This window comes from Myxine glutinosa, chromosome 7 (genome assembly GCF_964187855.1).
Source record: "Myxine glutinosa chromosome 7, kmMyxGlut1.1, whole genome shotgun sequence".
NCBI classification, from domain to species: domain Eukaryota; kingdom Metazoa; phylum Chordata; class Myxini; order Myxiniformes; family Myxinidae; genus Myxine; species Myxine glutinosa.
Window position 1 is genome coordinate 96382328 of NC_136267.1, and position 144179 is coordinate 96526506.

The following is a 144179-nucleotide window of genomic DNA, read 5'->3' on the forward strand; positions in this document are numbered from 1 at the left end:
ATGGCTTAATCGGGCTAAAATGGCTTAATTGGACTAAAATGGCTTAATCGGGCTAAAATGGCTTAATCGGGCTAAAATGGCTTAATCGGGCTAAAATGGCTTAATCGGGCTAAAATGGCTTAATCGGGCTAAAATGGCTTAATCGGGCTAAAATGGCTTAATCGGGCTAAAATGGCTTAATCGGGCTAAAATGGCTTAATCGGGCTAAAATGGCTTAATCGGGCTAAAATGGCTTAACTGGGCTAAAATGGCTTAATCGGGCTAAAATGGCTTAATTGGGCTAAAATGGCTTAATCGGGCTAAAATGGCTTAATCGGGCTAAAATGGCTTAATCGGGCTAAAATGGCTTTATCGGGCTAAAATGGCTTAATCGGGCTAAAATGGCTTAATTTGGCTAAAATGGCTTAATCGGGCTAAAATGGCTTAATCGGACTAAAATGGCTTAATTGGGCTAAAATGGCTTAATTGGGCTAAAATGGCTTAATTGGGCTAAAATGGCTTAATCGGGCTATAATGGCTTAATCGGGCTAAAATCGCTTAATCAGGCTAAAATGGCTTAATCGGGCTAAAATGGCTTAATCGGGCTAAAATGGCTTAATTGGGCTAAAATGGCTTAATCGGGCTAAAATGGCTTAATTGGGCTAAAATGGCTTAATTGGGCTAAAATGGCTTAATTGGACTAAAATGGCTTAATCGGGCTAAAATGGCTTAATCGGGCTAAAATGGCTTAATCGGGCTAAAATGGCTTAATCGGGCTAAAATGGCTTAATCGGGCTAAAATGGCTTAATCGGGCTAAAATGGCTTAATCGGGCTAAAATGGCTTAATCGGGCTAAAATGGCTTAATCGGGCTAAAATGGCTTAACTGGGCTAAAATGGCTTAATCGGGCTAAAATGGCTTAATTGGGCTAAAATGGCTTAATCGGGCTAAAATGGCTTTATCGGGCTAAAATGGCTTAATCGGGCTAAAATGGCTTAATTTGGCTAAAATGGCTTAATCGGGCTAAAATGGCTTAATCGGACTAAAATGGCTTAATTGGGCTAAAATGGCTTAATTGGGCTAAAATGGCTTAATTGGGCTAAAATGGCTTAATAGGGCTATAATGGCTTAATCGGGCTAAAATCGCTTAATCAGGCTAAAATGGCTTAATCGGGCTAAAATGGCTTAATCGGGCTAAAATGGCTTAATCGGGCTAAAATGGCTTAATCGGGCTAAAATGGCTTAATTGGGCTAAAATGGCTTAATTGGGCTAAAATGGCTTAATTGGACTAAAATGGCTTAATCGGGCTAAAATGGCTTAATCGGGCTAAAATGGCTTAATCGGGCTAAAATGGCTTAATCGGGCTAAAATGGCTTAATCGGGCTAAAATGGCTTAATCGGGCTAAAATGGCTTAATCGGGCTAAAATGGCTTAATCGGGCTAAAATGGCTTAATCGGCTAAAATGGCTTAATCGGGCTAAAATGGCTTAATCGGGCTAAAATGGCTTAATTGGGCTAAAATGGCTTAATCGGGCTAAAATGGCTTAATTGGGCTAAAATGGCTTAATTGGGCTAAAATGGCTTAATCGGGCTAAAATGGCTTAATCGGGCTAAAATGGCTTAATCGGGCTAAAATGGCTTAATTGGACTAAAATGGCTTAATCGGGCTAAAATGGCTTAATCGGGCTAAAATGGCTTAATCGGGCTAAAATGGCTTCATCGGGCTAAAATGGCTTAATCGGGGTAAAATGGCTTAATCGGGCTAAAATGGCTTAATCAGGCTAAAATGGCTAAAATGGCTTTATCGGGCTAAAATGGCTTAATCGGGCTAAAATGGCTTAATCGGGCTAAAATGGCTTAATCGGGCTAAAATGGCTTAAATGGCTTAATCAGGCTTAAATGGCTTTTTCAGGCTAAAATGGCTTAATCGGGCTAAAATGGCTTAATCGGGCTAAAATGGCTTAATCGGGCTAAAATGGCTTAATCGGGCTAAAATGGCTTAATTGGGCTAAAATGGCTTAATCGGGCTAAAATGGCTTAATTGGGCTAAAATGGCTTAATTGGGCTAAAATGGCTTAATCGGGCTAAAATGGCTTAATTGGGCTAAAATGGCTTAATCGGGCTAAAATGGCTTAATTGGGCTAAAATGGCTTAATCGGGCTAAAATGGCTTAATCGGACTAAAATGGCTTAATCGGGCTAAAATGGCTTAATTGGGCTAAAATGGCTTAATCGGGCTATAATGGCTTAGTCGGGCTAAAATCGCTTAATCGGGCTAAAATGGCTTAATCGGGCTAAAATGGCTTAATCGGGCTAAAATGGCTTAATTGGGCTAAAATGGCTTAATCGGGCTATAATGGCTTAATCGGGCTAAAATCGCTTAATCGGGCTAAAATGGCTTAATCGGGCTAAAATGGCTTAATCGGGCTAAAATGGCTTAATTGGGCTAAAATCGCTTAATCGGGCTAAAATGGCTTAATCGGGCTAAAATGGCTTAATCGGGCTAAAATGGCTTAATTGGGCTAAAATCGCTTAATCGGGCTAAAATGGCTTAATCGGGCTAAAATGGCTTAATCGGGCTAAAATGGCTTAATCGGGCTAAAATGGCTTAATCGGGCTAAAATGGCTTAATTGGGCTAAAATGGCTTAATTGGGCTAAAATCGCTTAATCGGGCTAAAATGGCTTAATCGGGCTAAAATGGCTTAATCGGGCTAAAATGGCTTAATCGGGCTAAAATGGCTTAATCGGGCTAAAATGGCTTAATCGTGCTAAAATGGCTTAATCGGGCTAAAATGGCTTAATCGGGCTAAAATGGATTCATCGGGCTAAAATGGCTTAATCGGGCTAAAATGGCTTAATCGGGCTAAAATGGCTTAATCGGGCTAAAATGGCTTAATCGGCCTAAAATGGCTTAATCGGGCTAAAATGGCTTAATCGGCCTAAAATGGCTTAATCGGGCTAAAATGGCTTAATCGGGCTAAAATGGCTTAATCGGGCTAAAATGGCTTAATCGGGCTAAAATGGCTTAATCGGGCTAAAATGGCTTAATCGGGCTAAAATGGCTTAATCGGGCTAAAATGGCTTAATCGGGCTAAAATGGCTTAATCGGGCTAAAATGGCTTAATCGGGCTAAAATGGCTTAATCGGGCTAAAATGGCTTAATCGGCCTAAAATGGCTTAATCGGGCTAAAATGGCTTAATCGGGCTAAAATGGCTTAATCGGGCTAAAATGGCTTAATCGGGCTAAAATGGCTTAATCGGGCTAAAATTGCTTAATCGGGCAAAAATGGCTTAATCGGAATAAAATGGCTTATTCGGGCTAAAATGGCTTAATCGGGCTAAAATGGCATAATCGGGCTAAAATGGATTAATCGGGCTAAAATGGCTTAATCGGGCTAAAATGGCTTAATCGGGCTAAAATGGCTTCATCGGGCTAAAATGGCTTAATCGGGGTAAAATGGCTTAATCGGGCTAAAATGGCTTTATCGGGCTTAAATGGCTTAATCGGGCTAAAATGGCTTCATCGGGCTAAAATGGCTTCATCGGGCTAAAATGGCTTAATCGGGGTAAAATGGCTTAATCGGGCTAAAATGGCTTTATCGGGCTTAAATGGCTTAATCGGCCTAAAATGGCTTAATCGGGCTAAAATGGCTTAATCGGGCTAAAATGGCTTAATCGGCCTAAAATGGCTTAATCGGGCTAAAATGGCTTAATCGGGCTAAAATGGCTTAATGGGGCTAAAATGGCTTAATCGGGCTAAAATGGCTTAATGGGGCTAAAATGGCTTAATCGGGCTAAAATGGCTTAATCGGGCTAAAATGGCTTAATGGGGCTAAAATGGCTTTATCGGGCTAAAATGGCTTAATCAGGCTAAAATGGCTTAATCAGGCTATAATGGCTTAATCAGGCTAAAATGGCTTAATCAGGCTATAATGGCTTAATCAGGCTAAAATGGCTTAATCAGGCTATAATGGCTTAATCGGGCTAAAATGGCTAAAATGGCTTTATCGGGCTAAAATGGCTTAATCGGGCTAAAATGGCTTAATCGGGCTAAAATGGCTTAATCGGGCTAAAATGGCTTAAATGGCTTAATCAGGCTTAAATGGCTTTTTCAGGCTAAAATGGCTTAATCGGGCTAAAATGGCTTAATCGGGCTAAAATGGCTTAATCGGGCTAAAATGGCTTAATCGGGCTAAAATGGCTTAATCAGGCTTAAATGGCTTAATCGGGCTAAAATGGCTTAATCGGGCTAAAATGGCTTTATCGGGCTAAAATGGCTTAATCGGGCTAAAATGGCTTTATCGGGCTAAAATGGCTTAATCGGGCTAAAATGGCTTAATCGGGCTAAAATGGCTTAATCGGGCTAAAATGGCTTAATTGGGCTAAAATGGCTTAATCGGGCTAAAATGGCTTAATTGGGCTAAAATGGCTTAATCGGGCTAAAATGGCTTAATCGGACTAAAATGGCTTAATCGGGCTAAAATGGCTTAATTGGGCTAAAATGGCTTAATCGGGCTATAATGGCTTAATCGGGCTAAAATCGCTTAATCAGGCTAAAATGGCTTAATCGGGCTAAAATGGCTTAATCGGGCTAAAATGGCTTAATTGGGCTAAAATGGCTTAATCGGGCTAAAATGGCTTAATTGGGCTAAAATGGCTTAATTGGGCTAAAATGGCTTAATCGGGCTAAAATGGCTTAATTGGGCTAAAATGGCTTAATCGGGCTAAAATGGCTTAATCGGGCTAAAATGGCTTAATCGGGCTAAAATGGCTTAATCGGGCTAAAATGGCTTAATTGGACTAAAATGGCTTAATCGGGCTAAAATGGCTTAATCGGGCTAAAATGGCTTAATCGGGCTAAAATGGCTTAATCGGGCTAAAATGGCTTAATCGGGCTAAAATGGCTTAATCGGGCTAAAATGGCTTAATCGGGCTAAAATGGCTTAATCGGGCTAAAATGGCTTAATCGGGCTAAAATGGCTTAATCGGGCTAAAATGGCTTAATCGGCCTAAAATGGCTTAATCGGGCTAAAATGGCTTAATCGGGCTAAAATGGATTCATCGGGCTAAAATGGCTTAATCGGGCTAAAATGGCTTAATCGGGCTAAAATGGCTTAATCGGGCTAAAATGGCTTAATCGGGCTAAAATGGCTTTATCGGGCTAAAATGGCTTAATCGGGCTAAAATGGCTTAATCGGGCTAAAATGGCTTAATCGGGCTAAAATGGCTTAATCGGGCTAAAATGGCTTAATCGGGCTAAAATGGCTTAATCGGGCTAAAATGGCTTAATCGGGCTAAAATGGCTTAATCGGGCTAAAATGGCTTAATCGGGCAAAATGGCTTAATCGGGCTAAAATGGCTTAATCGGGCAAAAATGGCTTAATCGGAATAAAATGGCTTATTCGGGCTAAAATGGCTTAATCGGGCTAAAATGGCATAATCGGCTAAAATGGCTTAATCGGGCTAAATGGCTTAATCGGGCTAAAATGGCTTAATCGGGCTAAAATGGCTTCATCGGGCTAAAATGGCTTAATCGGGGTAAAATGGCTTAATCGGGCTAAAATGGCTTTATCGGGCTTAAATGGCTTAATCGGGCTAAAATGGCTTCATCGGGCTAAAATGGCTTCATCGGGCTAAAATGGCTTAATTGGGGTAAAATGGCTTAATCGGGCTAAAATGGATTTATCGGGCTTAAATGGCTTAATCGGCCTAAAATGGCTTAATCGGGCTAAAATGGCTTAATCGGGCTAAAATGGCTTAATCGGCCTAAAATGGCTTAATCGGGCTAAAATGGCTTAATCGGGCTAAAATGGCTTAATGGGCTAAAATGGCTTAATCGGGCTAAAATGGCTTAATGGGGCTAAAATGGCTTAATCGGGCTAAAATGGCTTAATCGGGCTAAAATGGCTTAATGGGGCTAAAATGGCTTAATCGGGCTAAAATGGCTTAATGGGGCTAAAATGGCTTAATCGGGCTAAAATGGCTTAATCAGGCTAAAATGGCTTAATCAGGCTATAATGGCTTAATGGGGCTAAAATGGCTTAATCAGGCTATAATGGCTTAATCAGGCTATAATGGCTTAATCAGGCTAAAATGGCTTAATCAGGCTATAATGGCTTAATCGGGCTAAAATGGCTTAATTTGGCTAAAATGGCTTAATCAGGCTGAAATGGCTTAATCAGGCTATAATGGCTTAATCGGGCTAAAATGGCTTAATTTGGCTAAAATGGCTTAATCGGGCTAAAATGGCTTAATTGGGCTAAAATGGCTTAATCGGGCTATAATGGCTTAATCGGGCTAAAATCACTTAATCAGGCTAAAATGGCTTAATCGGGCTAAAATGGCTTAATTGGGCTAAAATGGCTTAATTGGGCTAAAATGGCTTAATCGGGCTAAAATGGCTTAATCGGGCTAAAATGGCTTAATCGGGCTAAAATGGCTTAATCGGGCTAAAATGGCTTAATTGGGCTAAAATGGCTTAATCGGGCTAAAATGGCTTAATGGGGCTAAAATGGCTTAATCGGGCTAAAATGGCTTTATCGGGCTAAAATGGCTTAATCAGGCTAAAATGGCTTAATCAGGCTATAATGGCTTAATCGAGCTAAAATGGCTTAATCGGGCTAAAATGGCTTAATTTGGCTAAAATGGCTTAATCGGGCTAAAATGGCTTAATCGGCTTAATCGGACTAAAATGGCTTAATCGGGCTAAAATGGCTTAAATCGGGCTAAAATGGCTTAATCGGGCTAAAATGGCTTAATTGGGCTAAATGCTTAATCGGGCTAAAATGGCTTAATCGGGCTAAAATGGCTTAATTGGGCTAAAATGGCTTAATTGGGCTAAAATGGCTTAATCGGGCTAAAATGGCTTAATCGGGCTAAAATGCTTAATCGGCTAAAATGGCATAATCGGGCTAAAATGGCTTAATTGGACTTAAAATGGCTTAATCGGGGCTAAAATGGCTTAATCGGGCTAAAATGGCTTAATCGGGCTAAAATGGCTTAATCGGGCTAAAATGGCTTAATGGGGCTAAAATGGCTTAATCGGGCTAAAATGGCTTAATCGGGCTAAAATGGCTTAATGGGGCTAAAATGGCTTAATCGGGCTAAAATGGCTTAATCAGGCTAAAATGGCTTAATCAGGCTGTAATTGCTTAATCGGGCTAAAATGGCTTAATTGGGCTATAATGGCTTAATCGGCTAAAATGGCTTAATCAGGCTAAAATGGCTTAATCAGGCTATAATGGCTTAATCGGGCTAAAATGGCTTAATTTGGCTAAAATGGCTTAATCGGGCTAAAATGGCTTAATCGGACTAAAATGGCTTAATCGGGCTAAAATGGCTTAATCGGGCTAAAATGGCTTAATCGGGCTAAAATGGCTTAATCGGGCTAAAATGCTTAATCGGGCTAAAATGGCTTAATCGGGCTAAAATGGCTTAATCGGGCTAAAATGGCTTAATCGGGCTAAAATGGCTTAATCGGGCTAAAATGGCTTAATCGGGCTAAAATGGCTTCATCGGGCTAAAATGGCTTAATCGGGCTAAAATGGCTTAATCGGGCTAAAATGGCTTAATCGGGCTAAAATGGCTTAATCGGCCTAAAATGGCTTAATCGGGCTAAAATGGCTTAATCGGGCTAAAATGGCTTCATCGGGCTAAAATGGCTTAATCGGGCTAAAATGGCTTAATCGGGCTAAAATGGCTTAATCGGGCTAAAATGGCTTAATCGGGCTAAAATGGCTTAATCGGGCTAAAATGGCTTCATCGGGCTAAAATGGCTTAATCGGGCTAAAATGGCTTAATCGGGCTAAAATGGCTTAATCGGGCTAAAATGGCTTAATCGGCCTAAAATGGCTTAATCGGGCTAAAATGGCTTAATCGGGCTAAAATGGCTTAATCGGGCTAAAATGGCTTAATCAGGCTAAAATGGCTTAATCAGGCTATAATGGCTTAATCGGGCTAAAATGGCTAAAATGGCTTTATCGGGCTAAAATGGCTTAATCGGGCTAAAATGGCTTAATCGGGCTAAAATGGCTTAATCGGGCTAAAATGGCTTAAATGGCTTAATCAGGCTTAAATGGCTTTTTCAGGCTAAAATGGCTTAATCGGGCTAAAATGGCTTAATCGGGCTAAAATGGCTTAATCGGGTTAAATGGCTTTATCGGGCTAAAATGGCTTAATCGGGCTAAAATGGCTTAATCGGGCTAAAATGGCTTAATCGGGCTAAAATGGCTTAATTGGGCTAAAATGGCTTAATCGGGCTAAAATGGCTTAATCGGGCTAAAATGGCTTAATTGGGCTAAAATGGCTTAATCGGGCTAAAATGGCTTAATTGGGCTAAAATGGCTTAATCGGGCTAAAATGGCTTAATCGGACTAAAATGGCTTAATCGGGCTAAAATGGCTTAATTGGGCTAAAATGGCTTAATCGGGCTATAATGGCTTAATCGGGCTAAAATCGCTTAATCAGGCTAAAATGGCTTAATCGGGCTAAAATGGCTTAATCGGGCTAAAATGGCTTAATCGGGCTAAAATGGCTTAATCGGGCTAAAATGGCTTAATTGGGCTAAAATGGCTTAATCGGGCTAAAATGGCTTAATCGGGCTAAAATGGCTTAATTGGGCTAAAATGCTTAATTGGGCTAAATGACTTATCGGGCTAAAATGGCTTAATTGGGCTAAAATGGCTTAATTGGGCTAAAATGGCTTAATCGGGCTAAAATGGCTTATCGGGCTAAAATGGCTTAATCGGGCTAAAATGGCTTAATTGGACTAAAATGGCTTAATCGGGCTAAATGGCTTAATCGGGCTAAAATGGCTTAATCGGCTAAAATGGCTTAATCGGGCTAAAATGGCTTAATCGGGCTAAAATGGCTTAATCGGGCTAAAATGGCTTAATCGGGCTAAAATGGCTTAATCGGGCTAAAATGGCTTAATCGGGCTAAAATGGCTTAATCGGGCTAAAATGGCTTAATCGGCCTAAAATGGCTTAATCGGGCTAAAATGGCTTAATCGGGCTAAAATGGATTCATCGGGCTAAAATGGCTTAATCGGGCTAAAATGGCTTAATCGGGCTAAAATGCTTAATCGGGCTAAAATGGCTTAATCGGCCTAAAATGGCTTAATCGGGCTAAAATGGCTTAATCGGGCTAAAATGGCTTAATCGGGCTAAAATGGCTTAATCGGGCTAAAATGGCTTAATCGGGCTAAAATGGCTTAATCGGGCTAAAATGGCTTTATCGGGCTAAAATGGCTTAATCGGGCTAAAATGGCTTAATCGGGCTAAAATGGCTTAATCGGGCTAAAATGGCTTAATCGGGCTAAAATGGCTTAATCGGGCTAAAATGGCTTAATCGGGCTAAAATGGCTTAATCGGGCTAAAATGGCTTAATCGGGCTAAAATGGCTTAATCGGGCTAAAATGGCTTAATCGGGCTAAAATGGCTTAATCGGGCAAAAATGGCTTAATCGGAATAAAATGGCTTATTCGGGCTAAAATGGCTTAATCGGGCTAAAATGGCATAATCGGGCTAAAATGGCTTAATCGGGCTAAAATGGCTTAATCGGGCTAAAATGGCTTAATCGGGCTAAAATGGCTTCATCGGGCTAAAATGGCTTAATCGGGGTAAAATGGCTTAATCGGGCTAAAATGGCTTTATCGGGCTTAAATGGCTTAATCGGGCTAAAATGGCTTCATCGGGCTAAAATGGCTTCATCGGGCTAAAATGGCTTAATCGGGGTAAAATGGCTTAATCGGGCTAAAATGGCTTTATCGGGCTTAAATGGCTTAATCGGCCTAAAATGGCTTAATCGGGCTAAAATGGCTTAATCGGGCTAAAATGGCTTAATCGGCCTAAAATGGCTTAATCGGGCTAAAATGGCTTAATCGGGCTAAAATGGCTTAATGGGGCTAAAATGGCTTAATCGGGCTAAAATGGCTTAATGGGGCTAAAATGGCTTAATCGGGCTAAAATGGCTTAATCGGGCTAAAATGGCTTAATGGGGCTAAAATGGCTTAATCGGGCTAAAATGGCTTAATGGGGCTAAAATGGCTTAATCGGGCTAAAATGGCTTAATCAGGCTAAAATGGCTTAATCAGGCTATAATGGCTTAATGGGGCTAAAATGGCTTAATCAGGCTATAATGGCTTAATCAGGCTATAATGGCTTAATCAGGCTAAAATGGCTTAATCAGGCTATAATGGCTTAATCGGGCTAAAATGGCTTAATTTGGCTAAAATGGCTTAATCAGGCTAAAATGGCTTAATCAGGCTATAATGGCTTAATCGGGCTAAAATGGCTTAATTTGGCTAAAATGGCTTAATCGGGCTAAAATGGCTTAATTGGGCTAAAATGGCTTAATCGGGCTATAATGGCTTAATCGGGCTAAAATCACTTAATCAGGCTAAAATGGCTTAATCGGGCTAAAATGGCTTAATTGGGCTAAAATGGCTTAATTGGGCTAAAATGGCTTAATTGGGCTAAAATGGCTTAATCGGGCTAAAATGGCTTAATCGGGCTAAAATGGCTTAATCGGGCTAAAATGGCTTAATTGGGCTAAAATGGCTTAATCGGGCTAAAATGGCTTAATGGGGCTAAAATGGCTTAATCGGGCTAAAATGGCTTTATCGGGCTAAAATGGCTTAATCAGGCTAAAATGGCTTAATCAGGCTATAATGGCTTAATCGAGCTAAAATGGCTTAATCGGGCTAAAATGGCTTAATTTGGCTAAAATGGCTTAATCGGGCTAAAATGGCTTAATCGGACTAAAATGGCTTAATCGGGCTAAAATGGCTTAATCGGGCTAAAATGGCTTAATCGGGCTAAAATGGCTTAATTGGGCTAAAATGGCTTAATCGGGCTAAAATGGCTTAATCGGGCTAAAATGGCTTAATTGGGCTAAAATGGCTTAATTGGGCTAAAATGGCTTAATCGGGCTAAAATGGCTTAATCGGGCTAAAATGGCTTAATCGGGCTAAAATGGCTTAATCGGGCTAAAATGGCTTAATTGGACTAAAATGGCTTAATCGGGCTAAAATGGCTTAATCGGGCTAAAATGGCTTAATCGGGCTAAAATGGCTTAATCGGGCTAAAATGGCTTAATGGGGCTAAAATGGCTTAATCGGGCTAAAATGGCTTAATCGGGCTAAAATGGCTTAATGGGGCTAAAATGGCTTAATCGGGCTAAAATGGCTTAATCAGGCTAAAATGGCTTAATCAGGCTGTAATTGCTTAATCGGGCTAAAATGGCTTAATCGGGCTGTAATTGCTTAATCGGGCTAAAATGGCTTAATTGGGCTATAATGGCTTAATCGGGCTAAAATGGCTTAATCAGGCTAAAATGGCTTAATCAGGCTAAAATGGCTTAATCGGGCTAAAATGGCTTAATCGGACTAAAATGGCTTAATCGGGCAAAAATGGCTTAATTGGGCTAAAATGGCTTAATCGGGCTAAAATGGCTTAATCGGGCTAAAATGGCTTAATCGGGCTAAAATGGCTTAATCGGGCTAAAATGGCTTAATCGGGCTAAAATGGCTTAATCGGGCTAAAATGGCTTAATCGGGCTAAAATGGCTTCATCGGGCTAAAATGGCTTAATCGGGCTAAAATGGCTTAATCGGGCTAAAATGGCTTAATCGGGCTAAAATGGCTTAATCGGGCTAAAATGGCTTCATCGGGCTAAAATGGCTTAATCGGGCTAAAATGGCTTAATCGGGCTAAAATGGCTTAATCGGGCTAAAATGGCTTAATCGGCCTAAAATGGCTTAATCGGGCTTAAATGGCTTAATTGACCGAACTCTCTTATCTGTCTCCCTCTTCCAAATCCTGGTGGCGTCTGGTCAAATCCGTTTCTGGTGTTTGTTCCCCCTCCATCCCCTCCCTTACCTCAAACGGCTACACAGCTGACTCCGCACGTGAAAAAGCTGAATGCCTCAACTCTGTGTTTGCCTCTAAATCTTGTGTCCCAAACCCATCCCTCTCTGTACCCACCATACCCAGTCGTACCCTGCTGCTCCTGGACTCCGTGTCCTTTCCTCCTGACAAGGTGGAAAAGTTTCTGTCAACCCTCGACTCTGATTCTGCAACTGGACCCGACGGCATCAGCCCACGGGTCCTAAAATCCTGCTCTGCTGCTCTATCTCACCCTCTCTCTGTTCTCTTCACCCTCTCTTTTGCTCAAGGTCAACTGCCATCTGCTTGGAAATCAGCCAACATCACCGCTTTGCACAAAAAAGGTGCAAAAACAGATCCTAGCAACTACAGACCAATCAGCCTTCTCCCAATTATCAGCAAAGTCATGGAATCCATCATTGCTTCTGATATGAAATCTTTCCTCTTCTCCAATGGCTTGATCTCTGATCATCAATTTGGTTTCAGACCAGGTCACTCTACTCTGGACATGCTGCTTCTGCTGTCTCAACAATGGATGGAGGTCCTCAATGCCAAACAGGAAATTAGAGCTGTCTCCCTCGACATATCACGTGCCTTCGACACGGTCTGGCACCCCGCTCTGCTCACCAAACTCTCCTCCTTTGGTATCCATGGAAATCTCCACGCATGGCTGGCGGACTTCCTCTCTAGTCGTCGTCAACGTGTGGCCCTGAATGGGTTTCTCTCATCTCCTCTTCCTGTTCAGGCTGGAGTTCCCCAAGGCAGTGTTCTGGGCCCCGTGCTTTTTCTGGTCTTCATCAATGATCTCTCTGACTCTCTCGAAAATCCTCTCTATCTCTTTGCTGATGACTCCACTCTCTGCCGCTCCATTCCTCTTCCCTCAGATCGGCAGTCTGCTGCCTCCTCACTCTCTGAAGACCTGGACAAAATCACAGACTGGTCAAACAAGTGGAACATGTCTTTCAATCCTGACAAATCTCACACTCTTACTATGTCTCTCCGAAAAGATCGACTGGACAACCCTCCCATCTACTTTCTCAACAATCCTCTCCAAGAAGTTCTGTGGCTCAAGATTTTGGGTCTCACTATCTGCCATGATCTTTCTTGGGAAAACCACATTTCCAAGCTGGCCTCCAAAGCCAGTCGCCGACTGGGCATCCTCCGTCGTGCGAAGTCCTTCCTCGGCACACCTGAGCTCCTCACCACATACAAGGCTTTCATCCGCAGCTCAATGGAATACTGTTCTCCCCTATGGGCCGGTGCTCCTGCCTCACACCTAGCTCGGCTTCACGCTGTTGAAACCAAAGCTTTCAGAATTATTGGAATCTCCCGCGATGAAGCTATCTCTGAGGGCCTTTCACTCACTCACCGCAGGCAGGTAGGTGGTCTTTCTGTCTTCTACCGACTCCTCTCCGGCCTTGCACCCCCAGCTCTCTCTGTGCTCTGTCCCCCAAATATTCCTACAGGTCGCACAAGATCTGCCAGCAACCCTCTGATGGTTAAACTGCCGAAATCTCGGCTCTCCGCTCACCTTCACTCTTTCATTCCTCTTTTCTCCCGCCTCTGGAACAAACTACCTCACTCCCTTCAATCCCACTCCTCCCTCCAGGTCTTTAAAACAGCTGTTCACCACCATCTCTTATCTTCCCCCATCCAAAACCTTGATCTTTTCTACCCCCGCTAATTCACCCCAGATCCACCTTGTTTGAAATTCCAACTTCTTTCCTGTAAGTCCTGGCAGGGTCCATATGTTTTATACCTCTCCCACTGCCCCCTTCCCACGCCCCCCCCCCCCCAAAGCCCTCGCCCTCTCTCAGATCTCTCGATGTCTCCATGTCTCTCGGTCCCTGCTCTCAAATGTTGTGTTTGTGTCCTTCCCCCTCTCTCCCCATCTTGTCTACCGCTCCCTATGTTATATGTTTTATGTGTCGGTTTGTCTTTCTGTGTGATTAATGTTCGCTCTTTCACGAGCCTCGAACTTGTATACAAAAAAAAAAAAAAAAAAAAAAAAAAAAAAATCGGGCTAAAATGGCTTCATCGGGCTAAAATGGCTTAATCGGGCTAAAATGGCTTAATCGGGCTAAAATGGCTTAATCGGGCTAAAATGGCTTAATCGGCCTAAAATGGCTTACTCGGGCTAAAATGGCTTAATCGGGCTAAAATGGCTTAATCGGGCTAAAATGGCTTAATCGGGCTAAAATGGCTTAATCGGCCTAAAATGGCTTACTCGGGCTAAAATGGCTTAATCGGCCTAAAATGGCTTAATCGGGCTAAAATGGCTTAATCGGGCTAAAATGGCTTAATCGGGCTAAAATGGCTTAATCGGGCTAAAATGGCTTAATCGGGCTAAAATGGCTTAATCGGGCTAAAATGGCTTAATCGGGCTAAAATGGCTTAATCGGGCTAAAATGGCTTAATCGGGCTAAAATGGCTTAATCGGGGTAAAATGGCTTAATCGGGCTAAAATGGCTTTATCGGGCTTAAATGGCTTAATCGGGCTAAAATTGCTTCATCGGGATAAAATGGCTTCATCGGGCTAAAATGGCTTTATCGGGCTAAAATGGCTTAATCAGGCTAAAATGGCTTAATCAGGCTATAATGGCTTAATCGAGCTAAAATGGCTTAATTGGGCTATAATGGCTTAATCGGGCTAAAATGGCTTAATCGGACTAAAATGGCTTAATCAGGCTATAATGGCTTAATCGGGCTAAAATGGCTTAATTTGGCTAAAATGGCTTAATCGGGCTAAAATGGCTTAATCGGACTAAAATGGCTTAATCGGGCTAAAATGGCTTAATCGGGCTAAAATGGCTTAATCGGGCTAAAATGGCTTAATCGGGCTAAAATGGCTTTATCGGACTAAAATGGCTTAATCGGGCTAAAATGGCTTAATCGGGCTAAAATGGCTTAATCGGGCTAAAATGGCTTTATCGGGCTAAAATGGCTTAATCGGGCTAAAATGGCTTAATCGGGGTAAAATGGCTTCATCGGGCTAAAATGGCTTAATCGGGCTAAAATGGCTTAATCGGGCTAAAATGGCTTAATCGGGCTAAAATGGCTTAATCGGGCTAAAATGGCTTAATCGGGCTAAAATGGCTTAATCGGGCTAAAATGGCTTAATCGGGCTAAAATGGCTTAATCGGCCTAAAATGGCTTAATCGGGCTAAAATGGCTTAATCGGCCTAAAATGGCTTAATCGGGCTAAAATGGCTTAATCGGGCTAAAATGGCTTCATCGGGCTAAAATGGCTTAATCGGCCTAAAATGGCTTAATCGGGCTAAAATGGCTTAATCGGGCTAAAATGGCTTAATCGGGCTAAAATGGCTTAATCGGGCTAAAATGGCTTTATCGGGCTAAAATGGCTTAATCGGGCTAAAATGGCTTAATCGGGCTAAAATGGCTTAATCGGGCTAAAATGGCTTAATCGGGCTAAAATGGCTTAATCGGGGTAAAATGGCTTAATCGGGCTAAAATGGCTTAATCGGGCTAAAATGGCTTAATCGGGCTAAAATGGCTTAATCGGGCTAAAATGGCTTAATCGGGCTAAAATGGCTTTATCGGGCTAAAATGGCTTAATCGGGCTAAAATGGCTTAATCGGGCTAAAATGGCTTAATCGGGCTAAAATGGCTTAATCGGGCTAAAATGGCTTAATCGGGCTAAAATGGCTTAATCGGGCTAAAATGGCTTAATCGGGCTAAAATGGCTTAATCAGGCTAAAATGGCTTAATCGGGCTAAAATGGCTTAATCGTGCTAAAATGGCTTAATCGGGCTAAAATGGCTTAATCGGGCTAAAATGGCTTATTCGGGCTAAAATGGCTTAATCGGGCTAAAATGGCTTAATCGGACTAAAATGGCATAATCGGGCTAAAATGGCTTAATCGGGCTAAAATGGCTTATTCGGGCTAAAATGGCTTAATCGGGCTAAAATGGCTTAATCGGACTAAAATGGCATAATCGGGCTAAAATGGCTTAATCGGGCTAAAATGGCTTAATCGGGCTAAAATGGCTTAATCGGGCTAAAATGGCTTAATCGGGCTAAAATGGCTTAATCGGGCTAAAATGGATTAATCGGGCTAAAATGGCTTAATCGGGCTAAAATGGCTTAATCGGGCTAAAATGGCTTAATCGGGCTAAAATGGCTTAATCGGGCTAAAATGGCTTAATCGGGCTAAAATGGCTTAATCGGGCTAAAATGGCTTAATCGGGCTAAAATGGCTTAACGGGCTAAAATGGCTTAATCGGGCTAAAATGGCTTAATCGGGCTAAAATGGCTTAATCGGGCTAAAATGGCTTATTCGGGCTAAAATGGTTTAATCGGGCTAAAATGGCTTAATCGGGCTAAAATGGCTTAATCGGGCTAAAATGGCTTAATCGGGCTAAAATGGCTTATTCGGGCTAAAATGGCTTAATCGGGCTAAAATGGCTTAATCGGGCTAAAATGGCTTAATCGGGCTAAAATGGCTTAATCGGCCTAAAATGGCTTAATCGGGCTAAAATGGCTTAATCGGGCTAAAATGGCTTCATCGGGCTAAAATGGCTTAATCGGGCTAAAATGGCATAATCGGGCTAAAATGGCTTAATCGGCCTAAAATGGCTTAATCGGGCTAAAATGGCTTAATCGGCCTAAAATGGCTTAATCGGGCTAAAATGGCTTAATCGGCCTAAAATGGCTTAATCGGGCTAAAATGGCTTAATCGGGCTAAAATGGCTTAATCGGGCTAAAATGGCTTAATCGGGCTAAAATGGCTTAATCGGGCTAAAATGGCTTAAACGGGCTAAAATGGCTTAATCGGGCTAAAATGGCTTAATCGGTCTAAAATGGCTTAATTGGGCTAAAATGGCTTCATTGGGCTAAAATGGCTTAATCGGGCTAAAATGGCTTAATTGGGCTAAAATGGCTTAATTGGGCTAAAATGGCTTAATCGGGCTAAAATGGCTTAATCGGGCTAAAATGGCTTAATCGGGCTAAAATGGCTTAATCGGGCTAAAATGGCTTAATCGGGCTAAAATGGCTTAATCGGGCTAAAATGGCTTAATCGGGCTAAAATGGCTTAATTTGGCTAAAATGGCTTAATCGGGCTAAAATGGCTTAATCGGGCTAAAATGGCTTAATCGGGCTAAAATGGCTTTATCGGACTAAAATGGCTTAATCGGGCTAAAATGGCTTTATCGGGCTAAAATGGCTTAATCGGGCTAAAATGGCTTAATCGGGCTAAAATGGCTTTATCGGGCTAAAATGGCTTAATCGGGCTAAAATGGCTTAATCGGGGTAAAATGGCCTCATCGGGCTAAAATGGCTTAATCGGGCTAAAATGGCTTAATCGGGCTAAAATGGCTTAATCGGGCTAAAATGGCTTAATCGGGCTAAAATGGCTTAATCGGGCTAAAATGGCTTAATCGGGCTAAAATGACTTAATCGGGCTAAAATGGCTTAATCGGCCTAAAATGGCTTAATCGGCCTAAAATGGCTTAATCGGCCTAAAATGGCTTAATCGGCCTAAAATGGCTTAATCGGGCTAAAATGGCTTAATCGGGCTAAAATGGCTTAATCGGGCTAAAATGGCTTAATCGGGCTAAAATGGCTTAATCGGGCTAAAATGGCTTCATCGGGCTAAAATGGCTTAATCGGGCTAAAATGGCTTAATCGGGCTAAAATGGCTTAATCGGGCTAAAATGGCTTAATCGGGCTAAAATGGCTTAATCGGGCTAAAATGGCTTAATCGGGCTAAAATGGCTTAATCGGGCTAAAATGGCTTAATCGGGCTAAAATGGCTTAATCGGGCTAAAATGGCTTAATCGGGCTAAAATGGCTTAATCGGGCTAAAATGGCTTAATCGGGCTAAAATGGCTTAATCGGGCTAAAATGGCTTAATCGGGCTAAAATGGCTTAATCGGGCTAAAATGGCTTAATCGTGCTAAAATGGCTTAATCGGGCTAAAATGGCTTAATCGGGCTAAAATGGCTTAATCGGGCTAAAATGGCTTAATCGGGCTAAAATGGCTTAATCGGGCTAAAATGGCTTAATCGGGCTAAAATGGCTTAATCGGGCTAAAATGGCTTAATCGGGCTAAAATGGCTTAATCGGGCTAAAATGGCTTAATCGTGCTAAAATGGCTTAATCGGGCCAAAATGGCTTCATCGGGCTAAAATGGCTTAATCGGGCTAAAATGGCTTAATCGGGCTAAAATGGCTTAATCGGGCTAAAATGGCTTAATCGGCCTAAAATGGCTTAATCGGGCTAAAATGGCTTAATCGGGCTAAAATGGCTTAATCGGGCTAAAATGGCTTCATCGGGCTAAAATGGCTTAATCGGGCTAAAATGGCTTAATCGGGCTAAAATGGCTTAATCGGGCTAAAATGGCTTAATCGGCCTAAAATGGCTTAATCGGGCTAAAATGGCTTAATCGGGCTAAAATGGCTTAATCGGGCTAAAATGGCTTAATCGGGCTAAAATGGCTTAATCGGGCTAAAATGGCTTAATCGGGCTAAAATGGCTTAATCGGCCTAAAATGGCTTAATCGGGCTAAAATGGCTTAATCGGGCTAAAATGGCTTAATCGGGCTAAAATGGTTTAATCGGGCTAAAATGGCTTAATCGGGCTAAAATGGCTTAATCGGGCTAAAATGGCTTAATCGGGCTAAAATGGCTTATTCGGGCTAAAATGGCTTAATCGGGCTAAAATGGCTTAATCGGGCTAAAATGGCTTAATCGGGCTAAAATGGCTTATTCGGGCTAAAATGGCTTAATCGGGCTAAAATGGCTTAATCGGGCTAAAATGGCTTAATCGGGCTAAAATGGCTTAATTGGGCTAAAATGGCTTCATTGGGCTAAAATGGCTTAATCGGGCTAAAATGGCTTAATCGGGCTAAAATGGCTTAAACAGGCTAAAATGGCTTAATCGGGCTAAAATGGCTTAATCGGGCTAAAATGGCTTAATCGGGCTAAAATGGCTTAATCGGGCTAAAATGGCTTAATCGGGCTAAAATGGCTTCATTGGGCTAAAATGGCTTAATCGGGCTAAAATGGCTTAATCGGGCTAAAATGGCTTAAACAGGCTAAAATGGCTTAATCGGGCTAAAATGGCTTAATCGGGCTAAAATGGCTTAATCGGGCTAAAATGGCTTAATCGGGCTAAAATGGCTTCATTGGGCTAAAATGGCTTAATCGGGCTAAAATGGCTTAATTGGGCTATAATGGCTTAATCGGGCTAAAATGGCTTAATCGGGCTAAAATGGCTTATTCGGGCTAAAATGGCTTAATTGGGCTAAAATGGCTTAATCGGGCTAAAATGGCTTAATCGGGCTAAAATGGCTTAATTGGGCTAAAATGGCTTAATCGGGCTAAAATGGCTTAATCGGGCTAAAATGGCTTAAACAGGCTAAAATGGCTGAATCGGGCTAAAATGGCTTAATCGGGCTAAAATGGCTTAATCGGGCTAAAATGGCTTAATTGGGCTAAAATGGCTTAATTGGGCTATAATGGCTTAATCGGGCTAAAATGGCTTAATCGGGCTAAAATGGCTTAATCGGGCTAAAATGGCTTAAACAGGCTAAAATGGCTTAATCGGGCTAAAATGGCTTAATCGGGCTAAAATGGCTTAATCGGGCTAAAATGGCTTCATCGGGCTAAAATGGCTTAAACAGGCTAAAATGGCTTAATCGGGCTAAAATGGCTTAATCGGGCTAAAATGGCTTAATCGGGCTAAAATGGCTTAATCGGCCTAAAATGGCTTAATCGGGCTAAAATGGCTTAATCGGGCTAAAATGGCTTAATCGGGCTAAAATGGCTTCATCGGGCTAAAATGGCTTAATCGGGCTAAAATGGCTTAATCGGGCTAAAATGGCTTAATCGGGCTAAAATGGCTTAATCGGCCTAAAATGGCTTAATCGGGCTAAAATGGCTTAATCGGGCTAAAATGGCTTAATCGGGCTAAAATGGCTTAATCGGGCTAAAATGGCTTAATCGGGCTAAAATGGCTTAATCGGGCTAAAATGGCTTAATCGGCCTAAAATGGCTTAATCGGGCTAAAATGGCTTAATCGGGCTAAAATGGCTTAATCGGGCTAAAATGGTTTAATCGGGCTAAAATGGCTTAATCGGGCTAAAATGGCTTAATCGGGCTAAAATGGCTTAATCGGGCTAAAATGGCTTAATCGGGCTAAAATGGCTTAATCGGGCTAAAATGGCTTAATCGGGCTAAAATGGCTTAATCGGGCTAAAATGGCTTAATCGGGCTAAAATGGCTTAATCGGGCTAAAATGGCTTCATTGGGCTAAAATGGCTTAATCGGGCTAAAATGGCTTAATTGGGCTAAAATGGCTTCATTGGGCTAAAATGGCTTAATCGGGCTAAAATGGCTTAATCGGGCTAAAATGGCTTAAACAGGCTAAAATGGCTTAATCGGGCTAAAATGGCTTAATCGGGCTAAAATGGCTTAATCGGGCTAAAATGGCTTAATCGGGCTAAAATGGCTTAATCGGGCTAAAATGGCTTCATTGGGCTAAAATGGCTTAATCGGGCTAAAATGGCTTAATCGGGCTAAAATGGCTTAAACAGGCTAAAATGGCTTAATCGGGCTAAAATGGCTTAATCGGGCTAAAATGGCTTAATCGGGCTAAAATGGCTTAATCGGGCTAAAATGGCTTCATTGGGCTAAAATGGCTTAATCGGGCTAAAATGGCTTAATTGGGCTATAATGGCTTAATCGGGCTAAAATGGCTTAATCGGGCTAAAATGGCTTATTCGGGCTAAAATGGCTTAATTGGGCTAAAATGGCTTAATCGGGCTAAAATGGCTTAATCGGGCTAAAATGGCTTAATTGGGCTAAAATGGCTTAATCGGGCTAAAATGGCTTAATCGGGCTAAAATGGCTTAAACAGGCTAAAATGGCTTAATCGGGCTAAAATGGCTTAATCGGGCTAAAATGGCTTAATCGGGCTATAATGGCATAATTGGGCTAAAATGGCTTAATTGGGCTATAATGGCTTAATCGGGCTAAAATGGCTTAATCGGGCTAAAATGGCTTAATCGGGCTAAAATGGCTTAAACAGGCTAAAATGGCTTAATCGGGCTAAAATGGCTTAATCGGGCTAAAATGGCTTAATCGGGCTAAAATGGCTTCATCGGGCTAAAATGGCTTAAACAGGCTAAAATGGCTTAATCGGGCTAAAATGGCTTAATCGGGCTAAAATGGCTTCATCGGGCTAAAATGGCTTAATCGGGCTAAAATGGTTTAATCGGGCTAAAATGGCTTAATCGGGCTAAAATGGCTTAATCGGGCTAAAATGGCTTAATCGGGCTAAAATGGCTTAATCGGGCTAAAATGGCTTAATCGGGCTAAAATGGCTTAATCGGGCTAAAATGGCTTAATCGGGCTAAAATGGCTTCATTGGGCTAAAATGGCTTAATCGGGCTAAAATGGCTTAATCGGGCTAAAATGGCTTCATTGGGCTAAAATGGCTTATTCGGGCTAAAATGGCTTAATTGGGCTAAAATGGCTTCATTGGGCTAAAATGGCTTAATCGGGCTAAAATGGCTTAATTGGGCTATAATGGCTTAATCGGGCTAAAATGGCATAATTGGGCTAAAATGGCTTAATTGGGCTATAATGGCTTAATCGGGCTAAAATGGCTTAATCGGGCTAAAATGGCTTAATCGGGCTAAAATGGCTTAAACAGGCTAAAATGGCTTAATCGGGCTAAAATGGCTTAATCGGGCTAAAATGGCTTAATCGGGCTAAAATGGCTTAATCGGGCTAAAATGGCTTAATCGGGCTAAAATGGCTTAATCGGGCTAAAATGGCTTAATCGGGCTAAAATGGCTTAATCGGGCTAAAATGGCTTAATCGGGCTAAAATGGCTTAATCGGGCTAAAATGGCTTATTCGGGCTAAAATGGCTTAATCGGGCTAAAATGGCATAATTGGGCTAAAATGGCTTAATCGGGCTAAAATGGCTTAATCGGGCTAAAATGGCTTAATCGGGCTAAAATGGCTTAATCGGGCTAAAATGGTTTAATCGGGCTAAAATGGCATAATTGGGCTAAAATGGCTTAATCGGGCTAAAATGGCTTAATCGGGCTAAAATGGCTTAATCGGGCTAAAATGGCTTAATCGGGCTAAAATGGTTTAATCGGGCTAAAATGGCTTAATCGGGCTAAAATGGCTTCATCGGGCTAAAATGGCTTAATCGGGCTAAAATGGCTTAATAGGGCTAAAATGGCTTAAACAGGCTAAAATGGCTTAATCGGGCTAAAATGGCTTAATCGGGCTAAAATGGCTTAATCGGGCTAAAATGGCTTAATCGGGCTAAAATGGCTTAATCGGGCTAAAATGGCTTAATCGGGCTAAAATGGCTTAATCGGGCTAAAATGGCTTAATCGGGCTAAAATGGCTTAATCGGGCTAAAATGGCTTATTCGGGCTAAAATGGCTTAATCGGGCTAAAATGGCTTAATCGGGCTAAAATGGCTTAATCGGGCTAAAATGGCTTAATCGGGCTAAATTGGCTTAATCGGGCTAAAATGGCTTATTCGGGCTAAAATGGCTTAATCGGGCTAAAATGGCTTAATTGGGCTAAAATGGCTTAATTGGGCTAAAATGGCTTAATCGGGCTATAATGGCTTAATCGGGCTAAAATGGCTTAATTGGGCTATAATGGCTTAATCGGGCTAAATTGGCTTAATCGGGCTAAAATGGCTTATTCGGGCTAAAATGGCTTAATCGGGCTAAAATGGCTTAATTGGGCTAAAATGGCTTAATTGGGCTAAAATGGCTTAATCGGGCTATAATGGCTTAATCGGGCTAAATTGGCTTAATCGGGCTAAAATGGCTTAATCGGGCTAAATTGGCTTAATCGGGCTAAAATGGCTTATTCGGGCTAAAATGGCTTAATCGGGCTAAAATGGCTTAATTGGGCTAAAATGGCTTAATTGGGCTAAAATGGCTTAATTGGGCTATAATGGCTTAATCGGGCTAAAATGGCATAATTGGGCTAAAATGGCTTAATTGGGCTATAATGGCTTAATTGGGCTAAAATGGCTTAATCGGGCTAAAATGGCTTAAACAGGCTAAAATGGCTTAATTGGGCTAAAATGGCTTAATCGGGCTAAAATGGCTTTAACAGGCTAAAATGGCTTAATCGGGCTAAAATGGCTTTAACAGGCTAAAATGGCTTAATCGGGCTAAAATGGCTTAATCGGGCTAAAATGGCTTAATCGGGCTAAAATGGCTTAATTGGGCTAAAATGGCTTCATTGGGCTAAAATGGCTTAATCGGGCTAAAATGGCTTAATTGGGCTATAATGGCTTAATCGGGCTAAAATGGCATAATTGGGCTAAAATGGCTTAATTGGGCTATAATGGCTTAATCGGGCTAAAATGGCTTAATCGGGCTAAAATGGCTTAATCGGGCTAAAATGGCTTAAACAGGCTAAAATGGCTTAATCGGGCTAAAATGGCTTAATCGGGCTAAAATGGCTTAATCGGGCTAAAATGGCTTAATTGGGCTAAAATGGCTTAATCGGGCTAAAATGGCTTAATCGGGCTAAAATGGCTTATTCGGGCTAAAATGGCTTAATCGGGCTAAAATGGCTTAATTGGGCTAAAATGGCTTAATTGGGCTAAAATGGCTTAATTGGGCTATAATGGCTTAATCGGGCTAAAATGGCATAATTGGGCTAAAATGGCTTAATTGGGCTATAATGGCTTAATTGGGCTAAAATGGCTTAATTGGGCTAAAATGGCTTAATCGGGCTAAAATGGCTTAATCGGGCTAAAATGGCTTAATCGGGCTAAAATGGCTTAATCGGGCTAAAATGGCTTAATCGGGCTAAAATGGCTTAATTGGGCTAAAATGGCTTAATCGGGCTAAAATGGCTTAATCGGGCTAAAATGGCTTAATTGGGCTATAATGGCTTAATTGGGCTAAAATGGCTTAATTGGGCTAAAATGGCTTAATCGGGCTAAAATGGCTTAATCGGGCTAAAATGGCTTAATTGGGCTAAAATGGCTTAATTGGGCTAAAATGGCTTAATCGGGCTAAAATGGCTTAATCGGGCTAAAATGGCTTAATTGGGCTATAATGGCTTAATTGGGCTAAAATGGCTTAATTGGGCTAAAATGGCTTAATCGGGCTAAAATGGCTTAATTGGGCTAAAATGGCTTCATTGGGCTAAAATGGCTTAATCGGGCTAAAATGGCTTAATCGGGCTAAAATGGCTTAATCGGGCTAAAATGGCTTAATTGGGCTAAAATGGCTTCATTGGGCTAAAATGGCTTAATCGGGCTAAAATGGCTTAATCGGGCTAAAATGTCTTAATCGGGCTAAAATGGCTTAATCGGGCTAAAATGGCTTAAACGGGCTAAAATGGCTTAATCGGGCTAAAATGGCTTAATCGGGCTAAAATGGCTTAATCGGGCTAAAATGGCTTAATCGGGCTAAAATGGCTTATTCGGGCTAAAATGGCTTAATTGGGCTAAAATGGCTTAATCGGGCTAAAATGGCTTCATTGGGCTAAAATGGCTTAATCGGGCTAAAATGGCTTAATTGGGCTAAAATGGCTTAATCGGGCTAAAATTGCTCCTGGACTCCGTGTCCTTTCCTCCTGACAAGGTGGAAAAGTTTCTGTCAACCCTCGACTCTGATTCTGCAACTGGACCCGACGGCATCAGCCCACGGGTCCTAAAATCCTGCTCTGCTGCTCTATCTCACCCTCTCTCTGTTCTCTTCACCCTCTCTTTTGCTCAAGGTCAACTGCCATCTGCTTGGAAATCAGCCAACATCACCGCTTTGCACAAAAAAGGTGCAAAAACAGATCCTAGCAACTACAGACCAATCAGCCTTCTCCCAATTATCAGCAAAGTCATGGAATCCATCATTGCTTCTGATATGAAATCTTTCCTCTTCTCCAATGGCTTGATCTCTGATCATCAATTTGGTTTCAGACCAGGTCACTCTACTCTGGACATGCTGCTTCTGCTGTCTCAACAATGGATGGAGGTCCTCAATGCCAAACAGGAAATTAGAGCTGTCTCCCTCGACATATCACGTGCCTTCGACACGGTCTGGCACCCCGCTCTGCTCACCAAACTCTCCTCCTTTGGTATCCATGGAAATCTCCACGCATGGCTGGCGGACTTCCTCTCTAGTCGTCGTCAACGTGTGGCCCTGAATGGGTTTCTCTCATCTCCTCTTCCTGTTCAGGCTGGAGTTCCCCAAGGCAGTGTTCTGGGCCCCGTGCTTTTTCTGGTCTTCATCAATGATCTCTCTGACTCTCTCGAAAATCCTCTCTATCTCTTTGCTGATGACTCCACTCTCTGCCGCTCCATTCCTCTTCCCTCAGATCGGCAGTCTGCTGCCTCCTCACTCTCTGTAGACCTGGACAAAATCACAGACTGGTCAAACAAGTGGAACATGTCTTTCAATCCTGACAAATCTCACACTCTTACTATGTCTCTCCGAAAAGATCGACTGGACAACCCTCCCATCTACTTTCTCAACAATCCTCTCCAAGAAGTTCTGTCGCTCAAGATTTTGGGTCTCACTATCTGCCATGATCTTTCTTGGGAAAACCACATTTCCAAGCTGGCCTCCAAAGCCAGTCGCCGACTGGGCATCCTCCGTCGTGCGAAGTCCTTCCTCGGCACACCTGAGCTCCTCACCACATACAAGGCTTTCATCCGCAGCTCAATGGAATACTGTTCTCCCCTATGGGCCGGTGCTCCTGCCTCACACCTAGCTCGGCTTCACGCTGTTGAAACCAAAGCTTTCAGAATTATTGGAATCTCCCGCGATGAAGCTATCTCTGAGGGCCTTTCACTCACTCACCGCAGGCAGGTAGGTGGTCTTTCTGTCTTCTACCGACTCCTCTCCGGCCTTGCACCCCCAGCTCTCTCTGTGCTCTGTCCCCCAAATATTCCTACAGGTCGCACAAGATCTGCCAGCAACCCTCTGATGGTTAAACTGCCGAAATCTCGGCTCTCCGCTCACCTTCACTCTTTCATTCCTCTTTTCTCCCGCCTCTGGAACAAACTCCCTCACTCCCTTCAATCCCACTCCTCCCTCCAGGTCTTTAAAACAGCTGTTCACCACCATCTCTTATCTTCCCCCATCCAAAACCTTGATCTTTTCTACCCCCGCTAATTCACCCCAGATCCACCTTGTTTGAAATTCCAACTTCTTTCCTGGAAGTCCTGGCAGTGTCCATATGTTTTATACCTCTCCCACTGCCCCCTTCCCACGCCCCCCCCTCCCAAAGCCCTCGCCCTCTCTCAGATCTCTCGATGTCTCCATGTCTCTCGGTCCCTGCTCTCAAATGTTGTGTTTGTGTCCTTCCCCCTCTCTCCCCATCTTGTCTACCGCTCCCTATGTTATATGTTTTATGTGTCGGTTTGTTTTTCTGTGTGATTAATGTTCGCTCTTTCACGAGCCTCGATATTGTATACAAAAAAAAAAAAAAAAAAAAAAAAAAAAAAAAAGGCTTAATCGGGCTAAAATGGCTTAAACGGGCTAAAATGGCTTAATCGGGCTAAAATGGCTTAATCGGGCTAAAATGGCTTAACCGGGCTAAAATGGCTTAATTGGGCTAAAATGGCTTCATTGGGCTAAAATGGCTTAATCGGGCTAAAATGGCTTAATCGGGCTAAAATGGCTTAATCGGGCTAAAATGGCTTAATCGGGCTAAAATGGCTTAATCGGGCTAAAATGGCTTAATCGGGCTAAAATGGCTTAATTGGGCTAAAATGGCTTAATCGGGCTAAAATGGCTTAATCGGGCTAAAATGGCTTAATCGGGCAAAAATGGCTTAATCGGGATAAAATGGCTTAATCGGGCTAAAATGGCTTAATCGGGCTAAAATGGCTTAATCGGGCTAAAATGGCTTAATCGGGCTAAAATGGCTTAATCGGGCTAAAATGGCTTAATCGGGCTAAAATGGCTTAATCGGGCTAAAATGGCTTATTCGGGCTAAAATGGCTTAATCGGGCTAAAATGGCTTAATTGGGCTAAAATGGCTTAATTGGGCTAAAATGGCTTAATTGGGCTATAATGGCTTAATCGGGCTAAAATGGCATAATTTGGCTAAAATGGCTTAATTGGGCTATAATGGCTTAATCGGGCTAAAATGGCTTAATCGGGCTAAAATGGCTTAATCGGGCTAAAATGGCTTAATCGGGCTAAAATGGCTTAATCGGGCTAAAATGGCTTAATCGGGCTAAAATGGCTTATTCGGGCTAAAATGGCTTAATCGGGCTAAAATGGCTTAATCGGGCTAAAATGGCTTAAACGGGCTAAAATGGCTTAATCGGGCTAAAATGGCTTAATCGGGCTAAAATGGCTTAATCGGGCTAAAATGGCTTAATCGGGCTAAAATGGCTTAATCGGGCTAAAATGGCTTAATCGGCCTAAAATGGCTTCATCGGGCTAAAATGGCTTAATCGGGCTAAAATGGCTTAATCGGGCTAAAATGACTTAATCGGGCTAAAATGGCTTAATCGGGCTAAAATGGCTTCATCGGGCTAAAATGGCTTAATCGGGCTAAAATGGCTTAATCGGGCTAAAATGGCTTTATCGGGCTTAAATGGCTTAATCGGGCTAAAATGGCTTAATCGGGCTAAAATGGCTTAATCGGGCTAAAATGGCTTAATCGGGCTAAAATGGCTTAATCGGGCTAAAATGGCTTAATCGGGCTAAAATGGCTTAATCGGGCTAAAATGGCTTAATTGGGCTAAAATGGCTTCATCGGGCTAAAATGGCTTAATCGGGCTAAAATGGCTTAATCGGGCTAAAATGGCTTAATCGGGCTAAAATGGCTTAATTTGGCTAAAATGGCTTAATTGGGCTATAATGGCTTAATCGGGCTCTCTTTTAATGGATCTTAATGAGGCTATAATTTACTATTATAGTAAATTGTTGTAAATATCACCCTCTGTAAAATGTAATGATTCCTTGTAAATATCTCCGTAGTGTGAAGGTCAAAGGGCGTCTCGGTAGTTATTCCATAAACACCACATTGCAGGACACGATAAAACCCTTGTTCAGTAGCTTATATCTTATTATGTGTCTTAGGGTAAGGCTGTGTCTCCCATTAATTTAAATACTCCATTGCCCCAAGTGAAATAAGAGTAGATCCCCTTTCATTTCATTTCAATGGCCAACTGCATTTTGGGCGGTTTTCTTCAACCACCATTGGCCACGAGGCAGGGTTGGGAAAGAAGGGCGTATCTCCACCTCGTCATAGAGGGGAGGAGTGAGCCAGCCCCGAACAACCAACCGAGCACGAGGGGTTTGGTTTGAGAGGGCGGAGGAAGAGCGTTTGGGGGAGGTTCGCAAAGGTTGAGGGGCGGGGCCTATATAACCCGCCGCGGGGTGTCTCCCAAAGAGATGGGCTGGAGAGAAGTGAGAGAAAGGATGAGTTCTGAGTCTGAAAAGAGAGGTCCATGACAAGAGCTGAGTGTGTGGTTTTGGTCAGAGCTGAGTTGGTCGTCAGGGGTGGTCAGTGGTTGTGTTGAGTGGTTGCGTTGGTTGCGTTGAGTTGTCGGTGGAGAAAGAGTGGTTGGACCACAAAAGAGAGAGGAGAGAACCCGTCACGCCAGACCCCCCACCAGCACGTCGGCTCTGACCGTGATCCGACCCATGATCTGACCCGTGACCCGATCCGTGATCCCGCGCACACGACAGGATCGGTGGCATCAGTGGCCGTCGAGGTCCAGCCCGACGTCCCGTGCGGGATCAAGCTCCAGCCAGCTCCGTGCCATCCTCCCCCTCCAGCCACACACCTCCTTCCAGCCAATCCACTCTGCAATTCCCCGTGTGAGTCGTCTTTGTTTGTTCTGTCCTGGGTAGTAACTAAGTCTGTATAAGCTAGTAATTTTCACTGTGTCACCTGCGTCTCATGTCCCTGTAAATAATCGTGACTGCTCCTTTTTGCTTGTGTGTGTAAATAATAAATCCCGTTACTCTTCTGTACGTCTTCTTCCTCTTTGCATTCGGTCGCTTTAGAGTTTTCCAGATTGAGTAGCTGTGGCGCGATACGGCCAACGTTGGGTGAATCGGGTTTAGTGGGGAACAACTGTTCGGCCGCGGTTATACCTCCGCTCGGTAAACTAACATCTAATCTGCGGACCGTAACAAATTGGTGTCGGGGAGTGAGATACGAAGCCTAAAGCGCACTTAACGCGCTCAAAATTACAAGCGGCTGGAAATTTGTTTTGTTTTTAAAGGAAAACCCGAATTTTGAAATCGCGCCATGGCTGGTCAAGGCGACGGGATGCCGGTGGGAGTGATAGACGGGGTGGAATCGACCCAGGACCTTGGGGAAATGTATGTGGAGGAAAGGGAGGAGGAGAAAAATGGCAATGTGGTTGCGGAGGTTTCAGACGCGCAAAATGGCGCTCTCGTGCACGAGGTTTCAGGCGCGCAAAATGGCGCCTTTGCGCACGCGGTTACAGCGGCACCAAATCTAGCCGCGCCTGCGACCGTAGCAGCGCCGCTGGTGGATTCGAACCTTTTTATGTTGCAAATGGGGGCCCTTATGGACAAAATGAGGGACGAATTGAGGGCTGAGAGTGAGCGAATGAGGGACGAATTGAAGGCCGATAGTGAGCGATTGGGGGACGAAATGGGGGGCAAAATGGGAGAAATGGGGGGCCAAATGGGGGCAATGAGGAGTACCGTTGAGGGATTAGACAAGAAATTTGAGGGGTTAGACAACGGGATAAAAGAGGTAAAGAATGGGTTAACGGGGGTGGAAAATAGAATGGCTGCCCAGGAGAATCAGTTAGAGGGGGTGAAAAATGGGTTAATGGGGTTAGAAAATAGGATGGAAGACAAATTGCGGGAGATAGGGGAGCAATCCGCCCGAGAAATTAAACAAATGGGAGAGCAGATAGAGGAGGTGAAAATCGGGGTAGAAACCAAATTGGATGCTCAGAGGGATGAATTGGGACAGATGAGGGTGGCATCTACAAAAGAGAGGGAGGAGATGAAAGAGGAGATACGACGAGGTGTAAGTGAGGAGGTCTCGGGGGTACGCGAGGAGGTAAAGCGAGGTGAAAAGCGTATGGAGAAAGAGGTGAGAAATGGGATGGCAAAGTTACAAGGGGGCATAGAGGACCTGACGGAGGAGGTGGAACAGCTGACGGTGGGACAGACGGAGTTAGTGGAGCAGGTTCAAAGGAACACTGCGGTACTAGGAGGGTTAAAAGCGACACAAAGAGACATCAAGGACGACTTAATAGCGACACAAAGGCAATGTCAGATGGTACGTGAGGGACTGACAACGAGGTTGGACGAGGTGACAGAAGTAATGGAGACAAAGGACCGAGAGGTGAGGACGCACATAGAGACGGTCAAAATAGCCTTAGAGGACGAACTTGAGGAGACACACCGGGAAATAAAAGAGGTGAAGCAAAAATTAGAGGAAGTGGAAGAAGAGGTGAGTGAAATTAAGAAGAGACGGACAGAAACTAAAAAGGAGATAAAGGAGGAAGTGATGGAATATGTACAAGGTCGGTGCTCGAATCGTGATGTTGTGCTCGCTAACCAAATATAGAGGTTGCAGGTGGCGAAGGAGGTGCGGAGACGAGGTGCCAAGGTGAGTGGCGATATATTCGGAAATGCATATGATGTGAGGAAAGATTCAGTCGGCTTGGGGGTTGATTTAGATCCGGGTGTTCGTGAGAGGCCGTTGGTGAAGTGTGCGACAGGTCTGGTGTGCGAAAGAGGAGGTGTGCGAGAATGTCCGACTCTGGGGTGTGTGAGGAAAAAGTGCGCGCCGAGGAGTGAGGGTGCTGTCGAGAGTGAGTCGGTCGTAGCGCGTGTGCGAGGGAGCACATGGAAGCGCGTAGTGAGGAGTGTTACAGAGGATTTTTTTTTTTTTTTTTTTTTTTTTTTTTGTATACAAGATCGAGGCTCGTGAAAGAGCTAACATTAATCACACAAAAAGACAAACCGACACACAAAACACAAAAAACAAGGGGAGCGGCAGACAAGATGGGGAGAGAGGGGGAAGGACACAAAAGAGAGGGGGAAGGGGGGAAGGACACAAACACAACATTTGAGAGCAGGGACATCGGGAGGACTTGGGGGGAGGTGGGAGAGGATTAAAACATATGAACACTGCAAGGACTCTGGGGTGAATTACCGGGGGTAGAAAAGATCAAGGTTTTCGATGGGGGAAGATAAGAGATGGTGGTGAACAGCTGTTTTAAAGACCTGGAGGGAGGAGTGGGATTGAAGGGAGTGGGGGAGTTTGTTCCAGAGGCGGGAGAAAAGGGGAATGAAAGAGTGAAGGTGAGCAGAGAGCCTAGACTTTGGCAGTTTAACCATAAGAGGGTTGCAGGCAGATCTTGTGCGACCTGAAGGAATATTGGGGGGACAGAGCACAGAGAGAGCTGGGGGAGCAAGGCCGGAGAGGAGTCGGTAGAAGACAGAAAGACCACCAACCTGCCTGCGGTGAGTGAGTGAAAGGCCCTCGGCGTTGACTACATCGCAGGAGATTCCAATGATTCTGAAAGCTTTGGCCTCAACAGCGTGAAGCCGAGCAAGGTGTGAGGCAGGAGCACCAGCCCAGAGGGGGGAACAGTATTCCATTGAGCTGCGGATGAAAGCCTTGTATGTGGTGAGGGGCTCAGGTGTGCCAAGGAAGGACTTCGCACGACGAGGATGCCCAGTCGGCGACTGGCTTTGGAGGCCAGCTTGGAAATGTGGTTTTCCCAAGAAAGATCATGGCAGATAGTGAGACCCAAAAGCTTGAGCGACAGAACTTCTTGGAGAGGATTGTTGAGAAAGTAGATGGGAGGGTTGTCCAGTCGGTCCTTTCGGAGAGACATTGTAAGAGTGTGAGATTTGTCAGGATTGAAAGACATGTTCCACTTGTTTGACCAGTCTGTGATTTTGTCCAGGTCTGCAGAGAGTGAGGAGGCTGCAGACTGCCGATCTGAGGGATGAGGAATGGAGCGACAGAGAGTGGAGTCGTCAGCAAAGAGATAGAGAGGATTTTCAAGAGAGTCAGAGAGATCATTGATGAAGACCAGAAAAAGCACAGGGCCCAGAACACTACCTTGGGGAACTCCAGCCTGAACAGGAAGAGGAGATGAGAGAAACCCATTCAGGGCCACACGTTGACTACGACCAGAGAGGAAGTCCGCCAGCCATGCGTGGAGATTTCCATGGATACCAAAGGAGGAGAGTTTGGAGAGCAGAGCAGGGTGCCAGACCGTATGTAACGGAAGCATGCATGCCTGTGGAGAGTGTTACAGAGGATGTAACGGGAGAGAGTGCGCAAGAGGATGCGCGAGAAAGGTGTGTAACGGACGGGTGCATGGGGAAAGGGTGCGCTGTCAAAAGTAAGGAAGAATGCACACCTGTGGTGAGTGTTACAGAGGATGTAACGGGAGAGTGTGTGCAAGAGTGTGTGCGAGAAAGGTGTGTAATGGACAGGTGCATGAGGTAAGAGTGCGCTGTCGAGAGTAAGGGTGAGTGCGCTGTCAAGAGTGGTGGTGAAAGTAGTGAGAGTGACACGGAGCGTGAGTTGGTTGTGACAGGTGAGCGAGGATGTACACCTGGAATGGAAGGAAGCACACCTGGAATGGTAGAGCGTGTATGGGAATGCACGCTGGAATTGTAAGTGAGGCACATGGTTGGTTGTGTGAGTGAGAGCACACCTGTGATTGTCACAGAGGAGGTGACCGAGAAGGGAGCGCGAAGAGGTGTGTTGGTGAGGTGTGCGAACGACGAATGTGTGCCAAGGTGTTCGGTGGTCAGGTGCGTGACCAAGTCTGTGAGCGGAATGAGTGTACCTGGGTGTGTAAGAAAAGGTGCAATGACGAGGAGCATGGGAACAGCTGGATGTGTGAGCAAGGAACGGGCTGCGGGGTGTAAGCATGCAGGTGAGGCATCGACGGTAACCGGGGTAGCGGTTAGAACGACATTTAGCCGAATCCGGCCCTCGGTGCGCTTCGGGCAGCTTCGCGTGCCGCGAGGACCAGCGGGGATCCGAACCACGGTGGGTTCGAAAGGACCATCGTACGTGATCCACGCTGGGCCGTGCTTGGAACGGCCGCGTCCGTGCTCCGCTAGGTGGAACGGGCAGCCCGATAGGAAGGGTCGTCATGGCGACCCCTTTTTGTTGAGGCGCTCCGGCAGGTCGAGGTCGGGCCATGGGATGGCTCCGTGCCGAGGTGGTGCGTGGGATCTCGGCCCGGGTAAGCGTCCTTCCCTGCACCGGATGCAGGACGTATCCAGCCGCTGGCACCAAACAACCCACATTCATTGCTCGGCTGTACGAAGCCGAGCTTTAAAAGTGAATTGGCGCACCGAGAGGATCTAGTAAGTAGACGGGTGATGAGGTTAGTATTTTGGACCCAAAATTAGAAAAAGGCAAAATTTGATGATTGGCAAAGGATTGGCAGAGTGATGATTGGTAATGGTACAGTGATTGGCAGATGATTGGCAAATTTTTGATTTGTTGGATTTGGACGAGCAAAATTTATAGTGGGACCTCCCCGATGTGGTGGGATGGCAACTCTGTCATCCCTCACACCACATGGGGGGGCAAAGGAGCACTAGTTTTATGGGGTTGATGGCAGTGAAAACTAGCCCGGGAGGGTTAGGATATATCGTGTGTAGGGATCTAGAGAGATGACCTTAGGTGACGCTAAGATTAGTTAGTGACTGATACCTGTAGTGGGGACGCAGGTAGATTAGTGTGGATGATAATGACGAGGGAGCGCAATAGTTTAAAGGGGCGACTGGGAAGCGCAAGTTTCAGAGGGGAGTAGTTAGGTGAGATGATGCCGTGTGTTTGAGGATTGAACAGGTGAGATTGAACAGGTGTGATTGCACAGGTGTGCAACTGGACAGGTGTGTGGAGCAGTGTATGAGTGAGTGAAGGTGATTGTGTATTGTGCTGACCAAATGGTCCAGGAAGAGGAGGAGGGTGCAGGTGGCACCAGGTGTGATTGCACAGGTGTGCAACAACAGGTGTATGGAAAATGGTTGTGTGGAAGACATGGAGTGTGGAATAAATGGAGTATTGGAATGGATGGTCGTGGAGTGAGTATGGTGGAAACTATGGAGTGGAGTGGATGGTGCGAAGGTGTGAGTGGGGGAAGGATGGACCCCCATCACGAATACCCGGGGTGGGTAGTATAAGTATTAGGTAGAGGGTATAGGTAAATTGTAGTTGGATATTGGCATCTGTGGTGCGGGTGGAAGAATGGTGTTTGGATGGGTGCATTAGTGTTGTGGAAATGGCTGGGCGTGTAGCCTGTTAGTGTGTGTAGTTGGTTTGGGCACTCCACCACTGTGAGGATGTCGGCCAGGTGAGGCCGCATGTGGGCTCTGGGAGCCGGTAGTTGTGGATGGGGCCCGAGGATCCGGAGGACGGACCCGGGTAGCCCAGTGCCAGAGGGCACCAGGGGGTGACAGAGCCAGGAGGGGCCTTCCCCAATTAGATAGGTTAGGGTGAGGAGCTAGGTAAGCTCGGGTGGCAACTGCAGTGGTGGAGGTGTGCAGGTGGGTAGACCTGCTGGGAGAGCTACACGTCACAGCCCAGAAATTGTGCAAGGGCACCGGGAGATGAATCGGGGGAGTGAGACCCCAAATTGAGAAGCACCACAGTTTGGTCAATGGGAATTGGTTTTTAGAACCCATAGTGTAAGTTGGCCAATGGATTGGCAGGGAAAGACCCCGGGTAGTGTAAAGTGTGTTAAAGTCATTTAGAGGATAGTTAGGATTAGGAAGTCTCCTCGCACCATCTACATGCACTCGCCTGAGATGATGTACCTCCACACCATGCCATGTTTTGATTATTTTTTATTGTGCAGATGTTTGGAATGTGAGACGCATCATGACGTGGGAGTGACATTGTGCTTGATGTTCCATCTCTTCCTCCTTATGAGGATTGATGATGAATTGATGATGGCAAATTTTGGATAGTGGGATTGTGAAGACGAATTTGGTATAAGGGAAATATGGGAAAATGTGACAGTAGCGACGGATTTGTAAATCTGTAGATTGTTGTACATATGGGGTAAGGGCAAGGGTAGTGTAGGTGACAGGGGGGGTGACGTACGGTAGGGACGAGCTTTTCTCACTTCGCTCTCCGTACGCATTTCGCCTTGCATTGCCTTATTGATGTGTACCCTTGTGACCTTACCCCTCGCTCATTTGTCTTCCCCCTTTTGTCTCCCACATGACCTGTGCACCATTGGGCGCCGAGGGGAGCGTGCGTGAGTCCTCCATTTTGCGCCCGGAACTCCCAGAACCAGCTGTCTGCATCGATGCACCACATTATGGACCACATGTCTGTGGCCGAGCACCACTGGTGGACCCCATGGGTTGGGGCATGGCCCCTCTTGTGGAACCGGCCATGAGGGCCCGAAATCTTGCTGGCGGACCTTGGCCACAGGGCACCGATGCCCCACAGGTGAAACACACTAGTCGGCCCTGTGGGCCATAAATAAAATAAATAAAATGGACACGTTTGGGCAAGTTTTATTGCAAATAGGCCGCCAGCAAAGAAAATGACAACAACTGGAAGAAATAATAATAGCCAGCAGAGGGAGCCGAAGAGCAAGAGATCACCTGCAGGGTTAGGGGTTGTTGGTTTATTTTTATGCATTGAACTGTGGTGACTGCACCGATTGGTGCTTGAGGGTGTGTTGGTGTGTTATAGGTGCTTTCATGGTGCATTGATGCAGAGCAGACTGTCTCCCCCCCAGAAAGAACAATTACAGGTCCTGGGTTAGTTTTGTAAATAAAAGTAGCGTCAATTGTAAATAATTCTCCCCACCGTCAGTGTGTAGTTTGAAGACCATTCCGCAATTCGGTTAACTGTGGGCGTGAGTCTGTTAGGCAGGGTGCAATGGAGCAGCGGGACACATTTATTTGTGTTTTTAAACTGTCGCACTCAGGGTCAGGTTAAAAGTAGAGGGAACTACACCTACGTGTCACACTAAATTAAAGTTGTAGGCCCGGGCAGTGCCTAAGAGGAGGAGGGTGCAGTGTTGCGGATATGAGGATTGTGTTTTTTTTATTGTGTTGTATTGTATAGTAAATTGTTGTAAATATCACCCTCTGTAAAATGTAATGATTCCTTGTAAATACCTCCGTAGTGTGAAGGTCAAAGGGCGTCTCGGTAGTTATTCCATAAACACCACATTGCAGGACACGATAAAACCCTTGTTCAGTAGCTTATATCTTATTATGTGTCTTAGGGTAAGGCTGTGTCTCCCATTAATTTAAATACTCCATTGCACCAAGTGAAATAAGAGTAGATCCCCTTTCATTTCATTTCAATGGCCAACTGCATTTTGGGCGGTTTTCTTCAACCACCATTGGCCACGAGGCAGGGTTGGGAAAGAAGGGCGTGTCTCCACCTCGTCATAGAGGGGAGGAGTGAGCCAGCCCCGAACAACCAACCGAGCACGAGGGGTTTGGTTTGAGAGGGCGGAGGAAGAGCGTTTGGGGGAGGTTGGCAAAGGTTGAGGGGCGGGGCCTATATAACACGCCGTGGGGTGTCCCCCAAAGAGATGGGCTGGAGAGAAGTGAGAGAAAGGATGAGTTCTGAGTCTGAAAAGAGAGGTCCATGACAAGAGCTGAGTGTGTGGTTTTGGTCAGAGCTGAGTTGGTCGTCAGGGGTGGTCAGTGGTTGCGTTGAGTGGTTGCGTTGGTTGCGTTGAGTTGTCGGTGGAGAAAGAGTGGTTGGACCACAAAAGAGAGAGGAGAGAACCCGTCACGCCAGACCCCCCACCAGCGCGTCGGCTCCGACCGTGATCCGACCCGTGATCCGACCCGTGACCCGATCCGTGATCCCGCGCACACGACAGGATCGGTGGCATCAGCGGCCGTCAAGGTCCAGCCCGACGTCCCGTGCGGGATCAAGATCCAGCCAGCTCCGTGCTGTCCTCCCCCTCCAGCCACACACCTCCTTCCAGCCAATCCACTCTGCAATTCCCCGTGTGAGTCGTCGTTGTTTGTTCTGTCCTGGGTAGTAACTAAGTCTGTATAAGCTAGTAATTTTCACTGTGTCACCTGCGTCTCATGCCCCTGTAAATAATCGTGACTGCTCCTTTTTGCTTGTGTGTGTAAATAATAAATCCCGTTACCCTTCTGTACGTCTTCTTCCTCTTTGCATTCGGTCGCTTTAGAGTTTTCCAGATTGAGTAGCTGTGGCGCGATACGGCCAACGTTGGGTGAATCGGGTTTAGTGGGGAACAACTGTTCGGCCGCGGTTATACCTCCGCTCGGTAAACTAACATCTAATCCGCGTACCGTAACAATATATATATATATATATATATATATATATATATATATATATATATATATATATATATATATATATGTATATATATATATATATATATATATATATATATATATATATATATATATATATATATATATAGATAGATATATATATATATATATATATATACTGTATATATATATATATATATATATATATATATATATATATATATATATATATATATATATATACTGTATATATATATATATATATATATATATATATATATATATATATATATGTATATATATATATATATATATATACATATTGTTACGGAACCCAACGTCGGCCTCTGTTCCCCTTAGAGGGGGGATTAATCCCCTCCTCTATAACTGACCGACGTGGTCCCTGACGCTGCCCAGCGACCTCCGGAAAGGCCGGTGCACAGCCCCGTTCGTACCGCGGACAGATGTTAATTGCCGAGCGGTTTTGGCAACCGCGGCACGAACTATTAACAGAAACTAGACCCGATCCTTGAACGTTGGCCAAATCGTGCCACAGGTATTCAATGAAGGAAATCACTAAGATGACATGGATGTGAAGAAGAAGCAGAACTAAGGTAGGAAATACGAATATGATATATTTATTACTATTTACACAATCAAAGAAACCAAGGAAGAAGGAATGATAATAAAATAATGCAGAAAGAGGGACGGACCAGAAGGACACAGTGCAAATTAACTTAACTATGGCAGTCTTACTTACAACCCCAGGACAACACAGAAGACGGACGAACAATCAGACTTACATGGGGGATGATGATAGGGATGAATCGCTGGAAGGAGAGGAAGGTTCAGGTGGGATGGTAGGACGACCGGGCCGGGAGCGAGCAGCGGCCGGCTCTCAGCCCTCTGGTTCACACCGCCGGGATGCTCCCAGCAACGCGTTAGAGCCCGTTGCGGCAAGGCTGGTTGGCAACAGCGTCTCCCTCACTCGTACTCCCGCAGGTTGCACGTCTCTCTCTTCACAAGGCTTGCTGTCTCTTTCTTCACAAGGCTTGCTGTCTCTTCCTCTCACTTATGGCTTGCTGTCTCTTTCTTCACAAGGCTTGCTGTCTCTTCCTCTCACTTATGGCTTGCTGTCTCTTTGCCGGATCTCCCATCTCGCAACTCTCAGGACTCCTCCAAAGGCTTCCGCGCGCGCTTATATATCGCCTCGGGCGATCAAGCCGCCGGCCTCCACGACACGCCCATCGGTGAGCTTGCCTCGGCCCTGATTGGTCGCGAGGGCTCACCGATCCCGCCCCTAGAGGAGGCGTTTGCAAGGCCACGCCTTGTTCCCGGCGCTGGGCCGACTCCTCCCACCTTCTGCTCCGAGATGACCTCGTGGCTAATGGAGTCTTGCAGCGAAAAACCACAACCCCATAGCAGCAGCGGAATGCAGCAAACCGCCCAATGCAGTTGGCAATTGACGAAAGGGGAATGTGAAGGGAATCTACCTTATTTGAATTCGGTGCAATGGAGTGTTAATTAATGGAAGACACAGCCTTAATCTAGTACACATAATAAGGAGATAACTACTGAACAAGGAGGAAATCTATGATTTGCTACGTGATTGTATATGGAATAACTACGGGCACGACCTTTGACCTTTATACACAACAAATGGAGGAAGGAGGGTGATATTTTACAACAACAATAAAAAAAACACAATTCTCATATCCACAACACTGCACCCTCCTCCTCTTAGGCACGTCCCGGGCCTATTACTTTTACTTTTAGTGTGGCACGTAGGTGTAGTTCCCTCTACATTTAACCTGACCCTGAGTGTGACAGTTTTAAAACATAAATAAATATGTCCCGCTGCTCCATTGCACCCTGCCTAACAGACTCACGCCCACAGCTAACCGAATTGCGGAATTGTCTTCAAACTACAACATGAACGATTGGGGAGCATTATTTACAGTGACGCTACTTGTATTTACAAAACGCAACCCAGGACCTGTGATTGTTCTTTTTGGGGGGGGGGGAGGGGGGGGGGAGACAGCCTGTGCTGCATCGACGCACCAGAAAGCACCGAAATGCACCAAAGCACCAACAAGCACCAATCGGTGCACAGTCACCACAGTTCAATAATAAAGAGAAACCAACAAACCCCTGGTGGTGTCTTGCTCTTCGGCTCCCTCTGCTGGCTATTTGTTATTCTTCCAGTTGTCTTTTCTTCATGTTCTTCTTGCTGGCGGCCTATTTGGACATAATAAAAGTGCACAACCATGTCCATTGTTCCTTTTATTTATGGCCCACAGGGCCGACTATGTGTGGTTCACCTGTGTGGCATAGGTGCCATGTTACCCAGGTCCGCCAGCAAGATCTCGGGCCATCATGGCTGGTTCCAGCAGAGGGGCCATGCCCCAACCTGTAGGGTCCATGAGTGGTGCTCAGCCACAGACATGTGGTCCATATGTGGTGCATCGATGCAGACAGCTGGTTGCGGGAGTTTCGGGCACACAATGGCAGACTCCCGCACGCTCCCCTCGGCGCCCAGTGGCGCACAGTCCTTGGGTGGGAGACAAGGGTGGGGGGGGGAGAAGACAGGTGAGCGAGGGGTAAGGTCACAAGGGTACACATCAAACAAGGTAATGCAGGATGAGGTGCGTACGGAGAGCGAAGTGAGAAAGCTCGTCCCTACCGTACGCCCCCCACATGTGACCTACACTACCCCCCCTTGCCCCTCCCCGTATTTACAAAAACCTACACATTTACAAATTCGTCACTACTGTCACGTCTTCCCCATATTTCCCCTATACCAAATTCGTCCCCACAATCCCTCTAACCAAAATTTGCCATCACCAATTCATCATCAATCCTCATAAGGAGGGAGAGATGGAACACAAAGCACAATTTCACACCCACGTCATGATGCGTCTCACATTCCAAACATTTGCACCAAAATAATAAAAACAAACCATGGCATGGTGTGGAGCACCGTCGTTACCTCAGGTGAGTGGATGTAGATGGTGCGAGGAGATTTCAATCCTAACTATCTTCTAAATGACATTAACACACTTTACACTACCCGGGGTCTTTCCCTGCCAAACCATTGGCCATCCTTACTCTATGCAGTTTTAAGAACCAAATTCCCATTGAACAAACTGTGGTGCTTCATCAATTTGGGGTCTCACTCCCCCGATTCAACTCCCTGTGCCTTTGCACAATTTCAGGACTGGGTCGTGTGGCTCTCCCAGCAGGTCTACCCACCTGCACACCTCCACCACTGTAGTTGCCTCCGAGCTTACCTGCTCCTTAACCCTACCTATCTACCTGGGGAAGGCCCTCTGGCGCTCTCCCCACTCGGTGCCCTCTCTGGCACTGGGCTACCCGGGTCCGTCCTCCGGATCCTCGGGCCCCATCCACAACTCTAATGGCTCCCAGAGCCTACCTGCGGCCTCACCTGGCCGACATCCTAACAGTGGCGGAGTGCTCAACCAACTACACACACTAACAGGCCACACGCCCAGCCATTTCCACATCACCAATGCACCCATCCAAACACCATTCTTCCACCGATTGGCACAGATGCCAATATCCAACCACAATTTACCTGTACCCTCTACCTAACTCTTAAACTACCCTCCCCGGGTATTCGTGATGGGGTCCATCCTCCCCATACACACCTTCGCACCATCCACTCCACTCCACCGTTTCCACCATACTCACTCCACAACCATCCATTCCACACTCCATATATTCTATACTCCATGTATTCCACACAACCATTCTCCATACACCTGTAGTTGCACACCTGTGCAATCACTCCTACACCTGGTGCCCGCTGCACCCTCCTTCCTCCCTTTACCATTTGGTCAACACAATACACAATCACCACTACTCACTCATACCCCGCTCCATACACCTGTTCACTTGCACACCTGGTGCAATCACACCTGGTGCCACCTGCACCCTTCTTCCTCCCAGGCGCCCTCAATCATTCAATACAATGCACAATCAATTATTCACTCGTATACTGCTCAATACACTTTCGAATACACTTTTACACACACACGGCATCATCTAATCTGACTACTCCCCTCTGAAACTCGCGCTTCCCCGTCACCCCTGACATTATTGCGCTCCCTCGTCATTATCATCCAACTACCCTCTCTATGTCCCCACTACCTGTCCACTGTTGCTACCTAACCTTACCGTTACCTATGGTCATCTCTAGGTCCCTAGCATTTTATCCTAACCCTCCCGGGCTAGTTTTCACTGCCATAAACCCCATAAAACTATTGCTCCTTTGCCCCCTTGTGTGGGATGGCAGAGTTGCCATCCCCCCACATCGGGCATCTCCGACTATCACTATCAATTTTGTCATCAAATTTCAATCACAAATTCCCTATCCCAATTTCGGGTCCAAAACACTATCATCATCACAGTCTACTCACTGGAGCCTCTCGGTGCGCCAATTCATCTCCAAAGCTCGGCTTCGCAAAGCCGAGCAATGAATGCGGGTTGTTCGGTGCCGGCGGTTGGATCCGTCCGGCATTCGGTGCAGGGAAGGAGGTTTACTCGGGCCGAGATCCCAAGGTCCACCTCGGCGCGGAGCCGTCCGGTCTCCCGCCTGATGACCCGATCTCGCCTTGCCAGAACGCCGCAACCAAAAGGGGTCGCCGTCCCGACCCTTCTTACCGGGCCACCCGTTCCGCCAAGCGGAGCACGGACGCGGCTGTTCAGCGCGCGGCCCGGCGTGGATCGCGTACGGCGGTTTCTTTCGAAACCGCCGTGGTTACGATCCCCGCTGGTTCCCGTGGCACACGAAGCCCGGCACGAACCGAGGGCTCGCTCCGGCTACAAGTCGATCTAATGCCTAGGTCACACATAGGCGGATTTGTCGGCGACTACTGGCGACTGAAGAAATCGCCACCATCCGCCGACAATCATAATGAAACCGTAATGGACGGTCGCCTGTAGTCGTGGTTATCCTCCCCAGGTCACCTGCAGTCGGCAAGAGTCGCAAAGGGGCCAAAAAGTTTTTAAAATGTTTAAAAACGGCGCGCTCAGTCGCAATGGAAAAAAATCTGCCATGCTGTCATGATGGAACCGCCATGCTGTCGTCGGTATCCGTAATAAGAGCGTAAAGCGGCCGCAACCCAGTCGCTCATAGTCTTCCGCAATCGCCCCACCAGGTAGCATGGCAGAGATGCGAATGCCATACGGCCTTCCTGCGGCATCTTCCCGACTATGGGCCGACACTGTTGCGGCTGCATATCGACTACAGAAGAACTGCCACGTCTCCCCTGCGGCTATGGGAGACTGACGACGACAGCAGTAGGACTAGTGGCGGCCGAGTTACGACTGCCTGGCGACTGCATTACGACATACCACGATTCCATGGCAAGACAGGATGGTGTGAGGGTCTCCGTGGAGTGAGGTCCTGTGGTGCCGACAAGGATATGGCTTTATTGTTTGGACTTGGGACTTTTGGGAACTTTATTTTTGGGACTTTGGTCCTTTGGAAACTTTATTTATGGGACTTGGGACCAGTGGAAATAATTTGTTGGACTTTATTTCCATTCTCTCTCCCTGCAGAAAAGTTTGATTATTACATTACAATGATACATCTTTATTAACTTTCTTATTGTACATCAAACATCTTTATGCTTCATGTCATACATCATTGAAATGAATAAAGTGAAATGTAAAATAGAGAGATAAAGATTTAAAAAGTTGTGTGAATTGTCTCCAATCGCCGGCGGTCTTATTGCAGTCTTGCGGACGTCGGAGTAAACCGCCACCCGGCCCCAATGCAGTCGCCGCGATCCGCCATCGGTCGTAATCTAGCCGCCAGACTGTCGCCACGCTGCCGCCGTGCATCCGCAATGCAGTCGTCATCGATCTTCAACAGTCGCCATCCCACTCGGGGCGTCGTCGCAATGCAGGCGCAATGTGGCCGCCTGCAGTCGCCATACTGCCGCCTGATATTGATGGTCTGTCACATTACCACCCGACATCGCCAGTAGTCGCCGAAAAATCTTGATCGCCGGCAGTCGCCGGTAGTCGCCAAAATATCCGCCTATGTGTGACCTAGGCATAACCGCTATCCCGTTTAGCGTCGATGCTCCACTTGCATGTTCACACCCCGCGTTCCGTTCCTTGCTCACACATCCAGCTGTCTCCATGCTCTCCGTCATTGCACCTTCTCTTACACACCCAGGTACACTCATTCCGCTCACAGACTTTGTCACACACCTGACCACCGCACACCTTGACACACACTCGTCGTTCGTACACCTCACCAACACACCTCTTCGCGCCCACTCCTCGGTCACATCCTCTGTGACAACCACGGGTATGCACTCACCTGCACACCCAATCATGTGCCTCACTACTAACTCCAGTGTGCATTCCCACACCCGCTCGACCACTCCAGGTGTGCATCCTTTCATCCCAGGTGTGCATCCTTCCATTCCAGGTGTGCATCCTCCCTCACCTGCTACAACCAACTCGTGCTCTGTGTCACTCTCACTACTTTCACCACCACACTCGGTCACGCATTCACCCTTACTCTTGACAGCACACTCTGTACTCACGCACTCCTCTGTTACACACCTCTCTCTCGTGCACACTCTCCCATTACGTCCTCCGTAACACTCACCACAGGTGTGCACTCTTTCGTTACACCCCCTGTAACACTCCCCATCACGCGCTTCCATGCGCACATGCGCTACGACCGCACATGCGCTACGACCAACTCACTCTCGCCAGCACACTCACTCCTCGGCGCACACTTTTTCCTTACACACCCCATAGTCGGACATCCTCGCACACCTCCTCCTTCACACTCTGTACCTGTCGCACACTTTACCAGCGGCCTCTCATGAACACCCGGGTCCAAACCAACCCCCAATCCGACTGAATCTCCCCTCACACCATATACATTTCCGAGTATATCGCCACTCACCTCGACACCTCGTCTCCGCTCCTCCTCCGCCACCTGCAAACTCTTTATTTGGCCAGTGAGCACACCATCACGATTTGAGCACCGACCTTGCACATATTCCATCACCTCCTCCCTTATCTCCCTCTGAGTTTCCCTCCGTCTCTTCTTAATTTCACTCACCCCCTCTTCCACATCCTCTAACTTTTGCTTCACCTCTTTTATTTCCTGGTGCGTCTCCTCAATTTTGTCCTCTAAGGCCACCTTGACCGTTTCTATATGCGTCCCCACCTCCCGGTCCTTTGTCTCCATTGCCTCTGTCACCTCGTCCAAACGATTTGTCAACCCCTCACGTACCATCCGCCATTCCCTCTTCGTCGATATTAATTCCATTTTTGATTTCTTTTTGTGTCGCTTTCAACCCTCCTAGTACCGCAGTGTTCTTTTCCACCTGCTCCACTAGTTCCTTTTGTCCCACCGTCAGCTGCTCCACTCCCCTTGTCAGATCTTCTATGCCCCCCTGTAACCTAGCCATACTACTTCTCACCTCTTTCTCCATACGCTTCTCACCTCGCTTTACCTCCTCGCGTACCCCCGAGACATCCTCGCTTACACCTCGTCTTATCTCCTCCCCCATCTCCTCCATCTCTTTAGTAGATGCCGCCCTCATCTGTTCCAATTCATTCTTCTGAGCATCCATTTCACCTTCCAACCCGATTTTCACCTCCTCTATTTGTTCTCCCATTCGTTTAATTTCCCGGGCGGATTGCTCCCCTATTTCCCTCAATTTGCCGTCCATTGTGTTTTCTAACCCCCCCTAACCCATTCTTCATCCCTTCCATCTGGTTCTCCTGGGCAGCCATTCTATTTTCCAACCCCGTTAACCCATTCTTTACCTCTTTTATCCCGTTGTCTAACCCCTCAAATTTATTGTCCAACCCCTTAAAATTATTGTCTAACCCCTCAAATTTGCTGTCTAAACGTTCACTGGTACCCCTTGCTCCGTCCCTCATTGCTCCCATCATTCTGCTTTCCAATCGCTCACTATTCTTGGCCATAAGAGCCTCCATTTGCACCATAAAAAGGTTTAAATCCACCGGTGCTGCTACGGTCACGGGCGCGGCTATATTTGGTGCCGCTGCTACCACGTGCGCGAAGGCACCATTTTGTGCGCCTGATACCTCCTCAACCACCCCCTCATTGTTCTCCTCCTCCATTTCTCCCACATACATTTCCCCGAGGTCCTGGGTCGACTCTATACCCTCTAATTCCCCCAACAGCATCCCGTCGCCTTGACCATCCATGGCACGATTTTCAAATTTAAGATTTTATAAAACAAATTTTGGGCCACTCGTAATTTTGAGCGCGCTAAGCGCTTCAGGTCCGAATCTCGCTCCCGACACCAATTGTTATGGAACCCAACGTCGGCCTCTGTTCCCCTTAGAGGGGGGGATTAATCCCCTCCTCTATAACTGACCGACGTGGTCCCTGACGCTGCCCAGCACCCTCCGGAAAGGCCGGTGCACAGCCCCGTTCGTACCGCGGACAGATGTTAATTGCCAAGCGGTTTTGGCAACTGCAGCACGAACTATTAACAGAAACTAGACCCGATCCTTGAATGTTGGCCAAATCGTGCCACAGGTATTCAATGAAGGAAATCACTAAGACGACACGGATGTGAAGAAGAAGCAGAACAAAGGTAGGAAATACGAATATGATTTATTTACTACTATTTACACAATCAAAGAAACCAAGGAAGAGGGAAGGATAATAAAATAATGCAGAAAGAGGGACGGACCAGAAGGACACAGTGCAAATTAACTTAACTATGGCAGTCTTACTTACAACCCCAGGACAACACAGAAGACGGACGAACAATCAGACTTACACGGTGGATGATGATAGGGCTGAATCGCTGGAAGGAGAGGAAGGTTCAGGTGGGATGGTAGGACGACCGGGCCGGGAGCGAGCAGCCGCTGGCTCTCCGCCCTCTGGTTCACACCGCCGGGATGCTCCCAGCAACGCGTTAGAGCCCGTTGCGGCAAGGCTGGTTGGCAACAGCGTCTCCCTCACTCGTACTCCCGCAGGTTGCACGTCTCTCTCTTCACAAGGCTTGCTGTCTCTTTCTTCACAAGGCTTGCTGTCTCTTCCTCTCACTTATGGCTTGCTGTCTCTTTGCCGGATCTCCCGTCTCGCAACTCTCAGGACTCCTCCAAAGGCTTCCGCGCGCGCTTATATATCGCCTCGGGCGATCAAGCCACCGGCCTCCAGGACACGCCCATCGGTGAGCTCGCCTCGGCCCTGATTGGTCGCGAGGGCTCACCGATCCCGCCCCTAGAGGAGGCGTTTGCAAGGCCACGCCTTGTTCCCGGCGCTGGGCCGACTCCTCCCACCTTCTGCTCCGAGATGACCTCGTGGCTAATGGAGTCTTGCAGCAAAAAACCACAACCCCACAGCAGCAGCGGAATGCAGCAAACCGCCCAATGCAGTTGGCAATTGACGAAAGGGGAATGTGAAGGGAATCTACCTTATTTGAATTCGGTGCAATGGAGTGTTAATTAATGGAAGACACAGCCTTAATCTAGTACACATAATAAGGAGATAACTACTGAACAAGGAGGAAATCTATGATTTGCTACGTGATTGTATATGGAATAACATTAAAAAAAACACAATTCTCATATCCACAATATATATACATATATATATATATATATATATATATATATATATATATATATATATATATATATATATATATATATATATATATATATATATATATATATATATATATATATATATATATATGTACAGTGGGGAGAACAAGTATTTGATACACTGCCGATTTTGCAGGTTTTCCCACTTACAAAGCACGACAAGGTCTGTAATTTTTATCATAGGTACACTTCAACTGTGGAAGACGGAATCTAAAACAAAAATCCTGAAAATCACATTGTATGATATTTAAGTAATTAATTTGCATTTTATTGCATGAAATAAGTATTTGATACATCAGAAAAACAGAACTTAATATTTGGTACAGAAACCTTTGTTTGCAATTACAGAGATCAGACGTTTCCTGTAGTTCTTAACCAGGTTTGCACACACTGCAGCAGGGATTTTGGCCCACTCCTCCATACAGATCTTCACCAGATCCTTCAGGTTTCGGGGCTGTCGCTGCGCAACACAGACTTTCAGCTCCCTCCAAAGATTTTCTATTGGGTTCAGGTCTGGAGACTGGCTAGGCCACTCCAGGACCTTGAGATGCTTCGTACGGAGCCACTCCTTAGTTGCCCTGGCTGTGTGTTTCGGGTCGTTGTCATGCTGGAAGACCCAGCCACGCCCCATCTTCAATGCTCTTATTGAGGGAAGGAGATTGTTGGCCAAGATCTCGCGATACATGGCCCCATCCATCCTCCCCTCAATACGGTGCAGTCGTCCTGTCCCCTTTGCAGAAAAGCATCCCCAAAGAATGATGTTTCCACCTCCATGCTTCACGGTTGGGATGGTGTTCTTGGGGTTGTACTCATCCTTCTTCTTCCTCCAAACACGGCGAGTGGAGTTTAAACCAAAAAGCTCTATTTTGGTCTCATCAGACCACATGACCTTCTCCCATTCCTCCTCTGGATCATCCAGATGGTCATTGGCAAACTTCAGACGGGCCTGGACATGCGCTGGCTTGAGCAGAGGGACCTTGCGTGCGCTGCAGGATTTTAATCCATGACGGCGTAGTGTGTTACTTATGGTTTTCTTTGATACTGTGGTCCCAGCTCTCTTCAGGTCATTGACCAGGTCCTGCCGTGTAGTTCTGGGCTGATCCCTCACCTTTCTCATGATCATTGAGGCTCCACGAGGTGAGATCTTGCATGGAGCCCCAGACCGAGGGAGATTGACTGTCATCTTGAACTTCTTCCATTTTCTAATAATTGCGCCAACAGTTGTTGCCTTCTCACCAAGCTGCTTGCCTATTGTCCTGTAGCCCATCCCAGCCTTGTGCAAGTCTACAAATTTGTCCCTGATGTCCTTAGACAGCTCTCTGGTCTTGCCCATTGTGGAGAGGTTGGAGTCTGATTGAGTGTGGACAGGTCTGGAGACGGCTTTGCGGTCGGTCTTTGCGGTCTTTGTGGTCGGAGACGGTCTGGAGACGTCTTTTATGCAGATAACGAGTTCAAACAGGTGCAGTTAATACAGGTAATGAGTGGAGAATGGGAGGGCTTCTTAAAGAAAAAACTAACAGGTCTGTGAGAGCCGGAATTCTTACTGGTTGGTAGGTGATCAAATACTTATTTCATGCAATAAAATGCAAAGTAATTACTTAAAAATCATACAATGTGATTTTCAGGATTTTTGTTTTAGATTCCGTCTTCCACAGTTGAAGTGTACCTATGATAAAAATTACAGACCTTTACGTGCTTTGTAAGTGGGAAAACCTGCAAAATCGGCAGTGTATCAAATACTTGTTCTCCCCACTGTATATATATATATATATATCTCCACTCAACTTTTGGATAATGTTGTGCTACTGTAACGCCTCGATTTGCCGAAATAAATTGCTTAAGAAAAACTGCTCGTGTGTTTGAACAAAGGTGGATTTGCGAGAGAGGTGTGTATTAGAGGTGTGGCTTACACAAGGAATAGGCGGAGCTAACGGAATGAATAAGTGTTACTCATTTCGTAAAGAGGTGGAATAATGACAGATTAAGAGGCGTGGCTGAGGCGAATTGAAGAGGCGGGGTTTCGTTATGCGATTATATCCGTCATCTACAGCGGGTTTAAAGCACGTGATTTCGTAATTTATTGAATTTTACAAAAAATACAATTTTACTCTCGACTATATAGACCTCAAGTCCCGAGCGAGGAGTCATTCAATGGATGGGAAATAAATTGAGAAAAGAATAAGGAATCGAACGAACAAGGGAAGGCGTCGGCGATTGCGGAAATTGAACGGACTATTTTGAGGTCCTTTTAATTATTTAATTATTATTTTTTCGTCGCTACAGTTTCGACATGGAGTTCGACACCGTCGGGGGCTCGGAGTGACACGGCTGTTTGTGGTAGCACCTGGTTGACGCCACGGTGTAAATTGAATCGATCTGGGTGAGTTAGTGGAACTCATTCGTCGTTTTTGTCATGAGGCCTAAAACTAAAAGCTGTGTATATTGATAGCGTGATCTCCATGGTAGTTGTGGTTGTTGTAATGAACGAGCATGAGAGCGAGTTCAGTGATTAGCTGTTTGCATTTCTTTCGTTTTGACTCGCGCCTAATAGTTTTGCTGTGTACAAGCGCCCCCAGTGCGACTGATTTCAGTGTCGGATCGCTTTTTCATGCATGATGGTGACCCACGGGCGTGTTTATTAGTGGTTGTTCGGCCTATGGTTTTGGGGTATTTAAAAAAAAAAAAAAATTTAAAAATCTGATTTTTGGAGGTGTGTGTGTGTGTGTGTGTGTGTGTGTGTGTGTGTGTGTGTGTGTGTGTGTGTGTGTGTGTGTGTGTGTGTGTGTGTGTGTGTGTGTGTGTGTGTGTGTGTGTGTGTGTGTGTGTGTGTGTGTGTGTGTGTGTGTGTGTGTGTGTGCACAACTGGAAAAGAACACCCACTGCACATTACAACTGAGATGAAGAAATCAACAGCATTGTTTGGTTCAGGATGCTGGGACCACAGGTTCGAATCGCAGACATCATAAACTACTTTAAATGCAAAGGAGCTGCTAAGGAAAGTTCACCGTGGGCTTTGGAAGTGAAATTTCAGATGCCCTGTCTTGCTTCCGATCAGACTCGGTGGTGTGAAGGTTCGAGTGTCTGTGCTGAGTCTGGTAGGTCGGTGGTTCAAACCCCGGCCGAGTCGTACCAAACATTTTAAAATGGCCCGTGCTGCTTGCTTGCGTGATGCTCAGCAAAAAGGAGAGAGCATGGACAACCAACCATCGGTTGACAATCGCAGCTCAGACTTTGATGGACGAATAGCCTGCATTTTTGTATACATGATCGAGGCTCTTGGAAGAGAAGGTATTTAAATGGAAAGTGGGAAAGAGCAACAGCTGAGTTGAAGGGAGAGCGAGAGGAAGAGTGAGATAAAGGCGGCGGTTGAACATGCTGTGCACAAACTAAATGAAACAGAAGAAGAGGAGTAATGGGAGAGCAGGGCTGAAATGGGAAAGAATGAGAACGGCACTCGGTGGAGCGCATACCTACACCAGGCTGAACAGTTTATGTTTGTATCCCATCGATAGGTCAGATCTGGATCCGGACCTGCTGCTTCTTGCCACCGAAGCAACTCATCCACCTCGTTTTGGCTAATTCATCCACAAGGTTTTGAAATGTCATGTTGTATATCGTTTTTGGCCCTGTCACTCTGGTGAAGAATCACCTGGAAATTAAAAAAAAATCGTATCTGGAACCGCAATCAAATCTTCACTAAAATTGAATCTATTCTTCCTCGTCACACACCCATCCTGTCCACCAAATTTTGGCCGAATCTGTCCATAATTTTTTAATATCTTGTTCACAAACCAACAGACAGGGGTGAAAACGTAACCTCCATCCATCTTCGGTGGCGGAGGTAACAAACCAACTGACAAATTAAAAGGAGTGAGAGAAAGGCGGGGGGGGGGGGGGGGGAATCGATCATAATAATCTGGAAAAGGGAGTGCGCTTGGGAATGGGGTCATTTGGGTTAAAGAAATCGTGAGTACGGATGGGGGATGACCTGAAGTAGTGGTGCACAGCCTGTGTTCTTGAAGCTCTGCATGGAAGAATGGGATTGAACAAACTGAGAAGTTGATTTCGCAGATGAGAGAAAAGAGGAACAATTGAGTGGAGGAGGTGCGCAGTGATCCTGGATTTTGGGAGCTTACCAAGAAGAGGGTTACTGGGGGACAATGTGTACCCTACAGGCACCTGGTAGGGACAAAACCATGAGAGGCACAACCATTGAAGTTCCTTGTAAGATAACTTGCATTTAGTATTTATTTATAAGGTCTATGGACAGCCACAAAATCTCAACACTTTAATGGAATGTTTTAGGACTTGCTCATTTTCTCCCATTTCTCTGTTTGACTTCATTGGCAGCTGTGCCTTCCGTGGAGTCAAAAGTGTGTTATCGGTCAGTGCAGACCTGCACCTGCCCTCTGCTGAGGACCCTATATGTTTGGTGTCTTGTACAGGGTTCATCCTTCACACCTGGTGTGCACTCCCCTGGCAGCCATGGCTGTTGTTTGCAGCGAGACGGGTTGTGGGAGTTCGGTCTCTCTCATCCCTGAGAGAACCAATGTCCTGGTAAGAAAATACAAAGTAGATTTGTTGTTCACTAGTTATTCTCCATTCAGTGCCAGTTGGTGCTTCTGATTAAATGTTGTATTGCTCCCGTTATTACCTCCACCACCGAAGGAGGACAATGGTTTTGTTTTCACCCCTTTCACAGTGGTTTGTCTGTTTGTTTGACTGTGAACAGGATATCTCAAAAAAGTTGTGGATGGCTTCCGACGAAATTTGCTGAAGAGGTTGGGTGTGTAACAAGGATATTCGATTTTGGTGAAGATCCCGATCTGGATCTTGATGCTATAATTATTTGTGATTCTTCACCATTGAGTGAATGCGTCAAAATGATGTGTGGAATGATATCTCAAAGATGTGAACAAAATCGGACGAAATTTTGTGGACAGGTTGGGTGTGTGACGAGGAAGAATTTATTCTATTTTGTTGAAGATCCCGATCTAGATCTAGCCTATCTGTGGAATACAAAACTGAACTGTTCAGCCTGGTGGAGGTATGCGCTCTACTGAGTGCCGTTTTAGTTTATTTAGTTATATATTTAACTGATAGTGTTTTCTTCCTAACTAGAATGCAGTTTTAAATAGTCACTAAAACTACTCTAAGTTATGGTATGAAAGAAGTCTCCCCAGTATTCGGCTAATATTGTTTAATCCCATCTGCCCACTTGACTCCCTCAATGCCAAGATTTTGCAGATGATTGATCAACACATGTGTCACCAAGCTCCCAATCAGCCCTGAAACAGCTCCCTAACCCTAACTAACTTGGTACAAGTATATATTATCATGAATAGCTGAACTGATTCGATTTCTGCATCAAAGGTCAAAGGTCATGTGAGGTAAAAATGTGATACCTCAGAACAGCTGAAGGGATTTAAATGTGGGAGGAGGCATATCGGTCGACGTCACAATGTCGAAGAGTACCATTCTGGTTATCTACGTATTTAGCAAGGAAATCCAACGCAGGAGGAGGCCATTCGGCCCATTAGGTCTGCGCTATAGCAACACGAGGGGTGTGTTCCGTGAGCAAGCAGCTTATTAAGTGGCTTGCTTGATTCAAAGCGCTCCAACGGAATCGAGTTCTTGGCACCGTTTAACAACATGGCAGTCTCCGTGTCAACAATGCAACTCTGGTACGCGAGCAAATGCAGTACGGTCTGTCACTTTCGGTTACACTCGATCCTCTTTATTTACACTTGATCCTAATGCAAACGAATTTATTGTGTTAACAACGACTTCAGAATATAAAGAAGAGGGAAAGAAAGACAAAGAAACGGGGGAGTTAGAAGGAGGAGCCCCCTGCCCAGCTTATCTATGGACCTACCACTCTGAATTTTGGGGCGGCGGAGGGAGGGGTTTTGTGGATCTTGAAGAATTAGGATGAAAAGTAGAAGTAACAATAAAAGTATGAAAGGCATGTTTACATCTGGTTTTTGAGTGCAATAATAAATTTTGGCCCCAAGAACAAGCTTGAAATTAAATGCATCCCCTTTTATTAGTTAATTGATTTCAAAGAAATATGGCGAAGGCGGTCAGATTAAATGCTCAGAATGCACTACAGCAAATAGCATCTAGAACCAACAATTTGCAGGGGCTAGACTTGCCTGGTCATCACTATGGTTTTTGTGATTTGCAATTCCTCCCCCCCAATCCCTATCCCACCCCCGCCCCCTCCAGATATAAAATGTTCCCAAATACTTTTGCAAAAAATTACAAATCGTGAAATATGTCTGCGTGATGACTTTATAATAATCGGGAAAAACATAGTAGGTGCGTGAAGCCGAAAACACTATGCTTGTTTGTCATCGACCGCGGTGTAGCGTATAGCGCCACTCGATGGTGGCAACAGAGGGTATTACAAGTCAGCTGTGGAGATTACTTGCAATTTTGCACTGCAAATGTGGCGTAGTGCGAGTTCACTTTACTGACCTTGCCAGAGGGAAGCGGTATTATTCTCCTGTGGGGGTGGGTGTTTGGCAGAGATTCAGAGAAATCCCATCCTGGGATTCCCTGCCTCATTCTTTTTTCTTTTTTTTTTCTTTTGTATGCATAGCCAAGTTCATGGTTTTGGAAGGGGATGATTTGAGATGGTGGTGAACAGCTTTGGTCGGATTAGCCTTCCAGGAAGAGAGGGTAAGTTCTTGTGCAACTACCTCACCATAGGATTCAGTGTACCATTGGTGGGAAGAAGGGTAGGATAATTGAAGATGAGATGGGATAAATCTGTGCCTGAGAGAGCAGGTTTCTGTGGAAGAATTCCTAGGCTGAGTAAACATCAGGGGCAGTAGATATGGGAGACCAGTCCTGAAGAGAGATGGCTTCTTGCAGTCCATGCCAATCTGCCTGAGTGACCTACCAAACTTGCCGGCATCGAGGCAGCTCTCTGAGAATAGTCTGAGATGTTGACTTTCACAAGCATATGATCAGATGAACTAATTGGAGCAGAGGAAGAGCAGGAGACATTTGCGGAATGTTAATAATCACCAAGTCTGAAAGGGAGGATTTACAATTGGGAAAAATCGGGGTTGGAAAGTTCACAGATCAGTCCCATGGAGTCACAGAAGCCCTTTGCTGAAGTGCCATGGCTGGTGAGAGAGGTACCAACACCAAGCCAAGTTGAATGTTGACAATCTAAATCGCCACGTACGAGGATAAGAGAGTTGGGGCGAGTGGGTGGAACATCTTTTGGGAGGAACGATTCTGTTATACACAAGATATCTGGTTAATCAGCAGCGGCCTGGATTGAGAAGTCTGTCAGGTTAGAGTGGGGACCTCGCATTTTGTTGAGGTCCACTTAGTTAGGAATGGGTGGGTGGGGGGAGGGGGGAAGTTGGAGGTTTTTGGAGGTTGCAGGATGGTGGTTTGTGGGGGAAGATGAGGATTTTGAGGGGGGGGGGGGGGGGATGAGAGTGGAAGGTTTGATTGTGTGGGGAGCAGGTGAGGGTTTTAGTTTTTAGTTTGTGGGATTAGGGGAATGTTTGATGGTGGAGGGTGGGGTGAAGGGAAGCATTGATAGAGTGGGGTGGGGCGGTATGCATAAAGGAGGGACCTGAAGCCTTGAGGGGCTGGGGTGGAGGGGTATCTGCTTTTTTGATTCCAAACTCCCAACTTTGACGAACAAAGATAGAGATGATAGAATGGGAGATAAGATCGCTTGTTGAATGCATGGATAAACACGGCGCTGTATGAGCAGTGGGGTGGGAGGGGGGGGGGGGGGGGGACATGGGCAAGCAGGGGGGCAGATGTTGGTGGACCAGAAGCCAAAGGAAATTCAAGTAGAAATGAGAATCGTCATGGGGTCGGTGAAAAATTAAGTTTTTGTTTGTTTGTTTGTTTTGATCATTTACTGCATGTGCAAGTCATCCATAATTTTTCCCTTCCCATCCCCTTTTGCCATCAATCTGTGCTCCATACATAACCCCTTCTCTTACATCCTGTTCCTCCTATCTCTTCCCAAACATACTCCCCACTCCTCCCAAGTTTCCTTATACCCTCATATGTCTTGCTTCTCATCCTCCCTTGGATTCCTTTTCTGAATTTTGATTCTCTCATTCTTGCCCTTACTCCTACCACTTGTGCGTGCTTGATATATAGATTTCCCTTCACTGGCCGGCTCTGCTATTTTTCAACCCTCAGTCTTTCAAGAGATTACAATTTTGTAGTATTTGGCTAGAGCGAGCAATGAGGTGTTTGTGAGTGTACTAAATGACTGTAAATGCATTTCTCAATCTGGAAAGGAGTATTGAGGGACCATTGTTATTGTGATTACATTTTAAAGTTTTCTCATTTGCTGTTTGACTCATTTCCCTTCCCAGGGCTGGCTCGCTGGTAGCTCCCCAGTGTCGACTTCTGCACTGGAGCATCACCTTGTACAGACTTTTGCACATGGGCATCAGTGCTGGCCATGGAGTTGCTGTGACTGCTCCTCCTGCCTGCTCCTCCTTGGTCCCCTCGAGCATTTTGCTCTCCATTGCAAACAACGTGAATCATGTGACATCTGCATTGAGCTCTGCTGCTTGCTTAGAAGCCATGTGACGACTTGCCGGCAGAATAGTTGCCCTGTGCCGTTGTGCTCAAGGATGCGGCGAGACCGAGCACTCGAAAATTTGACACCGGTTACATGGCTGAAGCAGTTGTTGTCCGACCTCTGCAGATTATTTTTAACCAATGGAGACATGGAGATCCAAATAAAATTTGGACAGAAGGAGCAGAGCAATGAGTGCAACGAGGAATTTCTGGAGCAGAGTTTACTCATCCGTGACCATAACCGGGAAGCCATACTGAAATATTTCAGTAACGGTGATGAGCATGAGGAGAAAAACCTTCCAGAGATGTTTTTCCCAAATGAACACCATGACATGGAGCATTCCTCAAACACAACCACTCAACCCTTACCATGTGACCTTAAAGATATAGGTTCATTTACCAGCCCAATTATTTGGCCAAAACGCAGCATGGAGAATATTTCAGAAAAAATAACACTGATGGACCACCCTTCTCTTCACCCTTCATATCATGTTAGGCAGGCTCTCCAGCAACAGGGGTTGTGCTATAGCCTCCCATTGTCTTCAGCTGGTTTTCCCAATGTTAGCCTTCCCCTCCCTAATAGATATTTGTCTACCAACCATCCACTTTGGGATAACATTGGCAGTTTGAGGCCACATGAAGTAGGCAACAGTGAGGGAGTGGGAAGAGATGAAGATGAAGTCTTCAGAGAGGAGGCACCACACGAGAAAGACGAGGACAGCAATCAGGAAATAAGGCGAGGTATGGTGTTTTCAGGAATGCCTCACCACATTAGAAAGATGGCGGTATGCTGGACTGAGCTGAAGGAGTCCCCAGACGAGGGGAAAGGAATGAGTGGACAAGCTGTCTGTGAGGGCGTGTTGCTTCATAAGGTAAAGTGTTGTCATGCCAATGTGTGTTTGGGGGCGGCACAAAGTGTTGAAACAATGCGGCACATTTTTGCAGTGTTGCAACAGTGTTGAAACAAACAACAATGCAGTGTTGAAACATTTTGTGCCGCATTTGATGATGCAGTGTTTGGTGGTTCCTGGTTTCCACGTGCTCTTTGTGTATCCTTGACAGAGGTTGGTGGTGGTGAATGGAGCATACAGACTGGGTAAGGAATGGGAGAAAGTCAGCAAGCTTCTGGGCCACGGCCGCTATGGAAACGTGCATGTCGCCTGTGATGTAGCTTCTGGATTCACCTTTGCAGTAAAACAGGTGTTTTGTGCTTTATTGGTTACATAACCAATTCCAAGGTGCTCACAACGCACTCTGTTACTCGATGTCATTCGACAGATATTCATGGTTTGAGATTTGTAGATTGTTGAGCATAAATATTCTTGAGCACATATTTAAATCCACTTGCACATTAATTGCACATTAATTGCTGAAATAATGTTCAATCCTACTCAAACTCTCTTCAATCCCACTCATCCCTCCAGGTCTTTAAAACAGCTGTTCACCACCATCTCTTATCTTCCCCCATCCAAAACCTTGATCGTTTCTTCTTTCCTGGAAGTCCTAGCTGTGTCCATGTGTTTTCTTACCTCTCCCACCCCCCACCCCCCTTCCCACGCCTCCTCCCCATCAAGCCCTCTTCCTCCCACAGATCTGCCGATGTCCCTGCTCTCATGTTGTACTTGTGTGCTTCCCCCTCTCTCCCCATCTTGTCTCCCGCTCCCTTTATTTCGTCTTATGTGTCCGTTTGTTTTTTTGTCATTAATGTTAGCTCTTACACGAGCCTCGATCTTGTATACAAAAAACAAACAAACCAAAAAATGTTGGAGTGTTCCTATGGATGCTTCTGATAGTTCCAATTTTGATAATTTTGATAGTCTGATAGTTGTAGTGTTCTAAATATGATAAGAAAATCCATAGCTGGGCATTGCTGGCTTGGCCCATCATTTTCAAAATACTGTTGGACCTCGCTATTCACGGGTGATAAAATGCGACCCGTTTCTCTACTTGCGAAAAAGTGTCCCGCGAATTCACGGTTTTTTTTCTATTCGTGGCCGTGTTCCCCGAATTCGTGGTTTTTCAGGGGCATTGAAGCCTCGCCATCTGCGGTATTTTCATCGACCTCAGATTATCGTCGACATTCGCGGGATTTGCTTCGCCATCTGCGGGACTTTCATCGACCTCAGATTATCGTCGACATTCTCTGGATTTGCCTCGCCATTTGCGGTTGGGTCCTCTCTATTCGTGGATATTCACGAATCAGGAACCAACCCCCCCCCCCCCCCCCCTTCCATTGAAACAATGCCTAGCTATTCGCTGATTTCGCGGTTTTGCTATTCGCTGATTTTCCAGGAAAGTATCCCCTGCGAATAGCGGGGTCCGAGGGTATTTCATTAAAGGAGAATCCATTTCAATTCTTCTGAGAACCATTGAAAATCAGAAATCATGATTTAATTTGAAAGGACTTTCTTTTTTGTTGCCAATCAGTGTCAAAAAGAAGCCCTTGAGCAGTGGTTCTTAACCTTTTTAAAGGCGCCGAAACCTAACGAAACCCACCGAACGCTCGCGGAACCCCCCAAATTTGACAAAAAAAAAATTAAGAAGAATTGCATCTTAATGCGTTTTCTGTTCTTCTTTTCGGGAGGCGATCTAGGAAATGCGTAGTTTTGTTTTGGCAAGGGCCACCCTCAAATCATTTTCGCATGCAAGCCTGCTCCTTTTCTTTGTTTTAATGTCCACCAGTTTCGAAAAGGCATGCTCGCAGAGATACGTTGTAACAAACGGCGTGAGGATCTCAAGGGCAATTTTAGCGATGTGAGGATACCCTTCCATTTGGCGGCACCAAAACGTTGAGAGCGTTGTTGTGCCGAAGAGTTGTTGTTGAGTCTTGCTCTGCTGAAGTTTGATGAGGTCGTCGAGGTATTGGTCGTTGACATCTGCCGTTGCAACGTCGAAAGTAAACGGCTGCTGCACCCATGCTGGGTATTGCTCTTGGTCGGGGAAGTAGCCGTCGAATGACTTTCCCAGCTCATCCAAGTGCCTGGCAATCGCTTGCTTCAGCTCCCCCGGTACAGCAGTGCCTCCAACTTCAGACTCATCTTCGATCCCGCTCACGCACTCGTCCAGTAGCGAAAAGCTCGCGAAGTTGTCGTTCTCTGTTCGCCGCCTCCACAACGGTAACTTCTTTCGGAAAGCGCTCAGCTTTTCTTCAGATTCTATGACATTCACTCCACCGCCCTGCATCTGGCAAGTGAGATGATTGAGTGTGTCGAAGATGTCAGCCATGTACGCCAAAGCGAGGATGAACTCTGACTCTTGGAAGTGCGTTGCATGGCAATGCTGGTGTTCTCGCAAAAACAGGGCTAATTCTACACGCAAGGCAAAAACACGGCTCACTACCTTCCCTCGTGATAACCATCGAACGTTAGAGTGGTAGAGAAGGACTTCGAATTCGGAGCCGATTTCATTGCACGGCTCTTTGAAGAAGCGATGATTCAGAGCACGGCTTCGCACATAATTCACAGTTTCAATGACGATTTTCAGAACATTGGCCAGTTTTGGAGGCAGGGTTTTTGATGCCAGCGCGTGTCTGTGCAGGACGCAGTGCATGACGATGACGTGTGGTGCATCGGCCTTCACCAGCGCTCCAAAACCGGAGTTGCATCCCAGCATGGCTCGAGCTCCGTCCGAGCAAACTGCAGACACCATGTTCCACGAGAGGCCGTTGCTTCTGAAGAAGTCGACAACAAGCTTCTTCATGTCAGCTGCCTTCATCGTTGTTGAGAGGCTTGCAGAACAGAAAGTCTTCCTTGATCTTGTCTCCGTTGACATAACGCACAAATAAGATGAGCTCGCTCAAATTCGAAACGTCGGTGGTCTCGTCGAGTTGAAGGCTGAATTTTGTCAGGCTCGCGAGTAAATCTGCAACTACCTGGGTGAGGATGTCGTCGCTCATGTCGTCGATTCTGTATCTGATTGTGTCATTTGAGAGTGGAACGAGAGACGACTTGTTTTCAGCAGCCTTTCCCAGCATGATGTTGGCCATCTTCAACACGGCCGGTTTGATGAGTGTCTCGCCAACGGTGTGCGGTTTGCCCTGCTTTGCGATCAGGTACGCAACTTCATACGACGCGGTGAGGATCGGTTTGTCAATTGGAACGAAGCTGAGAGTGGGCAAGGTAGCACTTGTGTCGAATCGGACTCTCTTCAATTTGAATTCATCCAGCGTTGCGTCTTTGTACTGCCCCTCACCGTGCAGTTTTTTGAAGTGTTCCCGTAGTTTTGCTGGTGCTAGGCTGGAGTTGCTCAACTTGACATTGCAAAGCATGCATCGAGGACGCTGACTTCTGTCCCGTTCCGTCAAACATGTGAACCTGTACCGCACGTAATCCTCCGACCACTTCCTTTTTTTGCTCGACATACTGCAAAAAAATAAAATAAAAAGTAACAAACTGATCTTAATTGAGTTCGGGCAAATAATTATATGACAAAAATAAAAAAAGGAACATGCTTAAATATAATCAGTACCCCTCTGAAAACTGAGAAATTTTAACGAAGAAAACATAACTTATCATTACGATGACTGGATTTATTATCTACTCAACTCTATGTCACCTCAAATCCCATTATAATATTACATAGAAAACTGCGAATTGTTAGTTTTGAATTGCGACCAAAGGAGTTATATCACCTCCACCTAATTTTCTGAGTAATTCAATCTTATTTTATAATCACCATCCACTTTTCACTTTAATATAACTCTGAACCCGCCCTGCATATCCACAAACATTTCCAACTTACTTTTCAATTAATCAGTAACTCCAAAGTAAGGCGCGACCAATGACGCACGGCACACGGCGAGCTAATCGAGGCTATTCACTGGAATTTCCGAACACCTGCAAAGTCCAAAATCCAGTAAAGTAAGTAAGCAAGTAAGCACCATCAACAGAATAATTAGCAAGTTGCTCATTGATTCAACTTGCTATAGTCAGTGTGAAACAACTTATCGTAAACACCAGAGAAACCATGAATGAGATGGGAATACAACAACAACAACAACAACATGCATTTTAAGGCCATTTTCCCTGCTAGAGCAGGGGTTAGCCTTGCGGTCCCCATGACAATCTTCTCCATCTTGCCCTATTTTCTGCATCTCTCCTTGTTAACCCCCTTGTCCGCATTTCTTCTTCCACCATCTTTAGCCAAGTCTTTCTCGGTCTTCCCCATCCTCTACTTCCTTCTACATTCATTTCCATCACTCTTCTCAACCAGTCACTTTCATCCTTCCTCAACACATGACCAAACCATCTCAACCTGTTCCTCTTCACAGCATCAATCACAGGCTCTATTCCCATCATTTTTCGCAATTCATCATTTGTCTTCCGCCCTTTCAACGATACTCCACACATCCATCGAACCATTCGCATTTCCACCCTTTCCAACCTTCATTGCTGCTCTACGTTCATTACCCATGTCTCGCTCCCATAAATCATAACACTTCTCACACATGCAGCATACACCTTTCCCTTCAGCTTCAACGACACTCCCCTCATCATCAGCACGCCACTCAGTTCCCGAAACTTCTTCCATGCACATCTCATTCTAGCAACCGTTGCCGAGTCTGATCCACCTTCTCCATTCAGCATGTCTACGAGGTAGCAAAATGTTATCACACCTTCCAGCTTCACGCCGTCTCCAAGATCCAACTCAACATTTCCTCCATCTGCAGCTACCTCTGTGCACACCTTACATTTGAATGTAGCTGCCACACTGGTTAATGACCCTCTCAGACCACTACATTTTTGATGAACCCACTCAGCACACATTGTACATTGAATGGAGTTCACTCCGACACCCTTCCTGCACACAGCACAGGGCCACTTCCCAGTTCTTTCCACCTCAACACATGCTTTACCACTTGCCATCACCTTCGTCTTTCCGATATTCACCTTCAGACCTTTTGTCTCCATACATTCCTTCCACTTGTTCATCTTTTCCTTCAGTCCATCCATACTTTCCGCAATCAACACCAGATCATCTGCATACAACAACTCCCACGGCAAACCCTCCTTTGCGTTCTGAGCCAGCACCTCCATCACAGCTACAAATAGTAGTGGACCTAGTACCGACCCCTGGTGCACTCCCACCTTCACCTCAAACTCACCACTGTTCCCGTCCTTCGTCCTTACAGCTGTGCGCGCTCTTTTGTACATTGCCATCACTACTCTGATCAACCACTCCTCCACTCCTAACTTCCTCATTGCCCATGTCAATACTTTGCATGGAACCCTATCGAATGCTTTCTCCAGATCAACAAACCCAAGAAATAACTTCTTCCTCTTCTCCATGTACTTCTCCTGCAACTGCCTCACAATGAAAAGCGCATCTGTCGTTCCTCTTCCTGGCATAAATCCAAACTGCATGTCGTCGATCTTCACTTTCTTCCTTATCCTCCTCTCCAACACCCTTTCCAATACCTTCATTCCATGCTCCTATAACTTTATCGCTCGGTACGAGCCACACTCCAGAGGGTCACCTTTCCCCTTGTATAGAGGGACGAGGGTACTCAGTTCCCAATCCACTGGAATGCGGCCTTCTTTCACCGCCAGAATACAGATCTCTGTCATTCTCTTCACACCCCAACTTCCTGCTGCCTTCAACATATCTCCCACAACTCCCGTCGGCCCTCCCGCTTTTCTACTCTTCATTGCTTTTATCGCTTCCTCAACTTCCTTCTCAGTTATCTTCTCTGCCAGTCCTAACACTGGGTTACTCTCTATGTTGCCATCCCATTCATTCTCTGTATTATTATGGGAATATGCAATGCGTTTCGGAAGACCTCCGCCGAACCCCTGAGACTGGCTCACTGAACCCCTGGGATTCTGTCGAACCCAGGTTAAGAACCACGGCCCTAGAGTGTTGATTTCCGATTTTGCCAGTGACGTCACATTATGAACTCGCTCACCTTTATCCAAATGTGGTTTACATAGAGAACCGTGCATTTTGAGCTTGGATTCCGATACTGATTCCTCCATCATTAGCAACTCTGAAGGTTCTTTGTATGTTGGAACTGGTCAATAGGATTGAGAATAAACTATTGGAGACAAAATTAGTGATGGATTCGCTTTCGGGGGAATTGTGGAGTCTTTTCCTATCAAGCGTTGTGCGAGCAATTCAGACGAAGATAATGTTGGTGAAGAATGTGTTGTGTTATGAGTAAAGATGAAAACGCCATTTTTATGTTCATTACAGATTGGTGGGTTTTCTTTTTCCATTTAATTAATGATTTAGCAGGGATTTTATATTTAATTGATAAATCAGTTGTATTACTCCAGAAGAAACATGGCATGGACACAGCACGGACACGGCACGGACACGGCACGGACACGGCACGGACACGGCACGGACACTGCACGGACACGGCACGGACACGGCACGGACACTGCACGGACACTGCACGGACACTGCACGGACACTGCACGGACACTGCACGGACACTGCACGGACACTGCACGGACACAGAAAAGACACTGCCTCGGCACATTTGGACACTGCCGACCAAATGGGTGATGAATGCTTTGTAAGCTACAGGATTGTCCAGTTTCATACTTTTCCGGGATGCCATTTCTGTCTGTGGTTGTGTGGTATCTGTGTGTCATGTTGTTGCCATGCTGTGTCATGTCATGTTGATGTCCCACCCCAGTGGAGGAGGATTTGTGTGGGGGAGGGGGGGTGTGGGGGGGATGGTGGAGATGGTGGAGCGGAGGTGTGAGGTGGTTGTGGGTATTGTTACGGATTCGTCACTTCCGTTGTTGTGGTTTTCATCCACTGCAAACATTTTTGATTCCATGTATTATTATTGTTGTCGTTTGAGGGAAATATAAATTATTATTGTCAAAAGGTAAAAGTTAATGTTTTAAATGAAACGGGAACCGGACGACGACGAAGAGGAAGAGGAGAAAAAGAGGGCGGAGCGAGTGGAGTCGGACAAGAAGCATAGTTGCTTTACGGTCTGGAGCGAACATTGGCGAGCAAGAGTCACGAGTGAACTTTGGGTTTCCCAGGAAAGGGATTCCTGCGACAGAGTTGTTATCGCTGTGACAGATTAACCTGCGTGACAGGTTTTGTGATTGATTCCGAAGAGAATCATCGAAGGGCCGTTACGTCTCGAGAACGGGCCGTCGGCCATTTTAACTCGCGCGCTTTGCGCGGCTAGCAAGGTTTCTTTGCTTTGTCAGCCGTTTTCACCGCTTTCAGACGTATCCGGTGTGTGTGTGTGCAACGTGGCTTTTGAAGATTAATTTGCGGTTCGCCGACTGTGAGCCGTGGAACGTCCATACCCGAGGGTGTGATTTCCCCGTTGCCTGGAGGGCGGCTTTGGATTTCCCAGTCGCCTTGAGGGCGCCTTTGCACAGCTTTGGCAGCAGGACTGTAACTGCCAACCCAACGGGATTCTGGTCTCGATTGGACATCGTTCTGACGATCGCTGGAGCGGATCGACTTTGGCTTGAAGCCGGAATCATCTTTGGCTTGAAGCCGGGAATTAGAGACATTGGGAATCTTCTTCTTTTCGCTCACTTGGAGCACAGTGAGTTATATTGTACGAACCTGATGGTACCATCATAGGAAATATATATTGGTTGTACAATTGATTACTATTGTTGTTGTACTGTTATTCTTGTGTGATCTTAATACAATACTGGTTTGTTTGTAACAATTGGTGTGGCTTCACCATTGATCTTTGACATACAGAATAACACATTTTTTCTGCCGTGACTGCTCTCGGGGCTCGGAGGTTCACCGTGACCAGGGGGTTGGGGAGGAGCACGTAACAGTATTGTTAGCTGGGGTGACGGTTGATGGTGGATCGTGGAGTGGGGAATGATGCTGGATGGTCTTGCAGTTTTGAGCGATGTCTCTTTCGTTTGCTTAATTGTGAGGGTGGCATCCTCTCAATCATGGAGGACAACCACTATCAATATCCATCTCTGTTTTTTTTCATAACATTTTCGTGGTCTCTAAAATGTTCTGAGCACAAAAGCAAACATTTTGTCGGCCGGATCCACGCTCCGGTATTTCGGACAAACATTGTCTATTTTCTGGCAAAACTTGGGTGTTTCAGCCATTGGTGTAGCAAGAAACCATCTCGCTTTGTATTACCGCAACCACCAAGCTGGCAAATTTGTAGAAATTCGAAAATTATTTGCCGTTTGAGTTAAATAGTACCACGATGTAATCTGAAAACAAAACGGAAGTGTCTGTTGACTTCATTGTTTGACGTCATGGCTAAACGTGAAGAAGAATATTTCGACTTTTAATTGCAAAATTACCCCCATTATAAATCGGAAATTGGAAAAAAGACATCATATCGAATTTGGGATAGATTTGCGACTAGGGGGTCTGAGCATTTGGGTTCCCCTTTAACATTTGCTAAACTGTTCCCAGTCCAAAAACCTCCGCTTCCACAAAAAACATCTCAAATTTTTTACCTCTGTGTTTGTGGATGAGACGACTAGCTAAATGGCCTCTTCAAGCAATGGCTTGCATTACAAAAGGCAATACATGCTTGAGCAATGCTACACATGTCTCTTTGGCAATGTCGAAATGGCAGATAAATGGGTCAGAATTGGATCTGCCAAGATTGAACTGTGCACAAGATTGGCTTGAAGGTCGGAAAACTATGAAAATTACCAATGGAGTTTCCCAATTACTTGCCATGTGAGAGTGCCATGCCTTTTTGTACTGGACTGTGCAGGTGCATTTGCGGTCATTTTCTCAGGAGGAGTTAGTTGTGTGGAGTCAACTCGACTCTCCACATCTGGTGCAGCTATTTGGTACCGTGCGGCTCTCATCCTCCATTTCACTGTTTATGCAGCTTGTGGAAGGTACTGCTCACCATCCTTTCAGTTCCACCTTTCTGTCTCCCATTCAGTCCACATTATTGATAATCTTAAGGCTTGGATTGTGTTTTTCATGGTTTTGTTTAACTTTGTTTCTTGTAGACTGCATGAGTCTAATAATTCAGTCGGTAAGCTTACTTCCCAAAAATCTTTGATCCAGATGCCATAGCTAATCCTTGTAGTGGATTAAGACATGAATACTGTATTGTAATTATGTTGTGGAAACTACAATCTTTATATGAGCCATGTCCTCGCTTTAGGTGGGACGTTGGAGGAGCTCATTAATGATAATGGGCAGCTGCCTGAAGATTTGGTGCTGCACTACACCTGCCAGATGCTGGAGGGTCTTGCGTACCTGCATCGGCAGAATATTGTGCATGGTGACATTAAAGGTAGTCAAGAGATACTTACGGCAAGTGGAGCACAGTTTGGAGGCTTGGTGCATGCACCTTGTGTGCAAATTTTATATCATACTGTATGTTATACAGGGGGGAGGGGGAGGGGCCAGAGGGGGAGGGGGAGGGGTCGGAGGGGGGAGGGGGGAGGGGGGACGGGAAGAGGGGGGGTGGGGAGGGTGGGAGGGGTGAGGGGGTGGGAGGGGGGAGGGGGGAGAGGGGGAGGGGGGACCCGGCAGAAGTACCCGGCATGGGAGGGGGGAGGGGAGGGGAGAAGAGGGGGGGGAGGGGAGAAGGGTGGGGGAGGGGAGGGGAGAAGGGGAGGGGGTAGGGTGGAGGGGGAAGGGAGGGGGAGGGGGGAGGAGGAGGGGAGGGGGTAGGGTGGAGGGGGAAGGGAGGGGGAGGGGGGAGGGGGAAAATGGAGGGGGAGGGGAGAAGGGGGGAGGGGGAGGGGAGAAGGGGAGGGGTAGGGTGGAGGGGGAAGGGAGGGGGGGCAGAGGGGGAGGGGGAAGGGGGAGGGAAGGGGATGGCCAGGCAACAATGACGTTGCAGTTCTCATGGTCGGAGAGCAGCACAACAATCGGACATAGTCCTGCATATTCGCAACAGCATGAAGCGGATTTTGGAGACTCACCAATCCTGTGACGCCCTCCAGTACCGGCGTTGCCGGGCGGGGGAAGGGAGACCCGTACATTCCCAACCCTCTCGACTCAAGCTCACTCGGACAAAAGCCTCGCACAAATTACACCGTGAAGGCCCAATGGTCATGTCTATGCCACAAATCACGGGCGCACTGAATTGAAAATATATAGAACGCTCATACTCCGTGAAAAGTGAAGCCGCCGTGTCGCCATCTTGGTCAGCACGACTCGACCAACTCGCTTCGCGGATCTCGTTTTGTGCAGCAATAAACTGCTCCAATCGGTTACGGAAGGGTTGTGGAAAGACGTTTCACAGCTGTTTCAAAGACATTTAATTCATATCGCACAAAATCGATACAAAACATGATCGCATAAAAGGTGAAAAAACGTGTGACGTGTGACGGGATGGAACATCACGTGATCGCTCTGAGCGAATCAGTCTGGCGGCGGGAATGGAACATCACGTGATCGCTCTGAGCGAATCAGCGAGCTGCTCTGGAACCGGCTGAGATTAGCGGGTACTTCGCTGAAATGCGCTGAGGTAAATATGAATAAAAAATATGGATCTCGTCAAATATGGTCTTGGCCATGTTCGTCCCAGGCTCAATGGCTATGTCTATGCCAAATATCAAGTACGTGAGCCTCTCCGTTTAGGAGTCTATCGGTAACATTACACACACACACACAAACTGTGTTTTATAGATATAGATGATGCAAAGATTAATTTATTAGATTTTAGCATCAAGAGGTTAGAGGTCATGTCAGGTAAAAATAATATCACTGTCGGGTTTGGAACTTAACCAATTACATGTACCATGATACATGTGTTCAGATTAGATATTGAGGTCAAATGGTCTTGAGGCTTTCGGTCAAAGTTAGAGTAAGCAAAGACGTAATGTGGGCGTAGGCATATCGGCCAAATCGCAATGTCAAATCATGTTGATTTTTTTTAAAAATAATTTGTTGAACTATGGAGTCCTGCTTTCATCTGTGGCCTGGTACTCCCACTTCACCCTGCCTTTTGTGGATGCTTTAATATCGTGTGGAGTGCTGTGTTTTGTCATGCGTCGAGTGCTGTGCTTTGTCTTGCGTCGAGTGCTGTGCTTTGTCTTGCGTCGTGTGCTGTACTTTGTCTTGCGGTCGAGTGCTGTGCTTTGTCTTGCGTCGAGTGCTGTACTTTGTCTTGCGGTCGAGTGCTGTGCTTGGTCTTGCGGTCGAGTGCTGTGCTTGGTCTTGCTTCGAGTGCTGTGCTTTGTCATGTGGCGTGTGCTGTGCTTTGTCATGTGGCGTGTGCTGTGCTTTGTTTTGCGTCGAGTGCTGTACTTTGTCTTGCGTCGAGTGCTGTGCTTTGTCATGTGGCGTGTGCTGTGCTTTTCTTAGTACCCCAGATCTCGTTTTTCACTCGATAATCAATTTTATTTTGCCTTTGCCATATCATAATTCAGTTTCTTGAGTGGTAAACATAAATGAAGTTGCTGATTGTCAATTTTATTTTAAATTGCTATTTAAATGTGTCTTATCAAGGTTTCATCATAAAGCTTACAAATCTTTCACAAAGTTGCACTTTGCAGTCTTTATAATTAAGATGTTTTTTATTGTGATAAACTCAATCATCACGAGACTAGTTTTCTCGGAATTGACCCTTTTCTGATGTGTGAATGTAATAAGCATCTCAAGGTTGTGTAGTATGAATTAGAGCAACTTGCGAAGAGCTTTTTCTATATTACACCCACGATGTATTTGCTTACTTGCCATACCCATGTGCAGCGGCAAACATGCTCACCTCCGCTGATGGGCAGCGCATCTGGATTTGTGACTTTGGCCTGTCTCAGCGACTTCTGCCTGGCTCAAAAATCTATCCCTCAGGTGAGCTGAGTTTGTCCTCCACCTCGCTTTGCTTTATTACACGTTTGCCTCTTCATGTCTTTTTCTCCACACGACCATTATCACTACAATCCTAGTATGTATGCTTGCTGTGTTAATAAATACAAAGACCTTCATTGTAACAGTTATCGACCCACATCCAACCACCCTCGAAGTACAACTTTCCTGCTTCCTGCGTCTTGCCTGATGTTGCCTCGCTCCACTGCTTCCTTGCATTTAATTCTGTAAGTGCTACCACTTTGTAGTAAAACCTCTGATAGCAAGGTAACAACAACAAAGAAAACATACCACCTCATACCAAAATTTCCCTCATACCACCTCGGCATGTATCCTGTCTGTGTACACAAGGCCTTGTATTCACGAGATGGACAAACGGTATACAGTGCATTCAGAAAGTATTCAGACCCCTTCACTGTTTTCAAATTTTGTTATGTTGCAGCCTTATGCTGAAATCGTTTAAATTCATTTTTTCCCTCATCAATCTACACTCAATACCCCATAATGACAAAGAGAAAACAGGATTTTAGAAAGTTTTGCAAATTTATTAAAAAGAAAAAGCTGAAATATCACATTGACATAAGTATTCAGACCCTTTGCTATGACACTTGAAATTTAGCTCGGGTGCCTCCCATTTCTCTTGATCATCTTTGAGATGTTTCTACACCTTGATTGGAGTCCACCTGTGGTAAATTCAATTGATGGGACATGATTTGGAAAGGCGCACACCTGTCTATATAAGGTCTCACAGCTGACAATGCATATCAGAGCAAAAACCAAGCCATGAGGTCGAAGGAACTGCCTGCAGAGCTCAGAGACAGGATTGTGTCGAGGCACAGATCTGGAGAAGCCTACAAAAAAAAATCTCTGCTGCATTGAAGGTTCCCAAGAGCACAGTGGCCTCAATAATTCTTAAATTTGAAGAAGTTTAGAACAACCAGGACTCTTCCTAGAGCTGGCTGCCCGGCCAAACTGAGCAATCGGGGGAGAAGGGCCTTGGTAAGAGATGTGACCAAGATAGTGCAGTATGATATGTCATGAAAACAGCTCCGGTAGGATTTTTGTGCTAAAATTGATTTTCTTGCTTTATCTGATTGATTTGGGGTCAAATTATAGAAAAATGATGGGGTACAAATTTTCCGACCCCTGTACCCCCTTCTTGGGGGTCACTTTCCAAACTTGGGGCACATGAACTGACCCCACCCCTATCTTCGATAATAATGAACCGATTTTCACAATCTCAGTGTCATTTTAGGGGTTTTAGATGATACCGAGTCCATTTAGCACACTGTCAAAGTTATTATAAGTGATTTTCTGCCCCGCTCCCCTTGATGAGGGGGGTGTGGGGGGTTCCATATTTCATGGATTTCAGTCCACGATCATGTCTTAGTGGCCATCAGTATTACTATTGAAACCTATGACTTACAGAACAGATTATTCTTCGTCATGTAGGCCTACATCATTCTTGATCGCATTTCCACAGTCAGTGCCATAGCATTTACAGAGAGGAGTGCAAGGAAGTCCATTCTTGCAGCAACTGCACCGCCCTTTGCATCCCGATTTACATCCCCATTTGGTCAGCTCTATCACAGCTCAAGGGGCGGGTAGGATGAGACACCTCATGGGAACATAAAGTCCTGAACCTTCCTTTTTCCTCCAGCCATTTTGTTCAATAGGAAGCAGAGTCGGACAGTTGATAGAGTACGACTTGTCACGCATGGCAATGTAATTTGCACGTGTGATATGGGGTAGTAAGGCAGCACGAGTAGAAGGCAACATCTCTCCTTCCAAGTTTTTCGAACGAAACAGCTTCCACTTCAGCGCTGGAAGGATTTTGGGACCTGTCGAGCAGTACACACTGCAGACAAACTGCTCCAAACCTTTAACCTGTGGTGACAGTTCACCATTGACCAGCTCCGTCGGGATAGGACCTTCACCAAGCTCTCGGAAGCAGTTGATGGCATCGTCATTTTCGTCAAGCTTCATATAGGCACCAACCCAGGTCTTCTTGGTGATACCCACAAACTTCCCACCCCAATCAGCGCCAGAGAAATTGTGGAGTCCAATGAGTCCTTGACATTTCCGATGTCCAATCACTTGCACTCGTTCCACCACATCAATTTCTCGGTACTTCGCGCCCTTGCCAGGTAAAAACTTGAGACGAGTTTGAGGTCCAAGGCGACCACAAGAGACCTGGTCGAGGAGAAGCATAAGAACATCGGTGTCAGGTGACCAAACATGTATGTCCCTCCAAGGGCTATCAGCTAAAGAAGCCAGGACTTGATTAGGAATCAGTGTGTCCACCTCTTCGTGTGCATGTTCTTCTTCGAAATCATGGCCCTTGATCTTCATGCCATACACAACCACCAGCTTGAAGGTACTGTTCCTGGAGTAGTGTTTCAGCAAACCCTTGGCCAACATAGATGTCAAGCTACTCTTGGTCCTTGAGGCAGACAGAAGCTCCTTCAATGACATGGTGAGCTTCATTTCTGGATGAATGTCGTATTCTGTGGACGTCACTGCTCTCTTCTGGCATGTCTTGTTCTTTAGAGACTGGTCAAAATAACGGTCAAACACAACTCTACCCTCATCATAGCCAACCATCATCCCTTTGATTCGTTTGATGAATGTCTCCAACAGGTCCGAAATGTTCTGCATTGTTGGCGTTTTCTGCATTCATTGAAGCACAGCCATGACATCCACAATGAGAACTCGGGTAACTCGGGATGGACGATCCGCCATTGCTACATCAGGCAGAGGGGCAGATTGAAGTTCCGTCGTTGCTCCTTCGACCGCATGCATCAGACTGGCCTTGTCTGTCAGAATATAGAGAGATCCATCAACAGGGAATAGGGAGCGTGGCACCACTGACATTTCGTAATCGCCGATCGTCTCCTCTAGTTTTGGTACCAGCTCAGGTCGGCTTCCTTGGATTATGAGAAATCTGCCGAGCAGTTCACGTTCCTCGCGTAACTTGACCACCTTGTCACCCACACAAACGTTTGTTTTTTCCATTCAATTGGAAAAGGTCTTTAGCTTTAGCTTCTTCATGCAGTCCCAAACAGAGAGTGTGGATGTGGGCAGCAATCTGGTATGAACGAACTCTTCAATGCGCTTCTGACCCTTCTCTGGAAAGTGCTGAAGATCATCCTTTGCTTGTTCGGTTACAAGAGCTGATGAAACGAGGCTTTTCAACGGAGACTTTGCTGTGGAAGGATTCCCTGCACAATGCAACTCGATGCATTGACAAAGTTTCAGGGCGTTTTCACTTGACCTCACAGCAACGTGTCCCGAGAGCTGGTAGTGTTCACTTCGCTCAGACGACTTGGTGGATTGAGGGAAGCTGCTCAAGTACTGCTTCACAATGTGAGCGAGATGAGGTGTGGTGGTAACAAGTCAGTCCAGTGGCGCTTCATCTTAACTCAATCCAACCATCCCACCATGGCGCTTCAACTCCTTGATCTCCTGCTCGAGGGTCTGGTCGGTGAATAAGTGAGTGAAGGGAACCTCTGATTTTGCAACAACAAAGTCTTCAGACTTAATTGCGTTCCATGTAGTGGGGTCATCCTGTTCTAGGGCATTCATTTGTCCAAGATGGACGGGCATTAGGCGAGCGATGTTCTTCTTGCTTTGGCCGGCTTATGATGTGGTTCGCTAGGCCTATGTCGATACGGATCATGTGACAGTTTTTATACATCAAATTTAAGACTGTAAACAGCTTTACATTGTATTCTCATTTGCTACCAATCAAGGAGCTAAAATATACCTGGCTTTATCCAAAAATATTCATTGATACACCACAGGGTTTATTTCTGGGCAGTCTTGAAATGCATGATTGACACACCCAAGGTCATGAATGTGAAATGCGCATGTTTGATGTTTCTTATCTCCTAAAATTAAGAGTACCTCACCTGTCTGTATGCAGCTGCCACCTGTTGGTCAAAGACAGAACTGAAATAACTTACAAAACTTACATTAATTAAGATTGTGAAAATCAGTTCTTTATTGGCGGAGTTAGGGGCCGTGTCAGTTTTGGGGCCCTTGACAGAAAGGGATTACCCAGCTGAAGGGGGGGGGGGGGGGTTAAGGGGTCACAAATATAATTCCAATGACTATGACTGTGCTAATTGAAATCGGTATCATCTAAAACCCATAAAATGACACAAATTATATGAAAATCGGTTCATTATTAGCAGAGATAGGCACATGATCAATTCGGGGGTTTTCGGAATGGAAATGGACCACCCATAGGGGTAGTGTTGGAGCGTATGTCACTATATTGGGGCCCGTGGGCATTTTGTGAACATTTTGTTTTCTTTGTTGGGATTTGTTATTTAGACCTAGCTGAATAATTTAAAATAGGGCGCCAATTTTTTAATGCATATTTTCGACCATTTTTATGCAAATTAAAGATTACGTCATAATACCTATTGTATAGGACCATATGCTCCTGTTATTGTTCTTGAACACTTCATAGTTTTAAACATTTTAATGTTTCCTTTTGGTAGTTGTTATTTAGAATACGTTTAGCCACTAAAAAATAGTAATCGAAAGCAAATTGCCTAATTTTAACCCTTTGTATGCAAATTTGCATTTGATGTAATAAAACCCATTGGACAAGTTCATACATTAGCGTCAATTGTTCTTTGAGTATTTAAACGTTTCAATAATTTTTTGGGTTTAAAGAGTACATTTTGCTTCTATCGAAGATAGAACAAATACTTTGATTATGCAAATTACGTTTGGGATAGGAATGTACATTTGAACAATCTACTAGTTTGTACCCATACCTGCGTTTATAAGTTAAATGTGGAGATCTCCATCGTTGCTCTCGTCTTCATCGCCAGCATTCCTCAATAGTTCGTTTCTGTTCTCACAGTTTTTTTCACAAGCGATGCAGGTATCTGTACATTTCAGATTATGTTTCTTGCAAGAACAACTCAAGGTGACGCAGTTTCCTTTGCATCCGCATCTCACAAGCTCCAACACTGCCTTAGGCGCTGGCAAAAGTTTAGTTGGAACTGGGAGAAGTCTATCACCATCTAGGCACCATCCATGAGAGGTTGGGTCAGGAAGACTTGGACGTGGGTTACGACATTGTTTCCACACCAATGCAACATAGTTAGCTCTGTTAATCGTTTCTATTATAGCGGCCTTTGTTGGGGGTAGTTTTTCATCAGTATACTGTCTCTTGCTGAAGAGATACCAGCGCATGTCTTTCACTGAAGAAATTGGTGTTCCAGGCACATCGAGCTGACATATGTAACGTTCGAGTAGGCTGATGTCATCTTCCTGGAGATTCTGCGCATTTCCGAGATTACCCAGTGCCTGTACTATACTATCATCGGCCTTCTGCAGTGCATTCCACCATGATATTTTGGATCTCCCGCAGAATGTTCCTGTTTGATCGCACCCACTAAGGGCATGGAATCCCGGAAGTGCTGAAGCCTGCCCTTCTCCTAGAGCATTGTATATTAGTCCTAGATTGATGACTCGTCGCTTACTACCGGTTCCAACAATCATAGTTGTGTCATCACATAAGTCTGGGTAGCACCATAAGGCTAGAACTAACACGTTCGTGTCTGGACTTTGGATGCAAATCGACGTGGCACCTCTCTGGGTTGCATCAAGTGCATGGAGCAGCATCCGTGTATCTGCCTCCTCTTGAGTGCTGTGTAGGTTATCCACTGTGAGCTTATTGGACCTGCATTCATCTTTCAGGGTTGTAACATATATCATGTCAGATTGTTGATGACGCTTGAGGATGTGAGATGCCAAGTAATGAGCCAGGTTCTGTTTGCAGTCCTGATTGCTGCGAAGCTGCTGCAGTGTGACCTTTTCAATAACAGCATCGTCGGATATGTTGTAGGCAATACTTCTGCGGTTTCCTTGACGAGCCTTGCGTGTCCTTTCCTTGAGCGAATTTTCCACGTCACAGCGGTCAAACACAATATGAACCTCATCAACGTCATTGCTCTTATGTTCCAGGACATGCAAAAAATGTTCAGCAAGATCAAGGGCTGTTCTCACCCAAGTGGGCTTTCCCATAGATTGAACTATAGCCATGGCATCGATGATTGTAACTCGATTAAACGTGTGCTGCTCGTAGGCCTGGATGTCAGGTTGTTGGTTTGGAGGTAGACCTTCCAAAATTGTCATAAGTTTGCTTTTGGCATTACATGATCGCAGGTTTCCATCTAGTGTGAAGAGTGAGCGAGGAGACACGGCAAACTCAAATTCACCTATGCTTTGCCTCAGGTCAATTTCAGGTCGGGACAATATCACCACCAGGAAACGTGCAAAAAGTGCTCTGTCATCCTTCATGGCTGAGACACTGGCAGTTGCACTACTCTTCTTGGCCTTTCTAGCAACTGTCCACGTCTATAGGTTTACTTTCTTCATTGGGCTCCAAATATTGATCGTTCTGTCAACAAGCCGCTCTCTAACGAACTTCAGAAATAACTCTTGCCCGATGATATCTGCTCGCGTCAACGCTTCTTTGACTCGCGAATCTGGCATGATTGCTTTGGTGATAATGTTTACAAGCTCCTCTTCTGCTACCAGGAAAGGGTTATTGACCTTCATTACCTCTCTTAGCTTCTCAATGTTGTGCTCATAGTGTTCTAAGGAAGCATCTGATAAATCATGGTGGTGAGTTGAACTTTGTCCACTGACTCCAACCAGATTCCCAGCTTCTTTGGCCAGATGACTTAGCTCATGGGCGATTAAGAACCATCTTGCCAAGAAGAGCAGATGGCTTCTGAGTTAGTCCTTTGAGCCCACCAAATATCTTCATGAGCCTGTTAACCTGTTCAATAGCATGGTCAGGGCCAATTGCACAAAACGGGATTTCGCTCTTGTAGAGCTCACAGTAGTAATGGTTTGCTTGGGCGTGCCTTTTATTTTTTAATTGTTCAATAGTCTTGAGATACCTGAAAGAAAGCATAAAGATTGACATCACATTTTAGGTATTGCATTTGAGTCATAGACAGTTACAACATTAGAAACATGAGTTGTTTTTGTAGTGATCTAACAATAATAAAGGGCTATTCAGATTTGTTAATTGTTGTGACGAAAGACCAATTCACTTATAATTATATAATAGTAATAACAGTACAAAATAAAAATCTGAGGCAAGTTTGATACATTTTCACTCGTATTAGGAGCGAAATAACTGAATACATACCATTGTCAAATTTTGGGGGCATGCCAGGGCACAGTATTTTTTCAGGCACAGTACCCTTATAGACCTACAATAAGCAGAAAAATCCACAAGTATCAGCTGTTCAAATGATGAACAAGAAATTCTCACATTCTCACATCCACACGCGACTCTTCCCATACTCACAAAATGCGGCGCTCCAATGCCTCCCATACACTCCACACATTTCGTCACCGCACTCTCCCGTGCACACAACCCAGGCACGCTCACACACTCCGTTACACACCTCTCTCACACACACCCTGGCGCACTGTCCTCCGTTACGTACTCTGTAACACTCGTGGGTGTGCACACTTGCATCCACCCACTCAGCGCACACCTACCCACGGGTGTGCAATCTCCTGTCGCACACCCAATCACATGCTCTGGTGTGCATCCCCGCACACTCTCCACAACCATCTCACTCTCTGTGTCACACTCACTCCCACTTTCACACTCTTTAACACACTCACTCTTCGGCGCACACTTTTTTCTCACTCGCGCGCCATTTCCTTTTACACAGCGCACCATGGACCTCCTACGAGCGCCCGGGTGACGCCGGGATCCCAAGCGCGCGAAAAATCCTTTCACGCCAAACCTTTTCGCGCCATATACAGCCCGGCTTACCTTCGGGATCCTTTTCTCCTCATGCACCTGCAAACTTTTATTGGAATTAGGCAGCATGACATCATGATGTGAACACAGACTTTGTACATACTCCATCTCTTCCTCCAATTCATGTACTAACTCTGCCGTCTTTTCCACCCCAATTTCCATTATAATTATGTATTTTTCTTTATTCAGCTCGACGAACGCTGGTGCGCATAAAATAAAATTTTCTAATTCAGCGGCCGCCGGCTTCTCTATACCCCGAGTCGCGATTTCTACCCCGGTCCACATAACCATGCCTTGCTTGGCCTCGCTTAACCCATGCTCCTCAAGCCGCGCTACCCCGTCGCATACCGATGTGCCTTTCCCGCTTGACCTGCGGTCTCTGTCCTTCCCCAATGCTCTTATTTCACACCTGGCTTCCTCTCTCGCTAACCCCTCGTTTATTTCTTGGGCCTGGCCATTCACGTCCTCCAATTGGCTCCCTAATTTGCTTTCTAATCCTCCCAATTTGTTTTCTAATTGCTCCCCCATTCTATTTTCCAAATTACTTAACCCATCTCTCAATCCCCCAATTTGGTTTCCCACATCGTTTCTCAATCCCCCGATTTGGTTTTCCATATTACTCAACCCGTCTCTCAATCCCCCCATTTGGTTCCCCAATTTATTCATTTCCCTGCTAGATTTGTCAGCTATATCTTTTCCATATACCCCATCATTTGCGCCATAAATAATTGGAATTCCCCCTGGCCCCGTGGGCTCGGCACCCTCCGCCATGTGCGAGGCGCCGCCATTTTGTGCGCCTGCAACCCCCACTGCCGCACCTTCTTCAATTTCCTCCTACATTCCTCCCAATTGTCTCACTTCTTCCCGGGGGTCCTGGGTTGACTCTAACCCTTCCTCATCTACCCCCACCGGCATCCGATCGCCTTGGCTATCCATGGCACGATTTAAAATTTAGGTGTTAAATAAAATTTCGGCCGCTCGTAATTTTGACCAAATTTATCCAAAATATAAAAAATTTGGTTCGGGTCCAAATCCCACTCCCCGACACCAATTGTTACGGCCAATAGCACAATTGGTGTCCAAAATTTGGTCTAAAAAATGTATTCCCAGGTTCCAAATCCCAACTCCTGACTACCAATTGTTACGGATCTCAAACGTCGGCTCTCCCCTTATCAAGGGGGGGGGGGGGGGGGATTAATCCCCTTGTCCTTTTATCTGGCCGACGCGAGTCCTGGAAGTTATACGCTCCTTCCGCTCCTTCCGGTCGGTATTAGGGAGGGTTATTGGTCAACTTAGTCCTAATACCTAATTACCAACAACGACCGCGAAGCAGGAAAATAACTCCGGCCCGAACCACGGCATTAGTGGACACGCCGAGCGAAGCGAGCCGCGATTCGGGCCGTTAACAAGGACTAAACCCGATTATGGCGGTTCCGATCGTGCCACGTTTACCCAATGGAGAAAAGACTGATGCGATCGGATGGAGAGGAAACCAAGAAAATAGGAAGAACAAAGCAATTTATTAACAATTTACAGAAAGAAGAGGAAACGCAAGAAATGTACAGGCTAGGAAGAGGAAGAAGAAGCACACAGGGCAGCCTTAAACAGTCTTACTCTATTCCCCAGACAAACGGGCCCGTCTCAGACACTCACACGGGGATTGTAGATGGTAGGGTGGAACAGGTTGAGGGTCCGGCAATGGCGTCCACCTTGTCCGGTCCCCGACTCGTACCGTGCAGCAGATGGAAAACGGCAGCAGCTCTCCACGTGGCGTTGGCGCGGGCGGACAATTATACAGGGAAAGGTCGGTAAGGTGGTGGTTATACAAAGCGCCTTTCACACAAGTCCTTTTGCAATCAATGCTCAATGGCAGTCAATTCCTTTCTCCAGCACGAGTCCTGTGAATTGCGCTCTCTCTCCATCACGAGTCCTCATGAATTGCGCTCTCTCTCAATAAGTTCTGGACAGTCCTGTGAAAGGGCTTTGCGTTCGCGCTTTTATAACTCAAGCAGCGATCGCTCCGCGAGCCCAAAAGCCACGCCTATCAGGCGATCTTACCTCAGCCCTTGTTGGCTGGTCATCGCTTACCGGCCACGCCCTGATGGTGGGTTGACGTGGCCACACCTTCTTCTTGGCGTTCCGCCCCCTTTTCCCAGGCCTCACCTCGTGGCTTATGGCGGCGTTTGGGCGAGCTCAAGCTCAAGGGCAGCGAAGGCTGCTGGTTTGGGCGGAAGCCCAGTGAGGTTGCATACGCCGCTGGCCCTAAAGGGCGAGGGCGATGGCTAGCGCTTAATGGCGTCGCTTGGAGAGGGCGGCTGGCAAAATGAATGGATGGTGACCTACTCCTTATTTGATTGACACAATGCAGATTCACCTATTGGAAACATGGCCTTATCTATACACATACTAATGAAATAACTGATGTCCTATGGTGACCTACGTGTTGCTTGTGGCCTACCTATGGGGTGCAACCTTTAACCCTTTAATGATGTCATATTTACAAGTGTGGGTTCTCAAAACCGCAACTATATATATATATATATATATATATATATATATATATATATATATTGTAGATATGAGAATTTTTTTTTTTTTTGTTGTTGTAGCGTAAATTGTTGTTAAAATATCGCCCTCCTTACTCCAGTGTTGTATAAAGGTCAAAGGGCGTTCCCGTAGTTAGTTCCATAAAGCATACATGAAGGACACCATAATACCCCTGTTCAGTAGTTTATTTCCTTATTATGTGTATTAGGGTAAGGCCTTGTCTTCCATTAAGATGACACTCCATTGCACCAGGTGAAATAAGAGTAGATTCCGTTCACATTCCCTTATAGTCAATTGCCAACTACAATTGCCGCCATTAAGCATGTGCTCAGCTCGGGGAAGAAGGGCGTGCCCGCCCATCATCATCAAGGGTGGAGTCAGAGGGCCTGTGCCCACCAATCAGGGCCGAAGCGAGCTCACCGAGGGGCGTGTCCTGAAGGCCGGCGGCTTGATCGCCTGAGGCGCTATAAAAGCGCGCGCGCAAGAACCGAGTGTGTGGTTGGACCAAGCGAAAGACGTGCAAAGAGAGGTGCGTCAGAGAGTTGGCAGTACACAAGCAAGCATTGAGAGAAAGAGTCCTAAGAGCAAGCAAGAGGAGTACCACGAGCAGTACCAGCAGCTTTAAACTCCACCAAGCAGCGTTGGCTCCACCAGGCAGCTTTAACTCGACCGGCGGAGCTCGTCCCGCGGCAGCTCGCACGACCGCAGCTTGGGCGTTGACGGCGGTGCCGACCGTGGCCGCAGAGGAATGGAGCTGCCGCTCCCGGCCCGACCGTGACCCAGTTCCAGTGGACCTTCCTCTCCCTCCAGCCATCCACCTCCTGCCATTCCTATCATCATTCCCCGCGTGAGTCTGTCTTTGTTTGTTCTGTCCCTGGGTAATAATTAAGCCTGTATAGTTAAGCTAAGTTTCACTGTGTCGCCTTGCCTCTTCTGTAAATTATTTTATTTTCTTTCCTTCTCCTTGGTTACTTTGAGCGTGTAAATAGTAGGAATAAATTTAGTAGCATTTCAAACCTTTTTGTCTTCTTCTTCTTCTTCACATCCGTGTCGCCTTTGTCTTTTCCCTATTGAATACCTGTGACGCGATTCAGCCAACGTTCGGGAATCGGGTTAGTCGGGGTGACTGTTAGGGCCGCGGTGCCATCCGCTCGGCAAACCAACATCTTATCCGCGGTCCGTAACAATTGTTGTCGGGAGCGGGATCGGACCCGAAGCGCGCTTAACGTGCTCAAAATTACGAGCTGCCGAAATTTGTTTTGTTTTAAAAAACCCGAATTTTGAAATCGCGCCATGGCTAGTCAAGGCTATCGGATGCCTGTGGGGGAACTAGGAGAGGGGTTAGGAGTAACCCAGGATCAGAGGGAGGAGAACAATGAGGAGGTGGTTGAGGAGGTTTCAGGCACGCAAAATGGCGCTTTCGCGCACGTGGTTGAAGGGACGCAAAATGGCGCCTCGCACATGTGCAGCGGGTGCGGCCGCCGTAGCCAAGTGGGAGGGATGACCCAAATGCAGGCCCTCATGGAGCAATTTATGGCACAAATGCAGGCGTCCCTGAACCTGCAAAGGGACGAAGCGAGGGCTGATAGTGAGCGATTGGGGGGCGAAATGGGGGGCAAAATTGGAGAAATGGGGGAGCGGCTAGAAGCTAAATTTGAGGGGTTAGACAATAATTTTAAGGGGTTAGACAATAATTTAAAGGGGTTGGACAGTAAATTTGAGGGGTTAGACAACGGGATAAAAGAGATGAAGAATGGGTTAACGGGGGTGGAAAATATAATGGCTGCCCAGGAGAATCAGATAGAGGGGGTGAAAAATGGGTTAAGGGGGTTAGAACACACAATGGACGACAAATTGCTGGAAGTAGGGGAGCAATCCGCCCGGGAAATCAAACGGATGGGGAACCAGATAGAGGAGGTGAAAATCGGGTTAGAAGGTAAATTGGATGCTCAGAGGGATGAATTGGGACAGATGAGGGTGGCATCTACAAAAGAGATGGAAGAGATGGAGGAGATGAAGGAGGAGATACGACGAGGTGTAAGCGAGGAGGTCTCGGGGGTACGCGAGGAGGTAAAGCGAGGTGAGAAGCGTATGGAGAAAGAGGTGAGGAATAATACGGCTAGGTTACAGGGGGGCATAGAGGGTCTGACGAGGGGAGTAGAACAGCTGACAGTGGGACAAAAGGAACTCGTGGAACAAGTGGAAAAGAACACTGCAAAAATCGGGGGGTTAAAAGCGACACAAAAAGACATCAAGCACGAATTAATAGCGACACAGAAGGAATGTCAGATGGTACATGAGGGGTTGACGAAGAGGTTGGAAGAGGTGACAGAAGTAATGGAGACGAAGGACAGAGAGGTGAGGACGCACATAGAAACGGTTAAAGTGGCGTTGGAGGAAGAGATAGAGGGGGCGCACCGGGAGATGAAGGAGGTAAAGGAAAAATTAGAGGAGGCGGAAGAAGGGGTGAGTGAAATTAAGAAGAGACGGAGGGAAACTAAAAAGGAGATAAGGGAGGAAGTGATGGAGTATGTGCAAGGTCTGTGTTCAAATAATGATGGTGTGCTCGCTAACCAAATAAAGAGTTTGCAGGTGGTGAAGGAGGTGCGGAGACGAGGTGCCAAGGTGAGTGGCGATATATTCGGAAATGTATATGATGTGAGGGGAGCTTCAGTCGGCTTGGGGGTTGATTTGGATCCGGGTGTTCATGAGAGGCCGTTGGTGAAGTGTGCGACAGGTACGGAGTGCGAAAGAGGAGGTGTGCGAGAATGTCCGACTCTGGGGCGTGTGAGGAAAAAGTGCGCGCCGAGGAGTGAGTGTGCTGTCGAGAGTGAGTTGGTAGTAGCGCGTGTGCGAGGGGGCACATGGAAGCGCGGAGTGGGGAGTGTTACAGAGGATGTAACGAGAGAGTGTGCGCAAGAGGATGCGCGAGAAAGGTGTGTAACGGACGGGTGCATGAGGAAAGAGTGCGCTGTCAAGAGTAAGGGAGAATGCACACCTGTGGTGAGTGTTACGGAGGGTGTAACGGGAGAGTGTGCGCGAGAAAGGTGTGTAACGGACGGGTGCATGAGTACAGAGTGCGCTGTCAAAAGTAAGGGTGAGTGCGCGACCGAGTGTGGAGGTGAGAGAAGTGAGAGTGACACGGAGCGTGAGTTGGTTGTGGCAGGTGAGAGAGGATGTACACCTGGAATGGAAGGATGCACACCTGGAATGGTAGAGCGCATATGGGAATGCACGCTGGAGTTGGTAGTGAGGCACGTGGTTGGGTGTGCAAGTGAGAACACACCTGTGGTTGTCACAGAGGAGGTGACCGAGGAGGGGGGCGCGAAGAGGTGTGTTGGTGAGGTGTGGGAACGACGAGTGTGTGCAAAGGTGTGCGGTGGTCAGGTGTGTGACCAAGTCTGTGAGCGAAAGAACAGGTGCAATGACAAAGAGCATGGAGACAGCTGGATGTATGAGCAAGGAACGGGCTGCGGGGTGTAAGCATGCGAATGGAGCATCGACGCTAACCGGGTTAGCGGTTAGAGCGACGTATAGCCGAATCGGGCCTTCGGTGCGCGCCGGGCAGCTTTGCGTGCTGCGGGGATCCACGGCGGTTTCGAAAGAACCGCCGTGCGAGATCCATGCCGGGCCGCGCTTTGAACGGCCGCGTCCGTGCTCCACTAGGCGGAGTGGGCAGCCCGATAGGAAGGGTCGTCATGGCGATCCCCTTGTGTTGAGGCGTTCCGGCAGGGCGAGATCGGGCCATTGGACGGCTCTGTGCCGAGATGGTGCGTGTGACCTCGGCCCGGGTAAACCTCCTTCCCTTCACCGAGTGTCGGATGCATCCAGCCGCCGGCACCAAACCACCCGAATCCATTGCTCGGCTTTGCAAAGCCGAGTTTTAATGATGTGACGACGCACCGAGAGGCTCTAGTGAGTAGACGTGTGATGAGGATAGTGTTTTGGACCCGAAATTGAAAAGCAAAATTTGATGATTGGCAAAGGATTGGCAGAGTGATGATTGGCAGAGGATTGGTAGTGATTGGCAATTTTTTGATTGGCTGAAATTTGATGTGCAAAATTGGTAGTGGAAGATACCCGATGTGGTGGGATGGCAACTCTGCCATCTCTCACAGCGGGGGCAAAGGAGCACTAGTTATGGGGTTTATGGCAGTGAAAACTAGCCCGGGAGGGTTAGGATATAATGATAGGGATCTAGAGAAGATGACAATAGGTAACGTTAAGATTAGGTAGTGACAATGATACCTGTAGTGGGGACGCAGGTAGATTAGTGTGGATGATAATGACGTGGTATGTGCTTAGTTTAAAGGGGAGACGGGGAGCACTAAGTTAGCAGGGCAACAGGTAGATTAGATGATGCCGTGTGTATGGTTAAAAGGTGTGATTGCACAGGTGTGGAACTGGACAGGGGGATGGAGCAGTGTATGAGGGAGTGATGGTGATGTGTGTTGTGTTGACCAAATGGTCCAGGAAGGAAGGAGGGTGCAGGTGGCACCTGGTGTGATTGCACAGGTGTGCAACGACAGGTGTATGGAGAATGGTTGTGTGGAATAAATGGTATGGAGTATATGGAGTATTGGAATGGATGGTCGTGGAGTGAGTATGATGGAAACTGTGGAGTGGAGTGGATGGTGTGGAGGTGTGAATGGGGGAAGAGTGGACCCCCATCACGAATACCCAGGGAGGGTAGTGTAAGAGTTAGGTAGAGGGTACAGGTAAATTGAGGTTGGATATTGGCATCTGTGGTGCGTGGTGGAAGAATGGTGTAGTGATGGGTGCATTAGTGTCGTGGAAATGGCTGGGCGTGTAGCCTGTTATTGTGTGTGTGTAGTTGGTTTGGGCACTCCACCACTGTTAGGATGTCGGCCAGGTGAGGCCGCAGGTGGGCTCTGGGAGCCGGTAGAGTTGTTGTGGATGGGGCCCGAGGATCCGGAGGACGGACCCGGGTAGCCCAGTGCCAGAGGGCACCAAGGGGTGACAGAGCCAGGAGGGGCCTTCCCCAATTAGATAGGTTAGGGTGAGGAGCTAGGTAAGCTCGGGTGGCAACTACAGTTGTGGAGGTGTGCAGGTGGGTAGAGCTGCTGGGAGAGCTACATGACCCAGCCCGGAAATTGTGCAAGGGCACAGGGAGTTGCATCGGGGGAGTGAGACCCCAAATTGAGAAGCACCACAGTTTGGTCAATGGGAATTGGTTTTTAGAACCCATTGTGTAAGTTGGCCAATGGATTGGCAGGGAAAGACCCCGGGTAGTGTAAAGTGTGTTAAAGTCATTTAGAAGATAGTTAGGATTGAAGTCTCCTTGCACCATCTACATCCACTCACCTGAGGTGACGTAACTCCACACCATGCCATGTTTTATTATTTTTATTGTGCAGATGTTTGGAATGTGAGACGCATCGTGACGTGGGTGTGACATTGTGCTGATGTTCCATCTCTCCCTCCTTATGAGGATTGATGATGAATTGGGTGATGGCAAATTTTGGATAGAGGGATTGTGAAGACGAATTTGGTGTGGGGGAAAATATGGGGAAGACGTGACATTAGCGACGAATTTGTAAATGTGTAGATTTTGTAAATATGGGGTAAGGGCAAGGGTAGAGTAGGTGACAGGGGGGGTGACGTACGGTAGGGACGAGCTTTCTCACTTCGCTCTCCGTACGCACTTCGCCTTGCATTGCCTTGTTTGATGTGTACCCTTGTGACCTTACCCCTCGCTCATCTGTCTTTTCCCCCTTTTGTCTCCCACATGAGGACCTGTGCGCCACTGGGTGCGTGCGTGAGTCGGCCATTGTGCGGCCAAACCTCTCACAACCACAGCTGTCTGCATCGATGCACCACCTTATGGACCACATGTCTGTGGCCGAGCACCATTTATGGACCCCATGGGTTGGGGCAAGGCCCCTCTGCTGGAACCGGCCATGAGGGCCCGAGATCTTGCTGGCGGACCTTGGCCACAGGGCACCGATGCCCCACAGGTGAACCACTAGTCGGCCCTGTGGGCCATAAATAAATAAAAATGGACATGTTGGGTGCAAGTTTTATTGCAAATAGGCCGCCAGCAAAGAAGATGACAACATCTGGAAGATAGTAATAGCCAGCAGAGGGAGGCGAAGAGCAAGAGACCACCAGCAGGGTTAGGGGTTGTTGTTTTTATTTTGATGAACAGTGATGACCGTGCACCGATTGGTGCTTGAGGGTGCGTTGGTGCGTTTTGGGTGCTTTCATGGTGCGTCGATGCAGAGCAGACTGTCTCCCCCCCCCCAGAAAGAACAATCACAGGTCCTGGGTTAGTTTTGTAAATAAAGTAACGTCATTGTAAATAATGCTCCCCACCATCAATGTATAGTTTGAAGACCATTCCGCAATTCGGTTAGCTGTGGGCGTGAGTCTGTTAGGTAGGGTGCAATGGAGCAGCGGGACATATTTATTTATGTTTTAAAACTGTCGCACTCAGGGTCAGGTTAAATGTAGAGGGAACTACACCTACGTGCCACACTAAAAGTTAAAGTTATAGGCCGGGACGTGCCTAGGAGGAGGAGGGTGCAGTGTTGTGGATATGAGAATGTTTTTTTTTTGTTGTTGTTGCAGTGTAAATTGTTGTTAAAATATCGCCCTCCTTACTCCAGTGTTGTATAAAGGTCAAAGGGCGTTCCCGTAGTTAGTTCCATAAAGCATACATGAAGGACACCATAATACCCCTGTTCAGTAGTTTATTTCCTTATTATGTGTATTAGGATAAGGCCTTGTCTTCCATTAAGATGACACTCCATTGCACCAGGTGAATTAAGAGTAGATTCCGTTCACATTCCCTTATAGTCAATTGCCAACTACAATTGCCGCCATTAAGCATGTGCTCAGCTCGGGGAAGAAGGGCGTGCCCGCCCATCGTCATCAAGGGTGGAGTCAGAGGGCCTGTGCCCACCAATCAGGGCCGAAGCGAGCTCACCGAGGGGTGTGTCCTGAAGGCCGGCGGCTTGATCGCCTGAGGCGCTATAAAAGCGCGCACGCAAGAACCGAGTGTGTGGTTGGACCAAGGGAAAGACGTGCAAAGAGAGGTGCGTCAGAGAGTTGGCAGTACACAAGCAAGCATTGAGAGAATGAGTCCTGAGAGCAAGCAAGAGGAGTACCACGAGCAGTACCAGCAGCTTTAAACTCCACCAAGCAGCGTTGGCTCCACCAGGCAGCTTTAACTCGACCGGCGGAGCTCGTCCCGCGGCAGCTCGCACGACCGCAGCTTGGGCGTTGACGGCGGTGCCGACCGTGGCCGCGGAGGAATGGAGCTGCCGCTCCCGGCCCGACCGTGACCCAGTTCCAGTGGACCTTCCTCTCCCTCCAGCCATCCACCTCCTGCCATTCCTATCATCATTCCCCGCGTGAGTCTGTCTTTGTTTGTTCTGTCCCTGGGTAATAATTAAGCCTGTATAGTTAAGCTAAGTTTCGCTGTGTCGCCTTGCCTCTTCTGTAAATTATTTTATTATCTTTCCTTCTCCTTGGTTACTTTGAGCGTGTAAATAGTAGGAATAAATTTAGTATCATTTCAAACCTTTTTGTCTTCTTCTTCTTCTTCTGCACATCCGTGTCGCCTTTGTCTTTTCCCTATTGAATACCTGTGGCGCGATTCGGCCAACGTTCGGGAATCGGGTTAGTCGGGGTGACTGTTAGGGCCGCGGTGCCATCCGCTCGGCAAACCAACATCTTATCCGCGGTCCGTAACAATATATATATATATATATATATATATATATATATATATATATATGTATATATATATATATACTGTATATATATATACTGTATATATATATATACTGTATATATATATATATTATATATATATATATTGTTACAGATACGACTTTGATGGTATGGTGGGCCGAGCGGGATGGCCGCCGTATCCGTACAAGTTACCCCGATTGCACCCGGGGTTGACTAATCGCGCTATGCTGGCTCAATAAGAAAAAGAAGACACCCGGCTGGATTATAATGACACAATACGACACCAGGGGTTCAGTTCTCAAGTATATTCGTACGGAAAAAGGTTAGATTACAACTACAAGAGGGACAGCATAGGAAGACAGGCACTTAGACACACTCTTATATTAACCCTAGACAGACCACAGATAAACGGGACAACGCTGACTCACACGGGATTTGATGGCAAGGAAAGCGGCAGTCGATGGCTCAGGTGCACCTGGCTCAGGGACAGAATCACGTACGGTGGTGTCCAGCAGATGCGGGGAGGTCGCTCAGCGCTCGTGGGTCGCGACTTTGGTGGAGATGCCGGGGAGGTCGCTCAGCGCTCGGGAGGGTGGCGTCTTGTCCTTCCAAGCTCGGGGCGCATCTGACGTCACGTCCGGCGCGGGGCCGCGTATATCCGGCGGGGAGTGACACGCCCTCGGCTCGTTAGCGCCGCCCCAGATGGCATCGGCCCATGGCTTCTCATTGGGTGCGGGGGTTACCGGCTCCGCCCTTGACGAGGGGCCGACAGGGAGCCCCTTCGTGGTAACCCCGTGGAGCGCGTGGTCAATGGCGGCTAACCGAGCCGGAAGGAGGACGCCCACTCCCCATGCCGTCACCGCGCCGCCCCCCTCTTTTGTTGTTGTTGTTGTAGTTGGCGCTTCTTCATGGGGAAGAGATGCGGAGAGGTATGGGGAGGTCCTAAACTTCCTAACAGGTGCCATATAATCACATTCTGGTGCAACGAAGAGTCATAATTAATGGAAACAAGTCCTTAACTGACATAGATTAAGAATAACTAGCAAGATGTCCTATAATTGTCTACGTGTGGTGCGGGGGGACCTGGGCACGACATTTAATGGGGGGATGAAGGGGAAGATCGGCTCTAATGGGTGTTGTTTACAGACAATGGGACTAGGGAATGGGGTAAGGGAGAGTTGGGGAGTATCGGAGAAAATAGGGGAATATTTACAAGCGGATATGGAGGCCAAATTCCATATTCGCAACATTGCACCCTTCTCTACCCTCGGGGCGTCCCGACCCGATAAATTTTTACCTACTTTAGTGTGGCACGCAATGTAGTTCCCTCTACTATTAACTCTACCCTGAGTGCGACAGTTTTACTGATATTCACAAATGAGTAAATATGTCCCCCTGCGACGTTGCACCCTTCTCCTCACAGAAACACACCCACAGGATAACCGAATCCGGAAAGAATTCTCAAACTAAACATACAGCCGGTAGGGAGCATTATTTACAAGACTACGCTGCTATTTACACTACGATCCAGGACCTGTTTTTGGAGGAACACATGCAGATGTTATGCATAGAGAGAGCGCGCTTGCCAACATCGATACACCAACCCACGAGTGCTCTGTGGCCGACGGCCTTTAATAACGTGCAGAGCACCCTTCCCGAGCATCAAAAGCACCACCCCACCACCAATCGGTGCAGTCACCATTGTTCATTGGAATAAAAATAACTTCAACAACCCCTAACCCTGCAGGTGTCTCTTGCTCTTCTTGTGGTGCACTTGGTGGTGTTAACTATTAGTGGTTCACCTGTATGGCATAGGTGCCACGTTGATCCATAGGTCCATCCCCGGGTGGTGCTTGGCCGCAAACGAACTGCGGTCCATTGTGGGTGGCCACAAACATTGCGGTCCATATGGTGTACCGATCCAGGCAGCGAACAGCGAAAGTGCAGGCCCACAACTGCGCAGCCAGCACCTCTCTCTCCTCTCTCTCTACCCCAAAGCCAGATCCTCGGAGGTGGGAGACAAAAGAAGCAGACAAGTGAGTAAGGTGGTAAGGGCGCAAAAGTGCACGCAATGTAAGGTAATGCACACTGGGGGCACATGGGAACCAGGTGAGACAGGTACGTTCCTATCGTACGCCCCCCCCCCCACCAGGTAACCTACATGGCCCCTCCCTTACCCCTTACTGCATCCACACAACACTACACTACTCATAAACATCTACTTTACAAATCAACAAACATCCCTACTGTCTTCCCCGTTCCTCCCATATACCAAATTCGTCTTCTCTCCCTCCTAACCAATCAAATTTGCCATTTTCAACTCTCATCAAAATTTGCCATCTCCAACTCAACATCATAATTTGCCATTACCAATTCATCATCAGTCCCTCCTAGGGAGGGAGAGATGGAATCACCCCAATGTCTCATCCACGTCGTGATGCGTCTCACAAATCCACACAGCGATTCATCTCCTGCAACAAAACAAAGAAAACACAGGTGTGGAGTCATCATCATCACCACAGGTAAGTGGCTGCGTATGGTGCGACAGGTTCTTCAATCCTAACTATCTCCTAAATGACTTTAACAACTTTACACTACCCGGGGTCTCTCTCCGGCCAAACCATTGGCCCTCTTCCACTATGGGTTCTAAAAACCAATTCCCATTGGCCAAACTGTGGTGCTCTTCAATTTGGGGTCTCACTCCCCCGATTCATCTCCCGGTGCCCTCGCACAATTTCTGGGCTGCGGCGTGTACCTCTCCCAGTGGGTCTACCCACCTGCACACCTCCACCACTGCAGTTGCCTCCGAGCTTACCTGCTCCTCACCCTAACCTAACTACCTGGGGAAGGCCCTCTGGCTCTCTCCCCACTCCGTGCCCTCTCTGGCACTGGGCTGCCCGATCCACACCCGGGATCCTCAGGCACCCACTCACAACTACCGGCTCCCAGAGCCCACCTGCGGCCTCACCTGGCCGACATCCTCACAGTGGTGGAGTGCCCAACCAACTACACACACTAACAGGCTACACGCCCAGCCATTTCCACAACACTAATGCACCCATTCACAACACCATTCTGCAACCGCACCACAAATGCCAATATCCAACCACAATTTACCTGCACCCTCTACCTAACACTTACACTACCCGCCCCGGGTGCTCGTGAAAGGGGTCCACTCTTCCCCCATCCACACCTTCGCACCATGCACACCACTCCGTACCACTCACTCCAACTCTCTCCACACACCTGTACCTGCACACCTGTGCTCTCACACCTGGTGCCACCTGCACCCTTCTCTCCCCAAGCGCATTCGCGCTGATCCACACACTCACTACTCATACACTGCTCCACACACCTGTCCAGTTGCACACCTGTGCAATCACACCTGTTCAATTCTCACAAACACGGCATCATCTCAGCTAACTACTCCCTTCTGAAACTTGCGCTTCCCAGTCGTCCCTTTAAACTATTGCGCTCCCTCGTCATTATAATCCACACTAATCTGCCTGCGTCCCCACTACAGGTATCAGTCACTAACTAACCTTAACGTTACCTAAGGTCATCTTCGCTAGATCCCTACACACCATATCCTAACCCACCCGGGCTAGTTTTCACTGCCATACACCCCATAATCTATTGCTCCTTTGCCCCCCATGGGAAGGGTGGCAGGGATGCCATCCCACCACATCGGGGGTCTCTCACTATCAATTTTGCACATCAAATTTCAACAAATCAAAAATTTGGCCAATCACTGCCCATCATCTGCCAATCATCACATTTTGTTTTTCTCTAATTTTGGGTCCAAAACACTAACCTCATCACCCAGTCGACTCACTACTGCCTCTCGGTGCGCCAATTCCTGTCCAAAGCCCGGCTTCGTAAAGCCAAGCAATGGATGCTGGTTGTTTTGTGCCAGCGGCTGGATGCGTCCGGTACTCGGTGCAGGGACGGAGGCTTACCCGGGCCGAGATCCCACGCCTCACCTCGGCGTGGAGCCATCCAATGTCCCGATCTCGACCTGCCGGCACGTCTCAACAAAACGCGGTCGCCATAACGACCCTTCCTATCGGGCTGCCCGCTCCGCCTCGTGGAGCACGGACGCGGCCGTTCAAAGCGAGGCCCAGCACGCACCGAGGGCCCGATTCGGCTATAAGTCGTTCTAAACTCGATCCCGTCTAACGTCGATGCTTCACCTGGACGCTTACACCCCGCAGCCCGTTCCTTGCTCACACATCCAGCCGTGCCCATGCTCCTCGTACCTTTCCTTACACACCCAGGTACCCTCATTCCACTCACAGCCTTGGTCACACACCTGACCACCGAATACTTTGGCACACATTCGTTGCTCGCACACCTCACCAATACACCGCTTTGCACCCCCTCCTCGGTCACCTCCTCTGTGACAATCACAGGTGTGCTCTCATTCGCACACCCAACCACGTGCCTCACCACCAACTCCAGCGTGCATTCCCACTCACGCTCTACCATTCCAGGTGTGCATCCTTCCATCCCAGGTGTACATCCTCGCTCACCTGTCACAACTAACTCACGCTCCATGTCACTCTCACTACTTTCACCTCCACTCGTGACAACGCACTCACCCTTACTCTTGACAGCACACTCTTTCCTCATGCACCTGTCCGTCACACACCTTTCTCGCGCACACTCTCCCGTTACACCCTCTGTAACACTCACCACAGGTGGACACTCTTCCTTACTTCTGACAGCGCACTCTTTCCTCATGCACCTGTCCGTCACACACCTTTCTCGCGCACACTCCTGCGCACACTCTCCCGTCACACCCTCTGTAACACTCACCACAGGTGGACACTCTTCCTTACTTCTGACAGCGCACTCTTTCCTCATGCCCCTGTCCGTCACACACCTTTCTCGCGCACACTCCTGCGCACACTCTCCCGTCACACCCTCTGTAACACTCACCACACCACGCTTCCATGTGCTCCCTCGCACACGCGCTACGACCGACTCATTCTCGCCAACACCCTCACTCCTGGGCACACACTTTTTCCTCACACACCCCAGAGTCGGACTTTCTCGCACACCTCCTCTTTCGCACACCAGACCTGTCGCACACTTCACCAGTGGCCTCTCACGAACACCCGGGTCCATCTCGAACCCCAAGCCTCTTAAATCACCTGGCGCATCATACGCACGACCATATTGGTCACCACTTACACCGGGTCCTCTTCCTCTTCGCTTCTGCTCCATCGCCTGCGAATCCCTCATCCGGTTAATGAGCACATCATCACGATCCAAACACAGACTTTGGACCAATTCTTTTATCTCCTCTTTTATCTCTTTCTTATCCCCTCTCCGTCGCTTCTTAATTTCGCTCATCCCTTCCTCCACTTCTTCTAATTTGTGCTTCACCTCTTTTATTCCCCGGTACGTCTCCTCAAGCTCATCCTCTAAGGCTACCTTGACCGTTTCCATGTGCGTCCTCACCTGCCGGTCCTTCGTCTCCATTACCTCTATCACCTCGTCCAACCTCGTTGTCAGTCCCTCACGTACCATCTGACATTCCCTCTTCGTCGCTATCAAGTCGTTTTTAATTTCTTTTTGTGTCGCCTTTAAACCTCCTAATACCGCAGTGTTCCTTTGAACCTGCTCCACTAACTCCGTCTGTCCCACCGTCAGCTGCTCCACCTCCTGCGTCAGGTCCTCTATGCCCCCTTGTAACTTTACAGTCCCCTTTCTCACCTCCTTTTCCATGTGCTCCTTACAGTGCCTCACCTCCTCGCGCACTCCTCCGACCTCCTCACTCACTCCTCTTCTGATCTCCTCTCCCATCACTTGCATCTCCTGCCCAGATGCCACCCTCATCTGCTCCATTTCCTCCCTGTGAGCATCCAGTTTGGTTTCTACCCCCATTCTGACCCCCTCTATCTGCTGCTCCATTTGTTTAACTTCCCTTTCCGCTTGGTCCCTCATGTCCCTCAATTTGCCTTCCATACTGTTTTCTAACCCCTCTAACCCTTTTTGCATCCCTTCCATTTGATTCTCTTGAGCGGCCATTCTGTTTTCTACCCCCGTTAACCCATGTTTTACTTCTTTTATCCCGTTGTCTAACCCCTCAAAATTTTTGTCTACCTTCTCACCAGTACCCCTCGCTTCGTCCCTCATTACCCCCAATTGCTCACTCCGAGCCCTCGCTTCGTCCCTCATTACCCCCATTTGCTCACTCTGAGCCCTCGCTTCGTCCCTCATTACCCCCATTTGGTTTCCCATTACCCCCATTTGGTTTCCCAAGTCATTCCTCAGGTCTTCACTTGTCTGGACCATGAGCGCCTTTATTTGTTCCATAAATAGGCCCCAATCCATCGGCGGCGCTGCCACGGTCGCTGGCGCGGTGCTCAGCGAGGCGCCATTTTGCGCGCCCGCTTCTTCGTGCGTGACGGCGCTATTTTGCGAACCTGCCGCCCTCACTGCTTCGCTCTCCTCCTGTCCCTCATTTTGGTCCTGGATCGACCCTACCTCACTCTCCCCTACCGGACCCCAGCCGTCTTGATCCGCCATAGCGCGACTTGCAAAATTCGAGTTTCGTAAAACAAATACAAATTTCGGCCGCTCCAAATTTTGACCAAATTTTTTTTTTTCCTCTATTCGTTTTTTTTTTTTTTTTCCAAATTTGGTCGGGCCTCGAATCTCACTCCCGACACCAATTGTTACAGATACGACTTTGATGGTATGGTGGGCCGAGCGGGATGGCCGCCGTATCCGTACAAGTTACCCCGATTGCACCCGGGGTTGACTAATCGCGCTATGCTGGCTCAATAAGAAAAAGAAGACACCCGGCTGGATTATAATGACACAATACGACACCAGGGGTTCAGTTCTCAAGTATATTCGTACGGAAAAAGGTTAGATTACAACTACAAGAGGGACAGCATAGGAAGACAGGCACTTAGACACACTCTTATATTAACCCTAGACAGACCACAGATAAACGGGACAACGCTGACTCACACGGGATTTGATGGCAAGGAAAGCGGCAGTCGATGGCTCAGGTGCACCTGGCTCAGGGACAGAATCACGTACGGTGGTGTCCAGCAGATGCGGGGAGGTCGCTCAGCGCTCGTGGGTCGCGACTTTGGTGGAGATGCCGGGGAGGTCGCTCAGCGCTCGGGAGGGTGGCGTCTTGTCCTTCCAAGCTCGGGGCGCATCTGACGTCACGTCCGGCGCGGGGCCGCGTATATCCGGCGGGGAGTGACACGCCCTCGGCTCGTTAGCGCCGCCCCAGATGGCATCGGCCCATGGCTTCTCATTGGGTGCGGGGGTTACCGGCTCCGCCCTTGACGAGGGGCCGACAGGGAGCCCCTTCGTGGTAACCCCGTGGAGCGCGTGGTCAATGGCGGCTAACCGAGCCGGAAGGAGGACGCCCACTCCCCATGCCGTCACCGCGCCGCCCCCCTCTTTTGTTGTTGTTGTTGTAGTTGGCGCTTCTTCATGGGGAAGAGATGCGGAGAGGTATGGGGAGGTCCTAAACTTCCTAACAGGTGCCATATAATCACATTCTGGTGCAACGAAGAGTCATAATTAATGGAAACAAGTCCTTAACTGACATAGATTAAGAATAACTAGCAAGATGTCCTATAATTGTCTACGTGTGGTGCGGGGGGACCTGGGCACGACATTTAATGGGGGGATGAAGGGGAAGATCGGCTCTAATGGGTGTTGTTTACAGACAATGGGACTAGGGAATGGGGTAAGGGAGAGTTGGGGAGTATCGGAGAAAATAGGGGAATATTTACAAGCGGATATGGAGGCCAAATTCCATATTCGCAACAATATATATATATATATATATATATATATATATATATATATATATATATACTGTATATATATACATATATATATATATATATATATATATATATATATATATACACACACAGCGTGTGTGTGTGTATATATATATACCCTTTTGTGTGTATATATTAATGCTGTGAACATTAACAGCGTGTGTGTATATATATTTACCCTTTTTAAGGCCATTTTGACCTTAAAATGAATAGGCTTTTATCTTGTACCTACCTCTACTAGGTGGTTGGGTTTCGTGAAGATTGGAATAAAATTGTGACCTATAGGCGATTGACAGACAGACAGACAAACAGACAGACAGGCAGGCAGACAAACAAACAGAATAACAGGCCAGACCAACCAATATACTTGCGAATCTTTGATTTCACAAGTAACAAGCGGTCATAGACCGGATCTTTGTGAAATCAGTCACTGCGACCTTGCCCTTTAGACCTCAAAAACAATGGGCTTCTAGCTTCTGATTGGTGAACGAATTATGTGACCCAACGTGCAAATTATGTTCAAATGTCAAGTCAATCAGATGAAAAAGGACGATATAAAGTGGCCTTGACATTTGACCTTTTCACCTCAAAAAACAACAACAGGCTTCTAGGTGTTGATTGGTGAACCAATTCAGTTACCCAATGTGCAAATTATGTTCAAATGTCAAGTCATTCGGATGAAAGTTGACGATTTTCTAACCTTTACCTTTGACCTTTTGACCTCAAAAATAATAGGCTTCTAGCTATTGACTACGTCTACCAGATTGTTAAGTATTGTGCATGTATGTGCAGAATTGCAACTTGTAGGCAATTGGCAGATAGACAGACAGACGGAGATTAACAGACCAGACCAGCAAATATAGTCATGTGAAAAAGTAAGTACACCCCATGTAAAGTTTTGACTTTTTCAACATATTTCAACATACAGCAATTTGATCTTCATTTCAACAATATTGATCGATAAAGGTGATATAATATAACAAATATCATGAAACATATACATTTTGTAGTCCATTGTATCATTTAAATAAACATAAATGCAAATTTTGCATGTGGAAAAAGCAAGTACGGTACACCCCTACAATTATCACTACTTCAAATACCTAAAATTAGAATCAGGTGCACCAGCTCAGGTGCAAATGATAAGAACATCGTTGGAGAGGATCTTGGAGGAAACTGTCTCATTTAAACCTCAGACATTTAGTTTGGTTTGCTCTTTGTTGTTGAAGTGTGTGTCGTCACCATGCCTAGATCAAAAGAGCTCTCTGAGGCCTTCAGAAAGAAGGTTATTGATGGCTACGAGTCTGGGAAGGGATTTTAAAAGATCTCCAAACAATTTGAAATCAATCATTCGACTGTCCGTAAGATCATCTACAAGTGGAGAAGATTCCAAACAACTACCAACTTGTTCAGGCCAGGCCGCCCCAGCAAGTTCAGCCCGAGAGCAGACCGCAAGATGCTGAAAGAAGTCTCGAAGAACCCCAGAATGTCAACACGGGACCTACAGGTAGCTCTTGCCACTGTTGACGTCAAAGTGCACGAGTCTACCATTAGAAAGAGGCTGCACAAATTTGATCTACATGGGAGGTGTGCCAGGAGGAAACCTTTGCTGTCCAGAAAGAACATCAAAAAAAACAGTTTAAAATTAAGAAATAATTAAGAAATTACCTATTTTACCTTGTCCCGTGAATATAATATGCACATTTTAGCGCAATTCGTGAAATATAACCGACTTACAATTCTAAATAGTATTGAACGACCTGCAAGCTTTCATCCAATGAGATATTATTTAAGTAACGTCTTCGGTAGCGTCTTCTTGTTTATCCAATAAGGAACGCTGTTTGGGAAGACTACGGCAAAGGCAGCTATTGACGTTTCATTGCCGATTTACGTAAACCGCGATTTTTTGGGTCACGTCCGACGTCCACAAACAGCTAATCGCATATAATTATGTGTCGTAAGTGGCATGAAGGCTGCGGAAAGGGAGAGAATTTCTCTCGATTTAAAGTGTATTTGCCACGATTCTGGTGTTACTGATGAAGATATAAGACCCTTCATCGAATCTTCATGGGCTTCATTTTTATGTAGTGTTGGTATTTGGCAAAATCTAGTCGGAAATCGGGCTGAAATAGCGATGTGTTTTGTGCAAGAACATGGCGGCCACATTAACGTTCCGAAGCCCGAAGACGCTGGATTTCATCGGCGATGCTACCAGTATTTTACCGATTTTATTTTATTTTATTTATTTCTTTTTAATTAATTAATTTTAATTTAATTAATATAATTAATAAATTTAATTAATTAATTTAATAATTTAATTATTTATTTATTTTATTTTATTTTATTTTTTTATTTTACCAGTAAGGTGAGAATGAAGGGGCTCTATACAACAGCGTTTCATCATTTCGCTAACTTTGTCATTGAAGGCAAAATAATAAGAAACAAAGAAATCATCTGCTTGTCAAAGTTAAAGATATTTGTCAGAGCTGTGCTTGACATCGAGAAGAAAGATGCCACCAACTACAAGAGTTGGAACTTCAAAACAGGTTACAGAGAGAGAGTACCCTCAGCTGTGTTTCTTCAAACCAAAGAGAAACTATGAGAGTGACTTTGTCTATGTTGACACACTATGTACAGAAGATCTGGTAGAAGGTTCAAACCAATATGACTCATAAACGACAGACATGTCAGGGACAGATACCGATGTAACAGACATTGATGAACAAGCAGAGACACCAAAGCACATAATGACCAAGGGGCACTTAATTTAACTGTAGTAATTCAAATTAAATGTTTGAATCAACTGAATTTTAGGAAATAAGCCATTTTCCTGGATATCTACTGAACCATACATCAAAGATGATGCTAGAATCATGAAATGCACCTTAAAAGCAAATGTTTGGATTTTTAAAAAAGTAGACATGGATCTACATCACTACATGTAATGGGAGGTGATACAAGGAATTCTAATATTGAGGTAAATTTGTAACATATGTAGGTCAGGGGGTTTTGAGTTATGGTCATTGTCAAAATGTTATCCAAACCCCACATGTACATTGACAATTCATAGTCATACATGACAAAGTTTTGTAAACATATTCACTCCATGTATGACGGATCAGGTACATGTATACATTTTGTAAATATTTCATTTATTTTTAACAAGTAGAGATGCCAGATTGTATTTTTTTTTGTGGATCAATGAGATATTGATAGCCAGATTTCAGATTTTATGGATTTCTGATTTCCTAATTTTACTTCTCTAGTAGATGTACATAGAAATGATGAATTGTAAAAACTGTAAAAAAAGAAAGAAAATGTTATTCAAGTCATTGATTCATTTATCAATTCAAGTTTATTGATTGACTTTACCGCAAGAAAATCACTCTTCATGTAAATGTATTATACAAATCATGAATTGATTGACTCTATAACAAGAAAATATTAATATTGTAAATGTTAATACAAATACAAATCTTAACATGTTCAATTGATACAGGAGAATTCAATTGTAATGCCTATACATTAGAGCCCTAATTATTCTGTTATACCAGGAAACAATGTTATGCGTTTTTTAACAACTTAATCAAAAATTATGTAACTTATATTTGCTTTAGGGACACAATTTATTGGATTTTACACTGGAATCAGTCCAAATTGTCAAAATGTACAACAAAATACATGTTTTGACCCAGGTGAACATGCAGTTTGCTATTGACCGAAGAAATTTGAAAATGCACTTTTTACCAAAACAGAATTTTAACTTTGGAAAAATTATGGCTCTACTATACATGTACTAAAAGATCAAGTTCATGTACAAGACAAGGCACAATTTGCTGTTTTGTATCATATCTTTGATTACTTTTGATGGGGGGGGGGGGGGGGGGAGGGGGGCGGGTGCATAAGTTCTAACCGCTAATAAAGTTGAGCAGTGCAGTCAGCTACCATGTATTAAATTATCCATGTTTTTATACGTGATATATGAATGAATGAATGAATATTTAAATTGTGAAAGTATTTAAAATATAACATTTGATGCAATATATATATTGTTGCGGATCTTCGAAGCCTGTTCCCGTTACAAAGGGGAGATTAAACCCCTTTTTCTCCTTGGGTCTTCGAAACCGCGAGACCGAGTCGCCACTTCCTGGCAAACGTGGAAAAGGGTTTCGGGACAAATTCACACGTACCTTTGGTACCCACGCCGCAGCGGAAGCGGGGATCGAGCCTCGCACGAACCACGCTTAATTGAGTACGCCCGAGCGGAATGCGTATCACGTGACTCGTGCTGTTAATTCTCTATTAGAAACCGATTAGAGCGATTCTTATTCGTACCATGCGAAGCCAATCATGGAAAAGACAGGACGGTTGAATCGGAAGAAAGAACAAGATTTATTTACACTATTTACAGGAATTGGTAGAAGGAAAGGGACACAGGGCAGAACTTAGTCATTCTTATACTTAGACCCAGACAATGGGCCCACTCACATGCATGGGGAGATGGAGGAAGGATGTTCACGCGCCGAACGCCCCTGCTCCGGTCGCTCCGGGAACAGCTCACCCGGCGTGGCCCTCTGGCGGTCATGGCACGTATCCCGGCGAAAGCAGGCAGGAGTAAATCCTCGCGGCGCGTATGCAGGCAAAGGCAGGCAGGAGGAAATCGTGTGCCTATGGCCCGGCGCGGGACGTTCTTTACAGCGCGCGATTAATACTGCGCAGAGCGCGGGGAGCAGGGCAAAGTTCATGTACAATGAGGTAATTCAGTTCATAGGCGATACGACTCAATACGAGGCAATGCTGACGCGCGTTCTCAACTCCTCTGCGTCTTTTCTCGTCTGACACGGGGGGATCTGAGCAGGGTTATATCGCCCCGCCCCAGAGTCTCACTCAAATGTTCCAAACCCCGCCACTTGCCGCAGTGGTAAGCCATTCCCCATCGAGCCCTGATTGGTGGCTCGTGCTTACCGATGGCTCCTGCTCCTCCTGCCCCGCCTTCCTTCGGCCTCGGTCGACTTGTTCAGGCCTGCCGCGTGGTATTTCGGCGCCAATACCAAACCAAAGCGCCATAAGGACACCTAATTTTAACTGGCCTACTCAACGCAAAACTTTCACAGGAAAGGACTACACTTCCATTTACTAAGAAATAACTGAACTTAAGCGAGGCTACATGTTGTGGTGTAACTAACTAAGATAGGAAATTAACCTTTATTGCAAAACCGCAACAATATATATTGCAAACCAGACCTTATTGGGCATTAGCTTTTAAAATAAATCATAATTCATTCGCAAAACAGGCCACTGTACATAAAATGTTCCCTGTGTAATCAAACTTTCAAATACAAAGTTTCTCCACATGTTTCCAAACTATGTACGAGTCACAAGCATAGTAACTCCTGAATAAAATACAAATACCATGGAGATAACTGTCAACCGACTATCTGTTGAGTCCACCGTTATATTTACATCACACAACATTACACTCTACATCAAAATAGTCCAGAACACATTTTATATAAAATTATACCAACTTTGATAGTTCCTTTCTTATCAGGTCATTCTTTTTTTGTGCACATTACGTTTTTCTATTACCCAGATGTGTATCTATCTATAATTCCAGTAATCTCTGTGTGAATGTCTGTGTGTCTGTGTGTCTGTGTGTTTGTCTGTGACCGCTGTTTCTCGACAACTACCGGTCCGATATACTTGAAACTTGCCAGGTATATTGCTGGGGACCCGAGGATGTGCCTTTTCAAGGTTTCATATTAATCGGAGAAGTAGTTACCGAGCTATGGCGATTTCTTTACCAAACTCCGCAAGCCGTTCGCTTTGGACCAAACCATTTCATGTAAATAGAGGGGGGGGTTCTGTGGTCGTTGCGAATGGACCAAACCATTCATGTAAATAGAGGGGGGGGTTCTGTGGTCGTTACTGCCACGTGGTTTCAAAGTTTTTTTTTGTTGTTGTTGTTTGCACGCATGTTTTTTTGCACCCACGTACGGGCACGCCCTAGGATGTTTACACACACACACCCCTACACAAATTTTTTTTTTTTTTTTTTTTTTGGCAAGGAACGGGCACCCACGTACGGGCACGGCCTAGTATTTATAATAAAAATACACCAGTTGCATATTTAATATTTTTAAAATGGTTAAATACATACAGAGCACACAAGTAGAAAAACAACATTTTGGTCTGAAGTGACGATGCATGCCCTTAATTCCTTGTTTACCCCCAAAACTTTGAGCCCGCACCCTTCGCGAATGTGCAACTTCTGGTGTGGGATAAGGTATAATAGTGATGGCACATATATTAGTTTCATTTTAAACCAAATTTCATCTTCCCCCCATGAGTGGACCACAAGAATAATTTTCTAGAGGAATAAGGAAGGCACAGCCCATAGCCTATTATAAAAATCGGGGTGTAAGTGGGTTTACGGGGGAAGGGGAGGGGTGGGGGCAACCCCAAAATAGGTATATTATATTTTTGTTTGCTTCTTTAAAATATTATACCTTAAAGCCATTGAAGCAATTTAAAGTCGTATAGTTAGTTAAAGTATAAAGTTTAAAGTGTATGTATATATATATATATATATATATATATATATATATATATATATATATATATTGCGGTTTTAGAACCCACACTTTTGTAAATAAATAATCACTTGTAAATATGACATTAAAGGTTAAAGGTAGCACCCTTAGTTAGTCCACAAGCAACACGTAGGCCACCATAGCAACTCAGTTATTTCACTATTATGTGTTTTAGACAAGGCCGTGTGTCCAATAGTTGAATCTGCGTTGCGTCAATTAAATAAGGAGTAGGCCCTTTCGTCCATTTTGCCAATCTCTCTCATGCATGCGTAAGCGAAGGACCGCATTCGAATTTGGTGTGTGGGTGCAACCCACGTCAAAATCCAAGATGGCCGCCGCCATGTATGTCTGATGCCATGTATGTCTGAACCTTGTAACCTGCATATCTTGAAAAATAAGCGAAGTACCAACTTCTAATCTGGTGTGTGGGTGTATCTAGGCATAAGGAAGATCGCTATTGAAAATTGGGTCGCCACGTCAAAATCCAAGATGGCCGCCGCCATGTATATGTCTGAAATTTGTGAGCGAAATATCTCGAAAAATAAGCAAAGTACCAACGTCTAATCTGGTGTGTGGGTGTACCTAGGCACAAGGAAGAGCGCTGTTTAAAATCGGGTCGCCATGTCAAAAGCCAAGATGGCCACCGCCATGTATGTCTGAACCTTGTGAGATGAATATCTTGAAAAAATAAGCAAAGTACCAACTTCTAATTTGGTGTGTGGGTGTATCTCGGCATAAGGAAGAACGCTATTGAAAATTGGGTCGCCACGTCAAAATCCAAGATGGCCGCCACCATATATATGTCTGAACCTTGAGTGAAATATCTTGAAAAATAAGCGAAGTACCAACTTCTAATCTGGTGTGTGGGTGTATCTAGGCACAAGCAAGAAGGCTGTTTAAAATTGTGTCGCCACGTCAAAATCCAAGATGGCCGCCGCCATGTATGTCTGATGCCATGTATGTCTGAACCTTGTAACCTGCATATCTTGAAAAATAAGCGAAGGACCAACTTCTAATCTGGTGTGTGGGTGTATCTCGACATAAGGAAGAACGCTATTGAAAATTGGGTCGACACGTCAAAATCCAAGATGGCCACCCCCATTTATGTCTGAACCTTGTGAGATGAATATCTTGAAAAATAAGCGAAGTACCAACTTCTAATCTGGTGTGTGGGTGTATCTCGGCATAAGGACGAACGCTATTGAAAATTGGGTCAACACGTCAAAATCCAAGATGGCCGCCACCATATATATGTCTGAAACTTGTGAGCGAAATATCTCGAACAATAAGCGAAGTACCAACGTCTAATCTGGTGTGTGGGTGTATCTATTGGGTCGCCACGTCAAAATCTAAGATGGCTGCCACGATGTATGTCCGAACCTTGTGAGATGAATATCTTGAAAAATAAGCGAAATACCAACTTCTAATTTGGTGTGTGGGTGTATCTCACCACAGGGAAGAACGCTATTGAAAATTGGGTCGCCACGTCAAAATCCAAGACGGCCGCCACCATATATATGTCTGAACCTTGTGAGCGAAATATCTCGAAAGATAAGCGAAGTACCAACTTCTAATTTGGTGTGTGGGTGTATCTCGGCATAAGGAAGACCGCTATTGTAAAGTGGGTCGCCACGTCAAAATCCAAGATGGCCGCCTCCATGTATGTCTGACCCTTGTGAGCGAAATATCATCATATAGCATGTTTTCTGCGTGTTCCACTTTGTCAACTCACATCACTTCCCCGACGGGGGACCTAGGCGTAACGCTTGTGTGTTTTAGATAAGGCCATGTGTCCAATAGTTGAATCTGCGTTGCATCAATTAAATAAGGAGTAGGCCCTTTCGTCCATTTTGCCAATCTCTCTCTCCCAATTCTGTTACGCGCCTTGGTTAGCGCTCGCTCAACGCCGCCATTAACCATGCGGTCAGGCTCGAGGAAGAAGGGGGCGGGGCGCCAAGAACAAGGTGTGGCCTGTCAACCAGCCGTCAAAGGCGTGGCCGGTAAGCCCCCACCAGCCAACCAGGGCTGAGGCGCTATCACCAACGGGCGTGGCTTTTTGACTGGTGGAGTGATCTTGGCGCGCGTAATATAAGCGCGAACGAAAAGCCCTTTCACGGGACTGGTGGGAGAGCGCGGACTTACACGGACTTGGAAGGACTGATGAGAGAGCGCTGAGTGCATTGCGAAAGCCTATTGGCTTTGGAAAGCCTATTGGCTTTGGAAAGCCTATTGGAAAGCCTATTGGCCTATTGGCCTACAAAGCGCACATTGGCAAAGGAGGACTCACTCGCTGGCGCTGAATGAGAAGCTTGGAGAGGGTGCGTTTAGCACGACCATACGTTTATTACGTACGCTGAAGGACACGAGCCTCCCCCCCACCATATGTAAGGTCCGCTCGCGTTGAACGATACGCGGAGCTGCCTGCTGGGTTTCGCGCACTGGACTGGAGTGGACCGGAGCCTGGACCCCATCGCCTGGACCATCTACCTGGACCTTCCACCCTACCAGCTACAATCCCCGTGTGAGTGTGTCTGTTTGTCTGGGGTCATAGAATAAGACTGTTATAAGACTGCCCTGTGTCCTGCTTCTTCTTCTTCTCCCTGTACATTCTTTCCTTTCCTCTTCTTTTTGGTTTGTAAATAAATTCCCTTGTTCTTTCGTGGTTTTCCCTAATCCGATCGCATCCGTGCTTTCTCTCAATTGAGTACCTGTGGCACGATTTGGAACCGCTCAGAATCGGGTTTAGTCATGGTTAACGGCTCGGATCGCGGATTGCTAACCGCTCGGCATTCTCCATCTTATCCGTGGTTCGAGTGGGAGTTATTTCCCTGCTTTACGGTCGGGTTAGTAAGTAGGTATTTGGGACTACCTTGACCAATGACCCTAGCTAATACCGACTGGAAGGAGCGTTATAACTCGCAGGACTCAGGACGGCCAGCTAAAAAGACAAGGGGATTAACCCCCCCCTTGATAAGGGGAGCGCCGACCCCCGGGATCCGTAACAATATATATATATACTTTAAAGTAAAGTCTAAATTTAAAGTTTTAATATATGTTAGTATGAGGCATGAGATTGGTGTTTGGGGGGAGGCGGTGTTTATCTATATATATATTTATCTATATGACTGTGTGTTTATATCTTTGTTTATGTGTGTCTGTCAATCTTTATATATCTGTCTGCATCTATCTATCTAGTTACCTGTCTGTCTTTCTGTCTGACAGTCTGTCTGTTGTAAGAATGCCCTTGTGTATCGTCTATGTAATGCAATTCTGTCTTGTGTCTCTGTTTATCTATCTATCTGATATAGGAGTGTGTGATTGATGTAAGAATGTGCTTTTACTTTTATGAGGGAGAGAGATGGGGGAAGACAGGAGGTTTGGGTTCAGAAGGGATAGGGAGAACAAAGATGGCACAGAGTTGGGAATGAAAGGTTTTACATTGGGGGGGGAGGGGATGTTGATATAAGAATGTGCTTTTACTTTTATGAGGGAGAGAGATGGGGGAAGAGAGGAGGTTGGGGTTCAGAAGGGATATGAAGAACAAAGATGGTACAGAGTTGGGAATGAAAGGTTTTACATTGGGCGGGAGGGGATGTTGAGGTATTATTGGGGTGGAGGAGTTGAGGTGTTGTGTGGGTGGAGGAGTTGAGGTGAGGCGGGGGTTTGAAGCTTTGGAGTGTGGAGGGCAGGAGCGGGATTGGAGCTTTTGAGTTGGAAGGGGGAGGTTGAGGACTTGTGGTTTGGGAGCAGAGCTTGATGATTTGTGGTTTGAGAGGAGGGCTTGAAGTCTTGGGGTTGAGGACTTAGGGTTGGAACAGGGGGAATAAGTGGGGAGGGGTGGGTTAGGACTTCATTAGGAAAGGGGTACTGAGGACTTGAAGTCACATTTTTATTACGATGAATTTCCATGGGTCCCTGACATTATGTTGTCAAGGGACATTCCTGTCAAACTCCTTAAATATTCCACATTGTATTGGAAACAAATTCCCTTACAACAGCCCAGTGGAACTGGGTTGTGTGTGTGCATGCGTGAGTGCGTCTAATACTCCTTTCCCTTTTGTCATTCTTTTTCCTATAGATCAACAGCCATTGGGAACCCAAACACACATGGCACCAGAAGTGGCTGCAAGCGCAGGCCATGATGTCCGTGCAGATGTGTGGAGCGTATCCTGCACCATGCTCCACATGTTGACAGGGAGACACCCATGGGTACAACGCTTCCCAGACATGAAAGTTCTATATTTTGTGGTGAGAACATGGTACTTTAAGCAGATCTTCTGGCCATACCTCCACTTGAAGTTGTGTATTCTTTATGTGTGCTCATTCCATATGAGGTCGTCAAATTGTAACTTGATCATTGACTAGAAAAAAAACAAGGTGGCCATTTGTGATGTTTTCATTTTAGCATTTCTACATATATGATTGGTTTACTTTTACTTTTTGTTTTTAAAACAGATTGTTCAGCACGAAGCTCCTTTGTGGGAACTACCATCGAGTTGCTCTCCTGTCTTGGTAGAACTTCTGAGTTATGGCCTGCAGAAAAACATGCAGGAAAGACCATCAGCTGCTTTGCTTCTTCGCCAAGCACAGTTGGCACTTTCTGAATGTAGATGGCACCCTTTTTTCTCCACAGTTTTCTGTCAGTTCTATCTCACTCCCCTTCCCCGGTCATGGGTGGCCTCACTCCGCACTTCCTCCCTCCCCTCCCGGCGTGGCGCACCGTGCTCTCTACTCTCCTCCCGCCACCCCCCCCCCCCCTCCTCCGCCATGGGTTCAGCTCGCATCTCGCTCACCCCCTGCCATTGGCACACCTCGCTCACCCCTGCCGTTGGTGCACTTAACACCCATCTGATCCGGCCACCCCCTCTCCCCTCTGTCGGATACATGTTGCACTCCTCCCTCATGCCCCTCTGCCACCGCCCTTCTCACCTCTCTCAGTCGCCTGTCTCGTCTTTCCCTTCTCTCGCCCGTCTTGTCTCACCCCTCTCCCACCAATGTCATCTCGCCCATCTTGTCTCATCTCGCATCTTTCCCACCCATCTCCTCTCGCCCCTCTGTCGACTGCCTCTCTGCCAGCCACCCGTGTCACCCCTCTGTCGGCTGCCTGTCTCACCCCTCCACCAGCCACCCATCTCGCCCCTCCGCCAGCCTCCCGTCTTTCCTTCCACCGGCCGCCTGTCTTGCCCTCTGCCGGCCGCTTGTCTCGCCCCTCTGCCGGCCATCCATCTCACCCCCTCTGTTGGCCGCCCTTTGTGCCAGCTTCTAAAATCATTCTCACCGCACATGCACACATAATCCAATTCACACCTCCTCTTTGCACCACCTATCTATTCCTTTGTTTTGTTTCAGCACTTTTGAAATTATTTACGTTTTTACTATAACATGTTGTTTCTGCATGCTATTCTATGACACGCTTATTTTTTTAATTCTCTCAATGCTTCATTACAGTGGGAGGTCTGTCTACTGCCATCTCCATTCGGGACAGTTTGGTGAGCCACAGTCTGGCCAAGCGTCCTCAGCAACTGGCTCCACTTGTGTCGGGCAGCAGTACTCTGTCACTTGAACAACCCGGAGCATTGGCTTTGCAGATGCCTGTCCTGGCTGGAAACCACAAAATGAATGTAGAGAGTTTGGGGAAGATGAAGAGCTTGGGCAGTGAAGGACATTCATCCCAGTTTAGAGACGAGGGCAAATTTAGAGAGAAGGACAAAAATGAGGAGATCAAGATTTACAGTGAAGACAGAACCACCCACCAGGAGACATGCTCACCAAGTCTTCTTTCCCCCCAACTTCAGGAACAGGAACAAGTCAAGGTGCAGGGAGATTATGCACACCCAGCAGCCATTTCTCACCCTCAACCCAGCAAATCAGAAGGACCACCTGCTCATCAGGACACCTTGGAGAACTGTGAATATGCCACAGAGATCATTGAGAAAGCAAACAAGGTAAGCAATGCTGCAGGACCAGACTCCCCCATGGAGAAAACCATCCAGGTTGAGAGTGCGGCAAACAAAGAGACAAAGTCGTGCTCCAGCAGCCGTAAAAGTGGCAGGCCTGTTCGTATAGCCTGCTCTTTCTCGACACCCATTCAGGAGCCATCAGAGGAACGTCCAGCCACTCGGCATTGTATGTCCGTTTGTGATTACAAGACCACAACAGGGCCTCACCCAGATGATTTCAAGACGCAGTGGTTGCAAAACCCAGCAGAAGAGTTTTGCAGCCAGCCCCGGGATCTTCAACAGGAACTTGAAGTTGCAACAAAAGGTTTATACCACATATCACTCCTCCTGGAAGTTTTTGTTGTTAGAAATACAAATGTGTAAACTTTTAGCATGGGAGAAAAGACATCCGAGATGTTCGGATTCTGAGTCGTCTTTATTAAACTGCAATCATAAAAATTCTCAAACTTCTGCTGAGATGTATCCCATACCAGAAAATCCCCCGATAAACCAAAGCTAAAGCACATTCACATATTCTGAAACGATGAGCAAAATAATGCTGCTGCAAACCCTTGGAAGGGCGAAGAACCTTGGAGTGTTTTTAGGTCATCTCATCTGAAAACTCGAAGAGATTAACTTGGAAAATGTGTCGTGATGTCCAGATGTCTGTCTATCCATCCGGCTGTCCGTCCATCTGTTAACTTGCTGTTTTTGCTCCTCCTCCCTGATCACCCTGCTGATTTTTCTGAAACTTGATACATGAACATAAGACAGTAACCCCCATAATCGCTCGGGCTTCAACTTTTCGATTTCGGATCACGGGGCATCCCGGGGGTTGGGTGGGGAGGGGGAAGGGAGAGGGTAGTGCGGGGTTATCCCCCTGAAACTTTGGATCCATACTCGTCCCTTATTTACCAACCATTTGCTTTGAAAACCCGATCCAGCCCTTCTACTCGATAGTCCACAGGATTGCCCGGTCTTAGATTTTTCGATTTTGGATCAGGGGGCCTCCCACGATGTTACCCCAAATCTCAACCTCAAGAGATGACTGCAGCCCACTCGGGGATATTTCTTTTTTTTTTTGCAGTGGGACACCAGTTAATTTCATTTCAAAACAAATTATGTAGATCCACACAAAGGCTGGGCTGTTATGGTGCCTACAGTTCGGTAATAAGACCGAACGTCTTTGGTTTACTCTTCCTCCCTGGTCCCTTGCGCCCCCCGCCACCCTAGCGTCCGCCGCCACCCTAGCGCCCCCCGCCACCCTAGCGCCCCCGCCACCCTAGCGCCCCCGTCACCCTAGCGCCCCCGTCACCATAGCGCACCCCGTCACCCTAACGCCCCCCGTCACCCGAGAGCCCCCCGTCACCCTAGAGCCCCCCGTCACCCTAGAGCCCCCCGTCACCCTAGAGCCCCCCGTCACCCTAGAGCCCCCCCGTCACCCTAGAGCCCCCCCGTCACCCTAGAGCCCCCCCCGTCACCCTAGCGCCCCCTGTCACCCTAGCGCCCCCGCCACCCTAGCGCCCCCGTCACCCTAGCACCCCCGTCACCCTAGCGTCCCCCATCACCCTAGCGCCCCCCCGTCACCCTAGCACCCCCAGTCACCCTATCGCCCCCCATCACCCTATCGCCCCCCGTCACCCTATCGCCCCCCATCACCCTATCGCCCCCCATCACCCTAGCGCCCCCCATCACCCTAGCGCCCCCCATCACCCTAGCACCCCCAGTCACCCTATCGCCCCCCATCACCCTATCGCCCCCCGTCACCCTATCGCCCCCCCATCACCCTATCGCCCCCCATCACCCTAGCGCCCCCCATCACCCTAGCGTCCCCCATCACCCTAGCACCCCCAGTCACCCTATCGCCCCCCATCACCCTATCGCCCCCCCGTCACCCTATCGCCCCCCCATCACCCTAGCGCCCCCCCATCACCCTAGCGCCCCCCAGCGCCCCATCACCCCCCGTCACCCCAGCACCCCAGCGCCCCCCGTCATCCCAGCACCCCCCCCCCATCACCCTATCGCTCTCTGACTCCCTCTCTTTGTGTGTGTGCGTGTGTGTGTGCGTGCGTGTGTGTGTGTGTGTGTGTGTGTGTGTGTGTGTGTGTGTGTGTGTGTGTGTGTGTGTCCTTTGATAATTTGATCATCATTCACTCTTTGTCTGTGTGTGTTTCCTTTGAACATCATTCACTCTTTGTCTGTGTGTGTTTCCTTTGAACATCATTTTGCAGAGCATAACTTGAGTGAGAAGCATCGAATGTTGCTTCTCATCTACAGTGCGTATCTGTCTTTTCTCTCTCACTCTTCCTCTCATTTGACCTTTAATTTTTCATGTGACCTTTAATTGAGATGAAACGTAACAGTGGGTTGAAATCTATCGTGGGTGGAGGCATATCCATTGACGCATTGACTTCAAATTTTATTTTCCGTTGTTTTTTGTTTTGTTTTGGTTTTTCATTAGCTTCCTTTCTTTCATTATGTCCTTCAGCTTAAAGAGCTTTTTGCATAAGCTTTATATTGCTTGATGGAGCATTAAGACTGAAACAATGCTGCCCAAGACCACTGTTGATATATATATATATATATATATATATATATATATATATATATATATATATATATATATATATGTATATATATATATATATACATACATATATATATGAATGAATGAATGAATGATCGTTTTAAGGCCATTTTCCCCGCTAGAGCAGGGGTTAGCCTTGTGGGCCCCATTACAATCATGGTTCCCTGTTTTGAGGCAATGTTTTTTTTATGGCCGGATGCCCTTCCTGACGCCAACCCTTGGTCGCCTCTTACGATGCGCAGGGATACGGTGTACCTATTCTAAGCCGGGGTACACACCGGGATCATTCATCCCAGCAAGCTGGTACTCAATTTGCCGACCTCGGAAGGATGACAGGCTGAGTCAACCCCCCTGGTGTTAATTTAGCGATCGACCGGGATTCGAACCCAGGATCCTAGGATCCCAAGCCGGCACCCTAACCGCTAAGCCAACACCAGGCTATATATATATTATGGAAGTCACGTCGAGTCCGACGAAGACTGGTGGGTTATCATGTCCTGTGGCGAGCACGAGAATGCGCAGCGAGGCCAGTCGCGGTTGCACACGGACACGGTCTCCTGCATGTGTCGCACTGGAATCTGGAAGATGCTGCTTGGGCCGGATTTTTCTCCTCAAGTGGGCCTGGTGGATACGCTCACATCTCACGTCCTCGAATTTTGTGATGCTTTTGTTGACAGTCTTTCTCCAAAACGAGCGATCTATGGTCTGGTGTTCCCACTTGGCCAGGTCAATATCACAGCTTTTTAGTGTCGCGTTTAGACAATGCTTGTAGCGTTTTCTAGGTTTCCCAATGCCACGTTTTCCCACAGCCAGTTCCCCATATAATAAGTGTTTCGGGATCATTAAATCACTCATTATTAAGAGGAGACGAGCCCATTGCAGTTGTCGTTTTTTGATGATTCTCTCCACCGATACACAGCCAAATTTATTTAGCACATCCAGATTGGAAACTCTTTCCTTCCACGTTATGTGCAGGATTTTCCACAGACATTGTTGATGCATGGCTTCTAGCTGGCAGATGTGATGACTATAGGTTGTCCAGCACTCAGCACCATACAGCAATGTACTCAGAACCACAGCTCTATAGACTGATATTTTAGTAATCATTTTAATATCGTGACTGTTTGTTTAATGTCGTGACGTGACTGTTTAATATCGTTCCAGACTCGGTGGTAAAGACGGCCAAAGGATGTGCTAGCCTTTGCTATCCGACTGGAGATTTCTAGATCCAGTTGACCATCGTTACACAAAACACTCCCGAGACATCGTTACACAAAACACTCCCGAGATGGGTGTAAGCATCAGGGTTCTTCAGTTGTTGACCAAAGTGTTTCACTGCAGAAGAAAAACTGTCCATGAGTGGCTGAAGCTTCTCCTCGCTGTGGGCAAATAGGCCACAGTCATCGGCGAACAGGAGGTCGTGGATTAGTTGTTGATGGATTTTGCTTTTTGAACGAAACCTCGAAATATTGAAAATACCGCCATCTGTTCTAAACTTGATGTAAATTCCATCGCCACAATTACGGAAAACCTCATTTCGCATCTCCAAAATGAACAGAATTGGGGCAATCACACAGTCCTGCTTCATGCCGTTATAGGGAAGCGTTTGGAGAACTGTCCATGCTTCTTCACTGGTTGAAAGTTCCACTTCTTAACTGGCGGTCTAGTAGTCGGCTTCAATATGGAACGTACCATTCTGTGGTCTGTTTGGCACTCTGCACCTCTCATCACCCTCGTGATAGTAACATCTTGCACATCTCAAACCAATCACACACACACACACACACACACATGTATGTATATATATATATATATATATATATATATATATATATATATATATATATATATGTATGTATATGTATATATATGTATATATATATACACTCATGCGACGATCTGAGTAAGATGAGAAAAAGTAGGCTGGTGGAAGGAATAGAAATGTCGAATGCACAATTGTGATAGTTTGAAAGCCACTCCATAGCATTTGGTGAAATCCTGTGGATGTCTGATATATTCCCTTCATAGGAATATCGGGTCTGTCTTTGGCAACATGCAGGACTGATTGAATTACCCCACATTCACAGAATGGAGTATCTTTCATCCCCCGGTTATGAAGGAAGTACAGTAGTTGCATCTTCCATGTGTTCTTATTCAGTCCAATGCAGTCCAGTCCTGATAACTGGGAGCCAGGTAACTCAGTCTTGGGGTCATCAATAAGTTCCTGGTGGGAACCTCACAAGCTAATCATGCGACTGAGTGTTTCTCCTTTACTGAGAGAAGGAGCCTTCTCTGTATATCCAGAAAGGCTTTCTCAATCGATCCTGGACGGTCCGGTGTGGATGGGTTTACGATTTGAAAGATTGGGAGCTCTGGTTTACCCAGCATCGTGGAGTACTCTTAATGTGGCTGCATCCCTCCTGGTGTCTGGTGGAGGTACATATGTTGTACAGTACTGATGATTGTGTGAGTTGTCGCTTTCGCCGAATCTCTTCGCTTCGTTGGTGTGCTCATTATGCATTGTGCGTCATGCGATGACTGTATAGTCCAATGCGGGACCCACTTTGTCTCCCGCAAACATCGCAGGTCCTTGCGGTCCTTGGTCCTTGCGGCAATGGATGATGGCAGGTTTTCCTTTCTTGCCTCCGCTGTCTCTCGCTGTACATAATAGCAGCTACAGGAGAAGTGTTCATTTAATAGTCCCACTGATTAATCTCATTACCGTGTTAAGCTGTACGTCCTTGAGCTTAGTGCGTGGGTTGTTGCACCAGACAGGACAGCAGTACACCGCTGTTGAGTATACCAATGCAGGTGTTGATGTCCACAATGTACAGGTGTCACAACCCCAAGAAGTACCCACGAGTTTTTCTATGATTGTAACCCTTTCTGTGATCTTTCTTCGAGCATTATCCAGACCTTGTCTGTTGTGTTACGTGCTCCTCCCCAAACCCCGGTCACGGTGTACCTCCGAGCCCCGAAAGGAGTCACGGCAGAAAGATGTGTTATTCTGTGTGTCAAAGACCAATGGTGAAACCACACCAATTGTTACCAAAAAACAAGTATTGTATTAAGGTCACACAAGAATAACAGCACAAGAACAATATTAATCAATTATACAACCAATGTTACATCATTCCTATGATGGTACCATCAGTTTCGTACAATATAACTCACTGTGCTCCAATTGAGCGAAAAGAACATTCCCAAAGTCTCTGTCCCAGCATCAAGCCAAAGTCGATCCACGCCCCGGTGATCGTAAGAACGATGTCGTATCGAGACCAGAATCCCGTTCGGCTGACAGTCACGCTGCCAAAGATGCGCAAAGGTGCCCTCAAGAGGCGACTGGGAAATCACACCTTTGGGTATGAACGTTCAACCGCTCCCAAACGGCGAACCGCAAATTCCCAATCTAAATCCACGTTACACACGCAAACCAGGCTAACGGCTGGATGCGTGAAATGGTTGGAGCGAGGTGAAAAGCCTGGAGCGAGGCAAAATGGCCGACGGGCCCGTACTGAAGGCGTACCTGCACTGCAACAACGATTCTCTTCGGAATCAACCGCAAAACCTGTCACGCAGGTTTATCTGTCACAGCGATAACCACTCTATCACAGGAATCCCTTTCCCAGGAAACCCAAAGTTCGCTCGTGACCCCCCGTTTGCCAGCGTTTGCTCAAGACCTCAAAGCAACTCGGCTTCTTCTCGACCTCACTTGCTCCGCTTCTTCTTCCTCTTCTTCTCCATCCGGTTTTCTCTCGATCCGGTTTCCGGTTTCTTTTAAAACATTAATTTTTTACCTTTTGCAAACAGTTATCTCCATTTCACTGAAACGATAACAATAACAGTACATGGAACCAAAAATGCTTACAGTGGATGAAAACCACAATGACGGAAGTGACGAATCCGTAACAGTAGCTAAGTGTCTGATCAAGTGTTACTCCTAGATATTTTGACATGTTCATGGGTTGAGGTTTTTCCACAGATCTTCACACTGAGTGTTTTAGATGCTTCAATTTTATTTTGGTTAAAGGCAGAGATGTCTGTTTTTGTGGCAATTGGTTTTAGTCACTCTGAGTTGAAGTACTTCTTTATGATCTCAGATCTTCTTCAACGATCATGCCTGTATCTCCCAACCTTGGCGCCTGAATTACCGGGGAGATTTCATCTGCATAAATATATTTACAAGATGGTGTTGTTGGAATATCGCTGGTGTAAAGGTTGAAAAGCATAGGCGCTAGGAGAGATCCTTGTGGGAGGCCATTCTTCAGTTCTCTCGTATGGCTTGTATTGTCACCAAGATGTACACGAAACTTCCTGTCGCTCAGCTTGTTACCAACAAGCCGAATGTTCGTTATACATTTGATGATCTTGGCCAGTTTGAGCAACAGGTCTTTCTTCAGAACGGAATTGTAGGTGGAAGATAGGTGGATGAAAGCCGCTGCTGTTTTTCAGATTTTACTGAAATCCAGCTTCAAATTGTCTAGTTAGCGCCAGGACCTCGTTATAGCAATTGTGGCCTAGCATAAAACCTGCCTGCTCATCCGGGATAACTTGCTCGAGGATGGATTTTAGCTTGTGGAAAGCCATGCGTTATAAACCTGTGTAAATCCATATGATCATTGCCCCGACTCTGTTAGGTGGTGGTCTGTGTTTTGTTCTGTGGGGATCTCTCACACACAGTTGGAAGGTTAGTTTCTCACCTCGCATCTGACACTGTTATATGTTATGCTGACTCGTCAACACTTTGACCTTCACATCGTCCTTGCAGTCCAAGTGTTTTCCCACTTCTTCTTTGTTCTTGTCATTTTCTCCCTCTCCCTATCTTTATAAACCCCAGGGTATGACCTGTACAAAGTAATATGGTAGACATTTGGATCCTGTCTTTCTTTCCTGTGGCTTAGATCTGAATTCCATCTCTGTTCATTGTTGATTCTGCAGAGTTTGTGAAACAGCAACTTTCTGAGCCTTGCTCTGCTGAGCAACAGGAAGCTTTGTTGTGTCTTGCATCAGCAGACTTCAGCCCCTGTGAAGAGCCATTGCAGGTTTGACTTAATTATACTACTCCTCTCCTTTTCTCCCCCTCCCCAACCCCTGATATTTCATCATCCACAACTAAATCACTGTGCTGTGTGATTCCAGCTTTAATCTTAAACAGCAACATCCTTTGTAGAATTATGAAATGTTTCTCAATTATGATGTACAGTATCGAAGCTGTAGCATTGTTTTTGTCTGACCTCATTGTTACGTTTGCTGTGTTACGCACACAGAGTGCCACTGAAGAACGAGTGGTGGAAGTACCAAGAAGTGTTCGAGACGAGCGGTCAACAAACAGATATAATGAAGGTACTCACTCGCATCTACAAGTTCAACTTGTACTTCTACATCATTGGAAGCGTTGTCAAACTCCATTCCCGAGTTATTCAGGCCATACCTGAATCCAGTTAATATCTGGTTTTTATCCACCTCGTTTGTTCAAATACGTTTTACCATCACGTGTACCTGAGGGTGTAATTGAAAAAAATTAATTTGTCTCCCACAAGAGATTGTGTGGCACATGTTTTCATGGTGTCAAATTATCTTGGAGATATAATCTATGCATTTTCTGATTTTTATCAGTTTACCAAATTTTCTTCAACAAAACTGTTCCAGTATGTTGCTGTTTCCCTTTAGGTTGTGAAAAAATTAATTTTGTGATTGGTTTGAGCATCAGGTTTATCCAATTACTTTGCTGATCATCTCCACCACTGAAGGTGGATGGAGGTTATGTATTCACCCCTGCTTGTTTGTCTGTCTGTTTGTGAGCAGAATATTTCAAAACGTTGTGGATGGGTTATGGCAAAACTTAGTGAATGATTCGATTCGATTTTGGTTAAGGTCTGCATGCAGATCCGGACAATATTTGCACGGTGTCAAAATGTTATGAACAAATTCCGACAAAACGTTTGTAAAGTAGTTGGGTATGTGACAATAACTAGTTGGTTAGATTTTGGTGAAGATCTGGCATATCAGTGGGATACAAAACGTAAACTGTCCAGTCTGGCACAGGTATATGCTCTATCAAGTGCCATTATTGTTTGTGTCTGCGTTATTCCTGCAGCTCCTGCTTTGAATCGTACTGAAGGATTCAAAATCATCCTCTGAAGCATATGTGCATTAGTTTTTCGATCAACTAGAAAGTTGGTTGCGGAACTTGTACAAAGCAGATTGAGGAACTTTTTATGAAAACTTTTCGGATATTGATTAAACTAGTTGTGCCTACCCATCGCTTCGTTGACAGGTTTAATCAAGAGGCAGAAAGTTGTGCAGTACTTTACAAAAATATTGCATGTCTATTTGGGAATCTCAATGAGGATGTAAAATAAAGTGAACACACAAAAATATTTTTATTTTATAACACGTAGTTGCTGCTGTCATCATTTGTGTGCTCCTTCTTTTTCCTTCTAAAATGTTCCTGCTGTCATAGTTACTGCTGTCATAAATGTTACTGTTGGAAAACCTACATTAAAGCTCCCATTATCACTTCTTCAATCACGGAAACAGTTTTTTTTTACAATAGACAATTTTATGATTAAACAGGAACGAATTTTTTTTCCAAATAAATTGATTATTAAGCTTCCAACAGTACCATTTTGTTTATTATTCTATGGTCCCTAAAAGGTTCCTGCTGTTGTTGAATAATAAATGTTACCATTGGACCTATTACATTAAGCTCCCCTTCCCGCTTCTTCTTTTTCCAACCTGAGAAAGAGGACTTTTAAAACGGGCATCTTTATGGATTTTGTTCCAAGTAAATTAATTACTAGCTTTCCAAAGGTACCAATTTTATTATTCTACGGCAGCAGCAACCGCTACATTAAAGTTTGAGATCCTGCTTCTTTTTGCATGACACGCACGGGCGAATGGGCTCATCCCCTTTTAGTAATAGATGGTGTATTATTTTTGTTCTGATAATTCCATTAAAAATGTGAATATGACGTTATTGGGCCAGGCAGGGTAAGTGTTAGAGGGGCAGCACGATGTATTATATTTTTATAATCTTTTATTTATTTATTTATTTCAGACTTTAAACTGAAACCTGTGCTAATTGCCAGCCTGATGATAGTGAGATGAACATTTGCATGGCCAATTCCAAAAGCTGGTTCAAACTTTGTCATTGTTTGAGCTGACCATCTCATTGTTATACACCTTCAAAGAGGGACTGGTGGTGCAGCATGAGGAGAGACAATATAAGAGGATGTGCAGCGGTGACAATGGGGAGATTTGGAGGGACCTCAACAATTGGGGAGTTGCAGCAGTACAATTGAAACAAAGACGATGGTTGATAGGAGAGTTATGTCCAGATTTGGCAGTTTGTTCTTCTGGCAAGTCTGTGCACTGTGGCACGTGCTTTGGTTCCATGTTGGCTCTAAGTAGTAGTGGTGGTGGTGGTGGTGGTATTTGTTTGGCAGAATTTCTGCTGTTATCTTGAGTATTTCTGTCTCACTACATCTTAGCAAGTCTTTTTTTGATTGAAAGCCTGGGCACATTTCTATCTCACTACATAATTTCTCACAAGCAATTTTCTGGAGAGACTTTTCTTGAAATTTCCCCGCAAGCCAGGCAAGCAACCTTCTGGCAAGCCTGGCCAAAGCGACACGTGCATGGCTCCATGCTGGCTCGAAGTGGTAGTGGTTGTTTTGCAGCATTTCTGTCTCACTACACGAGTTTGTGTTCCAACTGTGCCATTGCACACACTGCCAACACTCAAGGCTCACTCTCCTGGACTCACTACATCATCTTGCAAGCTGTTGCTGCCCTTAAGGCTCCTTCTCTGTTTATTTTGTTTGGCCATCTGAGCTCATAATATTAAGAAATCTGCCGACGGGGCATTGCAAACTGCCGTCTGGGGAGGGTAGGTGACAATATAACACATATAATGCATGTAAGACTAAACAGCACTTATAGACTGTGTATGGGATTGTGATTGACCATGTGCAATTTGAACCTTGGGTCACATAATTTTGACCCGACACTCAAATGGGAACAACAGACAGGTTGATTACCTTACTGGGCGTTATTATGTAAATAATTATTTGCCAAAATGTTGTTATCCCCTTTAAATCTCTTCAAGAGGCCATCTACAAATTTCACATTTGTTTCTCACAATGACCTTTTCTATCTCTTTCGGAACAGAAGAGCAGTTCACAGCCATGCGAGTGGAGGTTCTGGAGCCTGGTGGGCAACTAGCTTTCTCTGTCATTAAGGAGGAGGGCATCACTGTGGGAGACTTTGCACTGAGTATACAGGACAAGGTACAACAATCACTGTAGTGTAAAACAACAACAACAGGCATTTTAAGGCCATTTTCCCTGCAAGAGCGGGGGTTAGCCTTGCGGTCCCCATGACAATCTTCTCCATTTTGCCCTATTTTCTGCATCTCCCCTTGTTAACCCCCTGCCCGCATTTCTTCTTCGACCATCTTTAGCCAAGTCTTTCTCGGTCTTCCCCGTCCTCTACTTCCTTCTACATTCATTTCCATCACTCTTCTCAACCAGTCACTTTCATCCTTCCTCAACACATGACCAAACCATCTCAACCTGTTTCTCTTCACAGCATCCGTCACAGGCTCTATTCCCATCATCTTTCGCAATTCATCATTTGTCTTCCTCTCTCTCAACGATACTCCACACATCCACCGAACCATTCGCATTTCCACCCTTTCCAGCCTTCGTTGCTGCTCTACGTTCATTACCCATGTCTCACTCCCATAAATCATAACACTTCTCACACATGCAGCATACACCTTTCCCTTCAGCTTCAACGACACTCCACTCCTCTTCAGCACGCAACTCAGTTCCCGAAACTTCTTCCATGCACATCTCACTCGAGCAACCGTTGCCGAGTCTGATCCACCTTCTCCATTCAGCATGTCTCCTAGGTAACAAAATGTTTTCACACCTTCTAGCTTCACGCCATCTCCAAGATCCAACTCAACATTTCCTCCATCTGCAGCTCCCTCTGTGCACACCTTACACTTGAATGTAGTTGCCACACTGGTTAATGACCCTCTCAAACCACTACATTTTTAATGAACCCACCCAGCGCACATTGTACATTGAATGGAATTCACTCCGACACCTTTCCTGCACACAGCACACGGCCACTTCCCAGTTCTTTCCACCTCACCACATGCTTTGCCACTTGCCATCACCTTCGTTTTTCCGATATTCACCTTCAGACCTTTTGTCTCCATACATTCCTTCCCCTTGTTCATCTTCTCCTTCAGTCCATCCATACTTTCTACAATCAACACCAGATCATCTGCATACAACAACTCCCACGGTAAACCCTCCTTTACGTTCTGAGCCAGCACCTCCATCACAGCTACAAATAGTAGTGGACTTTGTACCGACCCCTGATGCACTCCCACCTTCACCTCAAACTCACCACTGTTCCCGTCCTTCGTCCTTACAGCTGTGCGCGCTCTTTTGTTCATTGCCATCACTACTCTGATCAACCATTCCTCTACTCCTAACTTCCTCACTGTAGTGTGCAACTAACTATCCCTGCCTGTGGTTTCCAGACACTTTTTTAGAGGAACAATGGTGTGTCATGCCTGAACTCGAGATGGGTTAATTAGCCCATCATGTCTGTGTCCAATCACTTTGTCTTTATTTTCATGTTAAAAAAAAAATCATCCTTTTCTAACATTTTAACTTGATGTATTGGCAGGGTCTTTTGACTGTAGCATTGGCTCAAAGGCCACCTACCTCTTGTTCAAAATATCATGGTTATATTTTGCAGTGATGTGATTACAAATTGGACATTAGATATTTGCAACTCTTTTGGATTTGGTTTCGATGTACTATTTGGTTACATCTGGTTATGCAGAGTTAGCACACATTTAAGCAGTCTGATGGCTCCATGCTGGCCAACCATCAACTGGGTTCAATTCCCAACCCGACCATAAACTGCCGGTTTAGTGCTTCGCAAGCATGTTGTTGCATCACAAAGTGCTCCGTCCTTCAGATGGATGTTAAGCCGGTTTCCCTTCTGCTAGCATCAGCTTGTGGACGTTAACATCCGACAGTATCTTATGGGGAAGATTGAATGAGTTATTGCTGGCACATTCAACAAATTCCGACTTCCTGCACTAAAATGGAGGTACCAAGTGAACTTTTATTCTCAGATATTTCTTGACATCAGGTTACACTGCTTGCTATCTCATCAATGTACAGTTTTGGGGGTAGCACCTTTTACACCATAAACAAAATTCATTTGCCCAGGTGTTCGCATGTCATATATGAATGACCATCTCCAGCTATGAAGGGCAACCATTACTCTGTAGTTTGGCCAGCCTGGTACTTGCTGTTTCAACCAGGCTGTGCCATTTTGGAATTGCACCATTTTAAGCAAGACGTCTGGGCACCACATCATCATACTGAGATTTACTTGTGGTGGAACTCTTACCCAAACCTCTTACCAGTGGTGGCACTTCAGCCCCTGCTGATGTATATGAATGAATGAATGATCGTTTTGAGGCCATTTTCCCCGCTAGAGCGGGGGTTAGCCTTGCGGGCCCCATGACAATCGTATTTCCCTGTTTGAGGCAATGTTTTTATGGCCGGATGCCCTTCCTGACAACAACCCTTGGCCACGCTCTTACGATGCGCAGGGATACAGTGTACCTATTCTAAATCGGGGTACACACCATGATCATTCATCCCAGCAAGCTGGTACTCAAATTTGCTGACCTCGGAAGGATGACAGGCTGAGTCGACCCCCCTGGCGTTAATTCAGCGATCGACCGGGATTCGCACCCAGGATCCCAGGATCCTAGGATCCCAATCCGGCACCCTAACCGCTAAGCCAACACCAGGCTTGTCAAACTGAATTATTGTGCAGATATTTATTTTTGTTTTATTACGTCCGAGGGCTCAAGTATTATTTAAATTCTTGAGTTTAAGAAATGTTGTCTCCTCAGCTCATGTTGTGTTTATGTGCAAAGTAACACAAACGCTTGCAGCATTATTTGTGTGGCCCAGCTTGTTGCACAAAGCTTAGTCGTGATCGCTGTTGTGGCAGGTACATTGCACAGAGTATACCATACGAGCAGCTGATGGCCTTCCACTTTCTCCAACTCTACTCCTTTCTGGACCGGAACTGCAGCTGCAATTTGAACCGGTGGAGGCAGAGCCAACACTGCTGTGCACAGAGCATGCGGGCAGTCAGCCTGGAGCGTGGTGGGTTTCCCAGGGTAGAATCAGACGACACTGACTGCTCCTTCCAGCCCTTCTTTGTTATTCTTCCTGGAGTCTGCTGTTCTTGCTACTTGGAGGTTTAAATGAAGAAGTTTTTTTTGAAGTACAGTACCAGCACTTTATACCAGAATGACATCAGGTTAGAGTTTCCCAGATTGAAAGTTTTTTTTTTTTTTTGTTTTTTTTTGTTGTTACCAATTGCTTGTACACAGCAGGCTCTCGTTGTGCTTTCCAATTTGGAACAAATGAACTATTTCCAACTCCAATTACCTGAAAGGACAACCAGGGTTTAAGAAATTATTCGAAAGTCATTTTTAGAAGTGATTTATGCTCAATATAGTGATTTATAACTCGATGTTTGTTTTAACTTTTGGAGTAAATGAGTAAACGATTTCCTTTTGCACATTCTCTGTTGTACGTTCGTACCTTTTGCATGGCATATGCATATAGATATGAAGTTGTGATAAGTATTTTGGGGACTGAGTACAGGAAAGGACGTCATCGTTCTCTTTTGAAACAGGGTTTGAGGGCTCGTGGTGTAGCTTGTAGATGAATCGCTTGCAGCACAAGGACAATTGGAGATATTGGTATACATTTACAAGAATGACAAAGACATGAGGCAATGAACACAGTATATGGGATTTTAAACCTGGCTTACAGCACCCTGAGCTGTGCGCTCAGTTGGGAGAATCGAGCAGGTCATTTGTTTTTCTTTTAAGAAATATGCTTTAGATGTTGAAATGAAGTGTAAATGCAGGAACCGTTTTTCCTAATCGGGCATTTATTTACACAAAAAATAAACAAATGTCTTGTCCCACTAAGTTCACGAGCAGGCTGCACGGGGTAAGACTCGAAGGAAGGCTGGAGCAGATTCTGCTCCAAGGTTGGAAGGCATCCGAGATATGGCAGAATAGCATGCTTTGCAGACACCAATCACATGCTGTGGTTCCCAGAGTTCTATAGTGCGGTGTTATTACCACTCTCTGTGGTGAGGTTTGTGTGTGAGCAGCCTGGAGTGTGTGACTTTATGGTTGAAAAGAAAAGGCCCAATTGTATCTGTGCAACAACCCAGCTCCTTTGGAAGTTTCTTAAATCTTGTTTAAATCCAGATTTAACCTTAAACTTTGTTTTAAGGTTGAACCTGGAACTGAGATCAGAAAACCCAGATTTTCAGGGGCAAAATGGATCTGATGTCACTTTCGAAGGGGTTGGATAAAGCTAATCAGTGGAGAATAAATAATGAAATATTCCTTGCAAAAATGGGTCCAAAGCTATAATTGTGAAAGTTATTGTAAATAAGCTTCTGATGTTGGGATCAATGTCAAGGACCAAAGGGACTTTAAAAAATGCTAATTTTAATTCCCGGGCAGTGATCATGACAGGTCAGTTGTTCCCATGCTTGCCATTGAATGTATACAATAGGGTGGATCCCTGTTGGAGTAAAAAAAAAAGTAAGAAAGAAGTTGTTCTGTTTTAACGTTAGCAGGGGGAGCTATATGTTGGAGCAGTTTCCGTATTCAAGGCGAATATTGGAAATTGACATTGTGCCCAATCAACATTAAGTGGCCCACATCGTTCACCAACCGACTGGCCAGGCCTGTCATTTGATTGGAGTTGATTTGGTCAGGGATTTATACTTTGTTCAGGGTTTCACAAATACCTTACCTCCTCTTCACAAAACACTATGGGATATTTAACGTGCACAAAGTAATGCTAGCAGGTAGGACACACAGCTTAACATCAATTCACGGAAGGGTGCACAGTGTGATGCACCACCCTGCCTGAAAAGCAAACATCTGACAGTTCATTGCCGGGTCAGGAATCGTAACCAGATTAGACAACTCAAAGGTACGTGTATTACCTCTGAACCATCCTGTTTTCTATTATCTGCTCCCAGCAGAGTACCCACCCTCTGGCTGTGTAGAGTTTGCGCAATACTTGCTGAAAAAGTGCAGTCTGTGTTCATCAAGAAGACTATAGATGTTTGTGTGGTGTTCGTCTGAAAGATTCTATATGGTCTAACTCTAAAGGTTCGGTTCTAGGCCTGGGCGATAATGGAAAAACCTAATCTATATCACGATAATGGGCCTGATTATCACAATTATTGTGATAGCACGATAATAATATAATGTAATTAGCACCTTGAGAACCATGTAGCATCCCTTAATAATCTTGAACTAAGACAAACTAAATAGCCAGAATAACATGTGTTCGTACTCTTTATTTCATAATTCTGTTGCAATTCGTTTAAAAGTCAAAAGCTCATTTTGCCTGGCCGAAATCACTTCTTTTTTTTTTTTTTTTTCTTTTTTTTTGTATACAATATCGAGGCTCGTGAAAGAGCGAACATTAATCACACAGAAAGACAAACCGACACATAAAACATATAACATAGGGAGCGGTAGACAAGATGGGGAGAGAGGGGGAAGGACACAAACACAACATTTGAGAGCAGGGACCGAGAGACATGGAGACATCGAGAGATCTGAGAGAGGGCGAGGGCTTTGGGGGGGGGGGGGGCGTGGGAAGGGGGCAGTGGGAGAGGTATAAAACATATGGACACTGCCAGGACTTCCAGGAAAGAAGTTGGAATTTCAAACAAGGTGGATCTGGGGTGAATTAGCGGGGGTAGAAAAGATCAAGGTTTTGGATGGGGGAAGATAAGAGATGGTGGTGAACAGCTGTTTTAAAGACCTGGAGGGAGGAGTGGGATTGAAGGGAGTGAGGGAGTTTGTTCCAGAGGCGGGAGAAAAGAGGAATGAAAGAGTGAAGGTGAGCGGAGAGCCGAGATTTCGGCAGTTTAACCATCAGAGGGTTGCTGGCAGATCTTGTGCGACCTGTAGGAATATTTGGGGGACAGAGCACAGAGAGAGCTGGGGGTGCAAGGCCGGAGAGGAGTCGGTAGAAGACAGAAAGACCACCTACCTGCCTGCGGTGAGTGAGTGAAAGGCCCTCAGAGATAGCTTCATCGCGGGAGATTCCAATAATTCTGAAAGCTTTGGTTTCAACAGCGTGAAGCCGAGCTAGGTGTGAGGCAGGAGCACCGGCCCATAGGGGAGAACAGTATTCCATTGAGCTGCGGATGAAAGCCTTGTATGTGGTGAGGAGCTCAGGTGTGCCGAGGAAGGACTTCGCACGACGGAGGATGCCCAGTCGGCGACTGGCTTTGGAGGCCAGCTTGGAAATGTGGTTTTCCCAAGAAAGATCATGGCAGATAGTGAGACCCAAAATCTTGAGCGACAGAACTTCTTGGAGAGGATTGTTGAGAAAGTAGATGGGAGGGTTGTCCAGTCGATCTTTTCGGAGAGACATAGTAAGAGTGTGAGATTTGTCAGGATTGAAAGACATGTTCCACTTGTTTGACCAGTCTGTGATTTTGTCCAGGTCTTCAGAGAGTGAGGAGGCAGCAGACTGCCGATCTGAGGGAAGAGGAATGGAGCGGCAGAGAGTGGAGTCATCAGCAAAGAGATAGAGAGGATTTTCGAGAGAGTCAGAGAGATCATTGATGAAGACCAGAAAAAGCACGGGGCCCAGAACACTGCCTTGGGGAACTCCAGCCTGAACAGGAAGAGGAGATTTGCTCCATTTGCCGAGCAACTGGACGAGCAGTTTGCAAAGCAGTTGATACAGAACATCTGATTTGGCAAGCGATAGCAAGATGCTTGCTATTTGGGACATTTGTAAAGAAAGTCATATGTGATAATCTTCAAACATTTAAAATAACACCTTTGATGTGGAACTTCAAAAATAATAAATGCCAAAGAATCTCGTGTGACAGAAATAGCATAAATAAATGAAACGCACGACTCCGTCTTGCCTGCTCCGTTCAGTCCAACAATAATTAATGCGAGGAAAGAAGAATGAGATGACTTGCTTGTCCTTGTCTTTGGTGCCAAACCTTTGCACACCGAGGATGCTCATCTTCTCAATATTTGACATGATGTTCCCTTGAGTGCTTAACTTTGCGCACAGACAGAGCACAGTCAAACAGATCGCCAAATTCTAGCATTTGAACGCATTTGAAAGGAAAGATAAAAATAACAGGAGTGAAGACGCACTGCATGACCAAAAGTATGTGGACACCAGAACATCGAACATCTAATTTCAAAATCATGGGCATTAATATGGAGTTGGTCCCCCCTTTGCTGCTATAACAGCCTCCACTGTTCTGGGAAGGCTTTCCACTAGATGTTGGAACATTGCTGCGGGGATTTGCTTCCATTCAGCCACAAGAGCATTAATGAGATCAGGCACTGATGTTGGGCGATTAGGTCTGGCTCACAGTCGGCTTTCCAATTCATCCCAAAGGTGTTTGAGGTGGTTGAGGTCAGGGCCCCGTGGAGGCCAGTCAAGTTCTTCCACACCGATCTTGACAAACCATTTCTGTATGGACCACGTTTTGTGCACGGGGGCATTGCCATGCTGGAACAGGAAAAGGCCTTCCCCAAACTGTTGCCACAAAGTTGGAAGCACAAAATCGTCTAGAATGTCATTGTATGCTGTAGCATTAAGATTTCCCTTCACTGGAACTAAGAGGCCTAGCCCGAACCATGAAAAACAGCCCCAGACCATTATTCATCCTCCACCAAACTTTATAGTTGGCACTATGCATTTGGGCAAGTAGCATTCTCCTGGCATCCACCAAACCCAGATTCATCCGTCGGACTGCCAGATCGTGAAGCGTGATTCATTATTACTCCAAAGAACGCGTTTCCACTGTTCCAGAGTCCAATGGCAGCGAGCTTTACACCAATGCAGCCGACGCTTGTCATTGTGCATGGTGATCTTAGGTTTGTGTGTGGCTGCTCGGCCATGGAAACCCATTTCATGAAGCTCCTGATGAACAGTTTCTGTGCTTACGTTGCTTCCAGAGGCAGTTTGGAACTCGGTAGTTAGTGCTACAACCGAGGACAGACGATTTTTACGCGCTTCAGCACTCAACAGTCCCGTTCTGTGAGCTTGTGTGGCCTATGACTTCACGGCTGTGCTGTTATTGCTCCTTGACATTTCCAATTAACAATAACAGCACTTACAGTTGACCGGGGCAGCTCTAGCAGGGCAGAAATTTGACGAACTGACTGGTTGGAAAGGTGGCATCCTATGACTGTGCCACGTTGAAAGTTACTAAGCTCTTCAGTATGGCCCATTCTAGTCTATGGAGATTGCATGGCTGTGTGCTTGATTATATATACCTGTCAGCAATGGGTGTGGCTGAAACAGCCGAATCGGCTAATTAGAAGGGGTGTCCGCATACTTTTGGTCATGTAGTGTACGTCGAGGAATCGTACAGGGAGGCAGCCTTTCACCCCTCCTGTTTTGCTTGGCCCTGGACCAACTGAGTAACCTTAATAATGAGCAAGGACATGGATACACCATGACATCAATTAAGAGAACGTCCAAAGAGACAAAAAGGGAGACACATAATTTACTTTAAAACTATTTGCACCAAATGACGAAAAATTGGCAGAACAACTCAAATTTGTGAAATGGTACTCCGACGACATTCAAATTTAATTTGGCTCAAATTCAATTCAGGTTGATTTTACATAATTCGAGGGTGCTGAATAAAATTGAGCTGGGATGAACCTCACAAAAATATGGGGTAACTCAGCTAGAAGTCAAAATCAAAGATGGCTGCCACATGACTTCCAGTGAATTACTGTAATGGCCAAAAATATTGGCAACCTTGCATTTTTTTCAAATAATGCACCATTTCTTCCAGAAAATTGTTGAAATAAAAAAATCTTTTGGTATCCACATATGTATTTCTTTGATTTGCAGTGGAACAAAACAAAAAGAAAACTGAAAAAACTACTAAATCTTAGCTTATTCCACACAGAAATCCTAAAATTTCCCAGACAATATTATTGACACCTTTTAGAAGTTGTTGGAAATAATTAGATTTCAAGCAGGTGATTCTCCTTTACTTTGGAATTTAATTAACCTAAGGTGAGTTGCAGGGGCCTGCAATATAAAAAAAATCACTCATTCAACCGGTTTTAATAGAGAAAAGGAGTCATTCTGCTGTTTTGTGTCACTGTGTGTACAGCAATGAGCATGGAGAAAAGCAAGAAAATGAGAGAATTGTTTGAGGAGGTCAGACACAAGATTGTAGTCAAGCATGGACAATCTCAAGGCTACAAGTCCATCTCCAGAGACCTTGATGTTCCTGTATCCACCGTACGCAATGTTATCAGGAAGTTTAAGGCCCATTGTGTACTGTGGCCAACCTCCCTGGACCCATCGGGTTCTTGGTCACCTCTATTACCAAGGCCCTTCTCCCCCGATTGCTCAGTTTGGCCGGGCGGCCAGCTCTAGGAAGAGTCCTGATTGTTCCAAACTTCTTCCATTTAAGAATTATGGAGGCCACTGTGCTCTTGGGAACCTTCAATGCAGCGTAAATTTTTTTGTAGGCTTCCCCAGATCCGTTCCTCGACACAATCCTGTCTCTGAGCTCTGCAGGCAGTTCCTTCGACCTCATGGCTTGGTTTTTGCTCTGATATGCAGCCAGCTGTGAGACCTTATATAGACAGGTGTGTGCCTTTCCAAATCATGTCCAATCAATTGAATTTACCACAGGTGGACTCCAATGAAGGTGTAGAAACATCTCAAAGATGATCAAGAGAAATGGGAGGTACCTGAGCTAAATTTCAAGTGTCATAGCAAAGGGTCTGAATACTTATGTAAATGTGATATTTCCGTTTTTTTTTTATTTATAAATTTGCAAAACTTTCTAAAATCCTGTTTTCTCTTTGTCATTCTGGGGTATTGAGTGTAGATTGATGAGGGAAAAAGTGAATTTAAACGATTTCAGCACAAGGCTGCAACATAACAAAATGTGAAAAAAGTGAAGGGGTCTGAATACTTTCTGAATGCACTGTATGTATTTAGCTCGTCATAAAAATATATAATAGCACTTTATGGAGGCAAAATCAAAGATTGCTGACAAGTAACTTGCAGAAACATCCTAAAATGGCATATTATCACATCTCAGTCTCACATATTCGTAAATGATGAGTCTAAATTCATGCTATCTGGTCAACATTGCATTTCATATGTTAGGGGATATTTATATTGGTATATGTTTTCATAAACATCAATGTGATAAAGTATATTCCAGGATGACTGGAACCATATGGAGAATGCTAAACCTGAAAACTTCTTCAGATATGCAACAATTTGAAGTCTTTTTTTTAAATTTGAAGTCGCGAGTGGTGGTGTGGCCTTGATCGATTTGGAACCAACAAAGCAACATTGTGTCAGTGTGTGTTTGTCTGTGTGTATGTGTGTGTCTGTGTAAACATGACAGGGCTTATCATCATCATCTTCTTCAGAGTGACTTGGCCCAGAGTCACTGACTTCCTCTGTCACTAATCTCTTCGTGTTCTGTTGATGCTCAACCAAGACATTCAGGCTTCTGGGAAGTGTATCCTGGGTGTACCTTACTGGCACACATCTGCCTTCACTCAGTGTCCATCTATTGTTTGTGGGTTCAGGTGGGGCATCTGGCTTGTCATAATTTTAGGTGAACGTAAACTTGGGTAAATCCACTCTCACCACATCTATGCTATGAAAGCAGCTGTGTCTGTCTGTCTGTTTGTCGTGTTATAACTTGAGAACGGATTAACGGATTTCAATAAATCCAACTATGGTGGATTTGGGTAACTCCCGGGAATGTTTGTGATCCCAATTTTTTTTTTTCTATGGGTACATGGACACGCGTGTCAAAACTGCAAATGCCAACATGTGACGTTGGTTATCCCTGCACGGAGAGCAGGATCTCCCAGGAATCCTTTTCTTTTTCGTCCCCATAGATTAGCCATCGCAGCAAAGATTGATGTTTCCATCAGCGAAACGATGGGTCTTGTATTCTAGTGCAAGTTAAATGAGTCCAGGTCATGTGGGATACGTGAGGTGCACTTCCTTTGCATCTGGCCACATTTCATTGCTCTGGCTTCACCCAGTGTCTGGCTGACCTTGTCACTGTGGATATAGCGGATGGTGAAAAAGGCCACTTGGTTAAGCACCTCCTGTGCTCTTCCAACTTCCCTCAACAGACTGCACGCCTCAGGTGCAGTCGGTGTCTTCGTGCCTTTGTCATACACAGTCTCTGTTTTCCATGTCCGAAAAATCCAGATGTTGTCAGATCCTGTGTGAATATGCAGTGGGATCAAAATGTCTGTTATGTCCTGTGAACATAGCTCTCTGCAGTTGATGATATCTTTATTCTGCTCAATAACAAGGATACCCCCTGTTTTGTGTGCAATATAAAAAGAAAGTACAACTACATCTGTGCCCTTAGCATCTTTCACAACTGCATCCATGATTCCTGTTTCCCGTATCTGAGAATCGATGTGGAAGATGATTGTATCTGCCTCAAGGTGCTCGCATTCAAAATCTTCAATGCTTTCTCCTGTGGAAAGGTTCCAACTATTTTGTCTGATTGCATAAACAAAGCCAATACCTGGATGTTTCTTTGCAAGCTTGTTGAATTAATCTTTCAGAGGTTTTTGCAGTCGTTGTTTGTTTTCTGTATTGCAGAACAGGTTATGAAAATCCTTGGAGCCTGGAAGCTTATCTGATGTCTTCATATACACATTTCTGGACCCATCCCTATATGATGGGTTTGTTACATGTCGCTCATGCTCACTAGCTTTGATTGTGATCTACATCATAGGGGTCATTCACGAACACAATTTGGCTTGCATGTGGATGCCTCACAAGAATAATAGAGAATTTATTTGCATGATCACCCCATGTGAAGGTCGTCCCGTCTGGTTGCTCACGATCTTCCGCAGATGGAGAAGCTAGTCGTCACAGTAAACCCATATTGACTAATGCAATGTACCTATCAGAAACTGCATCGATGGGCTGTATGTGTAGTTTCTCGACTCATTTTGATTTCTGGACTTTCTTCATGGTGCCATTAATGTTGAATATTGGCAGGCACTCGTCTGTCACATGGTATTCCATCACCTGTGCAAGAGTTACTTTCTCTTCAGCTGTCTGTGCCAGCCAGATTACTGATGCCATCACTTGGTTTTCCAAGGTATCTGTTGATATCACTTTGGTTGGAATTGCATCCTTACTTGCAGGTGGCTTGCTGAAGCTACAGCTTGAACTTCTGTGGCTTGTAGGATAGAAGGGTGTATTCTCTGCAAACATGCGATCACTGAAGAACTGTTTCACTTTTCTTTCACTGTCTTCATGGGAACTTTCAAAGTCACGAACAAGTTCATCATAAGCAATAACTCCAGATTCCAGAGATATCAGCTGTGGCTTCTCCAGATCAAACGGATCCCAGTCAAACTCTGTTATGTAACTATCAAGGTCTTGGACAGCTTGCTCGTCAATCTTAAGACGACTAGGGGTATTCTCATTGTGAGTCTGAGATGAGCTATTCAGCTGTGCCAATGTGTGTAGCGCTGTTCTTACCCTGTTCACCGAGTTCACATTCCTTGTGGTAGTTAATAACATCTTTTCATTCCACAGAATTTTCAGCCAGCTTTCATCTTGGAACCTTTATTCATTGTCATTTCATTCCAGAGGTCAAGAAGCAAACATGAGTATGCTTTCCCTGTCGTCAATTGCGCAAACAATCCCTCATGTAGGTACCTAGTCTTTTCGCTGGGTAGGCTACTTATTTCAAGCCAGATATCCACAAGCCACCATTCATATTCGGCATTGGCATAAATATGTTGCCAAGGCATAATCATGTGCAAAGATACCTTAAACTCTTCCCAGTTCTTGGTCTTCACAGCATGGATATTCGTCATCAGAATCTCTACCATGCACAAGGTTGCTTTATTGGTTCAAAATCGATCAAGGCCACGCCACCGTTGGGCTAAAGACTTCAAATTGTTGCATATCCGCAGTTTTCATGTGTAGCATTCTCTATATGGTCGCAGTTGGCCTGGGATATACTTTATAACATTGATGTTTATGAAAACATATCCCAATATAAATATTATTTTACATATGAAATGGAATGTTGACCAGATAGCATAAATTTAGACTCATAATTTACTAATATATGAGCCTGCAAAGTGCTAATATGCCATTTTCGGATGTTTTTGTAAGTTACCTGGTGGCCATCTTTGATTTTGCCTCCAAAAAGTGTTGTATATTTTTATGACGAAATAAATACATATAGCAACTTGCAATGTCATTAAATCAAATCCTTGACCTCAAAAACATGTATTTCGACCAAAAAAATCGTCAAAATCTGATATGTAGAAGCAAAGATACAGCATTGTTTAATTAACCGGAAGAAATGTGGTGGCCATCTTCGATTTTGATGTATCGCCGAGATGGCCCACATTTTTGTGAGCTTCACCCCAGCTCATTTTATTCAGCACCCTCGAATTATGTAAAATAAACCTTCAATCCTTGGGTCGGAAAAAACGGTCACGGGACCTTATTGGAGAAACTCTACTAAAACCAACTTGCAATACCAGTATTCCAGTACAGCTGCAGAATAATAAACTGGCCACAATTAGAAATAATTAAACTAGATATCAAAACAAGGAAACTTCTCACCATCCACAAACTGTTTTACAAAAATGAATGCAGCTCGAGAATGTACCTGCCGAGACGAGAAGGAGGTAGCGGCTTGATGGAGCTCAGCCAAGTGCACAGAAGGACAACTGTAGGATTGGTCGAAGATGTAAAAAGTGCAACAGATTACTGAATCCAATTTGTAAGCAAACACGAAGACAACAAAACAGAGAAGGTGTGCCTAACCAACCGAGCAAAAAAGGTGTGAATGAAAGATGTACAGCAAGAAACCGAAACAAGTACAGCCCCAACAATTGCAAAAAGGAAGAAAGAACAAGTAGAGCTACATTCAAAGTATACCGCCCCCATGATAAATAAATAAATAACATATCCTCCAGCGCACGCCATTGCCGGGGCGCTTTCGGCAGCACATGGAGACGCAATTGGGATGGAGCGTTCTACAATAATTGTTTGATTAATTGCATAATTAAAAGAAATAAATTATCATCAAATAATTCATTTCTTAATCAATTGGCTAATAGCATACCTAAACCACCACGGCTTCATCCGAATGTGTAACTTTTTGAAAATTAATAAATCAATTGAACAATTGATTAAACAATAAATCAAAAATACCCTTTACAGCCAAATCACTTGGTCACTGCCGTGTCCAAATATCAACTTCCTAGCTCAAAGGGTGCCTGAGATATTGCCCAGATGAGAAAGAAAATAAATAAATGATTAAAATGAAAATAAATAAATAATAATCATAATATAATTAAATAATTAATCAATTGGCTAATAGAATACCTAAACCACCACCGTTTCATCTGAATTTGTAACTTTTTGAAAATTAAATAATGGAGTAATTAATCAAGTAATTAAATAATTAATAGAGTAATTGATTAATCAATAAATCAAAAATACCCTTTCCAGCCAAATCCCTTGGCCATTGTCCTGTCCAAATATCAGCTTTCTAGCTCAAAGGTGTCTAAAATATTGCCCACATGAGAAAGGAAGTAAATAAGGACATAATAAATCGATAACAATTAAGTAATTAATTGATTAATCAACAAATAAAAATGCAGTTTTTGCTAAAACACATGCTCACTATTGTGCCCAAATTTCAGCATCCTAGCTCAAAGTATGGCTGACTCTATTGCCCGGATAAACAAACAAACAAGAAAACAAGAAGACGTCATGCAGAGCACGATACTTGCAAAATCCACCCCTCTCTCCCCAAAAAAGGTTGTCATTGATCCATCAAATTGTCCAAATTGATTACAAATGACGATCTTGATCAAAGCTCAGGTCAATAGGATGAAAAGTGACCATTTTTCAGATGAAAATTGATGATTTTAGACATTTGACCTAGAGATGACGTTTGACCTTTCCACCTCAAAAATAGTTTTCCTAATTCAGTGAAGCACGATGCAAATGCTGTTAAATTTTCAAATCAATCGGATGAAAGTTGATGATTTTGGAAGTTTGACCTTGGGTTGACCTTTGACCTCAAAATTAGTTGGTTTCCTATTTTAGTGACTCAATATACAAATGCTGTGCAATTTTCAAGTCAATCAGATGAAATATGCCGATTTTAGAAATTAGATCTCCAGGTGACGTTTTTTTATTTTTCTTATTTTTTTATGCCTCCACCGACAAAGTCGCTGGAGGCATTATGTTTTCGGGGTGTATGTCTGTCCGTGCTAAACCTCGTTTTTCTCAGCAACTCTTTGTCCGATTGAAACGAAACTTTCAGGCTCGGAGTGACATCCATGCAGAATGTTTTTTATGATAATTGTGATATCATAGGTCACGTGGTATGGCAGCCATCTTGGATTAAAGGCAAATCATTAAAAAAATGTTTCTCGGAAACCGCTGAATGAAAAAAATTGAAACTTGGCACATTATCAAGTTCTACAAATGGGGAACAAAAAAACGATAATGATGACATCATAGGTGAAGTGCTATACCAGCCAAAAATGTTTTAATCGAATTCCTTATCCTAAAAATCTGAAATTGCATGCACATGATCTATGACCCATTTGTATTGAAATATTAAATTCATGACATCATAGGTCACATGTTTTGGCAGCCATATTGGATTGAAGGAAAATATTAAATAATTATGTCTGAAACCGCTCACCCTATCTATGCGAAATTTTACAAATATAATCTAACAGCACTGTTGCATATAGTTTGAAAATGATGATGTTATAGGTCACATGGTTTGGCAGCCATCTTGGACAGAAAACGAACCTTATCCAAATCAACATGAAACTTCACAAACGTGATATCCCTGACCAATGCATATGCAGAGTGATGGCTTCTACCCGATGTAGGACTATGCGGAGGCATATTGGCGACACAGTCACATTGTTCCAGATTTATTACAGAATCAGGGCTCGTGTAAGAGCTAACACATCGAACATGAAAACACATGCACAGACACAAACAACATACAATGAAGGGAGCGGGAGACAAGGGATTGGGGGGGGGGGGGAGGGAGGGAAGTACACAAGCACGACAACAGTGGAGAACAGGGACGTCGCTAGATCTATGGAAGTGAGAGGGCTGGGGAGGAGGGAAGGTTACACGGTATAAAGCAAATGAACACTACTAGGAATTTCAGGAAAGAAATTGGGAAGTATAAGAGGCGGATTTTGGGTGTTTTAATGGGCGTAGAAAAGATCAAAGTTTTGGATGGGGGAAGATAAGAGATGGTGGTGAACAGTTGTTTTAAAGACCTGGAGGGAGGAGAGGGATTGAAGAGAGTGTGGGAGATTGTTCCAGAGGTGGGAGAAAAAAGGAATGAGAGTGAAGCTGAGCAGAGAGTCTTGATTTTGGCAGTTTCACCAGATGAGGGTTTCTGGCAGATCGTGTGCGTCCTGCAGGAATATTTGGGGGACAGGGCACAGACAGAGCACGAGGAGCAAGGCCGGAGAGGAGTCGGTAGAAGACAGGAAGACCACCAACCTGCCTGCGGTGAGAGAGAGAGAGAGAGAGAGAGAGAGAGAGAGAAAGGCCCTTAGAATCAACTTCATCGTGGGAGATACCAATGATTCTGATTTGACCTCAAAATCAATAGGCTTCTCAATTGTGACGATCTCTACAACTCGTTGAAGTTTCATGACGGTCGGTTAAGAATTGTGACCTGTAGGCGAGTGAAAAACGGACAAAAAGACAGACAAACAAACAGATAGAATAACAAACACAATCGAACAATATACTTGAAAAATCTTCGATTTTGCAAGTAACAAGAAAGAAAACTAACAGAGTGAAAACGGAGTACTCTCTTTCAGCTTGCATTATCGCCGGACCACCGTAGGTGCCCGGCGATAACGTCATGCAGTGCCTGGAGATGGAATAGGAAAGGTGCAGTGCACAAAAATATTTATATCAACAGATATACACCAACAACTGAGAAAACGATAAAAAAAAGCAGGAAGGATATAAAAAGAGTTGGACAGATTGGGAGTAGACAAAGAAGGCTCTTTGGAATGGCTAAGAAGAGGTCAGCTCAACTGGCTGCAGAATGAATTATTATAAATGCCCAAGACTAAGGACACCATACCAATGGTTTAAAAAAAAATGGCAGGACTGAGTCATTCGGACAAGTGTAGGTTCTGCAAGTTAGAAACAGAACATGCGTCACCTCCTATCAGGATGTAAAAAAAACTCTTGTCAGGGCAGCTGTACACCCAAAGGCACAACATGGTACACAACATGGCCAAAAGTATGCTGACATCCCTTCTAATTAGTGGATTCGGCTGTTTCAGCCACACCCATTGATGATGGATATATATCATCAAGCATACAGCCATGCAATCTCCATAGACAAACATTGGCAGTAGAATGGGCCATACTGAAGAGCTCAGTGACTTTCAACGTGGCACCGTCATAGGATGCCACCTTTCCAACAAATCAGTTCATCAAATTTCCGCCCTGCTAGAGCTGCCCCAGTCAACTGTAAGTGCTGTTATTGTGAAGTAGAAACGACCAGGAGCAACAACAGCTCAGCCGCGAAGTGGTAGGCCACACAAGCTCACAGATCGGGACCCCCGAGTGCTGAAGCATGTAGTGCGTAAAAATCGTCTGTACTCGGTTGCAACACTCACGACTGAGTTCCAAACTGCCTCTGGAAGCAACGTCAGTATAAGAACAGTTTGCCGGGAACTTCATGAAATGGGTTTCCATGGCTGAGCAGCTGCACACAAGCCTAAGATCACCATGCGCAATGCCAAGCATCGGCTGGAGTGTTGTAAAGCTCGCGCCATTGGACTCTGCAGCAGTGGAAACGCGTTCCCTGGATTGATGAATCATGCTTCAACATCTGGGAGTCCGATGGATGGATCTGGGTTTGGCAAATGCCAGGAGAACGCTACCTGCCTGAATGCATAGTCCCAACTGTAAAGTTTGGTGGAGGAGGAATAATGGTCTGGGGCTGTTTTTCATGGTTCGGGCTCGGCCCCTTAGTTCCAGTGAAGGGGAATCTTAATGCTACAGCATACAATTACATTCTAGATGATTGTGTGCTTCCAACTTTGTGGCAACAGCTTTGGGAAGGCCCTTTCCTGTTCCAGCATGACAATGTGCCCGTGCACAAAGCGAGGTCCATACAGAAATGGTTTGTCGAGATCGGTGTGGAAGAACTTCACTGGCCTGCACATAGCCATGACCTCAACCCCCTTCAAAAACCTTTGGGATGAATTGGAATGCCGACTGCGAGCCAGGCCTAATCACCCAACACTAATGCTCTTGCCCGACCTCACTAATGCCCTTGTGACTAAATGGAAATAAATCCCTGCAGCAATGTTCCAACATCTTGTGGAAAGCCTTCCCAGAAGAGTGGAGGCTGTTATAACAGCAAAGGAGGACCAACTCCATATTAATGCCCATGTTTTGGAATGAGATGTGTGATGTTTGGGTGTCCACATACTTTTGGTCATGTAGTGTATGTAGACATAAACCAAATCACTGAAATCAAGGAAGTAATGTTCATGTATGACCTAATGATCCCATCAAGCATGAGCATAGAAAACAAAGCATTGCAGCCGGACATAGCACAGAGGTACAAAAAAAGAAAAGAAGACATTGCTAATTGAGGTTTCAGTCCCCAGGAATTTGGCCAAATCACATAGAAATCAAGAAAATGACCAAATACTAAGCCCTAAAAAAATGAAGTGAATGCATCCTGGAAGTTAAAGAGTGCCAAAATGGACCACTGATTATTGAAGCAATACGAATGATAAAGAAGGAACCTTATAGAGATCTTGAAAACCATTCCTCGGAATATTACTACAAACGAACTGCAGTTGGAGGCTGTCTGAGGCTCGGTGATGATCCTCAAGAAGAGCCCTCGGAACAAAACTTTTAGAACAAGAAAACCAAACAAACTGATCCGTTCCACCTTCTGAAACCGAAATTATGGAGATAAAAACCAGCGACGCACATACACACACAAACGAAGGTGGATGAATAGAGACAGGGGTGGGCACCATTCCACCTTCTGAAAGCCATATTTTGAGATAACGACCAGCGACACGCACACACGCACACACATACACGCACAAATACGTGCACACACACAGACACGCACAACTACATGCACACACACACATGCACACACCTACACGCACATATACGTGCACACACACATACATGTACATATACGTGCACACACAGACACGCACACACATATACGTACACACACACACACAAACACATATACGTGCACACACCGACATGCACACACACATATACACACACATATACGTACACACACAAACACATACACGCACATATACGTGCACACACACACACACACACACACACACACACACACGCACACACAGACATGCACATATTTGTGCGCACACACATATACGTGCACACACACATACACATACACACACACACACACACGCACGCACATACATGCACATATATGTGCGCGCACACACACACACACACACACACACACACACACACACACACACACACACACATTTAGTCGTGTGGGGTATGCTTGCACATTGTATTTGTAAGCAATACGAACCGTGCTTCGTACATATGTACGTAATAAATAGAAGCTTTATGATTTAATTTTAGGCAAGCATCACCGACCTCATGCTATATTTGAATTTAGGTTTATTTATTTTACAGATGTGTTTACAGGTTTCTACGTAAATTTTCATAAAGATTTTTTTATTTCACAGTTTACAGTTATATAAATTACAATTTTCAAATGCTAGATATTGATTGAGGTTATTTATTTTTATGTATGTTTATGAAAAAATAAAGCTATGTACGAGAAAGTTTTTTTAACGTAAATTTTCATTTATGGACGCTTGTGTGAATTTTTGACGGCGTACCGGCATCGATGCCCGTAGGCCCGCCAAATTTCAGCTTTCTCCGACACCAGGGAGGTACTAAGCATGAATATCAGTCCGTTTGTCAGAGATTAGAAAGAGCTCCATATATATATATATATATATATATATATATATATATATATATATATATATATATATATATATATATATATATATATATATCTATCTATATATATATATATCTATATATATATCTATATATATGTATATATATATATATATATATATATATATATATTGTTGCGAATATGGAATTTGGCCTCCATATCCGCTTGTAAATATTCCCCTATTTTCTCCAATACTCCCCAACTTTCCCCAATCCCCCATTCCTAGTCCCATTGCATGTAAATAACAATCAGTAGAGCCGACCTTCCCCTTATTCCCCCATTAAATGTCGTGCCCAGGTCCACCGCACCACACGTAGCCAACTTTCGGACATCTTCCTAGTTATTCTTAATCTATGTCAGTTAAGGCCTCGTTTCCATTAATTATGACTCTTCGTTGCACCAGAATGTGATTATATGGCATCAGTAGTGAGTTTAGGACCTTTCCCATACCTCCTCCCATCTTCTTCCCCAAACAACAACAATAACAACAACTACAACAACAATTACAACTACAACTACGACTACAACAACAGAGGGGCGGGGAGTGTGCGTCCTCACACCGGCTCGGTTACCCGCCATGACCATACGCTCCACGGCGTTACCCCGAAGGGGCTGGCTGTCAGCTCCTCGTCAGGGGCGGAGCCAGTAACCCCCCCCGCACGCACCCAATGAGAAGCAACGTGCCGATTCCACGAGGCGGAGCTAACGAGCCGAGGGCGTGTCACTCCCCGCCGGATATACGCGGCCCCGCGCCGGATGTGACGTCAGATGCGTCCCCAGCCTGGAGAGAGAAGTCGCCACCCCTCGAGCGCTGCAATACCTCCACCGCATCTCTTAAACTGGACCGTACGTGATCCTGCCCTGAGCCCAGGTGCACCTGGAGCGATCGCTACCCGCCTGTCCTTTGCATCAAACCCCGTGTGAGTGAGCCTTGTCCCGTTTATCTGTCGTCCGTTGGGGTTAATATAAGTGTGTTTAAGTGCCCACCTTCCTATGTTTCCCTCTTGTCCCTGTAATCTAAACCTTCCGCATTATTGTAATAACAACCTTTGAGAACCGTATCCCTGGTGTCGTGTCGTATTAATTCCAGCCGTGTGTCTTCTTTTTCCTTCATTGGTCTAGCATAGCGCGATTAGTCAACGTTCGGGCACAATCGGGTAACTTGTGCAGACGTGGTCATACCATAAAACCGCTCGGTAAATAACATCCAAGCCACGTCAGTAACAATTGGTGTCGAGGAGTGGAATTCGAACCCGGGACTAAATTAGTTAGGCCCAAATTTTGGGAGGGAAAATCGAGCCGGAGCGCGTACGGCGCTCGACCGAATCGATTCGGAGCGCGTTTCCCGCGCGAAATTATAACGGCGAAATTTGAATTTGTTTTACGAAAATAAAAAATAAAAACCGAATTTTGAAAGTCGCGCTATGGCGGATCAAGACAGCTGGGGTCCGGTAAAGGAGAGTGAGGTAGGGTCGATCCAGGACCAAAATGAGGGACAGGAGGAGAGCGAAGCAGTGAGGGCGGCAGGTTCGCAAAATAGCGCCGTCACGCACGAAGAAGCGGGCGCGCAAAATGGCGCCTCGCTGATCACCGCGCCAGCGACCGTGGCAGCGCCCCCGATGGATTGGGGCCTTTTTTTTATACAAATGAAGGCCCTTATGGCCCAGAATAATGAAGAAATGGCAAACAGAATGGGGAACCGGATGGATGCTCAGGGTGAGCGATTGGAGGGCCAAATGGGGGCCAATAGCCAACGGTTAGAACAAAGAATGGGGTCCAATAGCGAGAAATTGAGGGAGGACATGGGGGCGCAGATCGGAGGGTTAGGGAGTAGAATAGAGGGATTAGACAATAATTTTAAGGGATTAGACATGAAATTTGGGAAATTAGACGATAGATTAGGGGAAATACAGGAGGGGTTAACGGGGGTAGAAAACAGAATGGCCGCTCAAGAGAATCAGATAGAGGGAGTGAAACATGGGTTAACGGGGGTAGAAAACAGAATGGCCGCTCAAGAGAATCAAATGGAAGGGATGCAAAAAGGGTTAGAGGGGTTAGAAAACAGTATGGAAGGCAAATTGAGGGACATGAGGGACCAAGCGGAAAGGGAAGTTAACCAAATGGGGCAGCAGATAGAGGGGGTCAGAATGGGGGTAGAAACCAAACTGGATGCTCACAGGGAGGAAATGGAGCAGATGAGGGTGGCATCTGGGCAGGAGATGCAAGTGATGGGAGAGGAGATCAGAAGAGGAGTGAGTGAGGAGGTCGGAGGAGTGCGCGAGGAGGTGAGGCACTGTAAGGAGCGCATGGAGAAAGAGGTGAGAAAGGGGACTGTAAAATTGCAAGGTGGTATAGAGGAGTTGACGCTGGGAGTAGAACAACTGACAGTGGGACAAAAGGAGTTGGGGGACCAGGTAAAGAAGAACACAGCGGTAATAGAGGGTTTAAAATCGACACAGAAGGAGATGAAAAAGGACGTAGGGGTAATTAAAAAAGAGTGCCAGACGGTACATGAGGACCTGACGAGGAAAATGGACAAGGTGGTAGAGGTAATGGAGGTTAAAGAGCGGGAGGTGCGGGAGCACATAGAAAAAAATAAAGTGGAGTTAGAGGAAGAACTTAAAGGGGCGCACGAAGAGATGAAGGAGATGAAGCAAAAATTAGAAGAAGTGGAAGAAGGGGTGAGCGAAATTAAGAAGCGACGGAGAGAGGATAAGAAAGAGATAAAGGAGGAAGTAAAAGAATTGGTCCAAAGTCTGTGTTCGGATCGTGATGATGTGCTCATTAACCGGATGAGGGATTCGCAGGTGATGGAGGAGAAGCGAAGAGAAAGAGGACCCGGTGTAAGTGGTGACCAATATGGTCGTGCGTATGATGCGCCAGGTGATTTAAGAGGCTTGGGGGTCGAGATAGACCCGGGTGTTCGTGAGAGGCGTTGGTGAAGTGTGCGACAGGTCTGGTGTGCGAAAGAGGAGGTGTGCGAGAAAGTCCGACTCTGGGGTGTGTGAGGAAAAAGTGCGTGCCAAGGAGTGAGGGTGCTGGCGAGAGTGAGTCGGTCGTAGCGCGTGTGCGAGGGAGCACATGGAAGCGTGGTGTGGTGAGTGTTACAGAGGGTGTGACGGGAGAGTGTGCGCAGGAGTGTGCGCGAGAAAGGTGTGTGACGGACAGGTGCATGGGGAAAGAGTGCGCTGTCAAGAGTAAGGGTGAGTGCTCTGTCAGGAATGGAGGTGAAAGTAGTGAGAGTGACATGGAGCGTGAGTTAGTTGTGACAGGTGAGCGAGGATGTACACCTGGGATGGAAGGATGCACACCTGGAATGGTAGAGCGTGAGTGGGAATGCACGCTGGAATTGGTAGTGAGGCACGTGGTTGGGTGTGCGAATGAGAGCACACCTGTGATTGTCACAGAGGAGGTGACAGAGGAGGGGGCGCGAAGAGGTGTTTTGGTGAGGTGTGCTACCAACGAATGTGTGCCAAAGTGTTCGGTGGTCAGGTGTGTGACCAAGGCTGTGAGTGGAATGGGTGTGCCTGGGTGTGTAAGGAACGGTACGAGGAGCATGGGCACAGCTGGATGTGTGAGCAAGGAACGGGCTGCGGGGTGTAAGCGTCCAGGTGAAGCATCGACGTTACACGGGTTAGAGGTTAGAGCGACTTTTAGCCGAAGCAGGCCCTCGGTGCGTGCCGGGCCTCGCTTTGAACGGCCGCGTCCAGGCTCCACTAGGCGGAGCTGGCAGCCCGATAGAAAGGGTCGTCATGGCGACCACCTTTTGTTGAGGCATTCCGGCAGGTCGAGATCGGGACATTGGATGGCTCCACGCCGAGGTGATGCGTGGGATCTCGGCCCGGGTAAGCCCCCCGTCCCTGCACCGAGTGCCGGACGCATCCAGCCGCTGGCACAAAACAACCAGCATCCATTGCTTGGCTTTACGAAGCCGGGCTTTGGACAGGGATTGGCGCACCGAGAGGTATTAGTGAGTAGACTGGGTGATGAGGTTAGTGTTTTGGACCCAAAATTAGAGAAAAACAAAATTTGATGATTGGCAAGGGATTGGCAGTAGTGATTGGCAGCTGATGGGCAGTGATTGGCAAATTTTAATTTGTTGAAATTTGATGTGCAAAATTGGTAGTGAGAGACCCCCGATGTGGTGGGATGGCAAATCCACCATCCTTCCCATGTGGGGGGCAAAGGAGCAATAGATTATGGGGTGTATGGCAGTGAAACTAGCCCGGGTGGGTTAGGATATTGTGTGTAGGGATCTAGAGAAGATGACCTTAGGTGACGATAAGGTTAGGTAGTGACTGATACCTGTAGTGGGGACGCAGGTAGATTAGTGTGGATGATAATGACGAGGGAGCGCAATAGTTTAAAGGGACGACTGGGAAGCGCAAGTTTCAGAAGGGAGTAGTTAGCTGAGATGATGCCGTGTGTGTGAGAATTGAACAGGTGTGATTGCACAGGTGTGCAACTGGACAGGTGTGTGGAGCCGTGTATGAGTAGTGAGTGTTGTGGATCAGCGCGAATGCGCTTGGGGAGAGAAGGGTGCAGGTGGCACCAGGTGTGAGAGCACAGGTGTGCAAGTACAGGTGTGTGGAGAGAGTTGGAGTAAGTGGTACGGAGTGGTGTGCATGGTGCGAAGGTGTGAATGGGGGAAGAGTGGACCCCCATCACGGATACCCGGGGCGGGTAGTGTAAGTGTTAGGTAGAGGGTACAGGTAAATTGTGGTTGGATATTGGCATTTGTGGTGCGGTTGCAGAATGGTGTTGTGGATGGGTGCATTAGTGTTGTGGAAATGGCTGGGCGTGTAGCCTGTTAGTGTGTGTAGTTGGTTGGGCACTCCACCACTGTGAGGATGTCGGCCAGGTGAGGCCGCAGGTGGGCTCTGGGAGCCGGTAGTTGTGAGTGGGTGCCTGAGGATCCCGGGTGTGGATCGGGTAGCCCAGTGCCAGAGAGGGCACCGAGTGGGGAGAGCGCCAGAGGGCCTGCCCCAGTTAGTTAGGTTAGGGTGAGGAGCTAGGTAAGCTCGGGTGGCAACTGCAGTGGTGGAGGTGTGCAGGTGGGTAGACCCGCTGGGAGAGGTACACGCCACAGCCCGGAAATTGTGCGAGGGCACCGGGAGATGAATCGGGGGAGTGAGACCCCCAAATTGAAGAGCACCACAGTTTGGCCAATGGGAATTGGTTTTTTAGAACCCATAGTGTAAGAGGGCCAATGGTTTGGCCGGAGAAAGACCCCGGGTAGTGTAAAGTTGTTAAAGTCATTTAGGAGATAGTTAGGATTGAAGAACCTGTCGCACCATACGCAGCCACTTACCTGTGGTGATGATGATGACTCCACACCTGTGTTTTCTTTGTTTTGTTGCAGAAATGAGAATTGCTGTTGGATTTGTGAGACGCATCACGACGTGGATGAGACATTGGGGTGATTCCATCTCTCCCTCCCTAGGAGGGGACTGATGATGAATTGGTGATGGCAAATTTTGATGTTCAGTTGGAGATGGCAAATTTTGATGAGAGTTGAAAATGGCAAATTTGATTGGTTAGGAGGGAGAGAAGACGAATTTGGTATATGGGAGGAACGGGGAAGACAGTAGGGATGTTTGTTGATTTGTAAAGTAGATGTTTATGGGTAGTGTTGTGTTGTGTGGATACAGTAAGGGGTAAGGGAGGGGCCATGTAGGTTACCTGGTGGGGGGGGGGGGGGGCTACGATAGGAACGTACCTGTCTCACCTGGTTCCCATGTGCCCCCAGTGTGCATCACCTTACATTGCGTGCACTTTTGCGCCCTTACCACCTTACTCACTTGTTTCTTCTTTTGTCTCCCACCTCCGAGGATCTGGCTTTGGGGTAGAGAGAGAGGAGAGAGAGGTGCTGGCTGCGCAGTTGTGGGCCTGCACTTTCGCTGTTTGCTGCCGGGATCGATACACCATATGGACCGCAATGTTTGTGGCCACCCACAATGGACCGCAGTTCGTTTGCGGCCAAGCACCACCCGGGGATGGACCTATGGATCAACGTGGCACCTATGCCATACAGGTGAACCACTATTAGTTAACACCAAGTGCACCACAAGAAGAGCAAGAGGACACCTGCAGGGTTAGGGGTTGTCGAATTTATTTTTATTCCAATGAACAATGGTGACTGCACCGATTGGTGGTGGGGTGGTGCTGTTGATGCTCGGGAAGGGTGCTCTGCACGTTATTAAAGGCCGTCGGCCACAGAGCACTCGTGGGTTGGTGTATCGATGTTGGCAAGCGCGCTCTCTCTATGCATAACATCTGCATGTGTTCCTCCAAAGACAGGTCCTGGATCGTAGTGTAGATATCAGCGTAATCGTGTAAATAATGCTCCCTACCGGCTGTATGTGTAGTTTGAGAATTCTTTCCGGATTCGGTTATCCTGTGGGTGTGTTTCTGTGAGGAGAAGGGTGCAACGTCGCAGGGGGACATATTTACTCATTTGTGAATATCTGTAAAACTGTCGCACTCAGGGTAGAGTTAATAGTAGAGGGAACTACATTGCGTGCCACACTAAAGTAGGTAAAAATTTATCGGGTCGGGACGCCCCGAGGGTAGAGAAGGGTGCAATGTTGCGAATATGGAATTTGGCCTCCATATCCGCTTGTAAATATTCCCCTATTTTCTCCAATACTCCCCAACTTTCCCCAATCCCCCATTCCCTAGTCCCATTGCATGTAAATAACAATCAGTAGAGCCGACCTTCCCCTTATTCCCCCATTAAATGTCGTGCCCAGGTCCACCGCACCACACGTAGCCAACTTTCGGACATCTTCCTAGTTATTCTTAA

The 144179-nt window shown here is 45.8% G+C and overlaps 1 protein-coding gene across 6 annotated transcripts; it reads left to right on the forward strand.

Annotated features, from left to right (window-relative positions):
* The first annotated feature begins 48712 nt into the window (after window positions 1-48712).
* LOC137417443 (uncharacterized) lies at window positions 48713-120782 on the forward strand. Of its 6 annotated transcripts, XM_078782027.1 has the most exons (15): window positions 48713-48835; window positions 49059-49155; window positions 51221-51332; window positions 55142-56224; window positions 56415-56552; window positions 65047-65176; window positions 65452-65583; window positions 67995-68093; window positions 104688-104857; window positions 105065-105215; window positions 106058-106873; window positions 114074-114177; window positions 114403-114478; window positions 117308-117426; window positions 120200-120782. In XM_078782027.1, exons 3-15 carry the CDS (start codon window positions 51261-51263, stop codon window positions 120389-120391), a joined length of 3282 nt encoding a protein of 1093 aa, XP_078638153.1. In that variant the 5' UTR covers window positions 48713-48835; window positions 49059-49155; window positions 51221-51260; the 3' UTR covers window positions 120392-120782. The 6 variants fall into 6 exon arrangements, with proteins under 6 accessions (XP_078638153.1, XP_067959449.2, XP_067959450.2 ...); XM_068103348.2 differs by lacking the exon at window positions 48713-48835 and having other exon boundaries at window positions 48978-49155; window positions 65071-65176; XM_068103347.2 differs by lacking the exon at window positions 48713-48835 and having other exon boundaries at window positions 48979-49155.
* The last annotated feature ends 23397 nt before the right edge of the window (window positions 120783-144179 follow it).

Excerpts from the sequence above, each read along its gene's own strand:
- LOC137417443 (XM_078782027.1), top strand. The coding sequence starts at position 51,261 with ATGGCTGTTGTTTGCAGCGAGACGGGTTGTGGGAGTTCGGTCTCTCTC. Across the intron at positions 106,874-114,073 it reads ACTTGAAGTTGCAACAAAAG|AGTTTGTGAAACAGCAACTT; the intron begins GTTTATACCACA and ends TTGATTCTGCAG. Across the intron at positions 114,479-117,307 it reads AACAAACAGATATAATGAAG|AAGAGCAGTTCACAGCCATG; the intron begins GTACTCACTCGC and ends CTTTCGGAACAG.